This window comes from Cyprinus carpio, chromosome A13 (assembly GCF_018340385.1).
Source record: "Cyprinus carpio isolate SPL01 chromosome A13, ASM1834038v1, whole genome shotgun sequence".
NCBI classification, from domain to species: domain Eukaryota; kingdom Metazoa; phylum Chordata; class Actinopteri; order Cypriniformes; family Cyprinidae; genus Cyprinus; species Cyprinus carpio.
In genome coordinates, this window is record NC_056584.1 from 4,521,953 (window position 1) to 4,666,131 (window position 144,179).

Sequence of the window (144,179 nt, forward strand, 5' to 3'; positions counted from 1 at the left end):
GGGCTGCTTCCAGTTGATCACCATGGATTCCCCATCACAGTAGAGAAGAGAGACATCATAAGGGGAAGAAGGCAGCTCTGTGGAGAAGACAGATTGTTTTAGCTTGTCCAGCCCATTACTCATGTCTTGGACTGAGAGGAACATGCCTCATCTCTGGCTTTTAATATGCACATTTCTGAGAGAAGTGTTGTGTCTGCAGGTGTGATATAGTTGTGTGAAATGCATCATTAATGTAACACATTGTTTATATATAAATAGCTATGTACGCAGCTCACTGAGTTTTTGAAAAAAGTCATCATTTTCTGAAAATGGTTGTTGCCCATACAAAAATTGCTATCAGAATGCTAGGATGTTATGAGAGAATTTCAGTGCAGTATCTAAGGTGTAAGGAGTTGTTGCTAGGTGCCTACTGGTGCAGGTCAAAAGAGCCCACCTTCAGGTCCCTATATATTTTGGTCCTACTTTTTTTTTTTTTTTTTGGGGGGGGGGGGGTTGAATGTTTTGTGTTTTTTTGTTTGTCTGTTTCTTTTTGTTTTGTTTTTTTATGTTTTTTTTTTTTTTTTTTTGACTGTTTTGACTGGCAAATACTGTAAATGAAACACTCTCCTCAAGCCACACAAGGTACCAATGATGTCCATAGCAAAAAGAATGGTATAACATGAGTTATACTACATTACAGCTGCTTAATTCCATCTAATAAATGAATCTAAAGAAATCATCTAATTTAATTTCCCGAGCACTGTTTTGACTGTCTCTTTACTATAGACAGGCCTGCACTCTTAGGACAAAAAGTTTCATCTACAGTTTAATCTTTTGAAGTCTCCGAGTATGGAATTGTCCCCCTGAGTCCAAACAGAGGATTGCTGTTAGCTAAAGCTAAAGAGTTACAAAGCAAACAGCTCTACAAATCATCCAGATCTGTAAAAATTTAATGGTCTGCTGGCTGAAATCATTTCTACTTGTTGACTAAGTGTCCCACAGAGATACGGAAAGAAAAAAACATTCATTCATAAATTATTAAACCAATTTAGCAAATGGTACGAGGTTTAAGGGAAATAAAAAAAAATGTAAAACCTCTTCCATGCATCTGTCTACTAGAGGTGGGTAGTATGACCATATATCTTATATATTTATAGTGTGACGGTTATATTACACTATGAACAATTTTAGAATTCATTTTTTTCTGCTGTGATTGTGTGGCAACTTTCCTTAGCACTGCCTATGCGTGAAGATCAATAAAGTCTTGTTCCAACCAGTTGTAATGTCAAGTCTTGTGGGCCAGTTCTGGTGCATGCCTCTTTTTTTTTGTCATTTACTACACCATGGGTTTATCAATAACAAACACATCCTGCTGAAAAACAGCTTTTGAATGTGTTTGGCAAGAGGAAATGGATCAAAATAAATGGTTTCTTGATGGAATATCAAAGGAGACTGGGTTGGGAGAGGCAGACTTACTAAGAGCAGCTCTCACAGAAAGAGGAGCCGATTCCTGGGATTCGTCGCTGAGGCCCAGCTCATTGATGGCTTGAACACGGAAGACATACGTCTCACCGGTGGTCAGTCCGTGCACAACAAACCTGTGAGAACCCAGTAATGAGGCAGTGAAAGAGGAAGTTTCTATTTTTAATTATTTAGAGAATAGCATCCTCAGAAAGCTGATGTAAGCTTTCTGGTTTTCCAATGGCATTTAATGTTGAAATATGTGATCAGATATTGTTTTTGTTTTTTTCAATTACCATATCATGCACTTTATGGCACTTTCCACAAATCAGATTTATTTTGGTGCCCCTGCTGTGTTCATGGTAGCTTTTCGTTTTAAATATTTTAACTCAAATCAGTATTTTGTGTCTAATTATTTACTTGTGAGGCAAGTAGCTGTGTAATAAGCACTTCGCGTCGGGGTCCTGATCACCCTGTCGTGGGTTATTTTGCGATAACAACTGGCTGGATGTACATTATGCCTCGCTTAACAAATACAGCTTTTGATTTGAATAATGTATTAGTAAATGTTGAAATTAACATTAACTACGATCAATAAATGCTGTAGAACATCTTAAGGTTACGTATGTAACCCTAGTTCCCCGTGGGAACGGCATCCAGCGTGACTATGCTTTGAATTGTGTGTAATCAGACCAATGGATGGGCGCAATGTCACGGACGGGGTAACATGTGACCAGGAAGCTATAAATGCACGTGAGGTGGAGACAGCGGCAGCTTCTGGAGAATGAGGGAAGCGCTCGCAGGGATGCCGGAAGTATGGCAGGAGACGCAGCGTCTAATTCTCTCGGGGAACTAGGGTTACATACGTAACCTTGAGACATTTCCCTTCAGGAACTTGAGCTGCGTCGAACACTTTAGGAATGAGATGCCCACGCCGCCAGACTTTTAAGTCCCTGTGTAGTGTTTATGACTTCAGCACAACTACGGCAAGAGGATGCAGGAACCAGGAGCAGTACGAATATCGAGGTTGTAGAATCTGACGAACCTCTTGGAAGGACCATAACTGACAAACATACATATATCCTGCATAGCCACACCCGACAGGAAGGCCTTGGCCAGAGCTTCAGTGGAGTGAGCCTTGACCCCTAAGAGTGAGGGAAGGCCAGAGGACTCATATGGCATAGAAATGGCATCAACAATCCACCGACTGAGGGTCTGTTTAGTAACTTCCTCCACATGGCAGCCTCTTGGAAGGACCATAACTGACAAACAACTGACTTAAACAAACAACTTCCTCCACATGGCAGCTCTGTGGACATACAGTATGTGTCCAGTGCATGCAATTTAGCTTCTGCTGGTCAGGCTCCCGAAAGGGAGAAGGACAGAAAGCCTGAAGTATGACAGGCCGTGGTATTGAGGAGGGCACTTTAGGAATGTATCCTGATCTAGGGTACAGAAAAGCTTTGGCCAAGCCGGGGGCAAAGTCTAGGAAGAAGGTGGCCACTGACAAGGCCTGCAAATCTCTGACTCTTTTTAGAGAAGTGATGGCTAATAAGAAGACCGTCTTAAGCATCAGAACTCAATCTGAAACCTCCTCTATTGGTTCAAACGGAGGTTTACAGAGAGCCTCCAGGACCACGGCCAGGTCCCATGGTTGAACACGAGGTCGTACAGAAGGTCTCAGCCTCAGCGCACCGCAAAGGAAACGTGTAATCAGGGGGTGTCTTCTGACAGACTGACCACCGAGAAGGTCGTGTTAAGCAGTTATAGCCGCCACATACGCTTTCAGGGTGGAGTGGGTCAACCCTGCAGAGAATTTAGCCTGCAAGAACTCTAGCACTGAACTGACCAGGCAGTTAAATGGGTCAAGCTAGCGATCTCTACACCAGGAAGTGAAGAGTTTCCACTTCAGGGCAAACAGTTTCCTCGTAGAGGGAGCTCTGGATTGGATCTCTTAGGTCTGGGAGAAAGTGATTTAATGCTTGAAATATGGCCAGCATCTTCAGGCAGTTGATGTGCCACATGATATGGCTGCCGCTCCACAGACCGCACGCAGGATGACCATTCATGACCGCACCCTAACCGGTGAGGGACGCATCTGTTGTTAACGTTATGCAACGACAAGGAACGCCCAACACCAGCCCCTGTGACAAGAACCAATGTTTCCTCCACATATCTAAGGCACGAAAGCATCACCGCGTGACCTTGATCATGTGAAGTGGATTTCCTCTCGAGGAAAACCCCTTGGTCTTGAGCCACCTGCAGTGAGGATCGACTCGATCCGAGCAGGAGACAGCTGGCCCTGCATCGTGGTCGAATCCCACACCACGGCCAGATAAGTGGTCATCTGTAATGGATAAAGCACACTTTTCTTTACGTTCAGTCTTAACCCCAACTCTTTCATATGGGCAAGAAGGACATCTCGATGTCGAACCACCGTCTGCTCCGATTGATCTAGAATCAACCAATCGTCTATATAATTTAGTATGTGGATGCCCTGGAGTCACAGTGGAGCCAGAGCAGCATCCACACACTTTGTGAAAGTTCGGGGTGAAAGTGCGAGGGTCCGAATTTTATGTTTCCTGATCCGTTAGAGAAGACCACAATGCCGGCTGTTCTGACTCACAGTCTGTAAGTACGTTTACAAACACTGTGTAGGGACCATGTCAATGGGAACACAGTTCATGCACGGAGCTCACTTCTAAAGTGCTGATTATATGAATTAGGTGTGTAAACAAAGAGAAAAATGCAAAATATGCAGCGCTGGGGGGCGCAAAGGACTGGAATTGAGAACGGCTGATGTAGAGTAGCTCTTGTTGTTTGTCATTTCTCTGATCACAAATGCAAACATGGTTTTATGTTTACACGGCGCAATGCAACGCAACGTGTAAAAGCACAGTATAAGTCATTAGAATCCGTTATTATGTCCCCACTGGATGCAACAAATGGCTGGTTTGTAATGGGTTTTATTGTTTTTGTCTTGTGGCGCCAGTGTTCTGACCAGGACACGCATCACAGTATGGCAAGAAGCGTAACATTTCCATAACACGCTTGAGGCATTCGGCCAATCACAACACACTGGATAGCTGGCCAGTCAGAGCACACCTCGCTTTTCAGAATGATGAGCTTTGTAAAAAACTATGTGTTTCAGAAAGGCAGGGCAAAGAGGAGAAATAATAATATACAGTTTGTGGAAAATAATGTGCTTTTTGAACCTTAAACCACATAAACACATTTCATTACACCAAATACACAAAATAATGTTCTTTTTATCAACATCATATGACCCCTTTAAAATAAAGTGTGACCTAAAAGCATGACATTTGTTTCCTTTTCTCTCTTTTTTCTTTTTTTTAATTGTTCAAGAGTGTTGGACTTTCTTCTCCTGCATCATATTCTTCATGCAGTCCAGAAAGGCAGCACAACTGAAAGGTTTGTTTGAGCTGTGCCCTCTACTGTACAGACATGAATTTACATTTCCTTTAGCCTGAGGCTTATTCATTTCACTTTTAGTGTGAAAGGGCTTTTACATTTGCTAAAATTAGAACTTTATTTTATTTAATGTTCAGATGCTTTAATGGGAAGTGCCTCAGATCATTTCACCTAGACTAAGCTCATACCTGGTCTGCTTATGGGGCTTGTGATTGGCAGAGGTCCAGTCCTTAGATCCTTTCACACAAGAATCAATGTAATATCCAATCAGGTTATTGGGATCCTTTGGAGGTGCCCACTGGATTAGAACAGAAGTGTCTGTCTCTCTGGTTGCAACGACTTGTCCAGGAGCTGAGGGCACACCTGAATGAACACAGAACTTCATTTCAGGGGTGATTTCACCGACAAGCCCAATCAATCCCTTGATGACCTATCATGCATGAATCAGTTCCACTCCAGAAAGGCAGATAAAAAATCATTACTGCCTTAATGACAACATCAAAGTCAGAGCAAACTTCAGAGATCTATATGCCATTTCATATGCATTTCAACATGTCAATATCTGAAGTGAAATACATCATAGGCACATTGGCCTTTCTGTGACATGCTTTTTTAAGGCATTTACCCTTCAGTTGCAGGGTTGTTACAGTACTGGTGGGCTCGGAAGGCTCGCTGACGCCGTACATGTTAGCGGATAGCACACGGAACTGATAGTTCTTTCCCTCAAGCAGGTCGAAGACAGCATAGCGAGGAGATCTGATGGGTACTTTAGTGTTCACTCTCTGCCAGGATCCAGCTCCAACTTGAAGCTATTAAAGTCCAGAGTTAATAAATACACTCTATTACACAAATATGTATTGTGTGGGAAATTAAGACTGACCGCTTTAACCTCTCACAAATACAAGTTTTTAAATGTTTTTTTTTCTCAGTTGTCTATCCTTGACAGTTATTAAATTAAATAAAGATTAAATAGAGGCAAAGGCTGACAATGGATTTGCCACAACCCCAAAGTCTGCAAACACAACACATTTCATTTTGTTTTAATATTGGGACAATAGATTAAATAAAAATGACAGAAAATGTACCTTTTTTAATGCTTTGTTTGCATAACTAAATAACCTTTTACAGCTTTTCATATTCATAAGTCAAAAAACTTAATTAACAATTAAACAACCGAAAACAAAGACAAAAATACATTTTCAACCCTTTAGGATCAGCACTTTGCATGACTATTATTATTATTGCTTTAATATAATAATAATAATAATAATATGCTTGTTGTGTAATATTAAGTTATTATTGTGTCAAAAATCAGGGGGAAAAATAAAAATAAAATAAAAATGGGTCTTAGATATCAGTTATTGCAATGAAACAAAAAATGGCATTGTTAAAAAATTATTTTGCTTTAAAATATATAATTAAAACAACAATATCAGTCATATCTATCTCTAAGCTATGAAAGATTAACTTCTGAGAAACACATTTTTCCTATGGCTGTGCTGCATCATTTAATGCAAAACAAAAACTAATTTAAAAATATTCCTCTTAAACATTCTTACACTTTAGGTTTTTCTTAATGGATAAAATGTGACATAAGAAGAAAAGTAAACTGCTGAAACAAAGTTTGTGACTATTCGGCTGGGTCAACGTCTGGCAGTGAGCTGAAACTAACCTTCTCAATGTAATACCACATGGGGGCTTTGCTATGGTAGACTGGAGGGACCCAACTGAGCACAACATATGTTCGGTCCGTCTCTGAAGCACAGACTTTAGAGGGAGGTCCTGGAGCTTTTCCCTCGGCTGCAGGCAAAGCACATCAAACAGAATTACTGTTTCTACCCTGAACACATATACACACACTAGGAAATATCCAAAATAATTTCACTAGCTTTAAAAGCAAGTTTAATATCATGGACTGCTATATATACACACACATATGCATGTACATGGGTGACACTAGTTGATGTGTTCATTTCAACTTGAAAAAGAACCACAGATGTTTGTGCGTTCCCTTCCTGATAGAATTCTCATCAAAAACTAATCAGTACCTCTCAGAAGAGAGCCAATTATGGGCTAGATAATTATTGGTAATTTTGAAAGCAAAAAGCATGAAAAGAATAGGGGGAAAAGCACTAAGTGACAGCTGCTGTCACCTAATACATAATACAAATACAAAGACACACAAACTTGACTAAGTGACAAAAGGAAGAACATTTTAAGGCAGATCCACCCCACGATATTTAAGGATGCAGTAAAGGGTATTTCCAGATGTCATTTTTGGGCTCTTGAAGGGCACTGAAGAATGGACATTTTCTCCAGTGGGTCGTCCTACGATAGTGAGCAACTGGGCCGAAGCCGTATACATGCAATCGTCACTATAAAGTAGTAGTTTAGCCAACTTAACTTGCCATTTTTTTATTATTACTATAGAAATGTCCATGACTTTTCCATTATTATTTAAAGATTATATTCACTTCCATGGTTTTAACATGCATTGAAATCACACTTTTAAATCTGACCAATTTTTCAGTAAATAAATCCAACTATAAAGTACCTTCAAGGTCATCATAGTAAGTCACAACGTCAAGTCTTCCACCAAGTTTTGTGGCTGTTGAAACAAAAAGCAGTACATTATGAACACATACAGTGTTAACCACTAAATTTTACTTCATGAGGACTTAGTTTTGCTCACCATGAAGTCTCTCAAACTCTGTAGGGTCCAGAGCAGCAATGGGCTCAGACATTCTGGAGGGTCTGCCAGTGCCGCGAGAGTTGACGGCACGTACGCGAAAGTAATAAGAGTGTCCCTCAAACAGACCCTGCACGGGATATTTGCAGATCTTTGCAGGGGAGTCGTTACACTGCACCCAGTTCTCTGTTCCAACTTCACATCTGCCCAACAAGAGTTAAAGAAAAAACATGAACAACAATGAATATGGACAGTAATCAAGATTATCATATCATTACTTCCACACTGCTGTGAAAGAGGAGATGATATTTCCCACTTTTGCATTCCGAGGAGATGATATGAGTCTAGGAGCATTCATACGTAATTGCAGAACCATGCATCACTTAACAATCTGATCACTGTCTGACTAGAGTAAATTTCAGCTCGATAATAATGCAGCTCAAAGTGACAGGGAACAAACTACTCACAGCGTCTATTAGCCTATTCAAAGCATGTCCCAGGCAAAAATATGTGTTTTTCTAAGTAGCTTCATTGGAAGGGACAACAAACTTTCTTTTGTATTACAGAGAACCTACAATTAAGTAACATTAATATAACACTTAAAGCACGCTTAAAACTGTAGACTTTAAGCACATTTTGTCTTAGTCAATAAAACCAGATTATGTTTTAAAGAAACAATTTTGTTTTAAAGAAGCATAATAACACATGCATTTTTAAGCAAAACAATGCATAAAAGGAAGTTTATGTTTTAAACAATAAAACACAGAAAATAGGGCGAAATCAACTGAGAATTGACAGCATCCTTTTTTTTGGGCCCACAAATAGATATTTGCGACAAGGCAAATATAGGTGGGGCCTGTCAAACATACTTTTTTTGCTATTAAAAATGGTGCACAGGCTGATGAAAGGAAGTAATGCAGAGTTTAGGGATGCACTTTTAAAAACTGCACTCATGCGTGAGATGCGGAAATTTCAAAAAGTGTGGCGCAATGATCAAAGACGTCTGTTTAGTATGGAAGCCCATTTCCGACCCACTGAATAAAAAATAAAACATGGTAATTGCGACTTTTTATCTCACAATTCAGAATTTTCATATCTTGCAATTCTGGCTTTATAAAACGCAATTGCGAGTTATAAAGTCAAAATTGTGAGTTATAAAGTCAGAATTGCGAGATATAAACTCATTAACATTTGTCAATCAGGTAGATTCCATAATAATCCTCATTTGCATAGAAAGAAGTCCGGTTTGGAATGAAAAGATTGACAGCAGCCGGGTTTCCATCCAAAGTTGCGAATTTAACTTATGCACAAAATTGGAATATCACACAAAACATTTGCGAACAAGCACCGTTACCATCCAACGAGTGAAAGAGAACAAAATCGTCACTTCCTGATAAACTGGCACTATACATAACTAAGAAAAGTAGGAGAAGCTAAATGCTAAATGTCTAGCAGATATTTGACAATTTCTTATCTAATGCCATGACATTCAGTGTCCAAATATTTCTTGAGGCCACTGTATCAAATATCTTATATTCCACAAAACAACTCCCACTGGGAAGACACCTTTAGTCAGCACAGTCACCTGTCAACAAAGTATCCAATGATGGGGCCTTCAGTGGTGGTGTTAGGAGGTTTCCAGGACACGATGACATAATCTCTATTTGCATCATGGATCTTAATGTCCATTGGGGCTCCGGGAGTTTGAGGAACTGGAGGTGGACCATCTGCCAAGACAAAGCATGATGACTCCTACACATCACTGATTCGCTGAGGGAATCACTCCGAAACAGATGTATGCGCTATATGAGATGAATTATGCTAATCCAGACCTTTAAAGAATCACATAAGATTTTCAACAACCCTTGGAAAAGTTCACAACTCTTTACCATCAACGAAGACGTAAGCACTGTGGACCGCATCGCCTCCCTTGGTCACCATGCGGAGGGTATAAAGACCCTCATCGTCCTTTGCAAGTTGAGTAAGCGTGAGCTTGGCAACACCTCCTCCAGACTCCATTTTCACCCACTTGGACTCTTTCAGGAGATACTCTGGAGGGCCCAAAAAAACAACATGGGGTATGAGAGGAGAGAAAATGAAATTATTTCTTTTGTAGAATAGACTGCAGATCTGGAAAGTGTAATCTGATGATTCAGTAAATGAGATTGGAGTGAAATGAGTCATACAAATGGACATAAAAACCATTTTGTTCTGTGAACGACTCGACTGCAAAACTCACAACTACAGAACAACTCAAAAATTAATATATGACCCGAGGTGAATGCCACAATAAATAAATGCAGCTGTCATAGGTTATTTAAAATACAGCAAAAAAAAATATTTCAGACTAAATATATCTCATTATTTATGCATTTGAAGAAGTATAATATATTACAAATGTGGAATAAATATTAAAATAACAATAAATAGTGATGATCACCTAAATATATTTTATTAAAATATTTTAATACAAGAAAGCATCCACTTTTTATGAACTTCCATTAACATTTTTTGAGTGTTGACACATACAAATCATTAAATCGGAATTATGATTCTTAACACTGTCATCCTCACATATTTGAAATTACTCTAATGGCTAAATGAAAAGCATGTTAACTTTATTGCAGTATATACATTATTGCATAAAGGCAAAATGCGTAATGTCTGCGTCAGTAGCTGCATAAAATGGAATTGCAATCTGTTTGTTTAAGCAGCCATTATAAAACACTAGCTCAACCAATGATATGGATTTGGGGTGGGACATCTGTTTTCTAATTAATATATAATAGGGGATTAAAAAGTCCTTATTTTTCACATTATTTTTGGCGCACAAAAATTACCGTTCATTTCATATTCAGCAGCTAGTATAAATCTTGTAGTCATATGAAATCTGTGAATGCGGGTCGGTCACACTACACTTTTCGTTCCACTGACTTCCATTCATACGCATGCGAATGTGGGAGAGCGGAAACACAAGCTAATGCGAAGTTGTTTTACATTTTGCTGCGTTCAAGTTTGGTGAACTCTGACCTACGAGTTCACATCAGAACAGAAGATCGAAACGTCACGGCATGACCTCGTAACTGAATTAAAAGAACATAAATTTAAAGCCACAGCACTGCAGGAAAGTGGAGTAGATTTTATGTTTTAGCATTTTGGATTTACTACTATTTGTTATCTGTTGACCGTTGAGGGTCAAGAATGAGAAATTTTGCATGCTCAAAGTCTAGTGTGACCGCGGCTTCATTAACAATAACCTCACTACAGACACACAAAAACTATTTGCGTTGGCCTTTGATGGCCAGTTCCTACCATCTCTGTACCACAGCGCCTCAGGCTGAAGGTTAGCCAGGTTGGGGTTGATGATCATCTTGCAGGTCAAAGTGACCTTATCGCCTTCTTTTCCAAAGGTCACGTCAAACGTCTCAGTGTAGGTGATGTTAATCTTTGTATACTTGATTTCAGGTAAAATGGCATCTGAGAAACACCAAAACAGGTCTTTTCTTTCATGACTTGTGTTTAAATCATATCATTTATTCATTAGAGCCCTTCACACTTACACTGGTAAGGCATCCAGGAGTAAGGATTGAACTTTTCTTCCTCTTTGCACCCTAAAAGTCAACATAGAGAGTATATAATGACTTTGTAAAGAAAAGATTCATCATCTGAATTTGGGTAATTAATAGTTCTTTTTTTTGGTTCTCCAGCAACTGTATCTTGTTTAGATATGCTTAGATTCCAGAAAACAGGAGAAAAAGTCTTACTCTTCACAATGATGGAGGCCTGGGAAGAAACCTGTCCATGAGTGTTTGAGGCTACAGCCGTGTACATTGCAGTGTCATCAGTCGCACACCTACAAAAACACACATAACTCATTCACAGGTGTCTACAACTTCACTCAATACATGACTGGATCGCAACACCGCTTCACCCACTCCACTAATTAATCAGTCAATAAATAATCACTATGATTGGATATATGCCACAGTCATTTCCTAATTGACATTTGGAAAGCACATAAAGTGCTTCCCCGTCATGATGGATAAATCACCAGTTAACTAATGCTCTAATGTCAAGAGGATAATTGCAACAAACTAAATGCTAATGTAGACTAGCTCCTGTTTTTGGAACATGTTCAACACGGGAGGCTCTGAGGCTTGAATAGCAAACACGAGATGCAAGGGACAAGAAAATGAGACGACTGTAATGTGACCTTCAGAGTGACCATACTATATTAGAGCCTTCTCCCCCGGCCCCTGTGGTCTTGAGGAGAATGGCTGTGTGGCAAAAAGTGAAAGGTTTGGCCATTTTAGATGAAATGCGGAAAGCCAAGCTTCACATGTGAGGTTTGGACTCTGAATGCAAGAAGCCATCAGGAATGTGACATAAGGGCCCGGGTGAGTTTTTGTGGGACTGACAGGGTGACAGCAGTGAAAGTCATCTCTCTGTAAGGCGCCGGAGTGTCAGATGACACCAAACTCAGCACTCTGACATTAACAGCTGACAGGAGCTCAAGACGTGGGCGGCGCACCGAATGGCCCTGGACTAAATTGGAAAAGTTCACATGCAATCCCAATGACATGACTTCCTTTTGTGGAAATTCACTTGTTAATTACATTAAATTGTTTTTTAGAGGGTGAATCTCATGAAACCTATCAAGAGCTTGTCCTTTGTGGTCAAACTGCATCGCAAAATGTTTTAAGAAAAAGCATTGAGAAAATGAAGAATATTTTGGAATCATTAAAATGTATGACAATAGTAGGATGAGTAAGGATATTTTTCTTAATTTCATTACTGTAAAAAAAAATTGTGATGCCTTATTTTAATTGTCAATTATTTGCACCTTATTTATGTATTTGTTGCACTTTCTTTAATTTAATTAGCTGATTTAAATAAAATGCTACATTATTCTGAACTAGTATATTACAATAATTATTTAAAAAAAAAATAGGCACAAAATAAAGAGAATAACCTCTTAAAATTGCCAAAAAAAAAGGTTAAACATTCAGGTGTATTACAAGTTTTGGGGGAATTTACTTTTTTCTTTTCTTTTTTATTTACCTAGTGGTCAACATATAATTATGTTACAATGTAAAATCTTACTGGATCTAAAACAGGCTATTATCTATATGCAAATGTATTTATTTTTTAGGTGAACTGCAAATTTTTGATTGCTGCGAGACAAAAGTTTTTCAAAAGTTTAATAACTTGCAAGTCTCTTTTTTTGAAAGTTTCCTGCTTTCTGTGGCCAATTAATAACTACTGTAGGTGAGCATGTAATGAGCACTCAACCCGAGTCTTGTCAGTCATTCAAGTTTGTCAGTCATTCCATTCAATACAGATCATCAGTAAACCACATGCTGTCATTGCATCACTAAAACGTCTAAATATTACACAGGAAAGTTCAAATTACTTGAGGATGGCGAGGGCATGGAATCCTGCATTGCTCTCCACAAAGTACTTTCCAGAAGAAATGTCCAAGATGACATCATCCTTGAACCTGTAGAATATTTGTCATATAACAATAATACATTTTCCTGGACACACACACACATATATAAACTACAACTTCAAAGTCAAAGTGACATTGTATGACCACAGAAGAGATTTGCACTGAACTTGAAGAAACCTCACCATATAACCTGTGGAGTGGGATATCCCTCCACAGTGCAGAAAATTTTAATAGCACTGTTTTCATACACTGTGTGGGACCTCAGTCTAACCACAAACTTGGGGCCCCTGATCATGGACTCCTCACGGATGTATTTCTCAGGCATCTTCTTCTCCACCTGATGAAAAAAGACAATTCATTGTGCTGTTGGATCATAAAAAGTCTGTGAAAAAAAAAATGTATGTCCAACATACAGTAGAGTCAGTCATATTTAGCCCTTGATGCCTACTACAGGTAACAGCAAATGTCTTTAAAGTACATTACAGTGCATGTTTACTAATGAAAGTATTATAACAGAAGCATGTCAAGAAGTTTTTAAAAGGAAAGGAATGATTGTTTAAAGGGCTTTACCACTCCCCGGATTCTCTTCTGTGTTTGGTATTGATATTTCACCTCTTCAGCCGCAGAGCTGAAAACACATTTGCATACACTCTTAAAAAAGGTATAATACTATCAATGGGGCGGTATCCTAAGGTACAAAAGTTAAAAGCTACATCTTTGTACCCCTTTAAAAGTACATATTACTACTATGTTTCAGTACCTGAAGTGTACATATTAGTACATTTTGAAAGGGTACCGCCCCAGTGACAGTTATGTACCTTTTTTTCTAAGAGTGTATAATAAAATGACATCAGTGGGCTCAAAGCATAACTCTATACAAACAGCAAGAAACAAAAATCACCAAAAAGAATCAACCAACCATTCAATACAAATCAAATAAACAATCTATTCATTTCGACATGAAATACATTCAAACATACAAAAGCATATCATAACTCATGCATTTCAAGCAACGCCTGTTTAGGGCAGTCTTAAGTGGAAAGAAACAATTAAAAGAAACAGGTTTAAAAAAAAAAGAGAGAATTTTTTTTTATTTGATCCTCTTTACCCATGGTTCACATGAATAGCTTTTATAGGTTTTAACCTATAATTAAAAAAAAAAAAACACACACACAAAAAAAAACAATACTGACCTTTTGACCCCTCAGAGGGTAGACAATAACTACCACCATCACAATGTTGCTTTGGTGTGGAATTCTTTTCACTAACAAATCTGCTTTTGTTCTGATATATTAAAAATATAACTAACATTGATCATTTTAGGGCAAGTTATCTACTTAATTTTAATGAACAAAAATAACTATTATTATTATTGCCATACTTATTACCATACCATTCTTATCAAAAGCTTATCAAACTTAATCTATGTATCTAAAATGTTCTATTGAAAGCAAAATGTTTCCAGGCAATATCTGGGTATTTGTTGTCCTGTGCATTATATATGATTGGTCAAGTTAAAGTATATACCTCTGGCCCTGAAACTGATCACCATTTCTTTTCAGTTGTTTACCATTTTAATCACCTTTTGCCTTCCTTCCTTTCAGTTTATTTTAAATGGTCCTGCAGTGTGATAAATGTAGCCTGTGGTCTCTCGCTCACTAATATGAAGTCACATAAGCCGCATGCATAATTAGAAAACAGTTTTACATGGAGTATAGCGTGTCGCACTGCAGGCCATGTCAACTTCCTAAAGTATTTCATGTCAACGACCCAGAGGACAGTATAGTGACATGAAGGGATGTAGGTAATAGGGTGTATTAGCAGAGCTCCAACAGTGTTATTATATGTTAACTGTTTTATTACAAGTTAGTTTAGTATTGCCGTAAACATCATGATTAGCTGCGACAATCCATTTAACTTGAACTTGCTTGATTTAAGCTGCTGTAAATCTTCCGCTTACCTGGAGTATCTCCGAACAACACATTTAGATTCAGTACTGAGGTATTCTCGACCGAAATGCTTGTGTCTGGTAACAACTGCAGCCATATTTGGCAACCCCAAGAACCAAGAATAAAACCTGGAACAAAAACATGCAGCATCTTTGCACACAAGACAAGACAAAATGCTTTCATTGATAGATGCATATTACTGTTCTCAGTTTCCTGTTTCAGTGACTGATGTTATTTGGGACAGTTTGTAGTAAACTGAGCAGAGTGCGGCCTACTCTTGATGTGATTTAGGTGTTAGGGCCTGTTTGCGGAGATGAAGAGGAGGGGCGTTCTGGAGCTTTGAGCCTCAGGGAAGCCAAACCTCACGGCAGTTTAAAATTAGAGGTTGGGGGTTGGGATATCGGACAGTCCAAGGAGATGGGTACAGTATTCCAAGGCAATTTCTACTGTATAGTGTACAAGGACAAGCTATTATTGTGTAAATGTACTGAAATATAGAAAGATAACCAACTTCTCATGAATGTTTATCTTCTAATATGGATAAATTAACTACAAAATAAACAAAGGGGACATGAACAAATTCCTCACATTTCTTTTTGATAAATATTTACACAAACAATCATGCACTCAAATGCAGCATTACATTATCTCATTTACATATGAAGCCCACATACATCACATCCAATTTGCATAGCAAATATAGAAATTTATGCGCAGTTTTCAATAACATATTTGACAGACGACGTGTAAAATTAAATTAATTAGTCACTTTGCATAATGCATCAAGATTTACGGGAGGAAGATAAATATTTAAAAGGTCATTTCATCCAATTTTTTCAAAAACAAAACAATGTCAAAGTGTGCCCAGTTATTCATTCACTTATATTCACAACGCACTGAAACTGGTTAAAATGGCAACTTTTTATAAACGCCTTCAAAGTCAAGTGCAGCTCCCACTCAAGCAAACATCATTCGAGATAGATCAACACCCAACCAAGGTAAAGTTCAAAAGATTCCTTCAGCCTGAACGATTTTGTATTTCCACAAGGACAACTCTGCATTATAATTTCAAAAGTGTGGAAATAAAGGGCCAGACATACTCACCTCGGGAGAATAGAAGAGCGCGACGCGGAGGTAGATGGATCTACCCGCCAGTGAGAAACCAGCTGATGAAAAGCAAAATATTACCCATGCGGAATGTTGCCTCTCCCGCATCCCATTTATGGATAGGCATTAAACTATATATAGCATTTACACTTTCTTCCCACATCATTTCGCACAGATATTAAGATACCAGACAGACGTTTTAAATTGACGCTGGATACTGAATGAGTTATATATATATATATATATATATGAGTTATATATATTATATATAAAAAGAGTTTAGTTTAAGGTGAGTCGAACGGAAATTGTAATATTGAAATAATGTGTTAACTTAAATACAGTACATATGAATTGGTTTGAATTAGTGGAAAATTAACGAAATGAACTTATTCCAAAACAACAAAACCCACCTTAAAATTAAATTATTCATAAATTATATTCCAAGAAAAAACATCCCTTTTTTAACTCTAAAAGCTTGATCTTCTAAGAACAAACATCCCTTAAACCCACACTGAAGTGATCTTCTAAGAACAAACATCCCTTTTTTTGCGCGAGTAGCGGCACCAAAAGGTATTACACAAATTACAACTGCTTTATTCTTGGAGTATTCGGAGAATTCTGTAGTTTTTATTTTATTTTAAACCTAAACCCACAACATTAAAATTACTTTGTGTAGATTTTCTAAATGCGTAAACTCGCTGTGTCTCGTGAATGGTGTTCTTGCAGGTATGTTTATAATAGTTAGTATATTAATGTATTTACAGAAATCTAACATTACTACAAAATACATAACAAATAAGAAAATCAAAGTTTGAAGATTTACAGTTTGGGGTGAAAGAAAAAAAGTCACAAGAAAAAAAAATCAAAATAAGATACATTAATAATAAATGTAAATACTTTATTATACAGCAACAAATTATACTAAGTCTAATGACAACTTTTATTAGGTTCTTATATTTAAGTTTTGAGTAAATCAGAAAGTGGCAATACATTTATCAGAAGGAACTGTACCAATGACATTAGAAAAGTTCCTGGTTATAACATTTCACCTTAATCTGCATAATCCACTTGCACGTGACATAAATTGTTGTTTGTGGCCGCAGTGTGTCTCCAGGGGGCAAGGAAGTCGACCGGAAGCTTAAAAATTACACCAGACTGAATAAAACCTTTCAAACCAGTCTCTGAAGTGACTCGACCGCACAGAGTTTCGGAAAGACAGTGGCTGGGCAGTCCTAGCTTAAAAATTACACCAGACTGAATAAAACCTTTCAAACCAGTCTCTCTGTTACTAAGAGGACATAAAAACTGCATGTAAATTGAACGGGCATATCAGACTAAACCAGGTAACTAAAGTCTTAACGTTATTTTGTTTGTGCAAGTATTATTGTTTTCTTTTTTTCTTCTGTTTTTCTCACATTTGAGTATGTTAAATTTGGACGCAGCTTTGTGGTATTTTCTGTGAATTTTTTTTTTTTTTTTTTTTTTTTTTTTTTTTTTTTTTGCAATGTAAGTTACGACTATGAACGCTGATAAATTCTCTTTTGTTCCCGGTAAGATGAACGGACTTGCACCATCTGGAAAAATGAGATTCATTGCAGTTGCTGTCATTCTTTGTGCTGGATATTTCTGTCCAACAGCCTTTGCTCATCCTCGGTATGTCATCAAATACATTTACACATATTGATGAGTTTTAAGTTGGGCGCATTAGCAGCCAAACAATCAATATTGTACATAGCCTCATATGTTTGTGTTTTCCCCTGTTTATTGAACAAGATACACATTTTAAAGCAATATTAACAAAGCACACTCACAGTTCTTGGCACAATTCCGGCTCATAAGAGTCAGGAAACTGACTACACTGGTTATTCTGACACAAATGTCATAAATCTTTTTTTACATTTTAAGCAAATGTCCTAAAACATGTTTGCGAGTGAAATATTTGCTTAATGCACAACATTATGACTGTGATAATAATAATAAAAATAATTTATCTTTTATATTATGGTTGTATTTCTTGTACTGCTTTTATTTTATTTGATTTATGGCATTTAAATAATACTACTACTAATAAACATTGTCACAGTATTCATTATTGTAAACCAATAAAAATAATGTACAATAATGAAAATCTAAATCTAATGAGAAGTGCTATTCCGAATAATAGAAATTGCAAATTTTGCACATTACAGCAAAAATAATTTAGTTAATGAGATTCAGCCATTTGCATGGCCATAATGGTTTTAATACGCATTTGATACTGTGACCATGATTTCTACATAGACGCATACCAATGAAGCCGTTTTTGGGATCTGTGTTTTGTACAAAATGTTTGTCAGATTGTAATTGTCACCCTGAAATCATACATATTGAACTGACGTCATCTTTTAGGGAAGAATGGACAGAACTCATCCTAACTCGACAATGGCCACAGACATTTTGCAGTGTATTGTATTGCCTTTACTTTCCATTATTTTATTGCCATTATTGCAGGCGCACCGTATATTGCTCCTCCACTGGGTATTGGGGGATAAATGATGATGTTTTTCATTTATAGATGGAACAATGCACAACAAATTTAAGCTATTGGACTCTGCATGGATTATGGTATGTTTATGAAGACACATTTTCTTCTTAATGCTTGTTAAAGTACAACACTTTCTTATTTTGAGGTGCATGTAATGAGTAGGGACTTATTATTTAATATGCACTAATTGTGATCATCATCTGTGTGTATTAAATGCATGATATTAATAACTGTCACGTGATCTTAAAAATCATCTGATAAGGATGACAATGCCAGTGATTGTAAGGATGATTATAATTAATGTCAGTATTTGAAGAAAATGTTTGTTGTTGTTGCAGGCCCAACGCTGGCATGAGCTGCAATACATCCTGGCATTTTAATGCCAGTTTGATTGAGGTAGTTTGCTTGCCTTGCTCGCCCTGTTGGATGTCATATGTTTTAATTTGATGGACATGTGCTTGACATTTTGTATGTGCATGTCTTGAAGACTTAATTCCAGAAATGGAAAAATACTGGCCAAATCTGCTAGCATCTTCTTCCACAAAATTTTGGTATGTCAGAAACCTGCAGATGTATATTTTGATCGATTGATTGAACTAAATAATGGACTTTTTATTGTGTGCTTTTAATTTTGCCTAGGCAACATGAATGGATAAAGCATGGAACCTGTGCTGCAAAAGCTGATTCTCTAAACAGTCAGCACAAATACTTCAGCAAAGCTCTCGAGCTGAACCTCAAGTATGACCTTAATAGGCAAGTTCTTGTTTTTCAGTGGTTCTTGTGTCATGTAAAAGCTGATTTTGTGGCTTTCAGTACATAAGGGGGTTGTGTTAAAGTAAAGTTGTTTAAAAGATGGGAGTATTTCTAAATGAGAACTGTTTCATAACATACAGACATTATGTAATATGTCTGCAGTTAAAAAAATAAATCAAAACAATGACTAATATTATAAAACTGATATTTCTCAAAAATCGGATTGAAGCCTCACTCAAAGCTTTTTTAAAATAGCGCTTATATGCACAGCTGTGACGCACATCAATTTAAATTCTATATTAAATGGATAATTCACTCAGAATTTCCCCCCATTTTATGGAAGTCAGTGGTTTTCATTTTTGGTTGAACTATCCCTTTACTGTGCCACATTATAATGTTACTCGACAAGCGATTCATATAAATTACAACACACCTTAATAACAAGTTCAGGACATGTCCCAGTTTGGATTTCCGCATTACTACTTGTTTACTCATTTTATACAGCATGTAAAGTAAAGCAGTCCAGCACATAATGGCTGCACAGTTATAAGTACAATGGTATAAACACTACTGGTTAACACATTTCTGCTACTGTATCTCTATTTCTGCTATGTGCTAGAAATAGCATCATAACACCCAACCCTAGTTGATTTCCTCATGAGTCTTTTGTGTTTTCAGTGTTTTAAAGAACAACAAAATCGTCCCCTCTGAGGAGTACTACACAGTAAGTAGAATTAAGAATGAATTAAGAATGACACTGAATTATACAGTTGCATATATATATATATATATATATATATATATATATATATATATATATAAACAGCTGCTAGGGTTGTGTTGGAGTGTGTTTACTGTAATGGTCCAGCCTGCTGTTTTCTGTTCCTGTCAGTGATTCCATAACTCAACTCAGCTAAATAATGATCATATTAAAAACTTCCCAAAATGCATCATCCATCTGATAAAAGGGCCTCAAAGTATTTTCCTAAACCACAGCATGCGTTATTATTGGCCAACATACATCACCATTTCAACACACACAACCTGACTTCTTGCATTCTTTAGTTGCGTTTATCCAACTTCCCTTTTTTTTTTATGAAGTAAACCAGAATCTTGTGATTATAGGCACATGTGAGTAATGTGTCATATTTCCCACTTGTCGTAGCTGGATCAGGTGGAGACAGCCATTACCAGCTTTTTTGGAGTGAAGCCTAAGATTCAGTGCGTCCATCCAGGAAAGGTATGAATATTCTGACCAACATTTGTGGTCAGAAAAAAGGTTGAGAAGTAAGGGGGGGGAATAAGGCAAATATCTATGTTAGAGTGAGGCATTTACAATGGAAGTGAATGAGTTTGATGCGTAACTCACGGTTAGATGCACAGTGACCACAGTTTGCCGTCAGTTTTGCTAAGGTGCAATCTCATTTCTTACTGTATTTCTCAGGGAGGCCAGGTTCAGACTTTGGGCCAAATAGAGATCTGCGTTGACAGGGATTTCCAGCTGATCGATTGCGAAAAGTCAACCAAAGAAATCTGGAGCAATGTCATCCCCCCAGTGCTTGTCAGTGGCCAGTCAGAGCTCAGTGTGTGTGATCACTCCGTGCCGGTCTATTACCCTCCAGTGCCCAGCAGATCATAGAGCTGGGCAACCCCAGACCTCGTGTGGGAGTGTGAAATCACGGAGCAAGAGAAGACGAGAATTCATTCTGTATTTGAAACACTGGAAACAGTGTTGAAATCTTTCCTGATTACACTATCTTTAAGCAATTGCACATTAAATTCCTTTGTTGTTTTAAATGTTGATGCTGGAACAATCTAGTGAAGATTTAAGGGTGTCACAGACTGCTGTATTCTAAGGTTACTGGGGTCACTTCTTATTAGTTTTGTAGGTTTTACAGTGTATGTTTTGGCAAAAAAAGACATGTCCAGATTACATTTACCACAAAATTTCAAGAATTAAATTATAAATGAAGCATGTTAGTTGAATTTTTTTATGTTACTTTTATGACAATTCACATTATTCTAAATTACTCTCTTTTAATAATACAGTATTTTTATTAAAGTAAAAACTTTTTTTTTTTTAATAAGTGTAAATTACAAGCAATGCAACAAATACTACAGTGCCATATAAATTCATGACAATGTACATAATATAGCACTATTATGTTCGCAAATCAGAAAGAGATTTTTTATTTATTTTTTTTGTAGGCTAATGTGCTCAATTTCCATGAAAGTAAATACTGATCCTAAAAGAAAGTTACATTTTCTCTGCTTTATATATTTCTTTTGATTTTAATATGAAATATGACCCAAGCATGTTTTCGACCCATTTTCTGATATTCACTCTTTTTTTTTTATAACAGACCCAGATTAGCTGTAGTATTCTGCCTTCAGTATATTTAATCTGATAAAATTGATTTTATGTTTGCCATTCATCCCTTAATTTGCAACGTTAATGTGTTAAATTTGTGGTTGGTTTGGAGCTTTGGGCCTACTGGCAGCAGATGCACATAATGCACATTTAAGCTTCTGCCGCTGGAGGGCAGCACATGCATTCTGCCAAAATAAAATGAATAAATAAAGCACATTGATGTTTACAGATATGATGTTCACATGTACGTTTTATGAATGGATGACAGCAATAAACCATAGGGAGAAAAATGACCATTTGCACAGAATCTTCAGGTAAATAAATAGTGTTTTTCTGTCTTTTTAACAGTTAAACACAATTATTAGATCATATTTTCATCAGATGTTGTTTTTGCCTATTTGATGTTTACTTAACAAAAAGCCATATCAGATGTGGGCATTTGATACACAACTTTTATACTTGTAAGGCATGTATAATGCTGGTGTAGGTACAGAGGTTTGTTACTTTTACAGTATGTGATAAATGCCTTATATCATTCACTTCAACATCAGTAATTGAAACTTTTGTTTTTTTTTGTCAGTTGACTAAATAAAAATCACATAATTCTGTGTGTGTTTGAATCTGTTATTCTGAAAGTGAACTGCCTTCATGTGATGTTATTTATAGGCCGATCCATGCTGCCTTCGGTTTGTCTCTGTCTTTATAGAAATAACCGCAACCATATGTTCAAACATTTTATAGAATTTGTTAAAAAGGTCATTTAGGTGTTTATGACTGCTGGTGGCATGCATAGGGAATATGATGAGAAAGACTTCTTCAAGAACCTGTGCACATCTTCTCATATCTATACCTGTGTTTGCAGTGTGAAGTTAAGATGATCACAAATGATTTTCTCATAGCTGGCTTGTCTGAATAACCTGATGACTGCACACAGCAATAGCTCTATTTTTTCACACATGATCTTTGATAGAACTGCAAGTGAAAGAATACATGTGGAATGTGCAATTAGCAGGCTTAAAATGTATTGACGTAAAAAAAAAAAAAAAAAAATACAGACGAAATACTGATGAATATGTGCGGCTCTAGAGCAGCTAGTTGCACAGTCACCTGATCCATGGTGCATGGTGTAATTTATTATTCTTCACATCATTTCATCTGTTACATACAGTAGATGGCTCTGTTGACAAATTTAATAAGCTGGTGGCATTTTAAAGCGTCATAGGGACACTGCTATTGTGAAGACTTCCAAAAGGTGGACAGCTTGATTCTAGACTTTTTTGATCAGTCGTTATCATAAGTATTCTTTGCATTGAAGACAATTCCATGATGATTGCTCAAGTTCATTGAAATCTATCCTTCATGAAGATTACAGAGGATATGGAAGTTCTATGTTTATTTTTAAAATAGTAAGTATTTTTCATGCTAACACCAAACTGTGTTGAAATCAGTGGAGTGGAGTGTTACATGAATGGTTTCACATGTATCTGTCATACCTTTTCTGTTCATTTATAGAACTGCAATTAATTTGTAAGACCGTTTCAGTTCAGCTTTCAAACTGTCAGTGAAGTCCTGTGTCTTTCTAGGAAGAATTTAGCAATCAGTGTTGTTAGATAAAAATGTAAATAAATAAATAAAATATATCATATTCCCCCAAAGTATTAATTCATTCACTTGTTTTAGACAAATCGTGGGCACACTGTACTAGTTTATTTATAATAATAATGATAATAGTATGGTTTACAATAAATAAATAACATTTAGCATTTGTGTGTGTGTCTATACACACACACACACATACACACAATATCTCTTTCATTTTTGGTGAATATAAATAAAAGCATAACCATGTAATCCCCGACTCCACATTGGCATCAGATTGGCCTTCTTCTCTTGAATAAAGACAGACAGATGTCACCTGGCTTTCAAGCCAAATGACGTGAAGAGTTCCAGGCACAAGTGTAATGGCTACAGATCACTGCCTGGAAACCTTTCTGTCTTTCATTCGTATGTGAAAAGAGCTCTGAATGTTTACTGCTGGCTGGTCAGGGCTGAGTCACAGCTGTCCTTCAGGCTGAAAGAGTGATGAAGAGAGAGATTTGTGAGTGTGTGGATCTGAAGCTGTGTCTGTGTCTGTGTCTCTTGGCAATACTTTTGCTTTACTCTCTGAAGAAGAGGGACCATTTGAAGTTATATAGAACCCCTCAGTGGACAGAGGTCTGTTCCAAAACCTTGTGAGCTGTCTGCTGTCTACATGCTGTAGAATGCTGTCTTATATGGCTGCAATGCAATGTAGCATACAAAAAGTATTCAGCATTAGCACATTAAGCTAATAATGTAATAGAATATACAGTAACACTTTCTATGAAGCCTGTATCAACAAAAAAATAAAAAAAAAAACATATTTAATTAAAAATAATAATTAATTAATTATAAAAAACCTTATAATATGTTGCATCATCTCATAAATAATCATAAGAACAGTTTTAATGTATTATAATACTTACTTATTTGTGGTTATAGCTTTTAAGAGTATGATGATTTATGACACACAATAAACATGTTGCATCCACTTAAGTTAAAATGAATTATAAATCTCATATCTTGCCATTGTTTAAGATCTCCACAATGTAACATCTTATTGGTGTTTTTACTGTAAATGACAAATACAAAGGCTTCATGAAAACATCCAAAAGTCTTTATTATCTGGTCTTATTATTAATAAGTAACTTCACTTTACTTAAAGCAGACAAAGACCACTTATAAATCATTATAATGATAATTTTTCTAAAACAGCCATAAATTCAGATATCACATCAGATGAATGTGTACACATTTGCTTTGAACTATTTTTTTATTGCAATATCAGTATGGTTATTTTAATGGTACCTTTTAGACAACTGCTAACAAGTAACTTTGCAACTACATGTCAACTAGCAGTCATCTGAGTGTTAGTAGTATGTCTGTTAAATAACTGCTAACAGTTTATTTTGATGGTTCCCCAATAGACATTCAGCTGACTATTAGCAACTTTACAAGTGCGTCAACTTATTCTACCAACCCTAGCCTTAACCTAAGTCTACTAAAACTCTAATGAGAGTTAGCTGACATGTAGTTGCAAAGTTGTTTACAGTTAAGGGGACCATCAAAATAAAATGTAATGAAATATATATATATTTTTATAAATATAGGCCTATATATATATTTTCATTACAACTGATCTTAAACTAGCTCACAGCAAAATTAATATTAACCTCACAGAAAACACTTTTTTTATATAATGCATTACGCATTCATTATAATGACTTAGAGTTATCTTATAATGTATTATAAATACAGGCTTCATAGAAAGTGTTACCGAATAGACTGATATATTGTAAACATGTTTACACCAGAAATGTTCAATATGCTTTCTGTATTCAAGACAAGACAAGATATGTGAATTAACAATAAAATCACCCTGACAAACGATCTGGAGTAAAAAGTTTGACAACCCTTTATAGAGATAGTCTCCTTTATAGCGTTTGTATTAGTGCTGTCAAATTGATCAGTTGTGATTAATCACATCTAAAATACAATGTTGTTTTTATACAATTTATGTGTGTGTACTGTGTATATTTATATGTATATATAAATATACAGACATAAATTAATATATTTTAGAAATGTGTAATATTTATGTTTATATATAATTATATATATATATATATATATATATATATATATATATATATATATATATATATATATATATATATATATATATATATAAAGTACACACACTTATATTTTGGATGTGATTAATCGCAATTAATCAATTTGACAGCACTAGTGTATATTATACCAGCAATGTTTAATTAATTTATTTCATACATTATAATAATTTTTAATAAGTAACAGGGAAACAACATGATGTAAAACACATGATGGTTAACAGAATAGGATTTCTCTGAACGATTATCTACAAGTGAAATAAGTTATGTGCTGAAATTAAGGCAATTTTATTTTTTTCAATTGATGGATATGAATTTCTTTTGTTGTTGTTGTTATGGGAAGTTACTGTAGACAATGTCTCTGCTCTAGATTTCACAGTATCTGTCCTGATGTAAAAACCACAAACCCTTTAAACACTTTAATTCCCTGAAATCTAGTTAACCTCACCTAATCCCTTAACGTTAAATCACAGACAATGAGGGAGAGCTTTGAAGATTTTCAGACAAATCCTTTGGTGAACTAGAAAAACTGGCATAAAATAGAATTGAATTCCTCATCACTAAGATTGTACAGAGACTGAATACAACTGTCTGGTGCTCTACTTCATAACGTATGAACAATTATGTGATTATTACACTTTGTTTTTGTAAAATTACCCCACAACCACAAATAAGATAGCTACACCTAAATTAATATTAACTTTTTTTCAGACCCGGTTGCAACAAAATTAATATCTAAGATTCACATATAACAACTCATAGCAATCTCCTAATAGATGCATTTTCTAAAGGAAAATTAAATTATCATAAAATAAAAATAATAAAAAAAGATCTATATCTATCTATCTATCTATCTATCTATCTATCTATCTATCTATCTATCTATCTATCTATCTATCTATCTATCTATCTATCTATCTTACTGTCAGAACACCCTAACAACTGCCTAGCAACCACTCAGAACTCCTCAGATTAATTTAGTATTTATTTAGAGATGTACAGTATTTATGTTATCTTACATGAAACATTCTTCATCTATGTTTGTATTTATTATTTAATTACTCATGTACCTTTATAAAGCGGCCACACTATTGCATCAGAGACTTTCAACCCATAAATGATTACAGCTATGCACCTCTCTGAAAAAAATACATAAACAGAGTAAACAGGTCTAAAAGGTATCATGAAAAGTCTTTATCTACTTTTCAAGCTACAGTTAATGGAAAGGGATAAATGTGTTCTTTGAAGTAGCGGATTTGTCCTCTCATACACCTTTTGTTCTGAGAGAGCACGATTATTGACATTGGATTTGGCCTTGACTGCAGTTGCAGACAGAAATGTAACAGTGAGTGTATGAGAATAAATGTCTTCTGATGCATCCAATGTGTCTCACTCTTCCACTCTCTCTTAGACACTGAGAGAGAGAGAGACAGAGAGTATGTCAAAATGACTGAATTAAATAGCTCTCTCTTGTCTGGTGGATTACGTTCAATATGAATGGAAGCAGCAGTGCACCTGTAAGATAACCCGTATGGAGCAGTGAGTCTTTATCTCATCTGCCAGAACACCATCACTCATGGATGTGCACCATTCCCAACTGTATTAGGAAGGCCTTTGAAATTTCAATTCAGCTCCTGGATGAAGAATTGTAATCCAACTTTGAATTTAACCCTTTATTATATACAATAAGGTGCTTTATTGGGATTGATGGTTCCATGATGAACCATAGAACTTTTCCATTGCACAAAATGTTCTTTAGAATGGAAAAAGTTTCTTTACATTATTAAAAAGTTCTTTATACTGCAAGAGCGAGTGTCTCTAAAGTCTCTGTAATTGTGACATAATATGTGTTATAATAATTATACAGTCACATTGTGTGCTACTGGATATAAAGTAGTTTTTGTAATATATAAAGTTGAAATGTTAACGGCATATTGTGAAATATAAAGTCACAAATAGGAGATTTCAGTATTGTGTCATAATTGTGGAAAATAAAGTTAATGTGTGAGATTTAAAGTTGCAGTTACCTTTATTAATATATTTTTTTAGACTGCAATGGGCTTCCATACAGTGTTGTTTTTTTGTATGCATGACAGACGAGAAACTAGTATCTGGCTACTGTTTTTTTAAATGAAATTTTGCTTAAATAACATGTTTATGCACACTTATTTACAGTTCCTGAGACTAATCAAAGCTTGCATTTATCCCTAAATAGGCAGGTGTTACCTTTGGAAAGTAATAAGCACACTGGTTTCCGTATACGCAAACTACACATCATTGCATGAGCAAATATTGCATTTCCATACACAGCATTTCTTACATTTGCTGCTTGACTGCAGAGCTGAGGATAATTTACAGCATCCGTATCTTTAAACCTCAGGGCTATTACAGTCAGACAGTGTACTTCTAGCCCCACAGGCACATCATCCCACAGCAGAAGTTATACACCATTACACGCATTAAAACACACTCCATCCTAACACAGCGCAGTGTGCTTCAGGATGCTCCACTTAGCACAGGTGTTCTGTACCGAGGCCTTTATACTGCAACTTCAGCGGGCAGGGGACACCTGTAAATGCCCTGAAGGACCTCTTCATTTCTCAAGGCTGATTTAACTGTGCTAATTGGCTTTTGGCAGCAATACATATGCAGGGCAAAGAGTTTATTCCACCAGCAACTCAAACACAGTCCTTTGCCCTTTTCTTGAACATGATTAATTAACCAATCGTTGTGTAAATTATACAACAACTTTCAGTGGTTTTTATTGTTTTATAAAGGATATCAGCTTTTGTTTGTCTTGTGTTCTGCCAGTTGTAATTAGCACATCTAGCACTAAACACTAAAACAGTGGTTCTCAAAAAGGGGACAAACTTTCAAAGAAAACGCAACTTTGGTAAGTATTTCAAGTATTTAATTTAACAAATTCTTTTTCATATACTGTATAATAAGAATCTAACTAAATAAAATGCTAAGAAAAAGCATAAAATCGAGATATAAAAGTAGAATTTGGGTGGCCTTTTCTCTAACATCAAGAATGGCGACACTTTGCAGGATTCAGTAAAGCCAGGATAAAAACCATAAAATAAAAGCAATATGCATCAATAAGTGAGCCGTCTTTACGAATTGGAAATTAAACCATTGACTCACCCAATTTGTTCAAAAAACATCACTATGTTGATCAGAGACACTTTGTCAATTTGGAACTAGTTTCATTGGCGGAATAGTGCAAAACAGTCAATACTGATAATATTATATCAAAAATGTACATCATTCAAAAATTAATTTATCTGTTTGTTAATTATACACCATCTAGGTGGACAAATGAGCATCCCGCTGCACCAGTAGGCGGGCATGATACTTCAAAACCGACTGTCCATCCTAAAATCAAACAGGTGGCCACCCTAAACAGGCCTACTTCCAGTTTCTGTAAAGTGTTTTTAAAAAGGAATCTTTGTCATAATTACAGCAAAAGAAATATCTGGTTAAGAACTTCTGATCTAAAAGACTTTATTAACAAAACTACATATTTGTGCATGTGTGTGTATGTAAATGTATAATAAAGTGATACAAAATGACATGCAGTGCATTATCAATGTGCTGCCTGAAACTGATTGCATAATAAAGCAAGCAAACAGAATCCTGTTGTTAAGTCTACTTCCTGGAGAAGGCCTTTTCGAAAGCATGGCAGAGGGAGAAAATATGAGCTCCGACTAACTTATTCTTACTGAAACATTGTTGAAACCTATATATTCTTAGAAGAAAAAATATATTACTTTTGCTAACTTTTGCTGTCACTGGTTTTGAATGCTTCAAAGTCAGGCCTGCAAACCCAGTGTCACCATCTGTAACAAAATTGACAGACAAAGACCTTTTCTAATTTGGTTAAAAAAGGAGAGGCCGCTCAACTGACTCTTTTTTGTTTTATTTATTAATTGCTCTTTATGGAGCCAAGGGCTGTCACAAAGACAACACATAATACATCACATTGTATTGATATTTCAAAGAAAAATGGCTTACAGCACCTTCAAGAATGGAGTATAATTACTAAAGTGAAGGCTGCAGGTACCACCAGCCGTCTGAAGATGCTCCTGTTCAGCCTTTCAAAGCAAGATTAGCCCTTGAGGCCAGGTCAGTCCTTTCTATTTATAGAGCACAACCAGCTCTGTCTTCAGTGCCGCTGATGAGTCATTGCCTTAATTAGCCAATCAATATAAAGTCAAAAAAAAAAAAAAAAAAATCGATCAGTGTCATAAACTGTCTATAGTTCCAAAACAGTATTTTTCTTTAATATTCTATTTGACAAATTAGGTGTGGTGAAAATTATGCAATATGTTGTTGGATATTTCTCATTTGTAATAACCTAACTACTGCCTACAAACTGCTAAACCAATGTAAATGCAGGCATATCTTTTATGCAGCTTGACATAACATAGTAAAGTCAATGCACAAAAAAAAAAAAAAAAACACTAAAACACTTCAAGATATTTGACACCAAGGGTCTAATGTTGTCTTTTTTTACTTCAAAATAAAAACTATATTTTTTACTCCACAAGTCCACAAACACTTATGTGTCTACAGATCCCTCATTAACAAACAGAAATAAAAACCATCAGTATTCAGTGTCATATTTTCCAGAGACACAAAATTAGATCAGTTAAGCTCAAAGCTGTTTTGACTGACTAAATCACACAAATGTTGATATTCAGATTAAATGGCAAAATTTAAAAAATACTATTGCAATTCTTCAAAATGCTGAGATTCTGTGCCATCTGAAAAATCATCTTGGTCATCTTATTGTCCCGGGGAGCACCTTACCCCATCTTACCCTGTGCAAAAAGCAGTATGTTAAATGAGCTGGGTTTTCAAATATGCAGTATTTATGAAAGACAAACAATATCTGGGTTACCAACATCATCCACTGAGATTATGAAACGCACTCACACAGTACAACTTGCTATCCCATAAGTCCACAGGGGCAGAGCGTCCATCAGATTTGAAAAGTTGAATTAAGTTGAAAGTTCATGCTCTGAAAATACAGAAGTCAAAGACAAGTTTTTTTTCCCAAACGCTCCTCCTGTTTTCCATTGGCCAGAAAAACAGCCCCAAAATTACTCATTGGTTGTGACAAAGCTGATTCAACAATCAGAGCATTGTTTTGATAGCACCATAGAGCCTCAGCATTTATTTATTTATTTATTTTTTCAGGGTCTTTAACATATGAATGGCTTTCTTATAGTCCCCTCAGCATATTTAGTTGGAATAGAACTAATTCATTTAACATAAATAAATAAATAAATAAATAAATAAAAACAGCCAGCCTTCAGCTTTAAGGATCTCAGTGACTGGGGAGGGATCTTCAGCACAGCATGTGTGTGAAGGTGGTTCTGAGGAGGACAGCTCCCGACATCTCTGCCGTGCCACAACCCAACTAGCGATCCCGCGCGAGTGGGACGGGTCAGCGTCCGCGCACGACCCCGAACCTGCAGGTTTGGCTCTGTCATGGCCTCCTCCCCTCCTCATAAGTGAGCATTATGGATTAGTGGAGGGAGGCGACTGTAAATCCCCACTGTTGTGCTGATCTGAATTTAAACGCTGGACAGATAATTTGTCTTTTGAAGAGAGTAGCAGGCGAGCCGGGACAATGGATACGAACATGCGCAAATTTACAGTGAGAAGATGGTTTTCCGTGTACCTGCGCAGAAAGTCGCGATCCAAAAGCTCGAGTTTATGCAAACTAGAGGTGGGTATCACTTCATTTGTTTCGCCTGCCATCCTGTGTGTCTTATTTCTTGAATTAAAGGTGTGTAGTGCCTGTAAACCATGTCGACGACATCTGACTGTTGCTGTGTAAAGTTGTTCTGAAGCGCGAAATGTGAAAACACAACGGCAAATATTTCAGTGTTTAGCGTTGCTCAGATTTATATTTGGTTACGCTTTTATTTGGTTGTTTGCATCAAACATGCATTGTGTTTCCGATTAGATTTCTCATAGGCTTTGATTTGAAATAGCCGGGTCTAGTCAGAAAAGCATAGGCTATAGGAATGTGGAAGGGATTCCTCATAATTTGGAACACATCCTGAAAGATTCGCCAAGAATCAAATAAGATCCCATTGCAGTTCTTATTGTATTTGTTGTTTCCTTTTGTATATTGTGTATCTTTACACCCTGCATATAAAGTATTGGGTTAATTGCAGCAGGAAAATTGTACAAAGCTGTAAGGGTTTTACATTTTAAAAGAGTTGGTGATGTCCTACAGGAGCAGTTTAGGTTTTTTTTTTTTTACAGATTTTGGGACTCTTAATAGTTTGATTGGGACTTGACACTGACACTGTAAAAAAAGAAAATGTAAACAGTGAAAATTCTATCCAAAAACAAACATGTAATTATATTTTACAATATTGTAGAATGCCTAAAATATTGTTAAAATATATTTAGAGGTAAAAAGATGATTTGTCACCTCAATTTACTGATAACGCGGCATTTCCCTGCACATAAACAATCACATTTGTTTGTTACATTGTTGTATAGGTAAAAAGTTTTATTATTATTATTATTATTATTATTATTATTATTATTATTATTATTATGTTGTATAACTCTGATGGTGTTTTTTGTCTGTGAGGGTAAAATTATACACTCAATATGAATCTTAATTTTATTATTTCCCACAAGTGCTGTATAGTTTTTATTTTTTTAATTAATTAGTTATTTGTGTTTGTGTGTGTGGCCTTCCCTTGTATACCTGTTATTATCAGCACATTTTACAGTAACAAAGTGGATTATAATAGCCAAAATATGTAGGTCTGACACTATACAATTTATTTTACAGTTAGGATCTTTAAAATATACTCATCAAATGATTTTCCATTATGCTTTTAACAATGTCACTGTATTTTTTTTATGGTAAAGTTATGCCAACCACAGCATCCAGTATTTACCGTGGATTTATTTTATTATTATTATAATTATTATTATTATATATTTTTTTTTTTTTTTTTTGTAACATTTCCCTTGGTATATACATATTTTTTTTCTTTTTAAGTATAATTAGGCTCAAGATTGAACAACTTTTAAAAATGTTATTGATTATTATGTAATTTAAGAACGACTGCAATATGATTCTCATCCGAGGCAGTACACACCAACCTCAGCAGAAGCAGTAAACAACAGCATGTCCTGGTTAGATTTCTAACAGCTGTGGACCCTTCCTGTGTTGTTTTTGCGGAACACTCAAATGTCTGCTGGCAACAATGATCAAAGCTAACATACCTGTCTCTCAGTATTAAAAGTTAAGGCCTCAGAAGAGTCACAAAATTATCACACTGTACACAAAAACAACAACAGAACACATTTAGGCAAACATATTCCATCAATATCGTGTATAGTTCAGCATCTCGTGGAAAAGTTTTGTGTGTGTGTGTGCATGCGTGCACTAACTAGGAATTTTAGTACTTGTTGGTTTTAGTTTCTTTATGGCATACATTTTGTCTTATTATTTCGTCGTCTTTGAAATATTTAAATAGAAACGCTTTCTTTTTCACTGTTATGCAGCTAAATGTCGCCACTGTTGTCAGAAATTTCTGATGTGTTAAAGCTCCATGCATCACTGAACCTGACAAAACTCTTGACACAGCCTTTTGAGATGATGAGTCATTGAATGTTCAATTGCCAAAACAGGATTGAAATATTGGAAATCCATATGATGCTTAGTTTTAGATTAGCAAAGTACTGCATGTACTGTACTCTGCATTGTCATTAAGATCCATATTCTGGATTATTTTTATTCTGAAAAGATGTGTGCTTCAAGCTCGGAGATCTGCATATTCCAAATCAAGCATTGCATGCACATTCCTTCCCCACAATTATGTTTTCTTATCATTTCACTGTTGAAATGATAAATATTTCACAGTGTTTAATTAATTCCACACTGTAATTAAAGCAACTCATTATTTCTCAAATGTCTTCCTGGCAATGGCATAGTGAATTGGAATATGCAAGACCTTGGACTCTCACCTGTATGCAATGTATTTCAATATTTCTTTTAATGTTCATAAACTCAAAAATCTGTCCAAAAGTATGTTTCTTTAAGAGAGAATGAATTTACTGTCACTTCCAGACACTGTATCACAAACACCATCAAAACAAAAATAGCAAATTATAAATTTATACATTAATATTAAAATAATAAAATAAAACAAAAAAAAAAAATACAAATGTACATTAATAAAATAATAAAAAATAATAATTAAAACAATAATAATAATAATAATTAACTCAATAATAATAATAATAATAATGCCCTTAATTCATCATTCAGGCTATAATAAAGTCCCACTGTCTACAAAAGGTTTTTTTTACCACCTTATTAAATCTATGTATTAACTTTAACTAATGTATGAGATTTGAAATGTCAGTAATTCTGAGCATAATGAGTTTAGATGCTCATTCTCAGTGTTTTGAGAAGGTCTTGGTAACCTTTAATGCAGATAAAGACAGAACCCTGAAGAGAGGAGATCATATTTAAACACCAGTGATAAGTATAGTCAGCCTATAACACAGCCCGGGAAATGAAATGGCTGGAGTAATTTAGTTAGTGCAAACACAGGCCCAGCATCTCTAAGCTTAGCTTTGAAGTCATCGGGTTTGGCAAAAGCAATTATGTGGAGAGGTACAATGATAAGAAGGCAGGTTTAATTAAATGTGAGATCAGTAATCAACATTGCACAATGCAAGACAAAAAGATCAGTGTATGATGTCAGTCTGTGATGTAATAGCAAACAACTGTCCAATGTGATGCTTACATACAATATATTACTGCACATTTCCAATGGGTTTTTAGTGTAGCTGTTTTCGATTTATGAGTATGTTAAAGGAATAGTTCACCCAAAAATGAAAATTTGCTGAAAATGTACTCATCCAAGATTAGTTTGTTTCGAATAGATTTGGAGAAATTTAGCATTACAGCACTTGCTCACCAATGGATCCACGCGACTCCAGTCCATCAGTTAACATCTTGTGAAGTAAAAAAAGCATTGTAATAAGCAAGGCTTGTTTGTAATAAACAGATCCATCTAGACATTTTTATAGCTAAAATATGAGTCCACTATCCATAATATTGCTTTCGCCAGTGAAAAAGTCATTTCGTCTGAACCAGGAGAGAAATATGCACAGATCAAGCACCATTTGCAATCGACAACAGTCCAAATCACTTGTTCTGAACAAATATGTCGGTGGATTTGAGACGTGAGAGGACAACAGGAAATTGAGTTTTTCATTGGAGGAAACATTATGGTTTAAAGAAAAAAAAATCTTGATGGATTTTTATCTTACAAAAATGCAGCTTTTCACTTCACAAGACATTAATTGATTGACTGGAGACTTTGTGTATTACATGTGGATTATTGTTGTCATATTTTTATCAACTGTTTGGACTTTCATTCTGACGGCACCCATTCACTGCAGAGGATCCATTGGTGAGCAAGTAATAGAATGCTGCATTTCTCCAAATCTGTTCCCATGGAGAAACAAACTCATCTACTGTACATCTTGTATGATGTGAGGGCCATTTTGGGGTGAACTATTCCTTTACGGTCTGTGGTTAACTTTATTTTAATAGAAACTTCAATGCTTTGTTTGTACACACACACATTTTTTTTTCTTACATCAAACTTTCCAGACAGAGTAGGCTGACCAGTCAGGTTTTTATGCAGCTAAATGAACTTAGACCTACAAGCAGTCAAGTAAACTGCCCGCATATTTTTGTAAAAAAAACTATCAGCAACTTAAACCAAGAGAATCAATTATAATCAACATTGAAACAACAGTATACAGAATAATATACAATAACCCACAATTCCCAACAGTACCAAAAACAAGCATAAACAAAGCAATATTTTTGCATAATACAAACAATGTTGTTCTGTTATGATAATAACATCGGTGTTTACAGAATTGAAGAAATAAAGACATGAACAAAGAATGAGATGCAAATATAAAGGTCACAGATGGATCTTTTTACAGAAGACAGTTTTGATTTTTCTCTCCTTGTTGTTAAACTACACAGGTATGTTGGCCTGATAAAAATAAAGATTTATTTCTTTATTTGAAGTTAATTATGTTCTTGATACAAGGTATTGCCATATATGCTAAAGAAGCAAGATTTTATTAATCCTTTTTTGTAAAGGAAGCCATGCAATTCTGCTCTCATCATTCTGTATTCAGGGTTACGTATAGTTTCATCTATAATTTGATGCATGTTAAGTTTATTAACAATTCATTATATGGCTAATCTACTTATGTAAGAGCTGAAGTAAAATCCAAGCTAATCTAAGTCCGGGCATTAATTTCTATACAGGGATCTAACAGATCTTTATCCATATCAGGTTATGCAACGCTGTCCAAGTTGTCACGTGTCAGATTTGCAAAGATATTAAAGATTTTATTACGACACATGCACTTGTCTTCAGTAGTTACTTCAGCGCACCAAAATGTACCTTCAGAAAGAACTGCTGGGAATTATATCATAAATATAATGTGAAATAATAGAATACTATTTCAACAATAAAATCTCTAATCTGTTTGAGCACGATGATTTTACAGTAATGTGTTGGCTGAAAACAATGCCATGACTACTTAATTTTGAAGTGAAATTGAATTAAAATAGGAGTGCTTGGATGGCTGTGCTAATTGTTTCAAAAGCATTGACCTTATTTTGTAGAAATGTGTTAAATATATCCAGGATTATGTGAAAATATATCTTATAAAACTGATTCCTCTGACTGGATAAAGTTGATAAATGCAGGAAAACACACTTCCATCCCTGCACATTCTATATTATTATCTATATTTATTATATATTTAATTATTATCTATTATTTATATTCTCAGTGTATAAACAGCCTGGAGTTAGACTGCTATGCTACTTTTCTGAGCAACTGGTGTACGATTTTCACCTGGTGGGTGATAAAAATTCATAGAACTTTACATTGAAGACGTTTACTTAGAAAAGGTAGAAATCTATCTAGTTAATATTAATAAATGTAATTCTGGGCAAACAGAGTGCAAAAGCGCAGTTTTTCAGCTTTTGGTGCAATTTGTTACTCACGATTTTCTGATTGTTATTCATTTCTGTGCAGAATCATGGGTAATGTTTTTCACTTGGAACTGTTGGGCACGATTATTTAAATAATAATAATAAATAATAAAATAATGCGGGCTACATTTACAAAAGCATATACCATTGATTAACAACCTTGTAGCTCACAGTAGGTCTGTCTTTAAATGTTTATAAGTTATCGTTCAAAATCAATTCCCTTAGGGAGACAATGAATGGAATTTTTCTTTTTACTCTAGAGTACATATTGAAATGAACATTAGTGTTCTACTGAAATGGTCCTCTAGCTTTTGTCGCAATAAGCCACTATGTCATGCATTACAGAAATTTGACAACAGTAAAGGGAGTTTTATGCACTTCAGTTTGTGCTGTGCCAGAGAAAAAAATCACTGCAGTGACACAAAGGACTGGAATTTTGACTTAAATTGATCAAATTTGAATTATTGTGAGCATAAATCAATGATCACGCTGAAATATATATATATATATGTGTTCTGTTAATGCGTGAACTTCGTATTATTTGTAGTGCACAAGCTGTATTCAATAATAATCGCAGTAAGCTTTGTGCTCTGTTACATTTACAAAGTATCAGCTTCAAAATTCTGCCAAATTCATATCAAATTCAAACAATAAATACTATTTTGGCACTCTTTAATGCGACATGAGCATTTGCTTTAGCACATCTGTTCAAGTGGCACATGAACCCATCATATCTTTCCTTTTACTACTATAGTACGAAATAAACATAAATGGACATCAATAGGTATATTATAAGGTACAGTACAACCTACTGAAATGTCTCATGTAATGTCTCAGTCAGTGTTTCAAACTGTGAAAAATGTTTAAAGCTTGTAAACAGTGCCACATAACAATGCATTTAGCTCACAATAACAATTCGGTGTCCATAAACTAATAAGTCAGCTAGAAGAAATAACTATAAAGAAGAGCATTTTGCTAAATATATGCGCTATATTGCATGTTCATAGTTTTACTCAACCTGTTGTCTGCATTATAAGAAATAATGCATGGAGCTAAAGATAAAATTCCTCCTATATAACTGCATTTTACTAATCAAGAAAAACAGAATGGATGTGTGTAAGACAATAGGACAACATTTAGAAGCATTGAGCAGGAGCCCAAACTCAATGGCCAAGTGATGCTGATATAGTTACGATTCAGGATATTGGAACAGATTCTGTGTATTAAACAATTCTTTGTGTCTTTTTATATAGTTCTCAAGTTGAAAAATGTATTAATTTATTTCCCACTTTAAGTGAACCTTCTGTTCCCAGGTGTAACGTGGGGTTTTGGGGTTTGTTTCATGTTCTTGTTTTCATGTCTTTTATTTTGTAATTTGATTTATGCTGTAATTTGATTTATGCAAGCTTCCCTTGCTCTCTTATATTCCTGCTTTGGGGAAGTTGTGGCCTAATGGTTAGAGAGTTTGACTCCTAACCCTAAGGTTGTGGGTTCGAGTCTCAGGCTGGCAATACCACGACTGAGGTGCCCTTGAGCAAGGCACCGAACCCTCAACTTCTCCCCGGGCACCACAGCATAAATGGCTGCCCACTGCTCTGGGTGTGTGTTCACGGTGTGTGTGTGCACTTTGGATGGGTTAAATGCAGAGCACAAATTCTGAGTATGGGTCACCATACTTGGCTGTATGTCACGACACTTTCATTATTGGTTCCTCAAGACAATAACCAATCAGAACATGACACATTGAACAGTCATGTGACTCTCAGTTCTGTTTGCTCATTGGTTGATTATTGTCATGTGTCCCTTAGTGTTTGATACAAATAGCCCTCATGTTCCAATTGTTCAAGTCAAGTCAAGTCTTTTTGGATTATGTTTTGTCTTTGTTGTAAATAAAAGCTGCACTTGGGTTCATAACTACAGTACACTCGCCTCAGTGGACCAAACGTTACAAAAGTGTGTAAAACCATCATCAGTTATCATTGAACTATTAATACTTATCAATATTTTAATACTTTAATACTTTTTGGTCTTGAATGAAGTACATGTATAACAAAATTAAACACTCTCGTTTAAACACACTCTCATTCAATGAATGTGATGTTCCATAGAGTTTGGCCAAAACAGTTATTTTAGAAGGCTGCATAATTATGCTGTCTTTCATTCGAAACAGATTTCATGTGAGGAGTGTGCTTATAATGTCACACAGTTCACAATGGGCTTGTATTAAACCTCAGTTAGGTGAGCAAAATGAAATAAATCTAGTATATGTTTGCTTGTGATTGCAGTAGCACAGCTTTCACGCAATCAAAATGAAATTCTTTTGTGAGATGAGTCTAAAAATGGAACCACTCAGGCCCAATCCTAAATTGAAAACTAAATTGAAAAGCCTGATTGGTCTGTCGACAAGTGGAAGGTTTTTTTTTTTTTTTAGAAGTGACATTTTAAATCAATGTTTGTAGACCATTTCCTTGCACTTAAACTAAATTCAGCGTATAAGAGTTATTTGAATATATAAAGGCGAGGCCAGGACTAGTTGTCATATAAATATTTCTCAAGATGAGTTTATTTCTCATTTTTTTTCATATACAGATGACACGTTTATATACAAATTACCCTTGAGTGTCTGAATGTTGGTCAGCGTGGTTGTATTGTTCACAAGAGCTATTTAAAGATATGATATTGGAGTTTTGGTTTGTAGAACAGAATTTCACAACTCTGAAATCCTGAATGTAATCATCCCCATGTGACAACTAGCCCCATTCTCTCCTCTATCATTTACCATCCCCATGAACTTAAGGAGAATTATCACCAAACAAGTGTTTATAATTAAAATGATAATATTCTGCTGATGATCACAATGAGCTCTTTTGCTTGGCTTGGCTCAACAGGAGCTGTCAGAATTGTTAATCAGGCCCCAGTGCTGAGGCTGAAGCTTGTATATCCTCAGTTTACTCATCATCACATCACAGGAGAGGCCCGGGCTGGACTTTGGTTATGTAATGCAGCTGCACATTTATTTATTCGTTTGCATGGCGTGCCTTAAGCCGCTTTAAGCTGTCTCTGAGTTGTGTCAGTCCCAGCACGGTGCATCATTCAGCTGTGCTCAGCGTTTGAGTTCACAGGGACATCTCTGCAGTCCATACTGTCCCCTCTGCAGGCGCCCACCCTCACCTGGCAGAGCCCGAGAGAGATGATTGCATTAGGAACACAACCGACCCTTCGCTAAGCTCCTTGGTTACTGTTACTTGCTCAGACAAGCACTACAGAACAAAATAATTTGGAGATTTCTGTGGTTTTAATAAAATGTGCCCAAAAATATCTTATAGATTTTCAAAGAATTTCTCTTTGGCTTTGAGACTTTAGTCTTTGTAACTTCACAGATCTTCTTTATTCACCAAGAGCTTGTAACACTGCAAAGAGAAAGGAAAACTTGAAATCGCATCATATGACCCCTTTAAAATTTTACAGATTGATCTTAAATTTATAGTAAAAACATATATTTCACAGACTGAAATAATATGAATATTTTTTTGACAGCCACTTTAAAAACACAGAAAAAAAACACACAAGCTGAGGTAAATAATATATACAGTAAAAGGTGCACAATTTCATACACACAAAATACCATCATGGTAACACTCATTACACTTAAATAATGCAATAAACATTCATTTAACAAGATGTAACAAAACCCTAATGTATATAAATATGAAAAAATCTAGAAGACACATTGTTATTTCAGTATAAAGAAACATCAAATGTGACTTGTTCTTTTCTTTTTCACTTCCAAAAACTAGATTAACAGTGTTTTACTGTAAAATCACATGTAACGGTTCTTTAGATATACTGTATTACAGTTTTTCACCGTACAGAGTAAAGGATTTTCACCATGGCATTTTACAGTTTTTACTGTTAAAATTACATTCATTTTTATTAATTTAACTTGGAGCAAATGTATTGTAAGTGTTCTTCTGATGTTCATTTTTGCCAAGGAGAACTGAGAAATAGTTTAATCTACAGCATGAGCTCCTCAACATTTATTTAAATAAAATACATTTTAATGATCATTTAGATTATGTACAGTACGTGTGTGTGTGTGTGTGTGTGTGTGCGTGCGTGTGTGTGTGTGTGTGTGTGTGTGTGTGCGTGTGTGTGCCTAACCTCAGACTGTGCCAGGTAGCCTGTCACTATAATTAAACTGTAAATCACACTGGATAAATCACAACCTGCTAATGACTTTTATACTAAAAATAAATCTGAACATAAACATGATATTTAACACTGCTTGTACACTGTAAAAGTGATAACCTGCAGATATCATGTCATCAAATCTAAGACTATCAGAGTGAAGAATAAGTTCTTTGTAACTGCAGTCTGTGTACTTAAAGTCTGCATCTTTAACAGTGTATATCCCCATGCGTTACATTTGCGTGTAGTTCAAAGCATTATCAAATTAGCCAAAATATTTGATAAACAACGAGGTACCAAGGGGTGTGTAGATCTTTGTAAATGACAGGTTTTCTAATTCTGCTGAAATCTGTGGAGCTTTCTGCAGGTTCCATACAGACCAGCTTTTTGCTCCAAGTAATTTCAAAGTACCTGTGATTCTTATTGTTATTTGTATATTGCACACTTTTGTGTTTGTCATTTGCTTTGTGAAAAAGCACCTATGAAAATGGCATTGGGATACATACACTCCTGATCACACCATCTGAACCCTTTTCCTTGACCTGTTTACTACTGCTATCCATAATGCCAGCTGGCATCGTATCGCCAAATATGTTTAAACACACAGCTTTATGGCAGAAGCTTTTGTTTATTTCCCTCTGAGCCGTGCCATCTGTTGCCTTTGCAGGATGACAGCATCTTAAAGGAGTTTGATATCAGCCATCATGTGAAAGAGGGCTTTGAGAAAGCAGACCCGTCACAGTTCGAGCTGCTCAAGGTGTTGGGTCAGGGCTCCTATGGAAAGGTGAGCTTTGAAAATGCTGCATTTGACTTATTCTCTGTGTGCCACTGTAATGCAGAGTCATCGATAGCTAAAATTAGATTTGCCATTTGTTTGGATGTAATTTTGTTAATGCATGTGGAGTTAATGGATGTAAAACCATTTTTTTGGTGTCCTTATAAACCCTTCGGTTGAACTTTAGAAAGTCAGGACCAGTTGTGTCCCAAAACAAAAAATAACTGCCTGTTCTAAAACCAAGCAAGTTTTCAGCCTAGTAAGATCAACACAAAGGCCGTTCAGTAAGGTAAGCTGCATAATCAGAGATACCTTTGGAGAGATTTGAAGCTAGCATCACATTTATTTTTAGCAGAGAATTCAATCCCAGAATGCAATGCAATTATCCTAATAAAATAGACAAAGCAAGAGACTTGTTGATTATAAATATAATTTTAATTCACTCAATATTGAAAAAAAAGTGTAAGTCTTTTACACTGTGCTTATGTGTGCTGTGTATTTTGTTTAATAGAGTACTGTATTGTTAGCTTAGCAACATGCTAACATGCGCAACTTTGAATTGAGTCTTCTGTGCTATTTGTATGAGTTATTTCCTATTTAGAATAATTCAATTTAATCACTCATGTTCTATGTCAGTTAGGATGTTGCCTTAGCTGCTTGTGTAAGTGGTTTAATTACTCCACTTTAACTCGTGCCTTTTTCCCTTTGAAACACAAAAGATGATTACAAAAAAGTATCGGTATCATTCTTCAGAAGCCATGCGATAGCTTTGTGTGAAAAAAGACATTGACACTTTAGTCTTAATGTCTTTAAATGCTGGCTACATAGGCTGCTCAGAGCAGAAAATACATTTCTGTCTGTCATCACACAAAGCTGTCATATGGCTTAAGATGACTTGATATATACTGTCTTATGGACATGTTTTATGGCGTTTTTCACCCTTTTGGAGCTTGAGAGCCCCTGGACACTGACTAAAGTGTAAATATCCTCCGATTTAAATCCAGTCACTTAAACTACTTCAAGAGTTGATCTGAGAAAAAGATCAAGTGTAAATATCCTCCGATTTAAATCCAGTCACTTAAACTACTTCAAGAGTTGATCTGAGACGCATTCCAGACAAAACTGGACAAATGTAAATGCATTCAGTTGTTGAAACCACATATATAAATTGTACTGCTCCCAAAATGTTAAAAAAATAAATGTGTGAGATTGTGTTATAGGCTATATGACATGTTATAGCCAGATGGCTTTGCTGCAGATGAGCAGCGGAGTATCTCTTCAACAAACTGATGATACTAAGTTATCTTAGCAGTGCTGATGCCACTCTCTCTCCTCCCTTACGAAAACTAACCATGGTTCATTTGCGTAAGGGCTGTTGTGGTCTCTGATCTTGAAATTAGCTGATGATGAATAAAATACAGGTTGCTTTTCTTGTGAACTAGCATATAATGAGGGAGTTAAGATCAGATTTATATCGGTTTTATGGAGACACATTAATGTGGCCAAGTGTAAATAGAACCAATAAATCAGATAACCATCCAATCAGTAAAAACACATGAAGTGACCAGATGTAAACAGGCCCTTAGATTTGTTAAAATGGTTCCATTTACATAAATGCGTTTTCGCAAAATGAATCAATTCCTGCATTATATGCAAATTTAACTGCGTTCACAATGAAAGCATAAGGTATGAGCTGCATTTTATTGATCATCAGCTATGCTCAAGATCAAAGACCGCTACAGGGAGAGAGCGACATCAGTACTGCTAAAATAATTTAGTTTTACTGCTTTTAATGAAGATGAGAGTGTGTTAAGCATCTGCAACTTACTTTCATTTTCATTTGCGGCAGTTTGCGCATTGGTTTGCTGAAGAGATACTCAGCTACTCATCTGCATCGGTGCGTGGTGCATTAGCGATGTCATAAATGGCTATAATGTCATATAGCCTACAGCACACGTTTACACATTTATTTGTTCTTTTTTTGGGTTTTTTTTTTTTGGGAGGAGCAAAAATTTACATATGTGGTTTCAACAAGCGGATGCATTTAAACTTGTCCAGTTTCATCTGGAATGCATCTCAGATCAGCTCCTGAAGTGGATTAAGTGATTGAATTTAAATCCATCTCAAAAGCATTTCAGAGGGCATTTATAGGCTACCCAATCTTTTCACGATCACATGACGTGACCAGATGTTAACAGGCCCTAATACAGGGGTGTCAAATTCAGTTCTTGGAGGCCCACTGTCTAATCAAACCTAATTAAACACACCTAATCCAGCTAATCAGGGTCTACTAGATTACTAGAGGATTACTAGAAACTTCCAGGCAGGTGTTTGGAGCTACACTCAGCAGGACAGTGGCCCTCCGAGACCAGAGTTTGACACGTGCTCTAAGATGTGTGAATATTATGGGTTTTTGACCTTACGTTTCATTTTACAGGTGTTCTTGGTGAGAAAAATCAGAGGTTCAGATACAGGACAACTCTATGCCATGAAGGTCTTGAAAAAAGCAACACTTAAAGGTAAAACTGACCCTTAAGCCCTTAAATGATGTGTTCTTAATTATGATTTTACTCTACAATTTGCGTGCTTTGCATTTGTCACTGTATGCACTGATGTAAAACCTGCAGTTATTATTTCACCGCAACATGACATCTAACCTGTGAGTCATAACTGAGCTGCTAGGATGCCTGAAGTGCTCACTAGCTGATTTTTAAGGAGTATCTGAATCATCAACTTGTTTAACATTCGGGGAAATGGTCCCACTCAGACACCCGGGCAATTTTCCTGAGTGACAGTTTTTCATTATTGCAAACTTCAGATCCATAGCAGCTCCCTGGAACAAAGACAATGAATTAATCTAAAAAACAAACAAAGCAGATGAACCTGAAGTCTTAAGCATTTGTTTTTACACAAATTTAAACAAAACTGCAGTTATGAAAGTGATTCATAATGCTCAAGTTGGAGTGGTAGTTTATTTCACAACCTGTTCACAACCCACATAACTTATTCACTCGATGTAACCATGGTTACATCCCAAAGTCTTTGCTCTCGGCGGTTGATGTTGTGCAAGTTCTTCATGTACGTGTGAATGAAAATAACAGTGTTGGTGACTGTGGCTCCTCACTGTCAGTCCACAGCAATGCTGCAGCTGTTACATAAGAATGTAAAACATTCGTGTGGATGATGCACCTTACATGCTGCTTTTGATGTCATACTTGTCAAAGATTTGTAGTGCTGCAGGCTTAAAGGTGAAGTCTGTAGATTTTTTGATGTTAAAATATACAGAATCAACGTCATTCATCTAAACACTGACTTTTTAAACTAATAACATAAAGTAACATAAATCATATCGGGCACAGATCATATCATCTTGCAAGCGTATAAACTGAAAAAATAAAAAATAAATCTTAGATCTGATATTTTAACCTGGTGCATATCTAATTACTGTAGTTATGTCTAAATATCCATATCTGATCTTTTCTTAATAAGAACTGTTCATGTTTTCATGTCATCACTGTAATGTAACACTCATTTAGACATCTGCATATCCAAACTAAGTAATTGGGAGCTACAAGATGGCAGGCAGCTGTGAAATGTGTAAAGTACACAACAAATTATTATTAGTTTTTCCACAAACATTTAAAGCATTAAGTAGTAGTAGTGGTAGTTATAGTTTCTAATTAGTTTTGCACCTGTTTCCTGTTCTGTTGATGATCAACCACCTTTATTAAACAACCCCACTACATCATCACTTCTTTTTTTTTTTTAGAAGTTTTTTAGATAGTGTGCCATTGCTCTGTTTAATAAATTTGTGTTGTTTCATCATCATTCTGTCATGCATTTCCAATTTTACTTTTTCCCCAACTTTCCCACACACACAAAGTATTTTATATAGTTTGTATATATATATAAAATACTTTGTGTGTGTGTGTGTGTGTGTATATATATATATATATAATACTTTTTGTGTGTGTGTGTGTGTGTGTGTGTGTGTATATATATATATATATATATATATATATATATATATATATATTCATATCACATTATTGTCATATGAATGTACCCTTGTATAGATTTATTTCAAGGAAACATATTTAGATTGTTTTTTAGGTTCTATAAAAATGTATATCAATATTAACATAAATCACTATACAGATGGATCCAAGTCTCATGATCTGCATTTTGCAATTCGTTGTACACTTGCTTGCTTTTCAATGGAATGAATGACAGTGAATGTGTTTTTTTTATTATTTAATCATAATTTTATTTGTAATCATAAATAATGAGTCTCTTCATTTTGTCTCTATGTATTTTAGTGCGGGACAGAGTGAGATCGAAAATGGAGCGAGACATTCTTGCAGAAGTGAATCATCCCTTCATTGTCAAACTCCACTATGGTGAGTTGTTTTCTCAAGGGGAGACTGTAAACAACAGAACAAGAGCATTTAGACAAGAACATCAGTTTCTGAACCCCCTGTGCTCTACCGAAGTGACAAACAGACAGTGACTAACTGCATGTAGAAATGCTACATTCTATTGTTGTATGACAGTAGCTCACATAGCACTGTAGCCTTTACAGTAATGAGCTAGTATGTAATCTTTTCTGTTCAAGTTTGATTATGTCTGATCTGATTCTAAAAGTAATTTATATTGTCTGATAATTACTTATTTAAAAAAAAAAGATAGCGAGGAGCTTGAATGTAACATTTAAATTATGGGTGGCTCGTAACTTCGCAAACTACAATTTCAGGTTACTACAGTTTTTTTTTTTTGCCTTGTGCTTCTTAAAATACTACTTAAATGTCACCTTTGTTGCTTTTCCCCTCAGCCTTTCAGACAGAAGGAAAGCTGTACCTTATATTGGACTTTCTCAGAGGGGGAGATCTTTTCACACGCCTCTCCAAAGAGGTCAGTTTTTGTGAAACCGCTCAAGTCAAATGAATAATTCTGCTGTTTCAAAACAGGCAAACACGGCATGCTTGTACGGTTGTAAATGCTTATGTCTTGTTATAACTTATGCTGCTCTAAACCCCTAATATATATAATATATAAGTCACACTTTATTTTAAGGTCCAATTCTCGCTATTAACAAACCATTAACCACGCCTTTTGCCTCAATAAACTCCTAATTGGCTGCTCATTAATAGTTAGTAAGGTAATTGTTATGTTTAGCTATTGGGTAGGATTAGGGATGTAGAATATGCTCGTGCAGAATATGTGCTTTATAAGTACTAATAAACAGCCAATATGTTAATAAAGATTGACAGCATTCTCTTTTAAGTTTATTGAATGTAAAAGATCGCAGTGAAAATTCTTCTAAATTTCTCCTTTTGTGCTCTAGGGGAGAAAAAAGTCATATAGGTTTGGGGAAACATGAGAGTGAGTAAACGAGTACACCGTAATAACATCAAAGTATTTGTGTCCACTCATTATACAATTGAGCTAGTTAGCAGTTGCTTAGTGATAGGCTGTAAGCATTCAGTCATTTAGTAATTACCAAAACATCCACCTGCAACAGAGTTATATCCACATGTGCAGAATGAACTGATAGATTCTCTATTTATTACACCATATTCTCTGATAGATGGTTTAATTGGTCCCTCTTAGCACTCACTTTACTTTAATTCTCCTTAATGGAGTGTTTGATTTTTCTAGTTTACATCACTTTCTAATCTCCCAAATTCAATGTAAACTCTCCTCAAGGATCTGTTCCCTTTGCTCATGGGAACAAATGTGATTATTGATCCATTGACAGCAAGGCTTGCTGAAACCTGTACTCTCTGAGCTGTGAATCGCACATTATAGCAGCAGAGGCCATCGTGGGAAAATTATCAGTGCCATTGTTGGGAAATTCAGTACCGTCTAGATGCTGGTAAGGATTAAGGGGAAATAATTTGTTTTACATTGATAAGCACAGTTTGTGTCTAACGGTAGTATAGAGTTTGTAATATATCCCCTGTGTGCTGAAGATATTCTCAGCAACTGAAAGCAAGGTCATTCTTTACTGACAATTCTGTTATTGTCAATACCTTCATAAATGCGTACATGTGTGTACGTGTGTGTGTGTGTGTGTGTGTTCTCTTCCTAAATAAGTAATGAGTTTCGACACTAGAGCACTTCTGGTAAATTTCGGCTTCTGGATCTTTCCTATTATCCACTACCCATATATACAGTTGTGGTCAAAATTTGACATACACTTTGCAGTACTGTATCTGCAAAGCACAGGGAGGTCTCTGCGACCCACCAAGGGTATTCCTGGTGTTCTCTGGCAAATGCCAATCAAGCTTCATGTTGCTGGGCTGTAAGCACAGGTCCCACTAAAGGACAGTTTGGTCAGAAACATGCACACCAGTAGCCTGCTTGAGGTAATTTTATTGGGCTCTCGTGGTGCTCCTCCTTTTCCTCCATAATCAAAGGAGCAGATACAGTCCTGCTGCTGGGTTGTTGCCCTTCTATGACCCTGTCCAGCTTTCCGTGTATAACGTTCCATCCTCAGGATTCTCCTCCATGCTCTTGAGACTGTACTGGGATGACACATTAAACCTCTTTGCGATGAAACAATGTGCCATCCCGGAGGAGCTGGACTGTCTGATTGGGTTGTTGGTTGCCTCAAGTAGTGAAGAGGACCCTAATAAAACACAAAATTAGAGACAAAGTCAGAAAGAATAAGGAGAGAGCAATTGTGTCCACCACCTGCAAAACCATTCCCATACACCTGTTGACCCTTTCATTTCCACCAAAGCAGGTGAAACTGATACACAATCACTTATGTTTCCTAACTGGACAGATTGGCATCTTTAAAGATTTTTTTTTTTTTTTTCTTGCAATATTTTTTTTTTTCGTGCAATGTTTGTTACATACTATTCATGATGGGGACAAATCACCTGAAAACAAAAATTCACCTCTGTGATCACTTTATCACTTTATTTTAATATTGTGATGAATATATATATACCTTCTGACATTATTTTGAAAAATAAGATTACATAGTGCTTCTTAAGTTTCACACTTAACAAAATTACAGCCTCTGATATTCAAGAGTTCTCCAACCGATAAGTGAGTGGTTTAAATCTATAAAAAGTACATGCAGCAAACCACCAAGAATAACTTTGGTTGCCGTGGTAATCGGATAAGAAATGGCAAGGTTTATTTAAAAGCATAATATTGGACTTCTAAGGTGTGACATCATGTCATGTTGCTATACTGGTCTTGTGCAACAAACATGTATAACCACTCCTTACGAAATCTGTTCCTGTGCTACAAACATGTATATTGCAGTTTCAAAGCACAGAAGCATTTACGGTTGAAAGGAAGAAATAATTCTATATTTGCATTATCTATAACAACAAGACCGCTGTTTTGCTTTAAAAAGCTCAGCAGATGCCTCATGCAAAGTGCATGCACTTTATTTTGATGTGCCATTTATGGAAATCAGTGGTAGTTAAATCAAGCACCATTATTACTATTGCTCATATTTACAGTTAAAAACAAACCCATAAGCCTAAGTATTAAACTTAATGTGCATAACTGGTGCATAACTTGTGCTACAGACATGAATCATGCAGCTTACTGAGGAGACATGTGCCATTGCTTTAGAAAGCAATCAATCACTTGTGATTTTCACATGATGGATGATAAAATGGATTTAGAAAATCTATAAATTTCTCAGAAGAATTCACCCTGTGCTATAGAAACCACTCAGAACTCCTTGATAGCTACCCAGAATACCCTAGCAATGTAGCACAAACTCACATTTTCTTTAAAATATGTCAATTGTGTTATGTACCATTATAGATTCAGTTTAGATCATGTTTACACATATTCCTGTGTGACTCTCGCACTCAGGTTGTGATGCATTTTGTAGTTGCCTGTGACTGAAAAGCTCCAGCACGTAGAATGACTCAGTGTCTGGTCTCTCCGCTGAACACAGCCTCACACTTATCTGGAGCAGACGTTTCCTTCAGACATTGATTAATGTGACTCATTGGCCATGCTCATTCGCTCATTTTCTCCACCTGTCTGAGCTTTATTGTGCACGTCACTCTTCATCAGTCACATTGTTCTGTCTTTATTCTGGTCGCGTAGCAATAGTTGTCTTTAATAATTTGCTTTGTGTCATTGTACGTGATATTGGCCACTTTGGTTTAGGATAAAGAGACATAAAGAGCAACTCCTGCACTTTTATTTCTTGTGACTAATAAGGCTCTCTGTAAAATGTGATTAAAAAAAGAAACTGGAGCACTTTTACCGAGAGATTCGTGCACTTGATTTAATCATGATTCTCCACGCAGAACCGTGCCTGGGAAGTGAGTCGTAAATTAATTACCGCTGGTGCTCAAATCTCTCATCTGGCTGCAACAGCTGCTGCTCTCCTGGCTGGAACTTGTTACGCCAATCTACTCTCCTCAATATGCCACTGTCTGTCCCCTGATGCTCTCTACACAGTCTAAATAAATCTCTCAGTGATTCAAATTAGCTGTGAAAAGAGCAGTTTTTGGTCTTCTAAATATAAGAGCACACTGTTACTGCAGTTTTATTGAAGATCTGTCACTGGCCAAGTTCTGCATTAAAGGTATAAGCTGGTTTATATACAACCACCTTCTATTGTAAGTGCATTACCGTAAATATGTTTCCCACTTATTTTATGATCTGCAGGTACAGAGTCTTGCTGCATAGACATTGATTTACAACTCATAACGATTGAAAAATATAATGGTTGGCTCAATGCCTCAGTGGTAAAACCCAAGATGGCTGGTTTTCTGTTAACCTTTAATGTAAGTTTTAGGTACAAGTATTATCTAAATGAAAAACTAGATGTTTACATTACAAGCAGTGTTGTGGAGGCTTGGATCCCTCCTTCAACGCTTTCAAAGTCATTTTTCTCCAGGTGAAAATCATTAGCCTAATTTCTAAGAAAAGTAATAATACACCTCCCCTCAATAAGCCGCATGATTTGAGGTATGATTTACTGTATGTCCATAGCACAAACTGTGTGGGACGAGTTACATGATTAAATGTTCTGGTTAGGGCCTTGTTGAAATCCCTAATCCTAAAGGGATTGGATTTCTGTAAAAGCACTGGCTAAATGAAAAATTCGTTATTTATGATATAAATTTTCTTTTTCTTTCTAGGTAATGTTTACCGAGGAAGATGTGAAGTTCTATTTGGCTGAGCTGGCCTTGGCTTTGGATCATCTTCATAGTCTGGGCATCATCTACCGTGATCTTAAACCAGAGAAGTAAGACCAAACCCCATGTATTATTATCAGTAAATAGCAATCATGTGTTCTAATTTACACCGTAGCCTACTTAAATGGCCTAGATAGTGACCTTGTGTTGACAACCTCGATTGGACATAGTGTTCAGTAGAGCTCAAGTCCTGCATTTTCAAGCAGCAGTATAATCCAATGTAATTACAGTCATAATTCAGAGGTTGCCAAAACACAATCAATTACATTCATAACACATACCTCGCCCAGAGAGCATCCTGTTTCTTTGGTGCAGTTGCAGCAGCATCTGTGTTGTGTCCAGCTGGATTCAGAGTGCTTGTCAATGCTCTTTACCTTACGTTAGACTGAACTGTGTACAGGGCTCAGCAATAAGGATGACCTGATGGTCCGGGATTGGTGTGTGTGAGTTTTATCCATGGCTCACTGATCAAGTACAAGCGTTTTTATTCTTTAAACAGTTTATTTTGTGGTCCTGATTTCAGCTTATTCCTGTGAGATTTTTATGGTCCAAAAAAAGAAAAATATTTTGGTTTATCAACAGACTGAGAATGAGACCTCTTAGAGAAAAGGATAAATTTATCATTAAGCTTTTACACTGTTGACTGTATTGTAGTAAACAAGGCAACCACCTGAGTAGGCTAGTACAATCAGTCTCATTCATAAGAACCATTCCTGATCTAGACCAGCAGAAATATATCCTTTCTGTTGAGCCGTGATGAACGACTATTAGCCCCTTAATATATTCCTTCCTGTGCTCCCACTTACAGTAATGCTCTTTCATGTCTTGTCTCTCTCATATCTACTCAAACAATGGGCCCAAACCAAGCTCACCTGCACTCTGAATTGGCTCTTGTGGGAGATTCATTGCAGGAAATAATGAAAGGGTCACTCTGTAGAGTAGAAGAGCTATTCCTTCTGAGAAGGTGAAAATGGAGTTGGCCTGAGAGCAGCTCTTGCTGGAGGGCTCTACAGTATATCTCTTAAGGGCATGCTGTTCTGAGACCTGTCATAGGTGATTAATGGCATATTGGCAGAGATAATCCAAAGGACACTGCACCAGTACATTCATTAAGAAAATATATCCTCAATCCTGTCACCGCTACACACTTAGGGTTTAAGAGGTTTAAACACAAGAGGTTTAAAGGAAGTGTTGAACTCTGATATCCTGTGATATTTAACAATATTTTTATGTAATTTCATTTAATCTTATTATTTTCTTTACATATATTACTTCTGTTCTTTTTTATTTTAGTATTAATTATTATTAATTTATTTTTAATGATTGTAATTAATTAATTTGTTCCAAGGATGTCTGTTCTAGGTTGGTTGGAGAGAGATTAATTTTGAAAAAAAAGCATTGTCTCTGTACAAATAATGATATTCTTTATGTGTGTGTGTGTGTGTGTGTGTGTGTGTGTGTGTGCTTGAATTAAACTTTTAAAAAAAAATTAAAAAAAAAAAGAAAGTGTAACAGTAGGGATGATCCTATTTCACTGTATTTCCTATATTTTAATAATCAGTTTTAATGTCTTTTCACGGATAATTTTGTGAATTAAATACTTAACACTTTCCCCGCCATTGATGAGTTTTTGCGGGTTTTCGTTTTTTTACTGTTATAAACTCGGGGGTGCTATTACACATCTTCTGAATGAGTACAAAACCTCCCGATCAAAAACACACGTGAACAGGATGGTGAAACTAGCGATCTCTTATGTAAACAGATGCACATAATAAACAATGCGATCAAAACTGCACAATGTTATGGAGTAAAATAATGATCCAGGAAGTGGTATATGGCTGTGCAAGCTTTGGAGGTGTTGATGGAAGCAATTTACAGGATTTATGCTTTGATAATCGAACTGAATATTATAGAGATTCTTTGAGAAAAATTGGATTTTCGCACCTTTTTGCTCAAAACTATACTTTTTTATGAAACCTACCTATATTCAAGTGTTGATTAAAAAAAGAATGCTTTAAGCTAGAATAAAACGGATGATTTGTTTAAAAGATTAGATCTTTATTTTGGTGTATTGCATATTCAAATTTTCATACAGCAAAATATACTGTAAGCCATCAAAATTTAATGAAAATCATCAAAATCACTGGCGGTGACTGGCAACTTAAATAATGCATACAAGATAAAATGATTCACAATTCTATATTATAATTATTTCTTTATCTTAATGAATATAAATCAATATTATAAATCTTTATTACTGTGTTAATATGGTAAGTTGTGATGTTGTTCTGCAACTGAACTCTACTTTTTAAAATGTTATTTAGAGGTTTGTACTTTTGCAAAGAATGAATATATGTCCTCTCTTATCTCATATTTATTTTGTAGCTGCTCTTTATACAGTAATATAGAAATTAAATGTAATCCACTGTTGCTTCACCTTCCCAGCATTCTCCTTGATGAAGAGGGCCACATAAAGGTCACAGGTGAGCAGAATTATTTTTTATTTGCTTTCTCCACACGGTCCAACTCTTTATTTGTGTCATCGACCGAAGGCGCCGCATGTTGATGGTTTAATATCTTCTCTGCTCTCTCAGATTTTGGCCTGAGCAAAGAGGCAATCGACCATGACAAACGAGCGTACTCCTTCTGCGGGACCATCGAGTACATGGCCCCAGAGGTGGTCAACAGGCGAGGTCACACTCAAAGTGCTGACTGGTGGTCCTTCGGCATCTTAATGGTGAGTGTCCTTTCAGATTGTGAAGGATCATAGTGGGCACTGTGAGCACTGCAGTGTTTTAATGTTATGAGCGTGTGTAGCACTAGCCTGGGGCTGAAGGATAATGTGGCCGCAGCTCTGTGGGGGTCCCACAGCCCATTTTAGTGCAAAATTATTAAGCACATTACATTAGTTAGACTATGTTTTAATGTTATTTTAATGCATTGACTAGCCTTGATATGGGGGGTTTGGTGCCTTGCTCAAGGGCACTTCAGTCGAACTACGTGAACTGCATTTTTCCCACTTGAAGGCAGAAATCCAAGTTTTTAAAGCTGTATAATATGGCTGCCAGGTGATATAGATTTATGAAAAAAATAAAAATAAAATAAAAAGGTGTTTTTCACCCCCATAACAAAAGATAAGATCTGGGATAGAAGAGCTGTTGTTACAAAGTACAGACTATATATATACAGTATATATATATATATAGCTATATATATACAGTATATATATATATATAGGTGTATGGCGTGTAGATTGATGTGCGGAAAAAGTAATTTAAAGCAGTTTAACATAAGGCAGCAACATAAAACATGAAAAAAAAGAAGCAGCACATCTTTTTTTCAGGCATATATGTGCAGAATAACATAAAGAGTAAATTATCACAATACACATTTCATAGAACATGGTCTGTTAGTTAGCAAAACTTATTGCTCTTATCTATTTTATACAGTATCATGCTTTTTTTTTCACTGTCAAACATTTTCACACAGCCAAGTATGGTGACCTATACTCAGAATTCGTGCTCTGCAACGTGACACACAGCCAAGTATGGTGACCTATACTCAGAATTCGTGCTCCTGCATTTAACCCATCCAAAGTGAACAAACAAAGAAGTGAACACACACAAACACACAACGTGAACACAGACCCGGAGCAGTGGGCAGTCATTTATTATGAGTCAAACTCAAAAAACACGGGGGTTTGGTGCCTTGCTCAAGGGCACTTCAGTCGTGGTATTGCCGGCCTGAGACTCGAACCCACAACCTTAGGGTTAGGAGTCAAACTCTATAACCACTAGGCCACGATTTCCCCACACTTACGTGTGTTGCTAGTAACATGAAAAGCCATTAAAATAAATAACATTTGAAAAGTTCAAAGTTTCCATTTCAGAAATATCAGGGCTCACAAAGACGCTAGTCCGACGTCCCAGGGCTATTTTGTCTTCCAGTTGGGCTACCAAAATGTATCACCGCCTTCCCCGACAGGCTATGTTGAATAAAGATATAAAATCCCTTCTTTGATTCATGTTGTTCATCACTTGCAGTGGTGAAACATATCGTAGGTGATCATTCGCACGTGTTTTCAAGTCAAATTACTCAAGTCCAATTTAAGCATTCCAGCATTTTAAACCATTCAAGCACATGAAGAGAATTCAATTCGGCACTAATGTGCTGTTTTCTGTGTGCATGCTCTCAAAGCCACATTTCAGACAGCGCGTAAACACAGAATTGATTCTTCTTTCGTGTATCCTTGCGCCTGAACGGACACACACACACACACACACACAATTATCTCACACACACACACACACACACACACACACACACACACAATTATCTCAAAATACCTGTCTCTGTGATTATTCTCGTAAACCGAGTTGGTTATGTCTTAAGTGAATGTAAACAGTAGAGAAAGAAATCACATGTGTTTCAATATATTGAATCTGGGGATTCGGTCTTAAAGGGACAGCAGCCTCTAATCTCTAGTTCAAACAACAAAACACAACTTTAATGAAGATTAATCTGTATTTCATTTATACATTGAACACTATGCAGTGTTATTTTACCCTAAGTTATTACATTTCTGTTCCTAAAAAACATTTATTTTGCTTCTTATTTGAAGAAAAAAATACAAAGTTTTTGACGATGCTGATTTGTCCGCAGTGAAGTTAAGGGAAGTCGTGGCCTAATGGTTAGAGAGTTTGACTCCTAACCCTAAGGTTGTGGGTTTGAGTCTAGGGCCGGCAATACCACAACTGAGGTGCCCTTGAGTAAGGCACCGAACCCCCAACTGCTCTCCGGGCGCCGCAGCATAAATGGCTGCCCTGTTCCACCAACTCACTTAGAAGTTCATGTGTGTGCGTGTGTTCACTGCTGTGTGTGTGCACTTTGGATGGGTTAAATGCAGAGCACGAATTCTGAGTATGGGTCACCATACTTGGCTGTATGTCACTTCACTCACTCACTTAGAAGTTCAGCTGAAATGTTTTTTTAAATTAGAATAATCAATATCGGGTTACAAGGGATTTTGAAATTTTGAGAGCCCTGAATCTGGTCATCTTTGTTAAATGTGAAATTCATTATCTGTCCTTGAGTGAAATTAGCTGCTAACAAAACTCCTGATCTTTTCATAAAAAACTTAGCAATAGGTCAATATAAGGCATGATGTTGTCAAGACATTATAAAAATGAACATCATGTTTTTTCTAAAAATACTTTATAATGTGTTGTTTAAAGATTTGATCTGACTTGTTGTTTAGTGGAATTGCAGTGGAATCTCTCTTTAAAACTTAACTAGCTCACTTCTGAATATCCACAGCAGAACCCAACCTTTAATGAATTCACTCACAGGGAAAAGTGTTACATAAGAGTGAACACGCTGAGACAGATTTTGTTTCTGTATGCTCTGTTACTGTGCGGCAGTGCTGAATACACACTTCTTTTATTGTATCATCCATAAATAAACCTGCTAGAGCAAAGCCTGATGCTTCTATTACTGTTCCTAGTTTGAAATGCTGACTGGATCCCTGCCATTTCAAGGCAAAGACCGCAAAGAGACAATGGCACTTATTCTCAAGTAAGAATTATTGTTGTATTTGTAAATTTTTCTGACAGCCTAGTGTTTTTGTATGTGTGTGTGTGTGTGTGTGTGTGTGTGTGTGTGTGTGTGTGTGTGTGTGTGTGTGTGTGTGTGTGTGTGTGTGTGTGTGTGTGTGTGTGTGTGTGTGTGTGTGTGTTTTAAAGATTTGTAATTCTAAACTTGTCCTCACAAATGGATCTGTCAAGATGATTTGTGATGTTTGTGGCTATGCATCACAGTCTCATTTATTTTCCTAAATAAATAACAGATTTAATGGTTTCTTTCTATTTTTTTTTTTCTTCTCAGGGCAAAACTCGGCATGCCGCAGTTCCTCAGCCCAGAAGTCCAGAGTTTACTGCGGGCCCTTTTCAAAAGAAACCCTTCCAATAGATTAGGTAGGCTACCATACATGAACCAAACACTTCTGTTCACCTGCCTTCCATATTTTTTTTTATTTGTTGGTTCATCAGTAAATATAATTTGGGTTGTCACAATTCTGATGCATACAGGTCCTTCTCAAAAAATTAGCATATTGTGAAAAAGTTCTTTATTTTCCATAATGTAATGATAAAAATTAAACTTTCATATATTTTAGATTCATTGCACACCAACAGAAATATTTCAGGTCTTTTATTGTTTTAATACTGATGATTTTGGCATACAGCTCATGAAAACCCAAAATTCCTATCTCAAAAAATTAGCATACTTCATCCGACCAATAAAAGAAAAGTGTTTTTAATACAAAAAAAGTCAACCTTCAAATAATTATGTTCGGTTATGCACTCAATACTTGGTCGGGAATCCTTTTGCAGAAATGACTGCTTCAATGCGGCGTGGCATGGAGGCAATCAGCCTGTGGCACTGCTGAGGTGTTATGGAGGCCCAGGATGCTTCGATAGCGGCCTTAAGCTCATCCAGAGTGCTGGGTCTTGCGTCTCTCAACTTTCGCTTCACAATATCCCACAGATTCTCTATGGGGTTCAGGTCAGGAGAGTTGTGCAGGCCAATTGAGCACAGTAATACCATGGTCAGTAAACCATTTACCAGTGGTTTTGGCACTGTGAGCAGGTGCCAGGTCGTGCTGAAAAACTAAATCTTCATCTCCATAAAGCTTTTCAGCAGATGGAAGCATGAAGTGCTCCAAAATCTCCTAATAGCTAGCTGCATTGACCCTGCCCTTGATAAAACACAGTGGACCAACACCAGCAGCTGACATGGCACCCCAGACCATCACTGACTGTGGGTACTTGACACTGGACTTCAGGCATTTTGGCATTTCCTTCTCCCCAGTCTTCCTCCAGACTCTGGCACCTTGATTTCCGAATGACATGCAAAATTTGCTTTCATCCACAAAAAGTACTTTGGACCACTGAGCAACAGTCCAGTGCTGCTTCTCTGTAGCCCAGGTCAGGCGCTGCTGCTGCTGTTTCTGGTTCAAAAGTACACGCCTGTGCACGGTGGCTCTGGATGTTTCTACTCCAGACTCAGTCCACTGCTTCCGCAGGTCCCCCAAGGTCTGGAATCGGTCCTTCTCCACAATCTTCCTCAGGGTCCGGTCACCTCTTCTCGTTGTGCAGCGTTTTTTGCCACACCTTTTCCTTCCCACAGACTTCCCACTGAGGTGCCTTGATACAGCACTCTGGGAACAGCCTATTCATTCAGAAATTTCTTTCTGTGTCTTACCCTCTCGCTTGAGGGTGTCAATGATGGCCTTCTGGACAGCAGTCAGGTCGGCAGTCTTACCCATGATTGCGGTTTTGAGTAATGAACCAGGCTGGGAGTTTTTAAAAAAGCCTCAGGAATCTTTTGCAGGTGTTTAGAGTTAATTAGTTGATTCAGATGATTAGGTAATAGCTCGTTTAGAGAACCTTTCATGATATGCTAATTTTTTGAGATAGGAATTTTGGGTTTTCATGAGCTGTATGCCAAAATCATCAGTATTAAAACAATAAAAAACCTGAAATATTTCAGCTGGTGTGCAATGAATCTAAAATATATGAAAGTTTAAATTTTTATCATTACATTATGGAAAATAATGAACTTTTTCACAATATGCTAATTTTTTGAGAAGGACCTGTATATGACAGTTAACCACATCAAGCAACTAGTTGGTTGTTGGAAATCTAGTCAATTGTCAGGTTTCATCTGTGTGTGTTTTTTTTCTTTTGCTTTACCTTGGATTGGACATACTCTTGTCGTTTGCTTTCCACCTGTGTCTGGTTAATGATCTTGTTCAGCCTGTGTGTGTATATATAGGCTCTATTAGGTTCAGTCCAGTGTTTTTTTTTTTTGTTGTTGTTGTTTTTGTTTTTGTAGAATGTTTTTCTGCGTTTTCCTAGTAGTCTTTCCTAGTTTATCCTGTTTAATGAAGGAACTGCTGTTCACTAGGATCCTCTTGGTTGGCTACTGGTTTGATGTTTTCATTTATAATCAAACTAAAACAAATGGGAGGATGATGATCTCTGACTGACATTGAAAGAGACACCTTTTTTTGTATCTATGGGCCTGTAGGGCTGGGAATCATAAAATCAATTATTCTAGGTCTGACTTCAATTCCACTTGGGTATTTTGGTTCCTTATGAAAAGTACCTTATTATGTAGTGTTTTTTAGGAAGAGTATGCCTGGAAGTCTCACCTAAAGCCTTATTTTACATTTAGTTTTGTGTGCATGTGACTGTATAAATCTATTTAGAAGAAAAAAAAAACATGTAACATAAAATACCACATGAGAAGAGCTGATTTAAATTGCCCAGGGGCCATCAAAGACCAGCAAATCACTAGTATGAGATTTTTTTTTTTCAGTGTAAACAATATGAACTGCTAGCACAATAAATGTATCAGATGGTCACAGTAATACCTCTTTTAGTTGAACATAGTATGAATTAATTGTGCATTGTTCTTACGACAGCAGCAGTGGGCATGAATATCATTTTAGTCAGAGATGATTTCCTGTGTGAATGACTGCAGACAGACTTCCAGACGTTGCTACTGAATGTTTGTCAAAGCCGAGATTGAATTTAGCTGGGTGAATCATTTTATCCATAATTTATAAGGCAGAGATAAATGCCATTGCGGCCTTGTGTTGACTGTGGCTTAATATTCTTCTGTCTCAGATTAGCTGTATACATCCCAGCCAGGTCCCGACTCACTTGTGTAGGACGACTAACACAGTTTGAATGTTAAAATGAAAATTGAATAGTTAATAAGCTGGAATAGTGTTGTGCAGTAGAGCGCAACAGTAGGTTTACGGAAATAAAAATCCATTCATTTTGTTCAGAGAGAAAATGATTTTTAGTGATGACATATAAACCTTTTAGGACAGATCTACCATGAGGTTGTTAAAGTGGTAATTAACACTTTACAGAACAGCTTAACAGAGCTGTTCACACTTACATGTGACCAAAAAAACTAAAATGAGAAAAGAACATGTTTGTTTGGAAATCAATTGCTATTTTAAAATGACCTTTTATATTTAAATTTAAGAATGAAATTGTTTACCTGTTGAGAGTGTGTTAACAGTCGGTGTATTTTGGGGGAGTCCAAACTTCGTCCTGGAGGGCCAGTGTCCTGCACAGTTTAGCTCCAACTTGTCTCACACCAACATGTCCTCCAATCAATATGCCCGCATAGGTCGTTTGTCAAAATCCCTGAAATACGACCCATCAGAGCGTATACTACAAATGGCCCCTGTCGGCAACAGGAGACTTTCATAGTAATGCTTTGTACTCTTTTATTTGCATCATAATTTGGGTTTCGTATAGCTCAGTTAGAACATCGCGTTATACGACAATATGCAATCATGTGATAATGGATTCAATCCCAAAGAGCGCAGGTGCTCATAAAATGTATATGCACTGTAAATCATGATTTTGCATGATTCCTGTGAGGGTAGGTTTAGGGGTGGGGCTAGGTGTGGTCATTCGTACAAATTTATATGAATTAGCTACCTAATAAAATATGTACAAACTGCTGTGAGATCGGGTTGGACCAAGTAAAAAGTCCACAAATTGCATTTACTGTAAATAAACATGCATTTTGATTGGTAATGACAGTCATATGTTAATGACGACAGACGCAACACGACACTGTCATTATATTTACTAAACTTTAAAACGTAAATATGGGTTGTAATAAGGTGTTTGCACAAACGACCTATATGGCCATTTTTTGTTGGAGGACAGTCTGCTCACACACCTGCCTGGAAGTTTCTAGTATGCCTAGTAGGACCTTGATTAGCTGGTTCAGGTGTGTTTAATTGGGGTTGGAGCTAAACTTTGTCGGACAGTGGCCCTCCAGGAACAGGATTGTACACCCCTGTTGTAGTTAGATCACTGAGATCCTTTATATGTTATAATGAGCTCCAGTAATAATGAGTTACACATTTGAACAAAAAGAACAAAATGAACCATTTCAGCATTAATGGGTTCTTCATAATGCTAGGGTTCTATATAGAACAGTTATTACATGTAAAGAACCTTTATAACCCTGAAGAGAGATCCACCAATAAGAGACGTCACTGTTACCATGGGAACAGAAATCATGGCCGTGACCACCATCAGTGGTGGAAGATACCTTTTGCAGCCAGATGATACAGCACCTGCTAACAGGGGCTACCTGGGTTATGCTAACCAGACAAACTTTGGTTGCACACTTTTGCACAGCACTTTTAGATTCCTATTTGTTTTGGCTTTAAAAGCTTAGCTACAGCAAGCAGGATGGGACACAGAGCTGTCGAGGATTTCAGCAGAGTGCTTACAACACTTGTCTGACTCACAAACAGACCAATGTTTCATTGGAATCTTATCCCTTTAAATTTAAAATGAAATAGTTTTTTTTTCTGTAACAGATGGGTTTTTATGAGGCATTTCATCCCATCCAGAATACAAATAAATAAATAAATAAATATGTCCATGCAGTCTGTTATCTGACTGAATGTTTGTCCTCTGGTTGTTTTGCAGGCGCAGGACCTGATGGAGTGGAAGAAATCAAGCGGCATATATTTTTCGCAACAGTAGACTGGAATGTGAGTTCCAAACTTTGTACTTAATAATAATCCTATGTAATGTTAATCACTCTTGAATATGTAGGCTGGTAACTCATGTGTAGGACAAGAACGTTTACTATTTTATTCAAAGATTCCGTTTTAATGACGGCCACCATGTTGTGATTGCATGACCAGGCTTATCTTCACGTAAGAGTTAAGAAGGGCAAAATATTACAGCACCCAAAACATGAGGTCATATTGAAGTATTCAGACATAAAACTGGCTATGATATAATTATGTTTATGCTATGCTATTATGCTGTGTTTATTTATGTTTGACTAATCCAACACTTAGTTCACATAGCTTTTTAAATGTCATGACATTTTTTATTCAGTAATTTTATGAAATTACTGCTCAAAATTCACAGGAAGCTCCATTATGTTTGATCCATTTTTTTTTTCTGTAACATGTATAACATCAAGCATTGGTGTATGTCTTAAATGATGCATTTTTGGTCAACAGAAATTGTACAGACGAGAAATCAAGCCTCCGTTCAAACCAGCAGTGGGCCGACCAGAGGACACATTCCATTTTGATCCTGAGTTTACGTCCCGCACGCCGACAGGTGACACAAATTGCATTTGATTTTCAGATTACACGTAACACTCATATGCCATTTTATTTAAATTATGGCTGGAAGAAATGTTTGCTTTCAAGCATCATAAGCCAGGTTTCCATACAAAGTTGCGAATTTAACTTTGAAATTTAAAATTGAAATATTTGCGAATAAACACCGTTCCCATCCAACGAGTCAAAGAGAACAAAAACATCACTTCCTGATAAACTGGCATTAAATATCACAAAGAAAAGTAGGAGAAGCCACTGAATATAATATAGTAAATTACTTGCACCCCAGAGCGAGCAGACGAAACAATAATAATAAATGCGATCATTGCTTTCGGAGGTGGATGCTGCTGTTTGGAAACTGTCTTATAAGACAGTTCTGGGAGGCAATTATATAGAAATACTTGATTGATAGACTCTGCTCGGGCATTTAAGAATGACTGTAACATTTCAGATGCTGCGCAACGAGATCTGCCCTCTGATTAGTCAGGTTATGTCATCCCATAATGCAAAGTCACATGATGTTTTTGATGTGCATGGAGGAATTTATTCGGGCAAATGTGTTTCCATCTCCTATTATTTGCATTAACCCTTTTCCGCACAAGTCAAAAACCACCTCAAGTGAGTGCACTTTTTTTTTTTTTTTTGTGATATTTAGTGCTTCTGTTGCTCATTTCTGATGTGATAGGTCAAAATGGTCATAAAAACAGGATGATGGAAACTGCTCCATAGACAATGTGATAGACAGCGAGCTGGAAACTATTCTTACATAACAGTCTGTGCCCAGCAAGCACAGGGAAAGTGCAAAAACAAATTAGAGCTAACTACAGCAGCAGAAGCTGTTTACCAAGAGCCTTCGGGTCCTGCCGCATAGTGCACCCAGTCAATTCATACTGCTCAGATGGGATCAATCGTGTGTTTCCATTCATAGAGAGTCTGTGTCCTTGTTGCCTTTCTAAATTTGTTTGTATCTGTGTGTGTCTGCAGACTCACCCGGAGTTCCACCCAGTGCTAACGCACACCAGCTCTTCCGCGGCTTCAGCTTTGTGGCCTCTAACCTGGGTCAAGAACAGCCACTGGTCGAGACCAAGCAAAACTCTGTTAACCCCATTGTACAGGTGAGCAGGTCTCTGAGAGCTTTTATGGAGATTTATGATGGCAACCATCCACAGCTGCACAGCAACGTGTTATAAGCTAAAAAAATAATGTAGCAAAAGTATAGAGCAACGTGTTATAAGCTAATAAAATAATGTAGCAAAAGTATAGAAACTAAAAGCTATTTTTTTAAAAATACTGAAAATAGATGAACTGTTGTATGTTAAAATCAAATCAAAATACATGCATAGCAACTTGTTAAAAGCCAATAAGAATTCCTTAGTAAACCTATAACAACTAAAAGCCATTCAAAATACTTTAGCAGCCACATAGTGACACGCAAAAAACAGTTAAACTTCATAAGCACATGCAGCAACGTGCTAAAATCAACTCAAAATACCGCAACTGCACAGCCACATGCTAAAAGCCACTTAAAGTACATTAGAAAACCTAAAGCAACTAAAAGCCATTCAAAATACATGAACAACCACATAGTGAGATGCAAAAAACACTTCAAATACTTTTAGCAACATGCTAAAAACCACAAATGCATAGTGAATGTTAAAGAACACTCAAAATACCTTAGCAACTGCTTGGTGACGTGCTAAAAGCCACTCAAAATACCTTGTATACCAACTAAAAGCCATTCATAATATTTCAGCAACCACTTAGCGACATGCAAAACACTTAAAATACCTTAGCACATGTAGCAATATGCTAAAAACAACTCAAAATAGAGCATAGCAAGATGTTAAAAAAAAAATAATTGAAAAACCCTCTAAATACCTTAGCAACTACATAAAAGTACCATAGCAACCACCCACATCATCTATGCATCAATGCAGGAAATTTTGCACTTGCAAACATCCCCTCCCATTTCTTCAGAAAATGTACAAATGTATTTTCTTTCGTGATGCAAGCGTGCCCGCAGTAGTCATGATGAGACAACAGAGTGATGAAAAGAATCAATATTTCACTTATGCATGCTTTGCTACATTGAGGGCTAGTTGCTGACATATAAGAAATATTGCAGTCAGCCAAGCCAAAGTTGTTTTCTGTATCCATTTAACCTTGGTCTGGCTGTGCACATGCAGTCAGTTCAGACCTATTCCTCAGGGAAGCACTGTTGTGTTGCACAGCACAAAACAAGCAGAAAGAGAAGCAAAAACGAGCCCTGTGTTACATAAGCTGAACTAATTCTGCCAGATGGTTCATACCTGAAGAACTGCTTTATTGAAGTGTCTGAGCTGAGGCTGCAGTGACCGGAATGAGATGTATTGATTGGCGGGAGCGCACTGGCACACGAGCCCATTGTCTAGATCATTCTGATCTGATGTGGCATCTGCCGAGCATACGATATTAACTTACTCTGATAGCGCTCATGAACATGCATGAGTGCAGCTATTTGTGGAGGATTTCTAAACCTGTGCCCTGAATTGCTTTCGTTTTCGGGAGGCGTTTCGTTTACCTGAAGATGCTGTCAGTTATTTGCATCTTTGACGTATGTGTCTGTTTCACTTTTAGCCGATGAATATAAATGTTTCTCCATGCACTGTTACAAAGCGCTGAAGACTAGATTTGTATTTCCTGAAGGAGGAAAAAGCTAGCAAAATAATGGTGTTAAAGTTTTAACATCAGGTTACTCCTGGAGGACAGTCAGTGCAGTGAGTGTGTTGTAAGATGTTCGGGGTTTAATCATCATCTACAGTGGACACTGAAGCCACACTTCAACATGTGTGAGTGCTATTGCATTAGATTACAATAAATGATAAAACTCCTCAAGAAGGAGACTGTAAATTAAAAGAAAATGTAAAAAGTCCAAAAATTAATAACATTTTACAACTCACAACTCAATAAAATCAATCAATAAATCAGTATATTAATGTTGTTTTTTTATTGCAGCAACTTCATGGCAACAATATTCATTTTACTGATGGCTATGAGTTGAAGGAGGATATCGGCATTGGAGCGTATTCGGTCTGCAAACGTTGTGTCCACAGAATCACCAGTGTGGAGTATGCTGTCAAAGTAAGTATGAAAGCTAATCTCGAAAAGCACTGGATTTCATTAAATGCTCTTCGTGTGATAAAACACACAGTGCAGATTTTATTTAGTGAACAGCAGAGGCAGTGGCTGCTTCATAAGAGGTTTTTTGATGAATTGCTGTAGAGGACAGCATCACTCAGTGTCAGTCGAAGCTTTATCAGACGCCGCTGTGACCAGCCTACTTCATTTCAGATTATTGACAGAGCCAAGAAGGACCCGTCTGAAGAGATCGAGATTCTTCTGAGATACGGCCAGCACCCAAACATCATTACTCTGAAAGATGTGAGTCACAATAAAAAAAAAAAAAAATACAAAATTTGTAAAAAATGCTACTTTAGTTTTATGGAGACCCCCTACTAGACTAAAGTACACAAGAAACTGGGCATGTTTATTATTTTATATTAGTTAGTATTACACCAATATTTTTTATTTTATTTTTATTTTATTTATAAACTTTCATGATTTTGTAATCTATATTTAGAGTTTCAAAACCAAACTCATGAATTTTAACTATTTGTAACTTTTCTGTCTAAATAGATCTAAATATCAGTTATCATGAAGAAAAAATAATAAATTAGTTAATAGAGGTTTCTTATTTTCAATTTCATAAAGTGTAGATTTCAATATATTTCTATTTTGCCTATACATGTTTATTGAATTAATTTGGACTGTAGTAGGACACACTTAATTTCCCAGAATCCTCTAATTTAAGTATTGACGTCTAATATATAGTGAATAGATTCCAATTTTGATGTAAATGTTCCTTTTGATGAAGTTAAGTCTGAATTTGGTGTGATTAAAAACTTCTAGCTTTGAAAAATGTCTAATTAATTGGGCAAAAAAGTATTCTTCATATCAGAGAATAAATAGACATTATTAGTGCAAATTAAAATGATTTTCTTACTTAGTATTTATATATCTAAACATTCTTGATTCAAGATTAATTTAATTGAGAAGCAAAATGACTTAAGATATTAAGTCTTGTTTTCCGAAAAAAAAAAAAAAAATTATCAATAATTTGTTATTTTTTGTTTAGAAAAAGAAACAATATCTGCCAATAGAGTAAACAAACGAAATATATATATATATATATATATATATATATATATATATATATATATATATATATATATATATATATATATATATATATTGATTTAAGAATTTTTCTTACCCTATTGGCAGATATTTTTTCTTGTTTTAAGCAAAAACTAATAAACTTTTGATATTTTTTTTTCAGAAAACAGGACTTAGTATCTTAAGTCTCAAATGTACCATACAGTATGTGTCTTGATTTAAGAATTTTTAGATATTTGTAATGGAAAACAAGACAAAAATACTAAATACAAATTAAGTTTCAAATTCAGTTTCAGATTCCTTTTCCTGTCAGTATGGTTAATTCTGTTTAAATTCTTAGATCGAAAAAAGGAGCTCATATTCAAATTCAGAATTTTGCTGAACACTCCAGCCTACTAACAGAATGTTTACTGTCTTTTAAGGCCTTTATCTCAGCTGTCTTACCATGTTAACCTGCTTTACCATCGATCCAGTTTCACAAGTTCTCTTCAGGTTGCGTGAGGGCTTCCTCTGATCTGCTGATGTGTGTGATTGAAAGCTGCATCACTGCAGTGTGATGGAGACAGTGAGCTGTGCTGTGCTGTGTGCTGCAGGTCTATGACGACGGCAAGTTTGTGTATCTGGTGATGGAGCTGATGAGAGGAGGAGAGCTGCTGGACCGGATCCTGCAGCAGAAGTGCTTCTCAGAGCGCGAGGCCTCAGCTGTGCTCTGCACCATCACCAAGACTGTGGAGTATCTGCATTCACAGGGGGTCAGTTTGCATGTGGTCACACTGGAGACACTGAATAGTTCATTGTTTAGCTGCTACTGAAGATAAAAGTGCCATAGAAGTTCTAATCGAGCAAATCGCACAGATTTTGGAATGTACTACATTATTGTTTCTGCGTCTGTGTCCAGGTTGTGCATCGAGACTTGAAGCCCAGTAACATCCTGTATGTCGATGAAACAGGCGACCCAGAGTCCATCAGAATATGTGATTTTGGGTTTGCCAAACAGTTAAGGGCTGAAAATGGTCTGCTCATGACACCGTGCTACACTGCAAACTTTGTTTAGATACAGTAAATATTATATACACAACATAATTATATATAAATTTCAAAAAAAAAAAAATTCTAAAAAAACTCATACAAATGTAAAATTACAAAATTGTGATTCATCTAGGTCCTGAAGAAACAGGGATATGATGCGGCCTGTGATATCTGGAGCCTGGGAATCTTACTGTACACCATGCTGGCAGGGTAAGTTGAGTCTTAACCGAATATGTTATATATTACATATACACTACCTTTCAGTTTGGGGTCAGGTGGGTTTTTTAATATTATACATCTATATACAAAACTTTTACACAAGAAGGATGCATTAATTTGCTAAAAAGAGACAGTAAAACTTTATTTCTTTTCATTCTTTCGATTTCAGCATGTAAGAATGATTTCTAAAGGATCATGTGACACTGAAGACTGGAGTATTGGCTGCCAAATTTCTAAATCCAAGTTTAGAAAATATAAAAATAGAAAAGTTAGTTATTTAAAAAATGTAATATTATTTCACAATATTAATGTTTGTACTGTATTTATCAAATAAATGCAGCCTTAAGAGACTTGAGCATGATAGACTTCTTTTAAAAACGTATTAAAAATCTTACCAACCCCAAACAATTTATACAGCAGTGTATGAAGTATAAATACAATCATAATTTTTTTTTCTCATGATATTAAAAACCTTGATTTCCAATTAGTTTTAAAAAAAATGAATTGTTTTTTACAACAATTATAAATTCTGTCTACATTTTATAATTATTATTATTATTATTATTATTATTATTATTATTATTTTTACTAAATTGTACAGTAATGTTAATAAAGACAGTAAAATGGCTGAGATAGTAAAGGTAAAGCAGGTGTCAAGTGTGCAGGATACGTGTTTAAAAAGTATCCCAGAATGCACCTCATCTGCTCATCAGAGTGAGCAAGTCTAAAAAAGATGATATTTTTGCAGAAATTATGAAATATGATTTGTTTTTACGAAAATGTTCAACTATTTAATGACCTTACTGTTATTCTAATGTGTGGAAAATAGTAAAAATTAATCAAATTATGAATAAGTTGCTGTATCCAAACCTGGTACTTAACAATTTTAGTTGTGCTATAGTATTATAGTTAAAAACTCACGTTAAAGATCAGCAGAAAGCAGCCCTAGAACAGATTTTATTTGTTGACAATATTCATCTAGGCAAGCAAACACTCTTTCTACCATCAGTCTGCCCACATGACCCAAGAGCCCAGCCTTAATTTTCATCACTTTCTGCAAAATTATGATTGACCTATCAACACAAATAAACCAAAAGTCTATGTAGCACATCCTTTCTCCCATTGCTCAGATGAGGGACTAATTTCTAGAGCAGGGTGGAGGGATTACTAGGTAAGCTGGGTCAAGTCGCAGAGTAATTGTACTGAACACAATGCCAGAGCTATCAGAAGCCAAGCAGCACTCTCAATTTAATGTTCCTGACAATGGATTGAGCTTTAAACCTCTGTGTAATCAGAACATTTGAAAAAAAGAAAAAAATCATCTCACTCTTCTGACCTAGCCATATGTGTACACTAAAAATAACTTGGTGGAAATGGGGGAATTATATAAAAAGCCACTCTTTTCTTTCTGTTCTCACCTTATCTCTGTAAGGACACATTCACAAGTTCTTTCACACACTCAGCTCTTGTTCTGTCCCACAGTTTCACGCCCTTCGCTAACGGCCCTGACGACACACCAGAAGAGATCTTGGCTCGTATTGGCAGTGGGAAATTTGCCCTGTCAGGAGGCAACTGGGACACGGTGTCTGACGCAGCCAAGGTCTGCTTCCTGATTTCTGCATGTTGATATTAGGCCTGGCCAATACAGTATATAGACAAATATATATATTTATATTTGTCTGTCTTTTGACAGTATTCAGTATGGTTGTTAACATTTGTTTTGCTGTTTAATACAATAAATAGGGTAAAATCAAGTTAATATAAATAACAAAGACATGTTTTCCACATTTATTTTACTGCATAAATGTAAGAAAGATGGTTAATCCTTTTCAGTTCTATATGTATGTACACTACCATTCAAACTTTTGTAATACTTACAATTTCACTTAATTACATTCAAAAAAAAATTCATGTTTGTTTTTTTTAAAGTCTTTTATGCTCACCAAGGCTGCATTTATTTGACTGAAGATGCAGTAAAAAAAACAGTAATATTTTGAAATATTGTTACATTTTAAAATAACTGTTTACAATATTAATATATTATAAAATGTCATTTATTCTTAAGCAATAATCGGGCACCAAATCAGCAAATTGGAATGATTTCCGAAGGTTCATGTGACATTGTTGACTGGAGTATTGATGAATAGAAAACAGTACTTTCAATTTGTAATAATATTTTACAATATTACTGTTTCCTTTTTTTTTTTTTTTTTTGAGCAGAAAACTCTTTTTTTTCCTCGAAAACATAATTTTTTATTTTTTTAATCTGTAATGTATTGATATTACAGTTCACAGTAATAGGCAGCAGTGTAGAAAGATTATTTAGGCAATAAAAAGGCCATAAAACCTATGCAGAGATCTTCATCAGCTGTGAGGAAACATCATTCTTTAATCATCTTTGTGTGGTTCCAAATGATTTCAGCCTCAAAATAAGTCATTTTTGTCATCTTTGAACAGGACATTGTAACTAAAATGCTGCATGTGGACCCTCATCAGCGGCTGACGGCACCTCTTGTTCTCAGACATCCCTGGATAGTGAACCGCGATCAGTTATCTCAGAGCCAGCTGATCAGACAGGATGTGCAACTGGTGAAGGTACTGCTCCTGTCATCCATCTGCTGCTGCATTTGAGCGGTTGCCAGATCCACGATCCACTATTAAAGTGCAACATCGCCACCTCATGTTTACCTGTAATACTGCACCTGCTCCACTTTAAACCTAAAGAAATTAATTATTCTTTTGATTTAGGAACTAAACAATTTAGGCCATTGTTATCATTTTTAACTTTATAATTTTTAGTCCTGTTAAGTGAATTCTGGAGTCATAAATATACTACAAAAATAATATAGAGAAAAAAAAAAATCCACTTTGTATTATAGAATGTAATTTATTCCTGTGATGTAAAGCTGAATTTTCAGCATAATTTCTCCAGTCTTCAGTGTCACATGATCCTTCAGAAATCATTCTAATGTGTTGATTTGTTGCTGATCTGCACAAGAAACATTTTAGTCAATAACAATGTTAGGAACAGTTGTGCTGCTTTATCTTTTTGAGAAAAAAACATGATACTTATTCAGGATTCTTTAATGCATAGAAAGTTTAAATCATCAACAAACAGTTTATTTGTAATGGTAATCTTTTGTAACAACATAAAAAAGGGTTTACTTTCACCTTTTAATCATTTTATGTGCCCTTGTTAAAGAAAAGTAGTAATTTCTTTAGAAGAAAATCTTACTGACGCCAAACCCTTGAACAGTACTAACTTATAAATATAGTTACATACAGTTTTTAACTGTCACTTTAAATGATCACACTATTTCTGCTTGGATGCTGTATAATTTAGGAGTTATTAATCAGTCCTATCATTTCCTAGGGGGCGATGGCTGCCACATACTCTGCTTTGAATCGGTCACCTCAGGCACCAAAACTGGAGCCAGTGCTTTCTTCCTGTCTGGCTCAGAGGAGAGGCATGAAAAGACTCACATCCACTCGTCTATAGCACTCCAGCCAGACACATGAGCTTCTGCAGCTTTAAGAAATGTCGGAGCGCGCAGGCTTCGGACAAGGCACCAGGCGACCGCCAAAGCATCCAGAGCAGAGAGGAAAAATTGGATTGACCTCAGAGTGTCAGAGCAATCTCCAAAGAGTGAAAAAATGATCTGCCAAGAGTTCTGCTGATGTCAAGAGATTGATGAGGGCCAGATGCAAACATCACAGCTGTCAGGGCTCAAAAACAGCTCTTTCAGAGCGTGACGTGTTGTGTGTGTGTGTGTGTGTGTGTGTGTGTGTGTGTGTGTGTGTGTGTGTGTGTGTGTGTGTGTGTGTGTGTGTGTGCGTGCCATCCCTGTCAATTTCGGGAGTGTGCATCATGAAGTGTTTAGTTTTAATGGTGCAGACCACAGTTATTGTTCCCAAACTGTGTGCAGTCGGTTGAAAAAGCCAGTCGTTCATAAAAGTTGCTACTACTTGCTGCAGACACTTCAGTTAGAGCCATGTAGAAGTTAGTAGATGATGCTTTGGTCTATCATGGTGACAGTGCTGCACCTTAAGCTACGTACCAGCATCTTTTGAACAAGCATGCCATGTACAGTATGTATTTTTATGACAAACGAATGGTTCTAACATGCTAGTGAAAGCACAAAGAGCATTGTTCATGTTGTTTTTGGTTTACTAGTAACCTTCTTTAATGTTTTGGTCTTGTGTAATGGTGAGGCTACAGAAAACAGATGTTTTTAATTCTGTTTAATTCTATTTTTCCATCTTGTGTATTTGCACCACATTGGTTTTAAATTATTTATTTATATATTTATGAATCATTTTGTTGATATGCACGTTTATTTACAATTCTGTTTAATTATTTAAATATTTATGTGTTTATTAAAGATATCCGGTACCTTTTTTATCTATTTGTTTTTAAGTGACCTTTATGCATCAACACCTAAACCTAAACAAGTGCCACACCTTTGCACTAGATTTACTGAATGATGATAAAGAAATAAAATAAAAACTTTAAAGAATAGAATCATGTGCATGTATTTTCACTTTCATGGAAATGTAATATATATATATATAAATGTGTAAATACAGTTTGAACTAGACTACCAAATTTGATCTTATTGTAAAGTCTTTAGATTAATGATCTTGAAAACACGATACACTTTATGTACTGAGGTCATTATCTATTAAACCTATAGTTATCCATTATAATCTTTTATTAGTTTCTTTTAGAGTTGACCAATGTTACATCATTCTTCCATTAAAAGTCACAACTTGCCTATATGCATTCGTTCATGAAAGTTTATTAGGAAATGTGTTTTCCACACATAACACTATCTGCTCTGTGAAACCTATTTAAGGATATTCAGAAATTATGTTTGCATGCTATACACGATTTGTAGCAGCCTCTGAAAGTTTATTTATAGCAGTACAGATGAAAAAAAAAACTTAATTTTGTATGAAAAAGTTACTCTCTAGAAGACAGTCCAGTATTTTTGTATGAATATGATCAACACCTTTTCCAAAATGAAGCTCTGTTAAGCAGAAAACACATTCTGGGCTGTTTGAAGACCTTCAGCCAAACACAATCTAATCTTTTAATTTTTGTTATTGTTAATGCTGAATTATTATTATTATTATTATTATTTTTTTTTTTTACAATATCCCAAAACAAGTTTGTCAATGCATTAGTGTTTCTACTAGCTAAACCACACAGTTAATGCTGTACATCAGACGACTCCCTACAGTGATACCTACCAAACAGCAATAGCATTAGGATCTGTCCTTGCTAGAAAAATAAATGATACTTTTATGTTCTGTGTTGGCTTGTATACCAACAATTTACAAATAAACAACATAGAAATATGATAGAACTGGTCACAGTATTACTATTGTGTGCTACTTAATGAATTTTGGACAATGTCAGTTCTTGAAATTGGTGGTACATAGTGTGTGCAACTGTGTAGTCGTTTAATTAAGTACATAAATACCCTTATTCATTACAGTGTCGTGGAAGGGACGTTTTCAAGTGCAATCATATTACTTGCTCCCAGGCAAAAAATGTCAGGATTTGGGACGATGACAACAGGTATCTAAACAAAACTGTGCAAAACTGGAATCAAATTGCCTCTCATTTTAAACAATTAATATGTTTAGAATATAATTTTGTTATATAAAGAATATATAAGAATAAATAGCACATCCTTGTACAACAGAATTTGACGGGCACTTTAAAAACACCGCCACTGCTCAGACCTGCGCGTGCACGTTCCATCTACATTTTCGCAATGCCCGCCTCCTGCGTCGTGATTGGCTGTCGCTCTTCAAAAGCTGTCTATGATTGGTCAGTTTGGGGGTCACTCATTACAGTCCGCCCAACCACTGCAGTCAGCGATTAGATGGAGGGCGGGGCTTATGGGAATACGGGTGGGGAAAAGTAACGTCTTATTTGTGTCAGTGCTGAACTTCGAGGAAGTGTTGGATAATTTCAACTAGGCACTGCTTCACCTGACGAGCAACGATGGACAAGTTGCGTCGTGTATTAAGTGGTCGAGATGAAAATGAAGAAGTGGGACTTACATCACAGGTACAGCAAGAGAACGTGTGTTTGTTTGCAGTGTGTCTTCGTCTGTAATTGATAGGCCCCATAGAGTTTATGTACTACTGTAAATTCACACATTTTTTACTTCCTTTTAGTTCTTAGTACTGTCATACAGTAGAAGTAGCAGATGTTAATACCATGGTAATGGATGAATGCCATATTTATACAGCATGGTACTCCAGCGTCCTTCAAAGAATACTGTGGGAGTATGTTATGACCATCATGACCATGTTAAATAATAAAACCATTCTGTGTTATCACAAACCGTAGTAATACCATGGCGCAATTTAGTCAGGAGAAATAGTCTACATAAAGAGATTACAGTGCAGTGTTGCTCTTTTTCTGGTCTGTCTTCTATTTGTTTGCATAGAATTGTTATGTGATAATGATATTTGTTAACATTGCTGATTTTACATGCTTTCTGAGATGAAGGATCATGTGAGGTAAGGTCATGACCTCCGGATGTTGTTTTGAAGCTGACACTTAAACACACCTTAATACCTTATCCATTTAAAAAAACAAAAAAACAAAAAAACTAAAATAAGTACATTAAAGTCTTAAAGGGTTCATATAACAAAATATAACATAATAAATCAATTGATCCCTTTAAGATAAAAAGTTCATCATACTTTAAAACCATACTGTAAGCTCTACGGTGCTGTGACGTGTTGTTGTTTCGTTACACTGTTTAGGCTGTAATGCATGATGTTCATCACTCATGTGAATGATTATATGGAAAAGCCAGAATCATTTTCTTCCTGTCTTGTTCTTCCTGTGGGTCTCTGCATATATGCATCAGAGGCATTTTAATGAATCAGATGCCGTCATAAGCAAGTTTAAAGCATGAACTCTTGGTCTTTGTTCGTGGGGCATTATGAGCCATGTGACATCCTGTGATTCTTCTCCCAGATCCTGGACAGCACAACACTCAGTTTCGGCACACGGGTGAAGTGGTTTGTCATTTGTTTCGCAGGAGGGGTCCTGTGCTCAATACTTGTGAGTTAACTTTCCCCATTATTTCCCCATGATGGACTTTATCTGTCCAACCATTTGCAGCCACACTGACCTAGTGACTTTTGACCTAAGACTCTCAGACATTTGTTGTTAAGTTACTCTTTAAGACATAGTTCACCACAGGGCTTCAACTACCATAGTGAAAGTGAAAGTGAAAGTGACGTGTCATACAGCCAAGGATGGTGACCCATACTCAGAATTCATGCTCTGCATTTAAGCCATCCAAAGTGCACACACACAGCAGTGAACACACACACACCGTGAACACACACCCGGATCAGTGGACAGACATTTATGCTGCGGCACCCGGGGAGCAGTTCAAGGGCACCACAGTCGTGGTATTGCCGGCCCGAGACTCGAACCCAAAACCTTAGGGTTAGGAGTCAAACTCTCTAACCACTAGGCCACGACTTCCCCGAGGAAGACCTTGAGGAAGACAAGTACCCCCCCCCCCAGAAATGAGAAATGACCATAATGTTCCCCCAGATTTGATGTTTGACAGTATTTCAGATAAGTATTGTTACGTTAACTTTACATTTTTGATAAATTGTCACCCCAAATATTTGATTGTTGACAATATTTAGTTTACCGTTACGTCTGTAACTTGCCATTTTTGATGGCCAAATTGTTGCCCCCAATGTTTTATATTTGACAGTATATGACAAAAAAAAGTTTTAAAAGTTAGCAGTTCACACTCGTCAATGTCAAAAACTATTGAGAGGGCCAATCAAATCAAAGGAGGCGGGCTTTACTGCTCACAGAAACTGAAAAAACCAGCGCGTCTATTTGTTTTAACAGCAAAAGAGTGAGGGGTAAGATGAAAGTAGTTAATGACTTTTTTATTTGTATTTTTATTTTTAAAGTTTGGAATTGGAAACATAAGCTGTTTTAAGTGATTTGTGTCATTCACTTGAATGTGTTGAGACTAGAAGGATTTTTCTGTTAATGTTGAATGGGTACATATTTTAAAATAAAAATATTATTTATTTATTTTTTTACAGTACTTTTGTTTTTCTTTATCTTTATTCTTCTAAATCCATTTAAAATCTTAATCTTTACTTAATCTGTAAATAAAAACACCACTCCCATTGGGTTATTTTAGATAAACCCCAAAAAAAAGTCCCTCTCATAACCACGTCACATTCATGATGTGGTTATGGCCTTGGTTCACCCAAAATCAATTAAATTTTCTCACCCTCATGATGTTATTATTTAGACTAATAGGCTAATCTCCTCCAAAAATCTCATTCATACTTAATTTAAAAGTGCAGTGGTACCAAGCACCATCCATTATTGCATATCACATAAGTTCTTGCAGTGCGGTGAATAAAGACTAATATATGCACAGTTTGGATATACTTGACTGTAAAAGATATTTGAGTAGTTTTAGCCTAATAATAATAACAGGTTAAATTTTCTCACAAAAAAAAAAAAAAAAAAAAAGGGTAATTGACAGCAAAACACTGTTGCTTCTTGCAATGCAATACATGTGAATGATCACATGATCACAAATGGGTGAATTGGGCGCCCTAATGATGCCACCCTGTTCCTCTTCCCCCTCACAGTTGCTTTCAGTTGGTGTGTGGTTTGGCCACAGCAGAGTGATAACACTTTACTGATAACACTTACAGCGGCAGCCATAAAGTATGCATTTGTAGATTTCTGTACATTGTACCAGGGAGTATTTTTTTTTTTTAAAACTAGAACTGTGTGATTCAGAAATCTATTAAAAATCACATTCACACCAGTTTCTGGACTAGTCATTGCACGTAAACATTGTTAAACATGTTAGTTCTAATAAAAGCTCTAGCTTCATTTAGCATACTATGTTGTGTGTGTTTGATATTTTGTTATCGAATGCAACAATATTCATGTTGTATGTGCAATTAAGCTCCAAACACTGTTTAGGGCCACTGTATACTTTATGTAGCGCAAAGGCTTTGTAACACCACTAGGTGGCAGAACTGTTTAATTTGTTCATGTACAAACTCTGAACTTGAAAGTGGACGAATCAGAATGTTGTTATACCACAGACATGTTGTTTCAGAGAAATGTTTGAAAATTGATTAACAAGCTTCATTACATCTTCTGAAACAGGGAACTGCACTCCTCTTCTTGCCTAAAGCTGGTGTTAAATTGTTTGCTGTGTTCTACACCCTTGGAAATATTGCAGCACTTTCAAGGTAAGTGTAATTATTGCTGGGTTGTGGGCAAGCATGCAATGGCACATTCTCTTAAATGTTGATTCTGTATGTGTGATTAGATTAACTGTACATCAAGTGCTTTATAAGCCTAGTTTTGACACTTTCTACAGATATGAAACAGGCAAGAGGCACAAATCCCCCATTTTGGGGGTAAATTATTAAGTATGCATGCTACATAAAATGTTTTCAAACATAAAATTAATAATTAGTGAAAATAACATATTTTTGCAGACATAAAATATTAGTGTTGTCGCCTTGACAGCATGCAGGCTTAACTACTCAACCCAGCTCCCAAAATTATTGTAGCAATCACATATTTTCTTTAATTTAATATACATTTATCAATGACTACAACATTCGGTCTCAAACTGGTCAGCCCCTATTGGTTGACAGCTTAATTTTGGCTAAATCTACAAACTGGTTATCCTTCTGTCTTCTGCATACATACAGTACACTCAAGTATAACAATATATATAATATATATTATATAGCAAATGTCGACTGCCTGTTTTTTTATTTTATTATTGTAAAATGTAACTATTTTATCACCCAGCTCTTTATTTTAAGTTGGCTATATAAGTACATGTGCATGCATACATCTCTTACATAAATACAAATCTCAAAAGCAAATCTCAACTTCTTGATTGCTTGTATCGTTCCAAAATGAAAACTGAATTAGAAAATAGTATAGACACGTTCTATTAGAAAATTATGCAAGTTACATAAGAGCCCAGCTCTAGTCTTCTTAATTCAACTGTACGGCATGAAAATCTTAAGATATTCGAAACATTAACATCATGATTTTCTGCGAAGCTGCTTTGAAACAATATGCAGGGATCCTATGCCGTTTGGAAAAGTATGGACTTTTGATTTTAGTATTTTCTAGGTCTGGAAAAGTATGGAAAAAATGTTTGTGTTTCCAGACTATTGCCCCTATTGTGTTTTCTAAAACAGAAAATTGAGAATTTCTAAAAAAATAAATGTATCATATAAGCAGAGGGTTTTTCATTACAAATTGTATGTGAAATCATATCAGACATCTCTCTCTCTCTCTCTATCTATCTATATATATATATATATATATGTATATATGTATATATATATATATATTATAATATATATATATATATATATATATATAGCTATAGATATAGGTATGTCTGATATGCTTTCACATACATTTTGTAATGATATATATAAAGATCCAAATTTGTATGTCTTAGAAGTAATTCAAACGAACATTCAAATTGAACTTTTCTTCATTCAGACTTGTTTGTTTGTAGTGTTGTCAGAAGTCCCAGTATATCAGTACCAAGTCAGTACTGAAACTTTAAATATGTAATGATACCTGTCATTCTTTAGGAGTGGCGGCTGTTTTCAGTCGGTCCTGTGTGTATTTGTGTGAGCGCTCTAAGAAGAGTGTCGGAGGTTTCTATTTACAACCTGTTTTCACAGCATTGAGCATTGTAGCCCAGGGGTGTCCAGTCCTGCTCTTGGAGGTCCACTGTCCTGCATTCACATGCTTAATAAACATGTCTAAGTTAGAGAGAATCCGCTTCATACCACTTGAAACACTGCAGGAAAATTTGTCCCAAATCCAAATTGTTTTGCTCATGTGTGACACAGATCATTTAGTTTTATGACAATGTGAACAGCACAGACCGCGTGGGATCTGATCTTTTTGATTCTGATTTGGGCCGCTTCCATATGTGGTACTAAATATGATTCAGGTTAGGTGTTTTGCAATGCGACCACAGTCTGAATGATCATAGTACAATAATTCATGGTGACTTGGACTCTAGAACGACATAAGTCATAATTCCCCGCTGACTGGGAGTCACTTCAAAGATTTTATATAGCAGTAGTTCTTTGGTCACGTGGTAAACATTACAGAGGTTGTCAGGGGAGAGGCAGTTTTATGTTGTTTTATGGTGTATTACAGTAACAGCTCTATATAGCCATCTAAACGAAAATGAGAAATGATGCTTTGCCAAATAATTGAAATTAAATGTTACATTTAAAGAGGTCATATGATGCTGCTAAAAAGAACATTATTTTGTGTATTTGGTGAAATAAAATGTGATTATGTGGTTTAAGGTAAAAAAAAAAAAAAAACATTATTTTCCACATAATTGAGGTGTGCTGTGATTGGCCAGCTATCCAGCGCGTTGTGATTGGCCGAATGCCTAAAGCGTGTGACGGAAATGTTACGCCTCTTAACATATTGTGATGCCTTGTCCGGCCGGAGCGACGAGACAAAAACATAAAACCCATTATCAACGTGATATAAACATGATTTCTAGTCATGTCTTCTTTTGGAAGGCATAAACAAAGTAGTTTTGCTTTCTAAAAGAAACAGTGTCACACACTACAGTCTAGAGTGAGCAGAGGCGGGCGTCTTGAGAACAGTGCGGCAGGCGGAGTCTACGAAGGAGTGTACCTTGGTCTTGCAGCAACCACATGTGATGACCCCGGGCTGGACGCCTTTTTCGTCCACAGTGAAAGCCGATCCGGTGATCCACAGTGCAAAGTTGATGTATTTCCTCAGCGATCAGCACGGATCAGCTCCAGGCATGATGAACGAGTCTCAACTTTTATAAAGAATACCTCTTTGCATTTGAAAGAGTTCCACTTTAGTTGTTCCATCTTCACAGATCTTCTTTATTCACCAAGAGCTTGTAACACTTCAAAGAGAAAGCAAAATTTGAAATTGCATCATAAGACCCCTTTAATATTTTAATTTATTTCAGTTAACGTTTATTTTATTTCAAATTCGTTATGGTCTTAGTTTTAATTTTATTTTGTCTTGTTGTTCTTTTGTGCATGCGGTCAGTTCAGCACCGTTATTCGTTCAAATTGCAATCTGATGTTGGCCACATTTAAAAAATAATGTGAACAGCCATACAAAAAAAATAAAAAATCGGATCTAAGCAATAAATCGGAATTGAGCTCTTATGCTTGCAGTGTAAATGTAGCCTAATAGACTTGTTCTATATAACGATTTTCTTTGTTCTTCATTTTATTACTAACATTTCACTTGACCTTTTTAAAGCAATGTTTACATAATTGAAAAATGTTTATTTAAGGATACATGCTGTGTTAATGTATTATTATTAATCATATTGTGGGAGCAGAAGACCAAATCATCAACTGCCAATCACCCCAAGTGGCCTCAGTTGTCCAAAAATGGACCTGGACTTCAGGAATTTGTTAATGCCTCTGTTCCATGTCAGTTGAAGTCATGATTGCATAAAGAGGATGACAGGATTAGTCCTCTAAAACCATGCAGTTGGTGTGTTTCATAACTTTGTGCTTTGTCAATTCACCGGCTCAGAGGATGGCAAGTTATAACACTCTTTTTTTAAGTTGTCAAAGTCTTGTAACTTCTCTTCACAAATGTTCTCTGGCTCCCATTGACATGCATTGTCTTTTAAGTAGGGCTTAGAAGTGTGTTCTCCTCCTCTTACAGTGTTGTTGGGTTGCCATGTGGCAAGATGTTCTGTTCTCAAAGACTGAAACAGGTCTGTCTGGTTCTCTGGAATCATCAGCAGGCTGAACAGTCTCAGTAATCAATACAATATTTTAAATGGACGATTAAATTTTCTCTGCACGGTCTAGTATTTAATCAGTTGATGCTTCATTTTCCAGTGAGTAGTGGGCAGGTGTCACTAACTTTTATTACCTACAGAAAAGATATAAAGCACTGATAAAGAATCCAGGTCTTCTTGTGAGTTACGAGTTTATGAAGTTTATCAGATGATTTCTACTGCTCGTGATAGTTCACACCATGGCCGCTGTCAGCAGTTGTTATGTCATGAATAAAATTTCCCCTTTGATTTTGGGGTGAAATACTACCTAGAAGTTTTTGGATGTAATTGATGTGTAATATAGATACAATTCCAGAAAAGCATGACATTGCTGTGTCATAGAAGGCTTGAGGTCACTTATTTCCAATCATGATGCAGGAACCAGGAAGAGACCCAGTTAGTAACCAGGGCAGTGAGATGGAAAAATGACCCAGAAGAATTCCCCTGGCATTTTCCAAGACTGCACCTCTGCATATCCGGAGACCGCTTTTCACTTTAAAGAACTCAGCCCTGTGAGAAATCATTAAACTGAGCCATTCGGCCACTTCAGTAAAGATTTGATCAGGTTTGATTAGTAACCAGACTCTGTCCTTAATCACAGACTTGTCCTGACAGAGCTGCAGAGGTTAGGTCTTTAGAGTGAAGGGTCATGCTGTCTGGGTTACCTGTTTTAAATTCACACAACATTGGTTCTGGTCATGGTAGTGATTTGGAAATCTACTGGCATGACATATTATCAGGTAGCATCATGAAACCTCATTTAAAAACCTAGACCGATGCAGATCATGATGTTTATTTGCAACTCTGCATTTACATTCAGAAGACCTGTTGATCTGAACTGAGCTGTGGTTAATGGATTAAGACCTTGATGTATATTTGTTATACAATATATCATTCTCTTTTTTGCAATATAGTAATAAGAATAATGTTTCAAATGATTTTTTTTTTTCTTTTTTTTTCTCATAATGATCTCACACACACACAAAAGAAAAAAAAACCTAAAATAGGCTTAATTTTCTTTCTTATTTATTACTTTTAAAAAAATGACCTGAGCATATTCTTGACAGGTTTTGTGAGTTCAGATCGTTCATATCTTGGTCTTTCTGTTTTTGGCATTTAGCTTGAAGTAACTGTAGGTTAGAGGACAAGCAAGTGAGCAAGCCCTTTTTTCTTCTTTAGACTGTTAGACCATGTTTGAAAATGTCAGATTATGGCCGCACCGATGCCTGCTCTCGTAGGAGAGAGGATGACATCATGGCTGGCTCATGCATTAGTGTTTCTGTGATCTAATGAGTGTTCTGGTTAGGGTTGCTTGAGTAATGCGGGGGAGATGGGTTCAGCCTCCTGGGTCCTGAACACAGCCCGTCTCCATCATTGTGATGCTTACTGATTTTGCTGATGTCTCATTGCATAAATTAATAAAGCTTTATCGATTTAAGAATTATGCTAATTGGTGCCTTTGGTGTCTTCCAAAGTCACTCAAGTAAAAATCAATAGAATTTAGCTTTTTTTTTTTAAGGGCGGGAGATTTAAAATCTATACCTACTACCAAGAGCTTGGTAATATTCTTGTGACGTGACATGTGGTCACATATGGTGACCCATACTCAGAATGAGTGCTCTGCATTTATCCCATCCAAAGTGCACACAAACAGCAGTGAACACACACACACACACACACACACACATCGTGAACACACACCCGGAGCAGTGGGCAACCATTTTTTGCTGCGGCGCCTGGGGAGCAGTTGAGGGTTCGGTGTCTTGCTCAAGGGCACCTCAGTCCTGGTATTGAGGGTGGAGAGAGCGATGCACATTCACTCCCCCCACCTACAATTTCTGCCTACTACAAGCCTCAAACCCACAACCTTTGGGTTACGAGTCCGACTCTCTAACCATTAGGCCATATTCATTATAAATGTGTGATGATTTCACTTATGATAAAATTAAGGAACATCATATGTTATATCACAATGATTTTAATGTGTTTTTAATTTGCCTGTTTAGTTGCCTAGACATCAGTTGATCCTTCATTGACAGATGATTTAATAGCATCTGTTTAGTTCATATTAGTCAGTCTTTTCTACTATTCAAAATTCTGATTCAAAGTAATAATTAAATATCTTTATTTTGCATATTAATTTTTTTTTCTAAATCAAATTGGCTTGGTTGAGTTATTTAAATTTTTTTTCTCAAAACAGTAAGTTCAGGGGCCTTATCATACACGCGGCGCAAGTGTTTTTGCTCGTTTCAGTCCAATGCTGTTCTCATTTTCCCATCCTGCCCCACTTTGTTTAAATAGCAAATGCATTTGTGTCCATTTGTGCGCTCATGGTCTGAAAATGAGGTGTGTTCAGGCGCATTGCTGGCACAATGCTATTTTGAAGAACTGAAAATAGACTGTGCCATAGACCAACTCAAACCTGGTCTAAAGTCTGGTGCAATGTTTTTTCTCAACGCTCATACACACCGCTTATTAAACACACAGGGACGCACAGCAGCACACAAACATGACAAATATTAAAAATTAAAGGATTACAATGCAAAATAATATTATTGTGTAGGCTACATAAATATAAAAATGTCATACATGTCATAATGGATAGTCATCGCATGTATCAGAATTAGGCTACCTATTTCATCTCGGAGACGCGTTCTGTCTATGCGCTTGCCAATTATATATATATAATGTAAATAGTAAATCTGTCATGGCACGAGTGCAACTGGCTCTTAAAGGGAATGGGAGATGAGACTCTGATTAGTTTATTGCACGTTACGCCCAAAACACACCCATTACTCACTAAGAGAATAGGGAGAACCCTTTTAGAACATGTGCCCGGCTGACCGTTTTCCCGCCATAAAGTAGCAAAAGTGGATTCGTACACGCCCTGAGTGCACCTGTGCCGTGCGCTTTAGACCATGCGCTTAGATCGTTAAAATAGGGCCCCAGATCTCTGAACAGTTAATTACTTGTTCACACCAGATCTAAATTTCTTATTAATTTAGGCAAACTGCATATGTTTTGGAAAGTACAGATATGTACAAAAAAATTACAATTGTATACAATTTTCACAATAACCAAATGCATATTGCTTGATCTAACCTGACGAGTTGAATCTCTGTGAAATTTTAATATCCCTAAAAATTCTTAAAATTCTTTCATAGTGTGAGCTATCACATCCAAAATAAAAAGTTTCTCATGTGCATATTCTTCCTTTGTGTACTATAGTATTGACTTTTCCCAGTAAACTTTTACCTAGTTGAAATCTGTATATAAATAATGTTTGCATAAAAATTGGAATATCATCAACACATTTCTTTGTGGCTTGATTAATGACTGATTAATGCACCTAATGAGCACTTTGGCAGTACTGTGAGTGATGGATACGTGTGCCTTGTGAATTTGTCTAATTCTGTGTCACTCTTTTCACAGCACCTGTTTCCTGATGGGCCCTTTCAAACAGCTGAAGCGAATGTTTGAGCCCACCAGGCTTATAGCCACCATTATGATGCTGGTAAGAAAGAGCCTTTGCGTCAGCACTGGAGAGCTAATGAGAAAAAGGCATTTTGGAAAGGCAAATTTAACCTTGTAGCAGAACAGTGGACTCATCCTTGTTAGGTCCTCTTTTTACCTTGTCGTTATATTAGATAACAAAATGTCAAACCAAATGGAATGTGCATGTATTTAAGAAAAAATAATAATTGACTGTTGGGTAAGGCAACATATTTCAAAGTCATAATCATAAATAGACAGAATATTGATGTAGTTGAGTTAAATTAATGTGAGGAAGAGACTGTGGAGTGATATGAGACAATGAAACTAGCGTAGCTACATAGGAAACAGTTTGCCTGGGACATTACAGATAGCAGGGCAGAAGGAATGCTTCAGCCTTTTACAGTCACAAATCTGGAAGCTCTTAAAGGGACTACGAGGCATTAAGAGATTCGAAGGACGGTTGTAGTAATCCAGAAAAAATCCCAGCGACTCTTTGTGACACTTTCCCCTGTAATCTGTGTTTGGTCTGAATCTGTTCACACTTGCTCAAGCACAGCACAATATGAAGCTTGTTGTAACCAGACTATCAAATGATTGTTATGTATTTCTGTGCAGACGTATGATGAGCACCTTCTTATGATGTTTATGATTGTAGTTATTATTAAAGATTCAAAGTATGAAGTGCACTAGAGTTATTTAATTACTCTGGATTATTGCCAACTATAAAGAGAATGATGGGTGTTTAACTCACTAATATCATATTATCTGGATTAATCCCAGTTTGTTTATCTCACCAGCTGTTAACAGGATTTTTGTTTCCACATATATACAAGCATAAACATCAATGGGAATTATTTTTGCTATACCTCATTGTTATTTGATCACAGTTTCTTAACCAGTGTGTGTTTTTTTCCTCAGCTGTTCCTTGTGCTGACACTATGTGCAGTGTTTTGGGTAAGCTTCCCCACAACAGGTTTATTGCTGATATTTGGTTGACTGTCCATTTAAGAAAATGTACATTTTTTTTATATTTTGTTTCTCTTTGTTTCCCTGCAGTGGAACAAAAGGGGCCTGGCGATCATCTTCTGTATTTTGCAATTTTTGTCCATGACATGGTAGGTGATAGATTGTCAATCGTCTTTAAAAAAGAAGAAAGAAAAAAAATGTTTATAAGATTTTTTTTATTTTATTTTATTTGTATCTTTGCTATAAATTTATCCTACTCTTAGTAACTTAATTTTAGTACTTATGTTCAGTAGATTACATATTAAAAATGGTTTCTAAAAGATTTTTAAAGAAATAAATTTTTCTGCTATTAGTGGAACTGAAAGTACTGTAACTAGAAAAATTATGTTGTTGTTTTTGTTTTGTTTTTTCAGAACAAATGTGAAATGTCATGATAATGTGATATATCATGATATTTGTGTTTGTATATCTGTACGTTTGTGTCATGACACTTATCCTGAAATTTAACCAGTAGGCCAAACGCTAAATCACTCTAGCAGCTAAAGACCTGAGCAGTTTTGGTTTTGCTCTGCCCAGGGTACCTAAAAATAAATTAGCAGCTTGCTCTGCTCTTCCCTGGTTCCCTGCTGCCTGGGCATCTCTACTTGTGTAGGCTCATAACCTGTTAATTAAACTATGCGTGCAATTTGTCATCATTGTCTGCCTGCTGGTTTAGAGGCAGGAGGTTGAGTCTTTGGCAAGGTGAGGAAGTGGGCCAAAAATAGATGCATGATCAGGGTGACTGATGTGACTAATGAGAGGTGTGATTACTGTAAGTACAGTATTGTAGGTGTAACTGATGGAAAATGGTGTTCATTAAGACTGAAGTAAAACATTCAATCAAGAATCTAGCTAAGAAAAAAAATGCAAGCATTTTATATTTATTTTGCAGGCAAAAAAGCTATTTTTATGACTGATAGTGTAGTGATTAATGAAGCACAGTTCACACAGAAGCCACTTTTCTGTTGGTCATTACAGTGAATCCATGTGAACAACTTGAACCTGTTGACTGTGGAAATCTTTTGTCCTCTTTATGCCAAGAAATGAAATACCTTAAATTTAGTGGCTTGTGCTATTTCTGTTCTAAGCAATCAAACCATTTTTATCTGCTGGGTGTTAAAACATAGAAACATAGACCTATACTGAAGGAAGGCTATATCTAGAAACTATAATAGAGAAACCACCCTAGCAACTGCATAGGAAAGCTTTGGCAACCCCCCAAAACCACGAGCACCTTAGCAACCACCCAGAACCACCTAGCAGTGCCCTAGCAGCCAACAAGAAGACTTTAGCAACCTGACAAAAATGCTTTGGCAGCTCTCAGAACCAGCTTGCAGTGCCTTTGCATTGAGGCAACAACACAGATTTCATTTTTTTTTTAACGAAATGTGAAAGCTGCTTATCTGTTTCACTTTTGCACTGCTAACGGTAATGTGCCATTGATCAGTGTCAGTGTGGAACATCAGCATCATCAGCACAAGCATATTAAGATTATGAGCTCAGCCATTTCAGTATATCTTTCCCCCTAACTGTAAGTTTGCACACACTTGGAGTTACAAGAGGGAGCTCCTAAAGGCTGCTCACTGCTCAAGAATGATAGTAAGAGACGGGCAGATGGGCAGTGTTCCCGTGCCAATAAAGCAGCTAAGCAGAACTGGGCAGCAGAAATAATCTGATCCTCTAAGCATGTCTTGACCCCTTCACTTGGCTATGAGCAGGTGCACAGGTGCTGAACCAGGTGGACGGGGCTCACCGCTTCATTATGCAACAAACTCTGCGACACTAGAGAGGAATGTTGTGTGTTTGTTGAGTGATTTTTATTTGTAACACTAAACCTAAATGTCTAACTTCATATGCGTTCCACACACATGGTTTCTCTCTGTTAGAACTAGAACAGAAAAGTTCTTCGAAACAAAATTTGACTATTGGTTTGACAAAGCTTTGCCTGAAAGTTTAAGAAAAGTTTTGAAAAGCATTGAACTTTGAAGGTTATATAGTATTTTACACAGCATTTCTGGTTTGATAGATAGTCAGACGAACAGAGAGGGAACACCGTGTGCGTGTATGTGAGGATGGCCATTTAAGAGCTCCTGGCTGCCCAGTTTTTAACACTTCAGTGGGACAGATTTTATTGGCCATGTAATTGCTGTCAGTTTCACTGTCTTTAACCGCATGTAAGAAGATAGTACTGGGAAAACTGCATTAACCACACCTAAAAACTGACATCAGTCACTCTAGCAACCGCTTTAACCGCATGTAAGAAGATAGTACTGGGAAAACTGCAGGGAGGATTCCTTGATGCTAGACATTTCTGAGAAGCTGTCAGTACATTAGCATTTCATTTGAAGTTAGTTGTGTGTAACAAATCCCTAATCAGATTTTCAATCAGTTGCAACATGGGGCTTATTTTTTCAGACATATTTTAGACAGTATATCCTTTATATTTTATATTTACTTAAAATCTCATATACATAAAAACACATAAAAAAAAAAAAAATGATATATATATATATATAATCTGTTATAAATGTATTTATATAATTTGTATATAAATGCTGAAATTATGCATATATTTATTTAGAAATGAAATTAAATGTAAATTTACAGTAAAGGCATTTTAATGTTATATGATACAAAATATTACTAAAATACATTATATTTCTATTTCTAATACATTAACTTTCTATTCACCAAAGAAGCCTGAAAAAAGTATGACGGTTTCCACAGAAGTAAGCAGCACAACTGTTCTCAGCACTGATAATAATAAGAAATCATCTTCAGCACCGAATCAACTAGAATGATTTCTGAAGGATCACGTGACACTGAAGACTGGAGAAATGATGCTGAAAGTTCAGCTTTGTTATCATAGTATTTGTTTTTAAAAATATCAAAATAGAAAGTTATTTTAATAATATTTCTTTTGTATATGTAGCCTTGGTGAGCATAAAAGAAAACACACTTAAACTCACTATGAAAGCATGTCTCCTATTACATCATTTCATTACTATAAAAGCAAGCTGTAACTGGCATCTATGACATACACATGGATTCACTCTTTTATTTTTCGATTGTTTTGTTTTTTTAATCTGCTAAGCTTTTAATGGGACATTAGGTATTAACACTATGTGTTTGTGTGTTTTAGGTATAGCATCTCCTACATTCCATTCGCACGGTAAGTAAATGCCTCCTCAACTTTGTTCTTCAAAATTTATATAATTTTACATTTTATCTAAAAACTTTTATCTAAAATGTTGTGCATTTTATTTAGGGATGCACCAATATCACTTTTTTCAGACCAAGGCTGATACTGATACTTTTATTTTTGGCACTTGCCGATACCGAGTGCCAATACCTGTATTTTCATGCCATTTGTAATTTTTGAAAATACTGTGTGCAGAAACCAAAATAATATGAATAATGTTAGTTGGCTTAGTTCATTTAGCAAATAGATATTTTCTTCAGTTATTTTCACACTTAATTATGGCCATTAAATGTATTGTAGAAGCTTTTGTTACTTTCACTCTTCATTTTATTTCATCTTTAATTTAATAGCACATTAGAGCTGCTCCATTGCACAAGAGGTTTTCCTCATACATATCTTGTAACAGCAATGAACTTATTTTCTGAAATATAAGTCAGGTTTTTTTTATCACTTGAATCATGCTGTGAGTTATATTCCAAAACCACAAATATATTGCAGTTAATCTCAAGCAAGCAAAACAAGCACAATGCATGCACACATTTATATTGGTGCAGAATGAAAGAGACACGTACAGGCTGCTAGTTTCCCGTATCATTTAAAATAAAGTTGTGTATGCTTGACGTTTAAAAAAAAAAAAATTGTTTATAGTGAATGTCACTAGAATTTTTGTTAAATCCAAATGATGCGATTGCTAAGAGAGCAAACAGCAATCAAGATCATGCAACAGAAGTGTGCTCTCTCTCTCCCTCTCTCTCTCTCTCTCTCTCTCTCTCTCTCTCTCTCTCTCTTTACTGTCAAGTAACTTTAGTAACTTGTGCATTGTTTTACTTACTTGCTTTTGACATAACCGACCGAACAACACACTTTCCAGTGAATGTTTAACATCATATTAATTGCATACATGCACTTCATAGACATCCTTAATCTCTAATAACTCCATTCTACTCTCTGTGTATTCTCTCTGTGTTTCTTTGTCTGGGCACAGCATTGTTCACATGCTGTGCAGTAACGGCTTTTGGTATCGGGCCTTTTAATGAGTATGAGTACAATACAGTATCGGTGCATCCTTAATTTAATTATTATTATTTTATTGAACAGATAGTTTCATCACTGAAATATGATTTAATGTTCGTAGATGTTGTAAAATAAGGCAGTGAGAGGCTGTTCATTCCAATGATTTTAGCACGACAAAGTCTGCTGTGTTGCTTGGCAATCATAAAAGGTGTACAGGTAAAAAAGTTTAATACAAACAATATGTGCACTGTTATTGTATTCCTGCAGCTAGTTAAGCATGATAATATAGCCAGGTTTGTATGGGCTCTAACAAAGATGTGCGACACAGGTTAACCATGTGATAAGTCATCCAAACTAAATTATCTCAAATGCCAGTGTAAATCCCAGTTAAGTTTGGTAGAAGCTTGTCTCCAAATGGCAGCGTGTCAGACTGTGACACCCTCCCTCAGTTCATGTTTGTTGGGTGGGATTGGGTTGTGCACACATGGTGAGCTGAATTCCCTGAATGAAAACGTGTTGTTATTTACTCATGGCCTTGCGGCTGTTGGCCTTCACCATATGGCACTAATCCCCTGCTGAAGCGCCGCTCTCCCAGTGCCATGCAGAAGGCTGCTTGTTTTTCCACTGCCTCATCATGAGCCTAGTAAAGTTCTTTATCTGATACCTTAACAAAGATGTGTAAGAGGCATTTTGCTTATCCAGATCTGTTTCTTTGTTGGGGCTCTTTGTGGCAACCACTCTTAGAAAAAGCTGTCATTGGGGCGGTACCTTTCAAAAGGTTTACATTAGGTACCTTTTATCTACTAATATGTGCACTTTAGGTACTAATATGTACCTTTAAGGAACCAATATGGAAACTTTGTGTACAAAGGTTTACCTTGTGTAAAGGTACCGCCCCAGTGGCAGCTTTTGTTTTTTCTGAGAGTGTACAAAGTGTGCTCTCAGTTGTTGAAAGTGTGTTATATCTTGGATAGGGTTGGGCCATGTCTACAAATTTGGCATTGGACGATGTCTACCGTGAAACATCGCGATGGACGATGACATGGGCGGGGGTGGGGTTCAGGGGGTTGGAGTTAGGGGGTGTGCACGAAGCGTCCTGTGTGAAAGCCACTAAGGAAAAACAACTAACAATTCCTAACACCGTGTCTACACCGAATGCGAGCGGCGTGGCAAAAAAATACTCTAGCATGTTTCCTAAATATTTGCATTAAAATGTGTGTACCGTATCAGAATGTCTGTTTTTGTTTTGATCTGTGTGATTCCGCCCACACTCAAATTACCCAATAGGATTTCATCACCCTGGAGTTGGGCTGGAAACACAGCCATGGAAGCCAGCAAATGAGCTGGGTCAGAGATGGCAGATTCTACCCGACCTAAATAGCCTCAGCATCCATCTAAAAAGCTCCAGAGGCATATTAAAATGAGGATAAATCAATTCTTCTTCTTATAGTTTAAGGCTTGTAGCCTTGCATTGTTAATTGCGCTCGTTCCTGTTGCGTGTCCTCAGTCTGGTAACCCGTGTGAGCGCCGAGTCTGAGGAGGAAGGGGTGAGAGAAACAACTCTCTCCAGTATTGTGAATCTTCATCGCAGAGGAAGGTTATCAGAGTATAAGAATTTTGGTCTGGAAAAAAACTCGAAGAGGATGGTTATCAGTAGGGATGCACCGGTTGACCGGCCATAAATCGGAACTGGCGGGTTTTTGCTTAAAATTCGCGATCGGCAATCGGCCGGTTTTTGGTCTTTTTCCGGACGATTTTTCCGGAAGTGCGCCCGCGTGCACAGAATACATTGTAATCATTGGCTATGTCATTTCTGTGGCAGTATTTCGAAATCTGTGCGCAGGACACGGGCAGCCGTTTAGCACTGGAAGTGCAGGGCTACATGTCTGAGGCACAGATAGCAGGAAGCGAACAGCCGTTGGTGTACTGGCGCACAAATAAGAGCCCCTTTCCCTGCGCTCACTGAAGCTGCGCGAGCGTACTGTACCTGTCCCGCCCTGCACAAGCGTACAAGACAGTGAGGCGATGTTCAGCTCAACTTCTCGCGTGTTGGATGAGAAACGAAACAGACTAAACTGAGACAAACTGAAATGTTTTTTTTTTTTTTTTTTTTTTTTTGTAAAGTAGAACTTGCTTACACGTTAGAAAAGACAGAAGTAAACATCAGTTCTGTATGGGATGATTATTTTTATTTTACCTTAAAATTACATAGACTTAATTTGATTTAAAAATCACCTGCTGTAGAACACTGAAAAAAAAGTGTTTCATTCATCCAATTAAAACATTTTAGGGTAATGAATCACATCTATATTTTTTTAACTCAAGACAATAGTTATTTATTTTTCATTGGCTCAAGTAAAAAAATATAGATGTGAATCATTACCCTATTTTTTTTAATTGGACAAATGAAACACTTTGCATCTTTGTTTTATTCGCACCAACATTATTTGATTTTAACATTTTGGAATAATTTATTTATTTACATTTTACATTTGCATTTATGCATTTAGCAGACGCTCTTATCCAAAGCGACTTCCAGTGCATTCAGGCTAACATTTTTTTACTTAACATTTATATATTTATAATATATGCTATTTATATAGCATACTTTTATTTAGTCTCACTGGTAAAGACCTTTTTTTATTTAAAACCAATTTTAAAAACTAAAATACTGAATGTGGATTAAGAAACCTCTTATTGAATGTGTGTTGATTGTGTTGTTTGGATTGTAGAACTATGCAGTTGTTGCCTTTAATTTCACATGACCAAAAGCCATTTTGGCCTATTAAATACCAAATAAACATCTTGTTTATGCACACTTTCCTTCTTTCTTGTTTGTTGCTTAAAGATTTAAAAAAAACGGAAATCGGTTTGAAAATTCAACAAAATCACCACTATAAAATGTCAACTTTTATGTACAAGAAACACTCAAAAAAGTTACAAAATATCAACAAAAGACAACAAAACAATCAAAAAAGTGTAAATAAATGAATACAAATAACACAACAAAAAAAACAAAATGCATAATAAAACTGCAGGTGAAAATCATAAAAGGGATGGTGCAAAACAAATAACGTAACAAATCAAAAAAAAATTCTAGATCGTGATAACTTTCTAAACTAAACTAAAGGCATCGTAAACAACTCACAGCACACAAAACATTCAAGAGGCTTTGACTGGAAATAATCTTTATAACATATAGCATCTCTAGCTGCAACAGACAACCCCCCTCCTTTCCTGCCAGAGGTGCTGGTGTGTGTTTCTGATGGATTCTGACAGCCAGGTTGCCCCATCCCCCCAACCTTACGCCCTGCCTGCTTCAGAAAACAATTCCTCCTGAATGATTCCCTCTGTATTCCACCTGCTGCTTTAGTTTCATTCGAAGACCAAACCCTTGACTCCTCTTTCCATTTATCTGTAGATGATTCATCTATAGACACCATTGTTTCATTGTTGATTGTTTTCCTAGAAATAGCCTCACCCTTCATCAGGCTCAGTAATGCTGTTGTTGAGTGGCTTGGAATCATGGGTTAGGGCTCTTTTCATTGTGTTTCTACTGGATTAGCATGAGCAGGCTCCACGTCATCAGCTGTTTATCCCACTGATCTCTGTTTTGAACAATGGGCTGTGCACATGTTTTTTGAGGAGCATGCTGCATATCAGCAATCTAATAATGTGATGATTTTAATGCGCTTTTTATTTGGCCATTAAGATCCTTAAAGATCACGTCATTAGATTAGATTGACTGCCCTTCTTTGTCTCTAGAGTATGAGTGTATTAAGATGTTAAATAGTCCTTCAAACAGTTCACCCTCATCTTGTTTGAACCATGTATGACTTTATTTCTTTTGTAATCATTAAATTCAAAACTAATTCTACAATTTAGAGTAGAATCCCTCAAAAAAAAATCTCATGAAAGAAATCTCATCATATATTGAAAGTTTCAAATACTAATAGAAAACACATGTTGCTATACTATTATAGTCTTTGTTAATATTTTGAATTATGAATTATAAATTGTCAGTTAAAATTTGTTATTTTGCTGTTTTTAACTTTAAACAAAAATAAGAAATGTTGTCTTGGCAACTAGCTAAATTAAAATATGTTTCAAGCTTTTTGTATTTTATTTTATTTTTATTTCACTTCATATTTATTTCAATTAATAAAGTTTTTTATTTTATTTTTAATTTCACTTCATATTTATTTTATTTCAAGCAATAACAAATGTTTATACTATGTGAGATACTGAAAATATTAGGCTGAGAAATATTATCTTAGGCCTAATATGGAGCTAATATTGCATTAAGCGTCTTGGCAACTAAACAGTATATGCCATCTTGAAATAATGGTTCTCTTGAAAAAATATATATATAAATATATAAATAAAATCAAAAAGCTTTTTTTAGCTTTATCGCCCAGTCCAAATATTTACCCCTCCTATTCTGTATTCTCCTTATGTGTAACAACATAACATATTTATATTTGTGGGAATAATATGCTAAAAAATAATCCCTTAATGTCTCTGCTTTTGTATTAGCCCAAAATGTTTTTTTGCTCTCTGGTTATTAAGTTCAGGCTTATTCAGCTTTTTTTAAGGAAGTCCGCTCACTGCGCTGGAGAGCCGGAGCTTCCGTTGCTCCGATATTTCGTCAGAATGCAGGGGGACTTAATCGTCATTTATTTATGTGCTGTATGTGCAGTGCTTTTAAGGCTAAACACTAAACAGTCTCCTGATAGCGCTGCAGGAGGAATGAGTAACACATCTGCAGACGTTCGTCAGTCCCCCTCCTTAATCTGTTGTTCTTTTTTTTTTCTCTACTCTTTCTTTTAACCTTGACTGCTTTAACGCCTCCTCCACTTTCTGTGAATTTTGAGCATGACAAAGTCTGCATAGCAACACATTTAGAGAGGGTGACGGATGCAGAGGCGGAGGAGAGAGGAAAAAGGGTGGAGGCTGAGGCGAGGAAGGCACCGTGACCTTGTTCTGCTGTTGCCTTGGAGACCGCGATGGTTACTTCATCTTTTACCTCCACATCAGGACTGGGCGACATTGCTAAAAATGTTTTTCAGCCTAATAATTTAATCTCAATATTTATTATGTATTTGCTATCCTTTCCTAATAAGACAGGACCATCATTTTCAACCAAAAAAATAATAAAAAAATTATATATATATATATATATATATATATATATATATATATATATATATATATATATATAGAAAACATAAAAGAATCGTAAATATATATATATATATATATATATATGAATTAAATTAAATTTTTTACATAAATTACTTAAGTCTAATGCTGTTCTTGTAACAGAAATTTAAATCTGATACAGAAAACATAAAAGAATCGTAAAACGGGTCTAAAAACATGACAAAAACAGTCTAATAAAATGATCTGTAACACAACTATTTTTCACTTTTAGTTCACATTAACTAATATTAACAAATGGAGCCTTATTGTAAAGTTTTACAAAATGGTATTTAGGAAGATCGCTGGGCCAAAAAGTGCATTACAGTCATCAGAATCTAGGGGGGTCAGTCATGCAATGGTTTCCCGCCAAAACAAAATGAAATATGCAAGAGCTCTGCCCAACTACAACAAAGAAAAAATCGTTCAAAACAAGCCCCCCCTTTTTTCAGAACAAAGAATTAAATTGAATGTTAAGGTAATAAAGCGCATTAATGTGGAGCTATCGGGTTATTTGGGATTAAGTATGGTTTTCATCATCAGTTTTTCATTATCCATCTGTTTCTCTGGATTTTGCTGTGAGCCTCCCATCCATATGTAATACTCTTTATTGAGCTGTCAGCTGTAAACATAAATGTCATTTTGTTTTCACAGGGATGCTGTTATGAAGTGTTTCACCACCTGTCTGAGCTGAAGGATCCAATATTTCATCTAAAGACCAGTCCTGCATAGTAAATGTCAAAAAAAGGATTGTTTTTCTCTTTCATCTCCAAACCATCTTAAAATAACATGTCCTCTTTTGTCTTAATATAATAATTTTAAAAGAGAATTGTGTAATATTAAGAGTGAATGTGTAATATTTGCATTTATTACAAGCCTTACTGTTTTATATATATTTATATATATAATATATAATATATAATATATATATATATATATATATATATATATATATAATATTTCTAAGGTTTTTTTGTTCTTTTAATTTTGTGTGTGGCATATAAATGCGTAATAGATAATATACTGCCGGTTAAATCTGAGTGAAAATAAGTGCCTTGTTATAATGTGATGTTTATAAATGAACTCAATTACTGTTCACTTTTGTACAGAAAAAAAAAATGCATTTCTACCAAATATATTAACATAAAATGGGAGAAAAGCCTTTTCGTATGATACCATGCACCAAATAAATAAATGCAGTACTCCAGCTTTGTTCATTCGTTGTTTTGTGATTTTATTTGTTTGTTCCACAAGGATTTAATGTGTCATATGTTATAATCTTCAGCCTGATGTGTTCAGAATAATGATGTGTGTAATGTTGGTTGTCTGAGCCCAGGGCAACTCAGACAGCTGTCTCACCACACACTGAGTCTCAGGAGATCAGCTGATGGCATCTAACTCTGTCACTTTTATTTATTTATTTAATTTTTTTTTGTCATTAATCTATGAAGCAATACGTTTTGGTTTAATACACCTATACGATTGTCTCTTGCATGCTGAGATATAGGTTTGCAGCATCACGTGTTGTTCACATGACCTAATATCCTAGAGTAGCTGGTCTGTTTTTAGACCGCTTAATTAAGGAACAGTGGTTCCACAGATGCGGTTACCATGACAACTGTGGGAGTGCAGTGTTTTCTTGAGCATCCCTCCTCCACAACATACTTCTATGCACAATGCTGATCACGTGTCAGTAATTACCGTGGTGAGATTGTGGGTATAGCTGTCGGTGAACCCTCCGGTTTATGGCTGAGAAGATGCTTTAAATTTTACACTGCAAAAAAACAAAGAATATATAGGCTGTATATCTGATGTACAGATGTCTAGTCCCACATATATATCAGTTCTCAGAGCATTTCATATCTGGCAGCACATCAGGTTGCAAACCATCAGTTTTCATCTTGGATCATTTTGAAGTAATGATTGAGATTGAGAAAGAGTTTTGCCTGCAATCTCTGTGATTTCATTCTGACAATCTTTGAACGTTGTTTCCGAAAATGAACCTCTCTTTTGTGTGCTGCTTAACAGTAAGGATAAGCCTATTGATTTCCCCTCATTTCACTGGGGCTGAAACACTTCACATTGGCTGGGTGACAGAACAGCTGTCACTGTGAAATTACGAATTGCTGGAAAGGAGGGCGACAGATCGATAACGATGGAGGCCGCTTGTCTTTAGCCTCCTCTGTGTTCTGCCAAGGTCACCAAGGAGAAAATATTGACGATCAGCAAAAAAGTGCTGCGTTATAGCGGCATTCCGATACATCGCTATTTCAAATCTGTTATTCTGTACTAATTCCTTAAAGAAAAATAATCATGTGCAAATAATCAGTGCCCCCAAAACTATTCGGACACTTGTGTTTAAATGATTCAATAGTCAATATAACAGCTTTCGTGTGGTAACGCTTAGGCTACCACAAAAAAATAAAATAAAATAAAAATAAAAAAAGGACGCGTAGCCTACAGTAGATGTAAATTGGCCGTTCATTTCTCAAGCCAAAACTAAAATTGGATATAACTATTTTTATTAGACTAAAGTCATGTTAAAATAATTGTAATGTTAAGAAAAGGAAATGGTATGGGTGTCATTAAATTGGATAGAAAACCATATTAAACGGACGCATTTATTTTGAAGCACAAGCACATTTTCAAGAAAAGAGACATAGAGATTAAATAAAGACAAAAAGGATGTTGTGACATATTCATGGTTAATGACGAACTACACAAGTGGTTACGCAGCTAGAACAGTGTGAACTTGGCTGTACTATTTTGTATCGCACTTGTGTGAGCATGGCTTTGTTGTTTTTACTTTTATGCTGTAACCACGCCCCTTTTGCATGACACTACATAAAGCCCGCATATGCCCCGCCCCTTGTCAGTCTAGAATTGAAATGCGGAGCGAGAAGAACTACTGCGTCTAATACCCAAAGATCCGGTGGACTGAGGCGAATGGACCTATTTCTCCCATCATTTACGCACAGATTTCTACGTTATTTTGCGCACCGATAGCGTTTAAAATGCCTTTTCCGCCGATAAACCTGCACTCACGGATATCATCGCCTAGAAAGGAGCTGTTCAGGAAAAAGAAGAGCAGGGACAATGTCGCGGCTACTCAACCCACGTTCAGTCAAAGGACAGGAGACGACAAGGAATCGGAGAAAGATAAACTGTCCACATCGTGGGCATCGGCCAATTCAAAGCAGCTGGGACGAAGCAAGCCGACCAGAGTCCCTCCAGATCCCGAGACGGACAGCAAACATTCGTGGTTGAGCGTCCCCAAACCCTTGGCTACCTCATGCGAAAGCGTCCCACGGTCTAGTTCTGGAGAGTCTAGCCATAAATACGCCTCCAGGACCTCTCTAGCGAAAGAAGTAGGCGAGCAAGAGATCCACTTCTCCCTCAGTCTGACCCCCGAAGCCATCCTGGTCATCCAAAAGCGCAATCTGGAAAAGCAGATGATGGCCAAGCAACAGAAGTGCTGCGCTTCCGCGGACTTGCGACACCGGCGGGTTTTCCCATCCAAGAGAGCCCAGGGCAGCTCCAGTAATAAGAGCTCCGGACCGGTTGCCAAATTGGACGGTTCCAATGACATTAGCACCATTGTGAAGATCTCCCTCCTCAACGATCAGTACAAATATGATGATGTGGAGTACGAGGAGGAGGATGGAGACGTGGACGAGACTGTCATGAGGAAATGTAAAGAGTGGCTCAAAGGTGTGGAGAGTGCTGCTGCTTTTGGGAAAGTCGATAAACTGTCATCTTTGCCTCATCTTAAATGTTGATACCCTGAACTACATCATTCCATAAAGAAAGGTCCACTGTGAAGACTTCAGTTCATGAGTCAGACACAAAAGTCACATAATATGCTTTTAGAAATTGTTGTCTAAAGGCTCATTCAGACAGAACGCGTTCTTGCGTTGAAAAACAGCAAATACAGTGACGCCTTTGTAAAAGTTCAGCTGTGTTTAACTGGACACACTGTCTTAAAACGCAAGACAAGTGTACATTGAGCAACAGTTCAAAAATAAAAATAGAAACTGCGCAAACGAAAAGAAAGAACATGACCTGTGTTTACATGGGTCTCGCACACGGGGCGCGCTCTTGTGTTCGCAATCACCTGAAAAGCGCAACAATGGTCTATTTTGAACGTGACTGTGCGATTTAAAATCTTTAACACAATAGAAAAAAAAAAAATAAAAAGAAACTACAATTCGTCGCAATGTTTACAAACACCAACAATTTAACCAAACACGATCAGATTCAATGAAAGAAGGCGTTATATATGAACGTTATTACAATAGAAAAGAACGCAGAGGCGTTTTATAAATTGAATGTTTCCACCATTACACGCCATTTTGCGTTGGCCAAAAATGTCCATGACGCGGCGCATATAAAACAACAATAAATAAGCATCTTAGTCTGAACGCAAGAACCCGTCCTTTGCGTAGACACACACACTGCACTGAGAAGTATTGCTGATCACTCAGAGAATTTGCAGGTAATGCAGGTTACCTTTACGCATTCACTGAGAAGCAGTAGTGTTTTGCACATTGCTATTGTTTTCACTTTGCTGGGCTGAATGACAGACATTGTTTCGATCTGTGGAAGTAACAGCCTGCGGAGAATTAACAGGGACACGATGCGAATGTCGACCAGTGAAATGCATCCAGAGGCCACTGTCCTTCCTTTGTGCCAGAAAACAATAGCTGTCAAGGAGACACTGTCTGAAAGCCTTAGAATAGACACTTAATATCTGAGACTTGTTAAAAGTCTGTGTGTATTATGGACTCGAGGACTGTTTGTATGACGAACCAATTCATCCAATGTATTTATTTTGCAATGTGGAGGTGTGTTTATAGGCTGGGTGTTGTTCCAAGTCATTTTTAAGGGTTTTTTTTGTTTTGTTTTTTTTCTCTCCACTTAAAAAATGACTTTTTTTCTCTCCCCTTATTATTTGAACGATCATCTGTGAACAACCAGTAGTTTTAAAATGGCATGCATATATAGGCTTTATACTGTAGTAGGCCCTGTGTGAATTATTGGTTATTCTGCGGTACAGAATCTTCTGTAAGTATTGAATTACTGCACATAATTTATTTAAAACTACATTATCTGCACATAAGTTATTTACATCTACAGTATATACATATATTAAGTGGGTAAAACTTGAGCACAACTTGCCTACAATGAACAAAGTGAAATGAATGGGCTACGTGCTATCAAAAGGCCTAAGGTTGTGAAGCTCGCACCATGACAACAACCCCTTAAACACAGATCAGACCTGAAACTCATCACACTTCGCTTTGAGCTCTTTCTGTGGAGTAGCTGAGTTTAACGCTACAATGCAAAATACTTAAAGTCTTTCAGCAAACTGCTAATTCTTGAGGTTTAGGCAATTGAGTTGGATTATATCAAATGTATGTACAGCCATTAACACACTATTGTGTTTAGTTAGCTGTTCGAAAAGCTGTTTGCTTGTGGGGAGGTCTAGTCTAGTTAGAGTAGGTATGTTAGTAGGTCTACCTAATATTGAAAACTTCGAGGACTGGTAAGTCTATTTTTTCTGGATTAAAATATGTAAATGTTTATGGGAATAACAACGCTGATATATTTGAAAAAAATGTGTGTTTTTATCAGCAATAACAAATTAACTTAAAAATGAGGAATTTAGGTAGTTGACTGCATTCAAAATTACTGATTCTTTATAATAGATACATTTTAATGTCTTATCAGTTAAGAGTTATATACCCTGCCAAATTTAAGTCAACTGAAAAAAGGTAATTCATGTTGAAGACTTAAGCAAACTTACAGCACATCAAATAATAGGCCTACATATTTAAACTTAAATCTTAATGTTAAACAAACAAACAAAAAGTTAATTTCCATGTTGTCCTCTTCATAGCTCACTGGCCTGATTATGATAATGAAAGCTGAAGATATTTATCATGTCAGCTCACTGCCACCTATCCTGGACTCATACAAATCAGCACAGTGTCCAGAAAAGGTATGTGCGACTCTGTTAAATAGGACTAACAGCATTAATATAATTAACAGAATAAAACACTTTTCAGGCAAAGTTTCATAGGTTTAATAGACTGATTATCTTGGGCGTGTGTGTGTGTGGTGGGGGGGGGTACTTAAATTTTAAGAAAAAGATGACTAAATAAATAAATGCATAAATGTTGTGTACTCTGTATTGTTTCTTTAAGCCCAATCAAGCCACACATTTCTGCATTTGTGTCAATTCACTGCATGGGGTATTGCCTGGGTTCAAAGTGACTGTAATCATCTGAACCGTATAAAATCCTATTCTTTTGTATCCTCATCCTGGAAAAATACTAGAAAAGGGAATGTACAAATGAACAACTTCAGTATTGGTAACCCTGGTTACAACTAGCAACATAGTCCCCAGGTTGGCTTCACATGTCTTTTTCAATAGCTAAAGGCCCTTATTCTTTCTACAAACCTTTGCATATTCACTACTCCACTCTGTTAGATGCTTTGTACCCATACTGCAGGTGCTATACAAATAAACTATAAAAATATATATATATATATATATATAGCACTATACAAATAAACTTGAATTTAATTTAATTTAATATATTCTGTCCCAGTTTGTTAGGGGGAGCTTACAAGTTATTATTGTGGGGAAAGGAATCTGTGCAGGGCTCATGTTTGACCCAATCCAATATATTTTTCAGTGTCTGACAGAGATAGTCTTGGGAAAATACTGAGATGTAACGTATAGGTATAGCCCAATCTAAGGATGGTAAAATTATTTTCACAAGGTTTGGTTTCATTACCAGTTACATTCTTCCGCCAATGAGGATAGATCATTGTACTAAAAAATATTCCAACAGTTTTTCCTGCACTATACTATTTTGCAGCTCTGCATCACAATACTGAATCTATAAAGTGCTAAACATTCAGCAAGGGTAGTCTGATTCCCACACTAATGGATCTTTTAATAGGACGAGGGTGCACTCAGAGATGAAGCGGGATTAGATCCAAATGCAGACCAAACATTTTAGTACAGATAAAGCAAAACAGGACACTGGAATACAAGAAACAGAACAAACATACTAAGCAAACCACAGCTGGCGCTGAGAACACCAACTAAAATCCAGGGAAGACAACTAAGACCTAACAAAATACAAATGGGACTCAAGGGCTATATTACTCTGAAATCATTAGGCCATGACTGCCCTTATTGCCCACTTGGATGGGTTAAATGCAGAGCACAAATTCTGATTGATTATCCAAATAATGTGTTTTATGAAGTAGCTTATATGCCACTGTCGTTTTGCCTCCTTGAAAACTAGGAAGCCAAATCATTTATGGGAATCAAAATCAGAACCAGTCGATATTTGATTTCCTGTTGTTTAGCTGTGGTGTGAGATAGCGGACACAAACAGTGCTGAAGCACCACTTCCAGTCATCCTTCAATGACATTTCCTTGTTTAACAGACAAGATAACTGTGTGCCCCTTCACCTTCTCTTATTGCTGTGGCAACAAACTGATTAATGCTGCCCTCCTCTAGAAGCTCTTTGTGAACGGCCACAAAGCATCCACTTCCTGTAAAATATAGGAACGTTTGCCAGCCAGCCTGGCCTCTTCCAGAGATGGACACAATCTGAACTGATGAAGTGCCTGAACTGTACTGGACAGTTTGCTCTTCTGTTTGTGTTACTTATTTAACATATATTTTCCTCATACTGTCATTCAATGTCGTGAAATAGAGCATAATACCATCTGTTAAATATTATTCTGTATCCACAGGACACCAGTTGCATCTATGAAACAATGTAAGCTATGCAGTACAACCTTGACCAGTGCTGCACATGTCAGTCCAAGCATTCCTTAGTCAGTGGTGTGCAGAAAGAGTTGTGTAACAATAAGTGCCCAGCATCATAAGAGGCTAGTATTACATAAGAAATGTCAGAAGGAGGGAATAACCTGTCCTGGACAGTTGTGTATTGAAGTTCTGACAAAATACAGTCTTATGAAATGGGCTTGGTTAAAGGGATATTACAAAAGAGGAATATAATTGACACTGAAGACACATGATTGATTACCAATTAAATAAATATTCAAAAAAGGGATTATAGGGAAGAATAAAAAAATAAAGTTTTCCAACATTAAATCATCAGTTTTAGTTTTGTAGAAGTGCAGGACAAAATATCCACTGAAACCAAGTAGTGAAATGATTTCCATATTTAAACTGCAGTTTAATATTTTATCCAATATATTATGAAAGGGACATGAAAATGTACCGAAGAGTAATGACCCACATGGTAAAATCATCAGCATCTTGTTGCTTATTACTGTAATTTGCACTCTTTTAGTCATCTTACAAGCTCAGGTTCTTTGGCATTTGAGAATGATTACTGGCTAATTCAGGAAAACCCATGCAATTACTGACTGCAGTGCTATGATCTCTGACCAGAGAAGACAAGAGCACAGCTGCTGTTGGCTCTTGTCATCCAAGTGTGATTTTCTCTCCAAAAGGCAGCCGGTCTATCTGAATATCAGAGGCAGAGGAGACAACAAAGCCCCAGCAGAACAGGCAAGATGCAGATGGCGATGACTTCTGCTCCTGCTGAGGATTCTGATCAAATGCTTGAGAGAAAACGAAAAGCTCTTCTAGATCAGGTACTATCAGCATTCCTTTCCCAAGCAAATGATCTCTTATTAGAATTTGCTTTGTATGAACAGTAGAGAAACCATGTCATATTGCTTTCTAGGTCCTAAATATTTAAGGTAGTCTGTTCAAATTGGCATTAAATTGCAGCACATAATAAACCCAATTAGTAATCAGGATGCTTTGATATACTGAAAGACTAGCTGCATGCCAGAACAAAGGCCCAGGTGCAACTGTAAAAAATGACCGTGAAATAAAAATAAAAACAAATAAAAATCCAAACAAAAAATTAACCAACAATCTCACTTTATATACTAGCTGCACTGTAATAATAATAATAATAATAATAATATATATTTTTTTAATCCAGAAATTTACCACCAAATATATATATATATATATATATATATATATATATATATATATATATATATATATATAGAGGCATTGACTTAATCCAGAAATTTACCACCAAAAATATACTGAGAATGTTTAATTATTAGAAGCATTTTAGTGACTTTATCTTTATCTTTTTTCCTTCTATATTTTACAGTAAATTTACCTATATTGACTTTTTCAATAGGTAAACTAAACCAATTAAGAGGTGCTTACAATAGCATTTTATACTAACATTGTTTATAATATATTAAATATTCTTTATGTTTTTTTTAATTTATAAATAAAATCAGTCTAATCATAGTCAAAAATAAACAATGCAACTAAATGATGTTTATTTTAAGTCATATCAATAAAATGTTATATTCTCTTTAAATAAATGAATAAATGTTTGTATGTATAAAAGAGTTGACAGTTTCACAAATGTATTTATTGTTCTCTTTTGCTCTTTTCTGTCACACGCAGATGCTTTAGTTCTCGTTTTCTTACATTCTAGCGCCATCTAGAGACATACTACAGACTACAGCGTTTTAAAGACATGCTTTCATGCCAGCATGCTACATTACTGAGGGAAAAAGTTCAAAGACAAAGACAAGAGATGAAGCACCGTGATTCCAAACTTAGAGAAGGACATAAAGAACAGGTACACCCTCCTGGAATCAATGACTAATTATATCTAATTTGTGTTCATTAAAGAGAGCAAAAACAAGCATGGTGGTTACTGAATCTCTCCAGCAGAAGGCAGTGCTGAGAAAACTTTCAGAGGAAGTGTTGCGATGTTTTCTGTTGGATCTCTTTATATATAAGAAAGCATTTGTTCCTGTTTTGCTGAATTTTTTTTTTTTTAGTAGGTCTAGTTAACTAGTTTAAGTCTAGTTAAATTGAAGCTCTCTTCTTTCTTTCTTCATGGTTATTATTGTGAATGATGTTTAGAGGTGTATATTGTAAACTAAACTCACAAGTCAGCCTCAAACCTCCTGTAGCATCCAAGATAAGCTTGTGGATCCATCCAACACATATACATACACATATCCATACACCACCTTCTGTAGAGTAACAAACACATCGTCTACATTAATGGGATAGCCATTAACATTTCAAGAAAAGTTGACCATTTCCTTTTTCTCAATCAGAGCTTGAGAGGAAGTCTCTGTGCTGAAATATTTATGACAGTCTTCCACTGCAACCTTACCTGCAACCGCATCGACAATTATACACACACAAGTACACACACTTCCACTTAGTGTATAGCCCTGAAGAAAATATGCTGTCCTAACCATGCTAAACTCCCAAAAGGAGAGAAAAAAAAAATCACCTGTGAGACCTCTTTAATATAACAGTGTGAGATTAAAATGAGATCATATTGAGACATTTGCACCCTAGTGGTCTCAGAAGTGTCTTCTGTAGAGTTTCAGAAGAAATCTTAACAAAGTCTCAGACTGTGTTCAATTTAGCAGAGACACCGAAAAGTCTGCAAAAGTCATCTAAATTCTCCTAGAAGAACCAGTTGATCTGGCCTATTTTGTTTGCATAAATTACTCTCACGGTTACACTTTATTTTAAGGATCAGATCTCACTATTAACAAGTTGTTAATTAGCATGCATACTACTAGCATATTGACTGTTTATAAGTTCTTATAAAACAGATTTTAATGCCTTATTCTGCATGATCAGATTTTAGATCCCTTAATCCTACCCCACACCTAAACAATATAACAACTACCTTACTAACTTTTCATAAGTTAATAGTTAGTTGGTAGTGAGAAATGGTCCCTAAACTAAAGTGTGACCATTGTTGAAACTTAATTTTAAAAGTAATGCATTACAATATTCCGTTACTTGTGTTACTTAGTTGCTCTTTATGGAAAGCAATGTATTACATTACTTTTGCATTACTTTTTTGTTTTGGGCTGGGCTTGCTTATTTGTTTTTAAATAACAAAATTACTAAAGTTATATTTTTGGCAACTGTAAAGGCCCTTTCACAACAAAAGTGAAATAAATAAGCCTCAGGCTGAAGGAAGTGTCTCTGCATCTGCATCTCACACCAGATTCAGGAGAGCTGTCAGTGAATACATGGGAAAACAAAGTAACTTGCATTACTTATTTAAAAAAAGTAACTCGGATAATTTTTTGTAAATGTAAAAGTAATGCGTTACTTTGATAGTTACTGGGGAAAGTAATCTGATTACGTAACTCACGTTACTTGTAATGTGTCACCCCCAACAGTGAGTGAGACCAATCTTACTGTGTGTTAAAAATTCTCTCTTTGTGTATTTTTATTCCTCCTAAAACGGAATTTAGGCAAATCCTCTCTAAAAAAGTGAATTTAGGCTACATGTACAAACCAGCATGAAAAGTGAATAGCAAGCATCTCTTCAGCAAAAAACAAAACAAAAACAAAACAAAAATGATTCTAGATGTCCATGCAATGTCAATTGCGCTGTAGTGTAACTCTTTGAAGTCCGGAGGATTGAGGAAGCCTGTCGTTGTAATATGGGGGAAGCATTTGGTGTGGACTTGTGATTGACTTAGATTTTGGCCCTCTGGGTTGAAGACACTAAGAGGTAAAGACTGGGGGGTAAGGATGTGGGGGAGGGGTCTTTGGTTTATCAATCTCCTCCTATAAAAGCAAGACTTCTTCAGTGGGCTGTAATTGTGTCCTCTAATGACCAACACTGGAGGGGAGGACAAAGGGAGAGCTATAAAAGACTTTATGGGCTGCCAGTAGGAAACCTTTGGTACAAATTGCTGAGCAAATGAAACTGCCCTGTTGTTTCCTCAGCTCAGGCCAAAAACTTTGTCCGGACTTCATGATGTTGAGCCAGGACCAAAGCAGGCTGAGTCGTGGACACCTGCTGGGGCCTGATTGGTCCCTGTTGTAGTTAATGGCTTCCTGTGGTTGCATGTTTACTTCTCATTCATTTTGTATGCTGGGGGTTCCCAACCAAACTAAGACAGCGGTCCTTGCGGGACCCTCAGAATGCAAAGAAAAACCTCAAATGAGATCTCAATTGTTTCAAGATCTCAACTGTTCCTCAATGTTTCAAGCTGTGCCTTGATATGTTGATATATAAGTTAGAGATCCTCTTTGCATCCTCAGTTTATTATTTCTGTCACAGAAGCTTGTCACAATTCAGAGGGCCACCAGATCAACCCTCACACATGATGATGCATACTTGAGTTGTCTACCTAAAACACGCTACTATCTGGTGAGACCAGCATTACCTAGCTTTCTCTCCATTGATATTTACTAGGATTTTATGTGATTAGTAAAATGCACATGATTAATCATCTCTAATCTGGCCTACATGAGGTTCTGGAATTGCAGAAACAGCTGACACGACTCGGGTATCTTCAGAACCACAGCTAACATTAACACATAATCAATTATCAATTCACATAATCAAACAAAAACAATAATAAATCAAAAAAAAAAAAGAACCATATTAATACATCTTTTCCACTAAACGCAAAAAAGGAATGTTAATAATTTCCATATATATGTGCTTATGTAACAATAAATAGCATTAAACAGAAATATTAACATATTTTTACTATATATTTTACTCTTTTGAGAGAGAAAGAGAGAGAGAGAGAGAGAGAGAGAGAGAGAAAGAGAGAGAGAGAGAGAGAGAGAAATGACTAAACAAAACATTGAAACAGAGTTGTGGATGAATCCATTGCAGCTGACTGTTTGTACTTATTCACAGAAATGATTCAAACTAACCAACCCTAACACTATTTTTCTCCACTCCAATTTAAATCTGTAACATTCTAGATTCTCATTTGTTGTCATTGTCATTTCATGCTGGCAGAACACAGCAGTAATCCCAGCTCAGATGTTACTCTTGAGGACCTGCTGAAACAGAAGCCTGGGTTTTTCCCGAAACTTCAGATCACACCTGATGACTCCACAGCACAGCAGAAACATGTAAGATTATGCTCATTCAATCGGTCACTGGATGAATATAGAATTCAATTGCCTTTGTATTTCTAAGCTATTTATTCTTAGAAAAACCAAGTCAGTTTAGCTAATGAAATGCAAAGAAAATCTTCTATTTAGACTGATTAAAATGCTGCCGGGGTTGAAAATGCCTGCAACTATCCTTTCTCCCCATGCTGTTTGACCTGCTGGCCTTACACAAACACACACTCTGCTGGAAGCCAGTTGAAAAGAGAATTGATTGTTCACGTAGAAGTGAGATGATCAAACAGGACCCCCTCTCTCTCAGTGGTGGAGGTGAATCTCCTTCAGTCAGGACATCATGGACAAACATCACCCAGGGGAGAATATCTAATTTATTTCACACACAAAACAGACTGACCAATTTAGCCTGCGATGTCACATGATGCCGGAGGTCAGGGAATGAGTTAAACTGTTTGGAAAAGAAACAACCTTAAACAACCTTTCCCAGAATAAAGAAAAAGTAACATAAAAATCATATAATCTTAAAAACCTTATATTTTCAAAAACAGTATAAAACCAACAATATCTCAAACTTGGTCAGGTTTGCCAAGTCAGTTTCTGAGAGTTTTTTGAATATGAAATCAAACATTTCTCAACACATTCTTCCAAGATTAAATTATCTGAGCTGTGCTAATCACCAGCATTTGTCTCATTTGTTTCTGTTTTAATTTCTCAATAAGGTTTTCCCCTGGGACACTGTTACTATGTTCTCTGTGGCTGGCTGGTTACTGCTTGTCAAACTTCATAGACACAATAATCACAGCTGAGCCCAGAAATAGAGATATTTGAGATCTATAAATTACACATTCTATTTCTTTTTATGTTTACCTCAGATTGTTTGGTTTCTATGAGAGATACTGAGTCACAATATCTATCTGCCACGTTGAATTTCACACCTTTTTATTTTCAGGATGGACAGTCAAATCTGTTTGAGGAACATTGCTCCATCATCACTGAGTTGAAAGTAGAAATATATGGAACAAACTGTTCACACATCTTTGTCCACATACACACCCAAGTTTATTTATTTATTTATTTTCCCAGAATATTTATTTTGAATCCAACATTAGTGGGCTCTGCCCATAGCTAAAACCACTCACGAACATAATCTTTATTTCCTACACAAATATCTACTGCTGCTGTATAGGCTTGTTACATATCTGTTAGCTGCAACAGTGCTGTGAGGAAATACTGTCCTGCACTACAGCGCTCTGGAGGAACAGTTTGCACCCAGCAGACAAAGTGTGTCCTCACGCGGGTGTGCAGTGTTATCGGGTGTGAGCTGGGCTGTGTCTGAGGCTCTTCTTGAGAAGTAGCACATCATTAGGAATATATTAACAACCCTACACTCACTCCATTGGTTGCTCTGATGTATCGCTCAGGCTTCTGGGAATAAGGTGGAGATCTATCTCAATCAGAGAAAAGTAGAAAAGCAAAGTCTTGTGTTTATTGTGTCCATTCTCAATAACACAAACTTAAAAGAATAGTTCACCCTAAAAATGACAATTCACATACTCACCTTCATGTCGTTCCAAACCTGAATGACTTTCTCTCTTCTGTGGAACACAGACACACACAAAAAAGATATTTTGTAAAAAGTGTCATTGTTTTTTTGTACATACAATGAAAGTCATTAGGGCAAAACACTTGAAACATTCTTCTAAATATTTTTTGTTTACTGAGAAAAAGAAATTTTCACAGGTTGTGAACAACATGAGGGCAGTTTGTTCAAACCAAGCTTATCAATTTAACTTTCTGAAAACTAAATAACAAACATAATAAAATGTTGTCTGTTTGTAATGTCGGCAACACTTTTTTTTTTAAGGACCAGTTCTTGCTATTAACTAGTTGCTTATTAGCATGCATATTACTTGCATATTGGCTGTATATTAGTACTTATAAAGCATTACCGTAATCATGTCTACTTATTTCACAGATGCCAGTCTCACCAAGAGGAAATGAAGAAGGGGTGAACACTTTCCAACAGCAGGGCAAACAGAGCTGGGAACAAGACGAAACTGAGCTCATGTTTCCTGAAGTAAGTGTAAAACCACAGTGTCTCTGAACTCAGTAAGCAACACAGGGAGGCAAACACACCTGCAGCAGTCTCACACACAAACATACATAACCCTCACATTCACCAATACTGAAAAAGATTATTACAAAAACTTAAATTAAAAACACCAAAAAAAAATCAAAAAAGTCTTTTTATTGTTTGCTTGGCATAGCAGTTTTCATTACACAATGTTCTGATTATATGGTTTATTCCAAATACTTAAAGTAACTTCTTCAAGTACACTGCTCAGTGTAGTTGTGAATGGTCTACTTTCTGTTTACATTCTGAATTCATCTGTTTTCCACATCAATAACTTTTGTAACCTCTGAAGAACTATATAGTACTATATTTCACTAATTTGCAATATAATCCTTTCCGCTCGGTCCGCTCCGAGTGGTGCTTGAACCAATGACTGCTAGCATAGGAGTCAGATGCACTTAAGAAGCAGTCTCTAATATTAGTTGCTAATGTGCCTCTTGAAGCCGGGGGTATGAGGTTTACCTGCACAAAAGAGAAGCCATGAGCCACGGATCAGGTCAACGACCATTGGCATTAAGCACAAAATGAGATTAATGCACAACCTTTCACGCTTTTATATGGCTGACACACAAAGTTAAGAAATTAGACAATGTCTGACATCTAATTTAAATGATATTAATTGAATATGGTTTACCTGCACAACTATCTTGTATTAGCTGGCCTCCATTACACTTATGCCTCTAAACTTCTCATCTGGGTCATGGCACCACTGTAAATGGTTCTTCTTCCAGTTGATGATTGCCAGCATGGGAGATGGGCACACTAACAACAACACCAAAGACTGCAGATTTTTTAGCATCAGTTGCTAGTGCAACTAATGAAGCTAGGGGAGCGAGGGTTACCTGCACAACAATCCTGTTATATCTACGCCTCTAAACCTCACTCTCATCCGGGTCACGGCACCACTGTAACCGGTTCTGCTCTGGGAACAAACTAATTATTACCAGCATGGGAGTTGGATACACTAAGAACAGCACTAAAGACCACAGATTTTTTAGTGTCAGTCGCTAGTGCACCTCTTGAAACCAGGGGAGTGAGAGTTACCTGCACAATCTTGTACCAGCTGGCCTGTTATACTCACACCTCTAAACCTCACTCTCATCCGGGTCAGTGTACCACTGTAACCAGTTCTACTTGGGGAACAAATTGATTGTTGCCAGCATGAGAGTTTGACACATGACCTCACCTCTTGAGGCAAGGGGAGTGAGATTTACCCACACACTACCTCACACCTCCATTACATAGCCTATACAATTAAAAAAAAAAAGTTTTGTAACACTTTACAATAAGATTCCATTTGTTAACAATTATTAACTAAATTAGTTAACATAAAATAACATTGAAAATACTTCTAAAGCATTTATTAATCTTTGTTAATGTTGATTCCAACATTTACTAATACATTATTAAAATCAAAAGTTCTATCTATTAAAATTGGTTTTAAAGTAATTGACTGCAAGACACCAGTCGTTATCAGAATCCAGACCGCATGGAGGTGAGAGAGGAGGATGAAAAGAACGAGCAGTGAAGCTGAGATGAGAGTCGAACCTGTAGAAAGACACGAATGGTTCATTTTTCTCACACCTCCCTGTCATTGTGGACGTGTGCAAATAGAGCATGGGTTTGGAGGAGGGAGTGGGATGGCAAACATCGGGCTGACAGAGTTTGGAAGAGCCAGCAGTCAGGGGCATTGCTTAGCCATGAGTCCCACTTACAGCTGCAGCACAAAAGAAAACAGTCAGATCCACCTTTGAGACAGGTACTAGACATCTATCCCATGGACAGACACTGCAAATATAGGCCTTTAGAAAATATTCAAACATCTCTAAATTACACTAAAATATCTATCTTCTCTAAAAAATAGTTGCTCACCGTTTTACACAAATTAGCCTTTGAGCTGAATACTTTGCTGTATTAAAGAATAAATCTTTCAGGTAACACTTTATTTAAAGGACCCATTCTCACTATGAACTAGTTGTTTAGTAGCATGCATATTACTAGCATATTTGCTGTTTATTAAAACTCAAAAAGCACATATTAATGCCTTATTCTGCACGACCTTCTGCACGACCATATTTTGGATCACTTAATCCTTCCCCACACCTAAACTTAACTACTACCTTACTAACTATTAATACGCAGCAAATAAGGAGTTTATTGAGGGAAAACGTCTCAGGTTACGAATGTAACCATGGTTCCATGAGTAGGGAACTTCGAGCTGCGTCCTCTAGGGGTCGCTATGGGGAACAGTATACCCACACAGCCATGCTGAGGGGAGTGCAGGCCAGAATCATGGCAATCACTAAGTACCAACTTGGGAGTTGCCCCTGGGACGTTAGACAGCTGTCCGTGACATACCCCTTATGGCCAAAGGCCTAGGCTACATACCCAACTTAATTGTTAGGGCCTCGGCCCAGGGTAGAGGTGAAGGCTTGAAATCAAGAAAGATTCCTTTAAAGGGATAGGGCAAAGAACCTAGCATTTTATACTAAGTCTTGCCTGTCAGACAGGGGCTACTGCTTGCTCTTGCATAAGCTTGCTGAAGGAGCTGTCTCAACAGATCCTTAGTTGCAACACCCTGTTTAGATAGGTATCCGAGGATACACAGGTGGAGTGGCACCCAAGAAGAACAGGGCTTTTATCAACTCAAGAAAGGAAACGAAGCAACCGCGCGAAGCCCTCACCATATAGGATTTTAGAAAGAATGCAGAGCACTAGTGTGCGAACTTACCAAAGTGTGGATTTAAGAAAGTGCGCATAGACTTCATGAGCACACAGATTTTAAATACTGTTCTAAGCGGGGTTGGGGGGGGGGGTCTCGTGGCACTCTGATGGAGCAGCTCATAGATGGAATGGTGCATCTCAAAACAATATGTTAAAGAGTCATCAACTTGATCTGTGGAAAAAATGCTGGAGCGCTCTGGGGAAAGAACAGAGAACTCAATCTCACATGAGAGGAGAACTCCGAATTCAGAAAGAGAGTAGCGCACTCATAGGCAACCCTTCTTGGAAAGGGGGAGTGCAGCTAAACTACCACGAGAACCGCCCAAATACCCCCTCATGTTGACGGAAACGATGCTTAAAGTGTATAAATAAATGCACACTGGCTGAGTGGAGCCCAAGGAACCAAGGTCCGCCCATCTCAAGAAAGGGAACGAAGCTGAGGGTGTAACCCTTACCGTACAGGATTTCAGAAAGTGTCTTGCGTGCACACTCACCACTAACGTGGATTTTAGAAAGTGCACAAAGTGTTCACATGCACACTCACCACCATGTGGTTTTCAGAAAGTACACAGAGCTTAGTTTCCCTGTCCCTAAAGTGTGTCCCTAAAGATTCCTAAGCATTGCAGAGGCACTGAACCGCACGGGAGAGGAAACCCCAAATTTAAAAACCTCCGGCGAGGGGAGCATCACCTGAGGCAGCATATACAAGAAGACTTCTGTAACTGCCACCTCCACTTCCCGCTTGATGCAACAGCAACAACTGAGCAGCAAGGAAGCCCCTCAGGGTGACCTGGCCGGACATCCATGAAATTCCTTGCAGTGCCGTGCCAGGCCTGATGATCGAGGAGGCTCCCGCAGAAACCTGTGATCTCGGCCGCCTGATACCGGAACATGAAGCCGGAATCAGGGCTATTATACCAGCTGGACATAATGCTGACGAGTGTTTAGTAAACACTGTAACTGAGCACTGCAAAGGAAACTCACAGAGGTTATTAGTAAACACATAACCACCAGCAATTTAATACATATATAAGTATATATAGAATGGGTTTCATACTCACCCACTCACCCTGGAGCCCCGCTCAAGGGGCCCCTGCTTTTTGTCTGGACCATCAGTAAGGTGGTTGCTATGAACATAGAACCAACCAAAAACATTAAAGGTCCAACATAGGAGACTGTTATGCAAGAAGTTTCCACCTAACCTCGGTCAGGTGGAGAGCTGGTGGTTACAGGGGAATTAGGAAGGGGAGGATAAGAGCAGAAGTAAAAACCCCCAAAGGGAATGAGTAGATACCTAAGTATCACTCTGATTCGGACGAGAATGCTGCCTCGTCTGTATCACATCCCTTAGGTCCTGCCTACCTCCTCGTGACCCATGATTCCTCTGTCCCCTACCCGCAGGTGGGGAGGAGTGTGAGTCGTGACACTAGCCTTCTGTGCCCATCTTTGATCCTCAGTTCGAGACGGGCCAGGACCCCTATGTTGTTCGGGCTCGGACCTGGACCTTCGTGGAATGAAGGATTTGAAGGCAGCTGAGCACGCCTTCACCTCCCTGAACTTCTCGACTACCATCTCAACGGAGGTACTGAAAAGTTCGGAAGGCGAAACCGGAGCATTGAGAAGAAAGCCCCTTTCATTCTTCCCGGTGTCTGCCAGGTTCACCCACAGATGTCTCTCCGTTACCACCATGGCCGCCATAGACCTTCCGATGGTGGAGGCGGCCTGCTTGGTAACACGGAGAGAGAGATCTGTGGTGCGGCACAGCTCAGCTACCTGATCAGCTGAAAGGCCCTTGCCTTTATCCAGGTCCTGATCAGCAGATCAGCCTGATAAGCCTGAAGCACTGCCATCATGTGCAATGAAGCCACAGCCTGACCTGCTGCTGCGTATGCCTTGCCATTTAAGCGGGATGTATCCTGGAGGGGCTTAGATGGCAAGGAAGGAGATTTAAGAAAGGATGTCTCCCCCACAGAGAGATAGCTAGCCAGCGTCTCTTCTACAGGGGGCATCCTCTCAGAGCTGCTTTCGCGCATCGCCTCGATGTTGGCATGACTCACAATCTAAAACCGATGGATGCGAGAAAAAAATGGCCTCTTCCATTCCTTTTGACCTCTGCATGGAGATCAGGCAAAAATATAAGGCTCACCTGAGCTGGAGGGTTATGATTAAACAGATAACGCTTGTCGAGCCGACCTCGCGGCGTCACCTTGCTGGCACGCTTCCATGGCAAGTCCAACTTTGCCGTGGCGCGATCCATAACCTCCAACAGCTCTACATACGCAGGGCAGGAGGATTGAGAAGGCTCAGCCTCAGCTTCTTCGCCACCCTCAGACATCTCCTGTTCTTCCTGGGTAGAACCCAGCAGAGCACTAACTTCAGTATCAGAAAGTGTTAAAGACAAAACATCCTCCTTCTGAAGTTCACTCTCGTCTGCGCCTATTTATCCGGTGTTTTTTCAATGTTTGCTTTAGACACTGTTGCCGACCAACTCGTTGGTGTTTTTTCAATGTTTGCTTTAGACACGGGTCATTACAAGGTGTTCCCCCATAGCCTCCGCTAGAGGACGCAGTTTGAAGTTCCCTTGAAAGGTAACTATTTGTTAATTGTGAATATGTGTTGAAGTATTTCCGTATTCATTTTTTTAAAGCAAAACATTTCATCTGACCGATAGCTGGGAGACATAAAAATTATTTTCACTTGGGTAAGTAAACACCCAGAACACCCCAACAATTTTTTTTTAATATATTTTAGCATTGAAAAAAGTTAACTGCCCTGTTTTTATATATTATTTATCATATATTTAAAAGGGGTTTTTTTGCCCAGGGAGGAAAAAAAACAGTTTGTGGGATAGCCAATTTTGGACTGAAATAGTTAAGGCATGTTAAATCATTTATGACTTCTTATGTAAACAGTTTGGTGTGATCTAATGTAATTCTACAGGGTTTTTACACAGTGTTACACCTGTTCCCCACTCACATTACAGTGTATTTGCATAAAAACAGGGCTTAGTTGTTGCTGTTGTGTAGAAGCTGTAGAGCTGAGGCCCACCCTAACACCATTCATATAGTGACGTGCAAATAAGCACCTATATCAACAGTTCAGCTATCTCAGATGGCTCCCTCACTCACATCTTGTCACCATAGGGTGTGAACTGACACACTGCATGGCCTGAAAGATTGTGAGGTGCACAGAGTAACACAGCAACTGTGAGAGATGACACTAGTGCTGTCACCTCTGTCTTGACTGATACATCCCACTGTCCTGAAATAACCCATGGAAGTGACAAATAATCCCCAATGAAGGAATACACAAAACACTGTTCACACCCTTCTTGCATAAGTTGATGTAACATTAAGGGAACAATACATTCCATAAGGGAAAAAAAAGAGTACAGGATTTTATCCACAGAGAATTAATTGGATTGTGTAACATGGGTGTTAAATATCAGAATGGTGAACCAAATATGTTGATCCCCTTCCTAAATTAAAAAAGCAGTTATATACATTTATACTGTGAAAATAAAAATATTACGTGTAAAATATTATCATTATTGAATAATAATAATAAAATACCTAAGTCAGCATTTAGACCAAACAATAAATGCAGTACATTTTGTCTTTATAGGTTTTCACTCGGGAGCTCAAAGTGCCTAAATTTTCCAGTCTGCGGTCCACCTTCCTGGAAGAAGTCAGCTCCAAGATGCTTCTTATGGTACCTTTAGGACATTTTATCATCCTACGTTCACATTTATTCAATTAACTTAGCAGAGACCATTATCTAAATCTCTCCATAGGGGGACCGATACAAGAAGTGCTACCAGTTAGGTGCACATGTTTGGATTATGTGTTCATGAAATGGTTTTTGGTTTTGGTTTTGTATTTTCAGAACTGTTGTTGTTTCTCTGTTTTCATCATCACAGATTGGTTTTGTATTTTCAGAACTGTTGTTGTTTCTCTGTTTTCATCATCACAGAGAAGCTATGATCCACCGATCTGGTCAAAGACCTTTGACATTAAACACAAAACGAGATTAATGCACAACCTCTCGCTCTCTCATATGGCTGACACTCAGAGGTAAATAATTTGACAATGTCTGGCATCTAATTTAAATGAATGGAAAATTGATATTAATATATTTATTTAGAATTATGGCAAAAAATGGACTCAGTCTGCAATGCACAGATGGTTTCAGCATTAAAGAATTGGTGAGTGATACACAACACACACTTCTTCAGCTCTAAAAACTTGAACTTCTTTAAGTGAAGTGAACTTAGGGGTAGTTTACCCAAAATTAAGTTTATGTACCCTCTTGTTGTTTGGACACCATTGTTTTCTTTCATCTTGAATCTCAAAGAAGATTTCAAACAGAATGTCCCAGTTTTGATTTTCCATCCAGCTGTATAGTGTATGACGATTTATTGTGTCAAATCTGAGAAAATAAAAATAAAAAAACCCAGAAAAGCAACATAAAAGTATCATAAAAGTAAAAGTAGTCTGCAAGATCAATGTGCTATATTCAAGGTATCCAGAAATCAAACATTAGCTTTTTGAGGAGATTAGACCCAAGCTGTTGACTAATGATCTCCCACTCTACCAAAGTTCAAATCTCATTCATAGTTTTGTTCTCTTCAAAAAAAAAAAAATTGCCTTAAAATCATGACAAAATGTTAATTTTTGGGTCACCTACTCCTTTACCTAATTTGCTTTTATAGATCATTTATTATTCAGCAATCCACTCTCATTTATTTTGAGGAGCTGGAGCATGAATGTCCCCACAACATCCAAACTCAGAAGTCCAGATATCCCACAGAGCCTGACTTTACACACCTGAGTGATAAAGGAACATCTGAGAGCCCAGAATCCTTCACTGAGAGTCCAGATACTCATTTCTCACCAAGGTTAGGAATTACTGTGAATGAAAGTGCTAAGGAACGTGTCAATCATTTTGCTTTCAAACTTTAAAATTTTTCATTCATACATGTAGTCTCCATCCGGCTGGAAAAAGCGCAGATGAATCCCCATCTAGTTCTGCTGAAGACACTCAATCATCATATACAGACATGCCTCTATGCATAGCTGACGTCTATACTAGTCAATCTGGTGAGGTACTGTATGTGTTTTATACACCATATTGTTTCTGATAAAATAGACACTAACAAACAAACTACACAATAATACAATAATAATAATAATTCAAAATTAGATTTCTTCAACAGTTAACTGCAGTTTTATTTTGTTTCAGGTGGAAAACTCAGATGTGAAGATGTGGTCAAATTATACATAGAGGACTTGTCACTTTAAAACAAACTTTCAGAATAAATGTGCAAAAACTTTTCCCTAGGGACACCTTCTTTACCCCTAAAGGGTGCTTACTTTGGAGTAATACTCTTTGCAAACTGGTTATAGTACTATTATGAAGTAAAGACTGTACAACGGTGTCCCTTTAAGTTGTACCCTCTTTTTTCTGAGAGTGCAGGTCCAGGATACTGTTAGGTGATGGAGAGGACAGAAGTTAGAGACGTCCTGCTTAACTCATAAATGCATTTTATTTTATCACATTGTTTACTTTACTGTGTATTGAGTCAATAAATACCATAAAATAATTTCAGAAAGGTTTTGTTGTTTCTATAAAATCATAAACATTTTAACCGGAAGTTTTGTCGCCAAGATGACTCTATTTTATGAACGCCCATCGTCCTGATACGCGCCCATTGTCCTGATTCCTCCGCTCTTGACACCTCTGGAGAAAGATTCCCAAGGGCTTTATACTCCTAAACATCTTCAACACCTAGTCATGGACTTGCATTACACCCCTTGAATATCAATAATCTTTTTTTTTTTTTTTTTGTGGAAAAAAAAGAAAAATAATTTTATACATTTTTACAAAGCAATTAAAAAAAAAACCTAGTTTACTTGATAAATAATATAGCTTTTTAAGGATGAAGATTTAACAAAAAAAAGTGTATAAATCATAAATTTTCCAACTTTGCAAACATATAATTTGACATGCATTATTTTTATTAAGTTTTTTGTAAGGAGGAAATATTTCACATTTAAAATGTGCCGATGTGACTGAATATGTGTAAATATTTACACTGGATCACTGAACCAATAGCTGGACAGCTCGCACATCAAAGCGGAGATCAGCCAATCAGAGCTTTCCTGGGCCAAGCATGGAGAAAGTTTTACTTTGGAAGTATTTAGTTGGATGCAACTCTTCTAGTCTTGGACATTTTTCGACTGGAGAGCTCGCGTAGTTTTGATTTTTATTTATTTATTTTTTAGTTGGAGCCACTTAGCAGAATGGCATCTGGGGCCAGGGACTGTTCGGAAAAGAGCATCCAGTATCGGGTGGATCATTTATTAACTGCGGTAGAGAATGAGCTTCAAGCTGGCAGTGAGAAAGGAGATCCAACAGAAAGGGACCTTAAAATCAGTTTGGATGAAAATGAACTTTGGCAAAAGTTTAAAGAATTGACCAATGAAATGATAGTGACCAAGAATGGCAGGTATTTTTATTTATTTATTATATTATTATTATTAGCATTTTTTTTTTTTTAGCATTTTTACAAGCAAATTTCTGTTCGCTGCACAAAAAAAAAAAAATTATATATATGTATATTAACTTTTGCTTCTTGCTTTGATTGTCATATCAAATATTATTTATAAATAAATTAATTTAGGTTTTACCACATTTTTCAAAAAAAAAAAAAAAAAAAAAAAAAAAAAGGCTTCTAGACATTTTTTAGCGTAGGCTACAAGCGTGTTTGTTTTAATTCCAATTCGATAGCCCATAACAGTTCCAAATCCAACTTTAAGTTCCAAACACGTATTTCCCCCCTCCTTCTCATTCGCTTTCAAGTGAATTAATTTTAGTGGAGTTGTTTCATTTATTTAAAAAGAAACTTGATGATGTCACTGTTTATTACTGTGATCAGGCGCATGTTCCCGGTCCTAAAGGTGAATGTGTCCGGTCTGGATCCAAACGCCATGTACTCCTTCTTAATGGATTTCGTGGCAGCAGACAATCACAGGTGGAAGTATGTGAACGGTGAATGGGTACCGGGGGGCAAACCCGAGCCACAAGCGCCGAGCTGCGTCTACATCCATCCAGACTCGCCAAACTTCGGTGCGCACTGGATGAAAACCTCCGTCTCCTTCAGCAAAGTCAAACTTACCAACAAACTGAACGGAGGTGGTCAGGTTCGTGGACATTTGTGTTGCGAGAACAGTTGTTATGGTGTGTAAGCCAATCTAAAAGAAGATGCGGAATGAAATGTAATCACCATTTTTGTGTGTGTGTGTGTGTGTGTGTGTGTGTGTGTGTGTGTGTGTGTGTGTGTGTGAAATTCAGATATATTGTTCATTATTCTATGTTAAATTTCCAAATTTTACACCAGAGAAAATACTGAAATGTAAATCGAAAATATATCCCATTTATTCATAGATTATGCTGAACTCGCTGCACAAGTATGAGCCCCGTGTCCATATCGTGCGTGTTGGTGGTCCACAGAGAATGATCAGCACTCACTCGTTCCCTGAGACACAGTTCATAGCGGTTACTGCCTACCAGAATGAAGAGGTAACGCGTCTTTACTACACTGCGATTTTATAAAGTTTGTCAAGAAATTAACAAGGATATTGTGCATAATAACACTCTGAATAACATCCGTAATTTACTATTTTAGATCACTTCTCTCAAAATTAAATACAATCCATTCGCCAAGGCTTTCCTGGATGGCAAAGAAAGGTATGGTTAAAATAAATGAATAAAAATAAAATGTTTTAATAAACGTGTATTGTAAATAAATAAGGGCCAGTTGTCACTTTTTACTCCAAATAAGATTTATGTTTGAAAAAAAAAAGGTTTTGTAGAGACACATTCTTTTATTGTTTGTAGTATAAAATAAAAATGCATAAAACACTGATATACAGTAAGTGTAACAAATATATGGAGAATATTTTGGAATTTCACTTTGTTGGATGAAATTCAATTAAAAACAAACTTCTGTTCACTGCACAGATGAAAATATATTTTTAGTAATGAAAGCAGAAGAATTCAAAAAAAGTAAAAATGTGCTGTAATTAACTTTTGCTTCTTGCTTTGAATGTCAGATCAAATAATATTTATAAAAATGTCCTAGATGCCTGAACTAGGTGCTTTTAAACCAACAAAATAAGGATTGGTAACTGACTCAAAACAACAAACCCCAATCTCTCTCATGTGAACACTGTTGAGGACTTGTATGGTATAAAAAATAAAAAAAATAAAAAATAAATAAATAACATAAATGAAAAATAAATAACAAAAAACTGCATGTGAGGGTTTATTATTAATTATAATTATAATAATTATATATATATATATATATAATATAATTATATATATATATATATATATATATATATATATATATATATATATATATATATATATATATATATATATATATATATATTAATACATTTACATTTATTAATAATTTAATTTTATATTCTATTTTGTTTTTCAGAAGTGATCATAAGGACATAACAGAAGATGTCAGTGAAGGACAACAGTCTGGCTATTCTCAATGTAAGAGCAAATTTCAATTAATCATCACAATAATCATCAGTGTGATTCAGTTGGATTTAAGTTATTTGTTATTAGAGCTGTTTTTCACAATTCTTCATAAATGATAACTGATCTCATCAAGCAGCAGTTATGTATGTGCAGGAATTCCCCACTGACTCTCATTTTCCTGTGGGTCTAGTAAGTAGCTGGATTCTGCCAGCCGCAGGGTCTCTCTGCCCTTCTGCAAACCCTCATGTGCAGTTTGGCAGCCCACTGTGTCTATCCTCATCCCATGGCTGTGAACGCTACTCTACTCTGAGAAGTCACCGGTCCACACCGTACCCCAGCCCATACGCCCACCGGACGGCCTCTCCCAGTAAGTTACCCTCTCCCAGACTTACAGTCAATGGCTAAACTCCACACATATGCAAATACTGTAAAACAACATAGTTTGATAGTTCATACTTTTTTTTTTTTTTTGTAAGCAAGATAAGAAGTAAGCCTTTCAGTATAATTCAAAAACTTCCCCCTTCAGGTTGTGGTACAGTGTTATTTGCTGTGAAATCTTTACTGGTTTTTATGTAACTCAGTAATATTTGTGATCAAGATGAATCCTTACTGACCTGAAGCACATTGAGTTCACTTGATTATCCATACATTTTTAAAGAAAAATCATGTTAAAATGTATCAAATATGATACATCAAGTATAGAAAACTGAAGAACATTTATTTGTACATCTGTATCATCATTGTATTGCATTGCATTATATATATTATCCTGACACAATAACTAGATTTTTGATCTGAAACTGAGCAACATCATCTTTTGGAGATATAGAGTGTTTTTTGGACCTTATGGCACCTTTCTCTCTTTGCTTTCATTAAATGGAAATGAGTTGTTGAAGATTCTGCTTAAGGTTTGGCCTTTAAGGGTTATAAATGAGAATCTTCTTTTTTGTTTGAGCTGTTCCTTTAATGAGCCATGCACTCAAACAAGTTTTACTCACCGAGTGCCTGACATTCTTGAAGCTTTTGTGTTTGCGTTCATGCTCATAAACAGGGGAACTCTGGTGTAATGCTGACCTGCACTGGGTTTTGAAGCCTCAGCCTGGATTCTATGAGAGTGGATTCTCATTGTGTGTCGTTTGTTTTGCAGCTAGTTACTCTGACAGCTCCACTTGTCTGTCCATGCTGTCGTCTCATGATAACTGGTCCGGTCTGCAGATGTCCTCCCACTCCAGTGTGCTCCCGATGGGTCACAGCTCTCCACCAAACTCAAACACTAGGTGAGGCTCTTTTACCACATCACAAACTTCCACTACAACTTTATTGGAACAAAAATGTTTTATTTATAAAGTAATTAACACCACACCACAAGAATTTCCTTGTTTCTTTCTTGAAGTCTTAAACAGTGTTATCATTTAAACAAGTTTCCTGCTTTCCCTTTAGAAAAAAAAATAAATAATAAATAATAAATAAAATAAAAAACACCAGTAATCTCACATATCTCTCTTCTATATTTTCAGAAGGGCTTGCAACAATATCTTAGTATGAACTCAAGCATTTCAAATTCATTCAAGACACAATCTGAGTAATGTTATGTATTATTCTTACTTATAAAAGAACACAAAAAAAATAGAAAAAAAAAAAAAAAACCCACACAAAAAAAAAAAAAAAAATAAAAAATATCTTTTTTTTTTTTTGAGTATCGTATTTGAAACATCAGGTTTTAATGGCTCATAGAGCATGATATAGTAGAATATGAAGCTCATACAGAAGGAGGAAAAAAATCATTTTATTTGGGGGCTCAAACTGTATCATATTTTATGCTCATATATACAAAATAAAAAATAATGTATGGATATTTAAGTAAATCTACTGTGCTTCAGTCCAGTAAGTGTTCATCTTGAAATATTAACAATACAAAAGTTATTCTAATGCTTACTTCATAATTTAAATGTGCTGTAATTTTTTTTAAAATTTTATTTTAAAATGTAGAGGCCTTAGAATTTTTTTTATCAAATATTATACATTAAGCTTTAAAGGGTTAATACATTAATTTATAAAATGTAAAAAAAGCTCTAGTTAAAACTGTTTTTTTCCTCTCAAGTTTTCTGTGGACACCCAAGCACACTCTTGCACACTCCTGTGTGTTTCTAGCTTGAAAACCCCTACTCTGATGAATACTATTTTCCTCTGGGTTGTTAAATTCATATTAACGTGATGTTGTATAGCACTGAAAGCTATTGTTTGTTGTCCTGTATGCAGTCAGTACACCAGCCTGTGGTCCGTAGGGAGCTCACCTTTGACCCCAGTGTCTCAGACTGGAAGTATGAGCAGCAGTCTGGGCTCCCAGTTCCTCCGTGGCTCTGCTGGTCACTACAGCAGCTTGGCTCACCCGGTCACAGCGCCCTCTTCTGGCTCTCCTTTATATGACTCCACTGCTGTTCCTGAGGTGCATGAGGCTTCACAATATGACATTTCAGCACATGTACGCCTTCCTACAGCCTGGACCCAAGTCACACCACCCTCCTTATAGGACATGCACCCTATTATTGCTTTCATGCAATAGCTTTTGGAACCATTATATAAGTTAAACTGGATTCTCTGTTTTTGGAGTAAAATTGACTCGAGTTATATATACAGGTCCTTCTCAAAAAATTAGCATATTGTGAAAAAGTTCATTATTTTCCATAATGTAATGATAAAAATTAAACTTTCATATATTTTAGATTCATTGCACACCAACTGAAATATTTCAGGTCTTTTATTGTTTTAATACTGATGATTTTGGCATACAGCTCATGAAAACCCAAAATTCCTATCTCAAAAAATTAGCATATCATGAAAAGGTTCTCTAAACGAGCTATTAACCTAATCATCTGAATCAACTAATTAACTCTAAACACCTGCAAAAGATTCCTGAGGCTTTTAAAAACTCCCAGCCTGGTTCATTACTCAAAACCGCAATCATGTGTAAGACTGCCGACCTGACACCCTCAAGCGAGAGGGTAAGACACAGAAAGAAATTTCTGAAGGAATAGGCTGTTCCCAGAGTGCTGTATCAAGGCACCTCAGTGGGAAGTCTGTGGGAAGGAAAAAGTGTGGCAAAAAACGCTGCACAACGAGAAGAGGTGACCGGACCCTGAGGAAGATTGTGGAGAAGGACCGATTCCAGAACTTGGGGGACCTGCGGAAGCAGTGGACTGAGTCTGGAGTAGAAACATCCAGAGCCACCGTGCACAGGCGTGTGCTTTTGAACCAGAAACAGCGGCAGAAGCGCCTGACCTGGGCTACAGAGAAGCAGCACTGGACTGTTGCTCAGTGTTCCAAAGTACTTTTTTCGGATGAAAGCAAATTTTGCATGTCATTCGGAAATCAAGGTGCCAGAGTCTGGAGGAAGACTGGGGAGAAGGAAATGTCAAAATTCCTGAAGTCCAGTGTCAAGTACCCACAGTCAGTGATGGTCTGGGGTGCCATGTCAGCTGCTGGTGTTGGTCCACTGTGTTTTATCAAGGGCAGGGTCAATGCAGCTAGCTATCAGGAGATTTTGGAGCACTTCATGCTTCCATCTGCTAAAAAGCTTTATGGAGCTGAAGATTTCGTTTTTCAGCACGACCTGGCACCTGCTCACAGTGCCAAAACCACTGGTAAATGGTTACTGACCATGGTATTACTGTGCTCAATTGGCCTGCCAACTCTCCTGACCTGAACCCCATAGAGAATCTGTGGGATATTGTGAAGCGAAAGTTGAGAGACGCAAGACCCAACACTCTGGATGAGCTTAAGGCCGCTATCGAAGCATCCTGGGCCTCCATAACACCTCAGCAGTGCCACAGGCTGATTGCCTCCATGCCACGCCGCATTGAAGCAGTCATTTCTGCAAAAGGATTCCCGACCAAGTATTGAGTGCATAACTGAACATAATTATTTGAAGGTTGACTTTTTTTGTATTAAAAAACACTTTTCTTTTATGGTCGGATGAAATATGCAAATTTTTTGAGATAGGAATTTTGGGTTTTCATGAGCTGTATGCCAAAATCATCAGTATTAAAACAATAAAAGACCTGAAATATTTCAGTTGGTGTGCAATGAATCTAAAATATATGAAAGTTGAATTTTTATCATTACATTATGGAAAATAATGAACTTTTTCACAATATGCTAATTTTTTGAGAAGGACCTGTACTGTATGTATATATATATATATATATATATATATATATATATATATATATATATATATTTTTTTTTTTTTTTTTTTTTTTTTTTTTTTTTTGAAGGGCACTGTATGTGTACAGTTGAGCAGACAATCTATTGTAAAAAGTGTAAATGTAATTTTTTATTTTGAATTTTTATTTTTATTTTTGGGGGGGGGGTGTTCAGAATTGATAAAAATGCAAATATTCTTTGCCCTATTAAAAAAAATTCTGTACATTTATTTAACAAGTTAGTTATTTTTCTTGCTGCATGTTTAATTTAATTAAATGTTTTTACAGATAAATATAGTTTAACACATTTTTACAAATCTTTTTTTTTTTTAATTAATGCATATAAAACTTTTATATTAACAACAGTTTAGCCATGTTGTGTCTATTAAAACTAAATATTGAACCTTTCTTTATAAATAAGCTTGTATTGTGCTTAATTTCAGCTTTAAACAAAGTGTTGAACAAGCAGTTCTTTTAAATGGATCTAGATCCTTCTTCAGAGATTGCTTAGTTGGATACAGACGTCTTTGCACCTTTTTTTCTCCAGGAAGTTTATGAGTGATTCTGCACCCTGTAAGTCAGCGCTGTGTTCTCCTCTCTCATGTGAAAATTCTACTCACTTAGGTGAGGAATTGGATCCATCTTCAGACACTCCACTCGTTTAACAGTGGGGCCAGAGGAAACATGAATGATTGCCAAACCTTTCCAATGTCAACACAGGAAAAATACTGAGGTCTCTAAGAACTAAAAAAGTCATTTTAATTTACACATCCATGAGAGAGGAATAATTAAATCAAGCTGATTATTTCTGTTCTCTCACTGTCTAAACAAATTATAGAGCAATCAAAATTATATTAAATATAATGATTGTAATGGCATCTAATAAAATGAATGCAATATGAATAATATAAGCTCTGTCACAGTTTATAAATTGGTGTGCTTCTAAGATTTGTATTAATTATTCAGATTGTCCACAGGGTGGCAGGACAGCAAAAATATTCAGAAATCGCAAAACTAGTACAAACATGATTTCTTACATAAAATATTTTGTATTTACTAAGTGGTTTTTGTGCAACAATAAGGACAATTATTATTATTATTTTTTTTAATTTATTATTTTTTTTTTTATTTAATTTATTTATTTATGTTCTTTGACTATCTCAAAGCAAGGCCTTTCTATAACTCACTGTAACAGCTTCAGTAAATGATCAAGAATTGATACACTATACTTTTGTTGCATTTTGTTGGTATATGGCACATCTTCTGATGTCACGTCAAGATAAATGGAGAATGAGAGTTGAGCATGGTGAATGATCAACTGTAAATAGGAATAGTCAATGCAATATGTCCTGCACACAGTATATACACTGTATAATGACTACACTGTATCAAAATGAATCAAAATGATTTTCTGTGGTATGTTGTAAATCCAGATTGATTGCATCCAGTTGCTGCTGATCACAGCATGATTATAATAAGTAGCCGGACTGGTCTTACGGTGACGGTGAGGAATTCCCCTTCAAGGAACCAACCTCGGAGGGCTCCTCCTTCCACCGGCACTTCGCAGCCAGTGGAGCCGCCCAGGGAACAGGCTGGAGCCTCTCGTGGGGTACCACTTGTATCCTTCAGAAACTCCAAATGTCGATCGCTGCATCGGAGGGTGAGTCAGACCTTTCTGGAGATGATGATCCGGCAGCACTGCCACCTTCTGGGTGGCCAACGATGCCGGATTCGGATCCGGAAATGATGGCTATGCTTGCCCGGGCCGCGGAGAGGGTTGGGCTTGAGTGGAACCCTCCACCGTGTCCCGAGCCGTCGTGGCTGGATGATTGGTTTCTAGGGGTGGCTCATGCTGGTTCTCAGGGCCCCACCCCAGTGTCTTTCTTCCCGGAAGTGCATGATGAGCTCACTGGGTCGTGAACGGTACCTTTCACTGCCAGAAACCGCCCCGGTGGTTCATCCTCCCTCAGCACCCTCGATGGTGGGGCGGCGCAGGGGTATATGGAAGTCCCTCTGGTGGAATGGTTGGTTGTGGTGCAACTGTGTCCAAATGCTGCTGCCACCTGGTGGGGCAAGCCGTTGCTCCCCTCCTGGGCCTGTAGGTACTCGTTGGCCCTGACCAGCAGTGCTTATGTGGCCTGTGGAGAAGCTGCCTCTGCCCTACATGCTATAGTGTTGTTACAGGTTCATCAGGCCAAGGCACTGAAGGACCTGCACGAGAATGGGCATGACCCAGAAGTTTTGAAAGAGCTCCGCACTGCTACTGACCTTGCAGTACAACCGACGAAGTTCACTGTGCAGTTTCTGAGGGCAATATGAGGGAAACTGACAAGACTCGGTTTTTAAATGCCCCCGGTGTCCCAGACCGGCCTCTTCAGCAATGCAGTGGAGAACTTCACCCAGCAGTTCTCCACCACACAGAAGCAGACCGAGGCCATCAAACACATCCTGCCCCCGTGTGCAGCTGCTGCCTCCACCCGGCCACTGTCTGTTCTTGAAAAATAAATAAAAAACAAACTCTCCAAACCAGCATTTCCTCACTAAAGCTCTCATCTTTGACAAAGTCCATCATTTATTTTAATTATTAGAATGAATTTATGACTGAACAATGGCTTGTTAGATACAGAGAGAGCATGAGCTAATTGAACAGAAGAACATCTTTTTCTTTTTACAAGTAAAATACGATTTATTTTGAAACTTCCAAACTGACAGTAAAGTTTAAGAATACATATGATTTAAAATAGCAATATAAAATGATCAATTATAACTAGTTTGCATCAGTATTAAAATAGTGCAAATAGCTCAGATGTGCAATGCAGCATTAAAACCTAAACAGTACAAACAGAAAACATAATGTTATAAAACAGTAGGGGTGAATTTATATTCCATGTACAGGTGCTGGTCATATAATTAGAATACCATCAAAAAGTTGATTTATTTCACTAATTCCATTCAAAAAGTGAAACTTGTATATTATATTCATTCATTACAGACTGATATATTTCAAATGTTTATTTCTTCTAATTTTGATGATTATAACTGACAACTAAGGAAAATCCCAAATTCAGTATCTCAGAAAATTAGAATATAACTTAAGACCAATACAAATAAAGGATTTTTAGAAATCTTGGCCAACTCAAAAGTATGAATATGAAAAGTATGAGCATGTACAGCACTCAATACTTAGTTGGGGCTCCTTTTGCCTGAATTACTGCAGCAGTGCGGTGTGGCATGGAGTCGATCAGTCTGTGGCACTGCTCAGGTGTTATGAGAGCCCAGGTTGCTCTGATAGTGGCCTTCAGCTCTTCTGCATTCTTGGGTCTGGCATAGCCCATCTTCCTCTTCACAATACCCCATAGATTTTCTATGGGGTTAAGGTCAGGCGTGTTTGCTGGCCAATTAAGAACAGGGATACCATGGTCCTTAAACCAGGTACTGGTAGCTTTGGCACTGTGTGCAGGTGCCAAGTGCTGCTGGAAATTGAAATCTGCATCTCCATAAAGTTGGTCAGCAGCAGGAAGCATGAAGTGCTCTAAAACTTCCTGGTATACGGCTGTGTTGACCTTGGACCTCAGAAAACACAGTGGACCAAACACCAGAAGATTACATGGCACCCCAAACCATCACTGACTGTGGAAACTTCACACTGGACCTCAAGCAACGTGGATTGTGTGCCTCTCCTCTCTTCCTCCAGACTCTGGGACCCTGATTTCCAAAGGAAATGCAAAATTTACTTTCATCAGAGAACATAACTGTTTGACCACTCAGCAGCAGTCCAGTCCTTTTGTCTTTAGCCCATTCTGACGCTGTCTGTTGTTCAAGAGTGGCTTGACACAAGGAATGCGACAGCTGAAACCCATGTCTTACATACGTCTGTGCGTAGTGGTTCTTGAAGCACTGGCTCCAGCTGCAGTCCACTCTTTGTGAATCTCCCCCACATTTTTGAATGGGTTTTGTTTCATAATCCTCTCCAGGGTGTGGTTATCCCTATTGCTTGAGCACTTTTTTCTACCACATCTTTTCCTTCCCTTCGCCTCTCTGTTAATGGCTTGGACACAGAGGTCTGTGAACAGCCAGCCTCTTTTGCAATGACCTTTTGTCTTGCCCTCCTTGTGCAAGGTGTCAATGGTCGTCTTTTGTAAAACTGTCAAGACAGCAGTCTTCCCCATGATTGTATAGCCTACAGAACTAGACTGAGAGACCATTTATTTAAGGCCTTTGCAGGTGTTTTGAGTTAATTAGCTGATTAGAGTGTGGCACCAGGTGTCTTCAATATTGAACCTTTTCACAATATTCTAATTTTCTGATATACTGAATTTGGGATTTTCCTTAGTTTTCAGTTATAATCATCAAAATTAAAAGAAATAAACATTTGAAAATATATCAGTCTGTGTGTAATGAATTAATATAATATACAAGTTTCACTTTTTGAATGGAATTAGTGAAATAAATCAACTTTTTGATGATATTCTAATTATATGACCAGCACCTGTACATTTGAGGTTAATGTGTGTACTGTGCTACTTTTTAGTTACAGCAGCTATTACTGTGTTGTTATAGTGGTGGGGATGGGTGGGGGTAGTGTCGAATTGTACGCGCAAAGAACATCCGTTTTTCTTTTTACAAGTAAAATACGATTTATTTTGAAACTTCCAAACTGACAGTAAAAGTTTAAGAATACATATGATTTAAAATAGCAATATAAAACAATGAATCAATGATAACTAGTTTGCATTCAGTTTAAATAGTGCAAATAGCTCAGATGTGCAAGGCAAGCATCGTTCAACAAACGTACTAAACAGACAAACAGAAAACAAGTTATAAATTTTGGTGGCTCTGGTGCGGGGAACAGTAGGGTGGAAGTTTTATCTATCCATGTACAGTGTGCTGGGTCAATAATTAGAATACCATCAAAAAAGTTGATTTATTGGTTCACTAATTCCATTCAAAAAGTGAAACTTGTATATTAGTATTCATTCAGTTACAGACTGATATATGTTTCACATGTTTTATTTCTTCTAATTTTGATATGACTGTATAAACTGACAACTAAGGAAAATTCCAAATTCCGTATCCATCAGAAAATTAGAATATAACTTAAGACCAATACAAATAAAGGATTTTTAGAAATCTTGGCCAACTCAAAAAGTATGAATATGAAAAGTAAATGAGCCTTGTACAGCACTTCACTACTTAGTTGGGGCTCCTTTTTGCCTGGATATACTTGCAGCAGTGCGGTGTGGCCATGGAGTCGGTTTTGTTGGCATGGAGTCTGATCAGTCATCTGTGGTCACTGCTCATGGTTTGGTGTATGACTAGTCGCTCCAGGTTGCTCTGATAGTGGCCTTCAGCTCTTCTGCATCATCTTGGGTCTGCTGGCATATGCCCATCTTCCTCTTCACAATACCCCATAGATTTTCTATGGGGTTAAGGTCAGGCCGTGTTGCTGGCCAATTAAGAACAGGGATACCATGGTTCCTTAAACCAGGGGTACTGGTAGGCTTTGGGCGGGCAACGTGTGTGCAGGTGCCAAGTGCTGCTGGAAATTGAAATCTGCATCTCCATACAGTTGGTCAGCAGCAGGAAGCATGAAGTGCCCTAAAACTTTCCTGGTATACGGCTGTGTTTACCTTGGACCTCAGAAAACACTGACCAACACCAGCAGATGACATGGCCCCCCAAACCATCACTGACTGTGGAAACTCACACACTGGACCTCAAGCAACCGTGGATTGTGTGTGCCTCTCCTCTCATTCCTCCCAGACTCTGGGACCCCGATTTCCAAAGGAAAAATGCAAAAATTTACTTTCATCAGAGAACATAAACTTTGGACCACTCAGCAGCAGTCCAGTCCTTTTTGTCTTTAGCCCATTCTGACGCTGTCTGTTGTGTCAAGAGTGGCTTTGACACAAGGAATGTGACAGCTGAAACCCATGTTCTTACATACGTCTGTGCGTAGTGGTTCTTGAAGCACTGACTCCAGCTGCAGTCCACTCTTTGTGAATCTACCCCACATTTTTGAATGGGTTTTGTTCACAATCCTCTCCAGGGTGTGGTTATCCCTATTGCTTGAGCACTTTTTTTCTACACACATCGTTTCCTTCCCTTCGCCTCTCTGTTAATGGCTTTTGGACACAGAGGGTCTGTGAACAGCCAGCCTCTTGTTGCAATGACCTTTTGTCTTGCCCCTCCTTGTGCAAGGTGTCAATGGTCGTCTTTTGTAAAACTGTCAAGACAGCAGTCTTCCCCATGATTGTATAGCCTACAGAACTAGACTGAGAGTGAGACCATTTATTTAAGGCCTTTGCAGGTGTTTTGAGTTAATTTAGCTGATTAGAGTGTGGCACCAAGGTGTCTTTCAATATTGAACCTTTTCACAATATTCTAATTTTCTGATATACTGAATTTGGGATTTCCTTAGTTTTCAGTTATAAATCATCAAAATTAAAAGAAATAAACATTTGAAAAATATATCAGTCTGTGTGGAATGAATTAATATATAATATACAAGTTTCACTTTTTGAATGGAATTAGTGAAATAAATCAACTTTTTGATGATATTCTAATTATATGACCAGCACCTGTACATTTGAGGTTAATGTGTGTACTGTGCTACTTTTTAGTTACAGCAGCTATCACTGTGTTGTTATGAAGTCAGTTGTGCAGACAATTTTGGAGGCAGAGACAGATTGTAGGGGGCACTATAGGGAAAAACTTAAACTGCTGAAATAAAGAGTTTTAAAGGGTTAGTGATGGAAAAACTTGCAGGTCAAAAGGCATGAATGTTTAAGGTTGGTAAGCAATTGTACACGGACGCATATAATATACCAGCCTGACATTGGCATGTGTTATTTGGGTGTCAAAATTATGCAGAATTGGAGGAAGAAACCTCAAAGACAGTAGATGGATGCTGGACAGGTAAAGCCTTCAAAACGTGCAACATTAGCCAAACATTGTGGTGTCAATACTCAATAAGTTACAACGCAAATCAGAAATTTAAAAAATACTTCCTTTACTGGTGATTTTAAATGTCAAACTTTGTCCACAATTGTTAATCACCTCAGTCTGTATTATATTTTATGGTTTTAAAAAATTCCCTCATGTCCAAATTCAACTTGAAGGGGGATGGTCTGCTGAAGAAAGAGGCATTTGAAAAGACTGCACTGTTCTCGTCATTAGAGGTATATCTATAAAACACACAACATTTACCAGAGAGCTTCTCTCTTTTTTAACACACTGAATGATGATACACTATATATATCTTGTTTTGTTTTAAGTATGCATCCAAGCAAAAGAGAATGACTCCCTGTCACAATTAGTGTAATTAAAGTAAAAAATTATGTCAAAAAGCTTTTTATTATTATTATTATTATTATTATTATTATTATTATTATTATTATTATTATTATTATTATTATTGTTATTATTTTCCTGATGCTGTGATAACCAACTTCCCAGCAACAACAGAGTTGGACTTGAGGAATGCAGCTGGGAAGCATTTTTAACAAGAAATAAAACCAATAATTAATAATTTCCTTTTCACTGTTGGTTGTTTTATTTGTTAAAATAAGTAAACCAACAAAATGGTTTATTCTTTTTTTTATGTTGTCATTTATCCTTAATATTTAAATTTTAAGTGTGATAACATGCTCTTGATTTGTATTACTTTTTTCTTTTAAATATCTTAAGTTATTTTATTTTATTTTTTACATTGTTTTAATATATTTTTATTATCTTAAGTTGTTAAAAATTCCATATTTTTATCATAATATTTATATTTAAGTGTATTTATAATATTTTATTTTGTCATTAATTCTTTAGTATTTTTATCATTTTGTATTGTCTTAAGTTGTCTAGTTGTTAAAAATGTTATTTTTCTTAATAAAAGCTGTATATTTAATTTGTTTGCACAGATTGCTATTTTGTTGTCTATTACTGTAGATGCATACAGTCATGGCCAAAAGTTTTGGCAGTGACATAAATTTTGTGTTTTTTGCAAAGTTTGCTGCTTAAGCTGTTTGTAGATTATTGTGTAGAGTGATCAGATGCATTTTAAATATTTGCTAAAAGCTTCATTGGCCAAATTTCACTGTTTTTTTGTTTTGTTTTGTTTTGTTTTGTTTTGTTTTGTTCTTTTTTTGGATCCTGACAAAAAATGACCAGCTAACATTAAATGACTAATCATATCAGCAGCACATGTGAAAGTGTGAACGAGTACTAGTCAGGTAAAATCAAGTCAAGTCAAGTCATCTTTATTTATATAGCGCTTTAAACAAAAAAGATTGCATCAAAGCAACTGAACAACAATCATTAGGAAAACAGTGTCAATAATGCAAAATGACAGTTAAAGGCAGTTCATCATTGAATTCAGTGATGTCATCATGCAGCTCAGTTCAGTTTAAATGGTATCTGTGCAATAATTTGCAATCAAGTCAACGGTATCGCTGTAAATGAAGTGTCCCCAACTAAGCAAGCCAGAGGCGACACCGGGAGCCGGCAAGGAACCAAAACTCCATCAGTGACAGAATGGAGAAAAAAACCTTGGGAGAAACCAGGCTCAGTTGGGGGGCCAGTTCTCCTCTGACAAGACGAAAACCAGCAGTTCAATTCCAGGCTGCAGCAAAGTCAGATTGTGCTGAAGAATCATCTGTTTCCCTGTGGTCTTTGTCCCGGTGGTCGTCTGAGACAAGGTCTTTACAGGGGATCTGTATCTGGGGCTCTAGTCCTGGTCTCCGCTGTCTTTCAGGGCTGTAGAGGTCATTTTTAGGTGCTGATCCACCATCTGGGCTGGATACATACTGGATCCGGGTGACTGCAGTGACCATCTGACTTGGATACAGACTGGATCTGGTGGCTACGGTGACCTCGGAATAAGAGAGAAACACAGACTAATATGAGCGTAGATGCCATTCTTCTAACGTTGTAGCAAGTACATCGGGTGTTATGGGAAATGTTCCCGGTTCCCGGTTTACCTAATTAATGCAGCCTAAAAATCCTTTAACGGATTTGGATATTAGAAGTGTATTAGTATGTTATGTGTAAGCCAGGTTAAAGAGATGGGTCTTTAATCTAGATTTAAAACTTGCAAGAGTGTGTCTGCCTCCCGAACAATGTTAGGTAGGTTATTCCAGAGTTTGGGCGCTAAATAGGAGAAGGATCTGCCACCCGCAGTTGACTTTGATATTTCCTAGGTATTATCAAATTGCCAGAGTTTTTGAGAACGGAGCGGACGTGGAGGACTATAATGTAACAAGAGCTCGTTCAAATACTGAGGTGCTAAACCATTCAGGGCTTTATAAGTAATAAATTCTATACGATGTTTGATAGGGAGCCAGTGCAGTGTTGACAGAACCGGGCTAATATGGTCATACTTCCTGGTTCTAGTAAGAACTCTTCAGCTGCTGCATTTTTGGACTAACTGAGTTTGTTTTACTAAGCCATGCAGAACAACCACCCAATAGAGCATTACAATAGTCTAACCTTGATGTCATAAACACATGGATTAACATTCCTGCATTTGACATTGAGAGCATAGGCCATAATTTAGATATATTTCTGAGATGGAAAAATGCAGATTTACAAATGCTAGAAACGTGGCTTTCTAAGGAAAGGTCGCTATCAAATAGCACACCTAGGTTCCTAACTGATGACGAAGAATTGACAGAGCAGCCATCAAGGCTTAGACAGCGTTCTAGGTCATTACATGCAGAGCTTTTAGGCCCTATAATTAACACCTCTCTGTTTTTTCAGAATTTAGCATTAAGAAATTACTTGTCATCCAGTTTTTTATATCGACTATGGCATTCCGTTAGTTTTTCAAATTGTTATGTTTTTGCCGGGCCACAAAGAAATATAGAGCTCAGTATCATCAGCATAAACAGTGAAAGCTAACACCGTGTTTCCTGATCATATCTCCCAAGGGTAACATGTAAAGCGTGAAGAGTAACGGCCCTAGTACTGAGCCTTGCGGTACTCCATACTGCACTTGTGATCGATATGATACCTCTTCATTCACTGCTACGAATTGATGGCGGTCATATAAGTACGATTTAAAACCATGCTAATGCACTTCCATTAATGCCAACAAAGTTTTCTAGTCTATGCAAAAGAATAGTGTGGTCAATAGTGTCGAACGCAGCACTAAGATCCAATAGCACTAATAGAGAGATACAACCACGATCAGATGATAAGAGCAGGTCATTTGTACAATCTAATTAGTAAATTACTATCATACTAATTAGATTGTAAGAGCAGACTGATGGAGAGAAGAAGCACTTCCAATCATTGTGTTCTTGTTAGCAATGGTTACCTCCAAAGAAACACATGCAGCCATCAAAATGGCCTCACATGCAAGGAAATTGCTACAAAGAATATTGCACCTGAAAGAACCATTTACCGGATCATCAAGAACTTCAAGTAGAGAGGTTCGACTGCAGTGAAGAAGTCTTCAGGATGTCCCAGAGTGTCCAGCAAGTGCCAGGACCATCTCCTCCTGAGTAGTCAGCTATGGAATCGTGTCACCAGCAGTGCAGAGCTTACTCAGGAATGGCAGTAGGTTGGTGTGAGAGCATCTGCACACACAGTGAAGCCAAGACTTTTCGACAACAGCCTGGTATCATGAAGGGCAGCAAAGTAGCCACTTCTCTCCAAGAAAACATCAAGGACAGACTGAAATTCTGCAGGAAGTACAAGGATTGAACAGCTGTAGACTGGTGCAAAGTTATTTTCTTTGAAGCTCCCTTCCGACTGTTTGGGACATCTGAAAAATCAATTGTTCAGAGAAGAAAAGGTGAACGCTACCATGAGTCCTGTGACATGCCAACAGTGAAGCATCCTGAGACCTTCCATGTGTGGGGTTGCTGTTCAACCAAAGGAGTGGGATCTCTCATAATTCTGCCCAAAAACACTGCTATGAATAAAGAGTGGTATCAAAATACCCTGCAAGAGTGACTTCTTCTAATGATCCATGAGCAATTTGGCGATGATCCGTGTATTTTCCAGCATGATGAAGCACTATGTTACAAAGCAAGAGTGATAAAGAAGTGGCTCGAAAATCATTACATTGAAATTTTGGATCTGTGGCCAGGCTACTCCCAATACCATAGAGTACCTGTGGTCAGTTCTCAAAAGGCAAGTGGACTAGCAAAAGCCCACAAATTGTGATCAACTCCGAGAAGAACAAGGGTCAACACTGAATATATATATATTGTTTTGCCAATAAAAGCTTTTAAAACTTATGATATTGTATGCTTATCATTGTTTTTCAGTATACCATAGAATCATGTGGAAAAATAATCTACAAATATTAAAGCAGCAAATTTTGCAAAACACAAAATTTATGTCACTGCTAAAACTTTTGGCCATGACTGTATATGTAGGCATTCATTAGATGTCTATTTGATGACTAGTCTATTCTTAGGCTATGGTTAGATCGATGTCCATTAAATTTTCACTGACAGCCCAAATTCAGCCTTGTTTTAGCCTAGACCCATATTCACCATTTATTAGACGTATAGGCCTATATGTAGTCGTTTAATAGCGGTCTAATTGATGACTAATCTATTCTTGGGCTATGATTAGACATGTATTAAATTTTCACTGACAGACCAAATTTAGCCTTGTTTTAACCTAGACGTCTGGGTGGCTATTATACGTCTTTTAAACTGAAAATTGCTTGCTGGGAGACAATGGTGTTGATGAGCGCCTATGTGAGCGGGTTAAAATAAAAGTCTACAAAGACATTTTTATCACACAGAATTTCTGGAGAGAAATAGTGCAGACACTGGCAAAGATGAAACTTCATAATGCGCTTGTGTCAACCGACTGTGTTCGCTCACAGCTATTAGATAGCCTACTGTAAGCGTTCTCGTAAAAACGTAATTATACTTTGGACTAAATGAACAGACTGAAAGCCTGTCTGGAAAATCTGTGAAATTAACTAAATAACTGCGGTCAGTAGCGTAGTTTTAAGATCGGAATATGAACATAATTAGGTTACTGCTAGGGACTATGAACAAAGGATAGGCTAGTCTGCAAATCACTTATGAACTGGTTAGTGTATCATGCAAGAGTATGGCTGCATGGGAGAGTCAAGCCTCAAAAACCAATTGACGTCATAGCTTGGTGTTGCGCAAATACGGGAAGGATTAATTCAGCTTTCTAATGTGTTCTCAGAGGGGGGTGGGGGAAATATGCTGACCCCCTACTAGGAAACACATAAGGCATTTATACTTATCACGTGGATCTGGAGATAATATTTCACATAGACTACAGTATATTATAGTTATTTTTCAACATTTTAATAGACTATACATTATATTTCACATTTTAATAATGCATCAAACGAGAAGCTGAAAATGTCGTTTTACTAGCACTGAAAAGGCCTGTGGGCATTTTTCTATAATAATCCTATTAGGATCCAAGGGGTGGTGGTGGAGGATGAATAAAAAAATAACTCTTTCTGTCAAAGAGAGAGCATTGACGCAAGCAGCTCTGACGTCAATAGAGCTGCAGTGAATGGGGGGAGCGCTTGCAGCCTGTTTGCCCACAGAAAACACTGAAGGCGAGCATCAAGCAGTGCTACGGTGATCTGCGATAGTCCTCTCACAGCAAATGACAATGCAACCTGTTAAATACAACATTTAGACTCACAGCTGCCCAGAATTACGAAAGAACCCACGTTACACTACACATCAGTGGCTTTATTTTTTTCTGTATTTTTGTTTAATAGTATTTGTGTATGTCCGACTAGACCGCTCCTAAAGATTAGACATTATTTGCCCAAAAGTCGCATACCATTAAACACACATTTTAAAACGTACGATTATGCAGTTTCGTCTATGAGTAGTTATTCCGAAAAACAACTTTATCATAAAAAGCTGCTTTGCGCCCCAACAGGTGTTCACTTGTGAACTTGTCTAAATCGTTATGCTCAAGAGTGCAATATTGACAACACGTTTAAGACCATTTAAGACAATCTTTGACTTTTGGCAACAATTCTGTAATTCTGTGACAGCTAGCTGTCATTTCAAGTCACTAAAATCCTGAGACTAGTGTTGCCAGATCAATCAAGTAAAACATGCAAGCTGGAGCGGTGGGACGCAATGCAACTTTTGCAATGTAAGACCCATTAATAAATAGACATATTTCTTGTGCGTGTGTCTGGGAAAGAAAAAAATTGGGATGGAGTGCATGTGTTTACAAGATATTCTTGCTTATCTATCATTATCCTTCATTGTATCGCCTTAAGATTTGTTCTGGTAAAGCATGAAATGTTTTCGAAAAACTGATAAATAAATGCAACTATTTTCTGTAGCTAAACTTCCTCACTTGTAGTGAGACCTAAAGCATGTTTAAATTAGCTCCAGTGTAATTATCGCGAGCAAAGTATGTAACTTTGTTTTACTTTTCTTTGACTGCTGTTTTCAATCAAATTATGCCTTTTGGAGCCAGCACACGTCGGGTTTACAAACAACCGTGTCATGAATGATAAAGTTTGTGTTGCTTGCGTAAAATCCGCGAGTTCATCACTCGAGTCAATCTAAGCTGTAGCCTTGGCATCATTTGCGGAGGAGGCTACTGACGTCATCTGCCTCTTGAATGGAAGCGCTGGAGCCCTGATGATGCTGCTGCTGATGGAGCCTTTATTTATACACAACTCTCAAACTGTTTCGTGCCACCAAAACACACACTGAACGTTAAGGGGCGAAAAAGTACCTCTGCGCAAAAGTTTGAGCCACGTAAAACCAAGAGAGCCCTCAGATCATGAACGTTTGGTCACTCCGTGGTTTCCTAGCAACCGGAATAAGAAGTTTTGAGAAGAGCGTGCTCAACATAAGGCGAACCTCGCTAACGCATCGCTGGACAGATGATCTCTGTGAAAGAGCAAAGGTACAGTGTTTTGTTCTGTCCGTCCAGTGTTTGACGCGTTGGTGCTCTACTCTAAACTGGACCCAGACAGAAAAAGAGAAAATCTCCCTAGATAACCCTTGTTTTTGCGTTGACTTGAGTGGCAGACAACGGTGACTCTTTTCAGCCTCTTTTTTCAAGAAGTTTACAGGCTGGAAGGCGATCTCGGCTGACTGGACACAGTGAGATATCTAACATATCTGAAAATGTTAGTACTGATGTGCATCACAATAACACGGTCAACAACACCCTGTGTTTACGTACTTATGCGAAGAAACGAGCGCGATTTGAGTTGCAACCTGTCGTGGATGCGTACTTTTCTGCTTCAGTATAATCCAGGGCACACGTGATGCGCAAATCACTTTTGTAGCAACATCTCTCATTTGTCAGATGAAAATCCTTGCTGTTTCTTATGCTTTAAGCCCGGAGCTTAACATATTTGAGGGGTTTTCGTTTTTCTTTTCTTTTTTTTTAAATTGACACTGCTTTACCATCATCATCACTCGCGCACCATGCCAACTTTTGCTCGCGTTGCGTTTGTCTCGTAGTGGAGAGAACTGGAAACTGTGGATGCCTGAATGAATGGGGATCGTGCTTTGTGAAGATTTCAACTGTCAACATCTTGCCAATTGTATGTGCTTGTCCAGACAAGTGAGTGCCTATCGTCCTCATTCGTATATCCGTTTTGAGCCAAGAACAAACAGACAACAGAGAACGCGTCACATTCCGCCAATGTCGAAGAAACGCAAAACTCCAGACGACGGCGGCGGCGAGGATTCCCTTCAACAAGGTATGAGCTGATTCCTCCATCCTTAGACTGGCTTCTCATGGTGGGGCATTTCAGGAAAATGTTGACTGAACCAGCACATACATTAACATGCAGCTTACGCAGTATTTCAAAGCCACTGTTGAGATTGACTTAGTGTCATGATTGGGGTCTCTGAGTGAGACCCCAAGAATGTACAAACCAAATCATAAAAACAGTATTTTCAAAATTAACTTCTTATTTCCATCAGATCTTCTAAATATGTTCCTCTGGATCCAGTAGGCAAGAAATGATTGATACTTCAACCCCCCTTTGTATTGGATATAATAAAGACAATCTGAACTTAACCCAACAAATGGACTGAGAGGAGTGAACTGCTGCACAGATAGATAGATAGATAGATAGATAGATAGATAGATAGATAGATAGATAGATAAGGTACAACACTGATGACTGTTGGTTGGCAGGACTTTATAGTATTAATGTTACAAGCTAAGTGTTGCATGATGGCTTTTTGGTAATATTTTACAGTTTCTAAAAACATTTTTGGCAGGAGGATGGTTGTACTGAATACCAGCACAATTGTGATTATCAGCATCAATCTTTGCATGTCACCAAGCAATGTACCGACTGAAAGCTGGATTGGAGCAGATACAGGAGTGGAGTGGCATATATAGTGTCCTGTGATCACTTGGTTCCAGCTCCACTCCGTGTTTTCCATTTACTCACTCGTAAGAGAAACCTGCTCAGTGATGGAGTGAATTAAAAAAAAAAAAAAAAAAAACTTAGATGCTCTGACTTTCAAAAAACCACCCCTTGCTGCATTCAAAATCACATAAATCATACTTACAATCGCACAAACCCTTTTGACTTTTAAAAAGATGTTCCTCATATTTTCTCCAATAGCAAAAATATATTGTAACTACAACAAAACTACTGGTAAATATGAAAGAAAATTGGTAGAAATTAACTGGTACTCAACGTCATATGAAAATTTGGAAAGTTTATTAATGGAAAGCTTAAGTCTGTTTTAATATAAACCACTGTATTTTAAGGCCACATGGCATGCATGAGAAAGAGAATGACTTGGAGGTGGAGTACAAGAAAGCACGTAGGAGCCTCCTTTGGCTCCCACAGCGTGAATTCAATCATTCGTTGTCAAGCACGAAATGTCTAACATTGCTTGAATAAATTATAAACACTGGATTCTTTCATAGTATCATGGCATCAAAACACATTACATTTATAATGCATCTTATTAGCATAGCAGTCCATGCATGCAATGCACTGCACAACATGTTGCATTGATGTGAGCCTTTTAAGAATGTAAGCCTCTCAGATGGTATTTATATGGACATGTATTATCCCTATTCATATTGTGTTTGCTGCTTGCATCTTACCGAATTCACCATAAGCATATTTGATGTTAATTCCTACACCAAAATAAACAAACACACAAGCTCAGCTTTGCTGCTAGCGTGGCTCTGTGTTGCTGTGTCAAATCCATGTGAAGGTCAGGCCTCTCTCGGGGTGACTGGGAGAGCACTGTCATGTTGTTTACACACATTGCGTGACCCAGCAGCAGGTTTGTTGGCCGTGTTCTGTGAGAGTGAGTCAGGATGTGAGTTTCCCTTGGCTAGCACGAACGGGGAAGAGGGCACTTCCTTTAGCCTGTGGAGCGTGGCATCTGTGTAACAGGCTTGTAAGCAGGCTTGTACACAGTGCTCCATGTCCATCATGATCTCACAAACAAACAAATAAAGACTACATAACTCCATGTGCCTAAAAAGTTATAAAAACATTTATACTTAGCTATAAGGTTTATATATCTTTCTTTGGTGGTATTAAAAATAAAACGTATATTACATTTTATTTTGTATATTACTGTTATAGTATGTTGTATTCTATCTATCTATCTATCTATCTATACATACATACATACACACATACATACATACATATATGATATAATAATCAATGATTATGATATAATGATCAAAATACAGTAATATTGTGAAATATTATTACAATTTAAAATAAGACTTTTCTATTTTAATATATTTTTAACATTTATTTCTGTGATGCAAAGCTGAATTTTCAGAGGTCTTCAGTGTCACATGATCCTTCAGAAATGATTGAAATATGCTAATGTGGTACTCAGTTATTAATAAAAGTTCTTATTATTATCAATGTTGAAAACTGATTAATATTTTTGTGGAAACCATGATACTTGAAACATCATACTTTACTATTCACCCATTACCCATTCAGTCATATCTGTATCTTTGGTGATTTTGTGGCCATTTCTCACCATACATCTCACCTCACTGTCCATTAATTTTATTGGCAGTGATTTTTTGGGGGGTAGGCCTCCACGTCTTTCCCCAGCCTTCCCCAGTACTTGGCTCGGGACTCACATTCACATTCACATCTACAGCTAGTTTAGTGCCTCAAATGCTGCATTTCTTTGGACTGTGGGGGAAAACTGAGCACCCAAAGCAAACCCATGCAGACACAGAGAGAACACCCGACATAGAAAGGGTCAGCCAACAGATTAACCTTTTCTCCTTTTATGCTGTGTACTTCCCTTCTAAAAGCCTTCAAAAAAACATAAAAAAAAAAGAAACACATAAAAAAAAGAGAAACACAGTATAAAAAGTAAAAAAAGAACAACACATTTTTTAGCACAACTTAAAAAAAATCAATTTCAATGAAGGTACTGTACCACTGGGGGTTTGTGAACGGACCAACATTTAGAAATTTCTTTTAAAAACTAATCTTTATATGACATTTATTTTGAAATGTTTTTAATTTTTAATGTATGGTTTACAATTATAAATTGTTGAGTATTTGTTGATTCTGCAGTACATAAAAGCATCATTAAACAAATATAAGTCTCTCTTTGTCAGACACTACAGTGGTGCAGTAAACCTGAGATATGGAAAAGAATGAAAGGCATAGGCTAGCTAAATGAGAATTTTTTTTTTTTTATGTCATCAATAGAAGATATTACTCCGTTTTACCAAGAAAAGAAAACTTGCGTATTTAAACCTTATAACCACTAGATGGTGTTAGAGATTTGTGTCTCTTCTCAGTTCTTCTCAGGCAAATTGACTACAGAAGACTAGATTTTTATTAGGAGATTATGAAAATAATATAAACAATATAAAAGAAAGAAATAAAGGAAGGAAGGAAGGAAGCAAGGAAGAAAGAAAGAAAGAAAGAAAGAAAGAAAGAAAGAAAGAAAGAAAGAAAGAAAGAAAGACAAAATAGTGAATAGCGTGGTTCAGGTAAGACAATATCCAAAATCAATGTCCTTGTGCGGACATTTGGTCCCCATGAGGAAAACTGCTTATAAATTATATAGATTTAAGTTTTTTTTTTTTTTTTTTTAATCTAAAAATGCCAGTAGTTTTGTGTGAGGGATAGGTTTAGGGGTAGGGTTAGGATAAGGGGATAGAAAATACAGTTTGTATAGTATCAAAACCACTATGCCTATGGAATGTCCCCATTAAACATGGAAACCCAATGTGTGTGGAGTCCAATGATAGCTGTACCATAAAGTGAGCTGTAACAGTTTTACCAGTCGAGTTTATTCAACCGCCCCATCAGTACGTCTGCTGTATCATTTGATTTGAAAACATGTTTCTCATGTATTTCGGTATTTGTTTCAATTTTCATTTCCTGTATGTTTACCATTTTGAAAGAGAATGCATAAAAGAGTGGTGGGGTATGGTGATGAGGCATATTCAAATACATATTTTGATCAAATAAATTTGGTTAACACAAAAATATTTACTGCTATTTGTAATATTTCTGTTTGAATTTGAATATCCTCTTTAAACAAACTTTTTTTGGTTGTTTTTTTGTTTTTTACTATAACTACCTCTTAAAAAAAAATGTGTTACAACACTCTAAATCAGTGATACTGTTTAACCAGGTGTATGGTCCAGGTTGTGTTAGTATATTTTAAAAAGTAAATTAAAATTAAAAAATTAAAATTAAAAAGAGTAGTCAAGAAATTACAATAATGAATCTTGCGTGATATCTTAGTAATATGTACACATATTAAATCGATGCATGACAATAAACGGGCTGCAGTATTGGAAGCCTAATATCTGACCCGTCCCATATTCATAATGAAAAAAATATAATCAATTAACCTCAGAAACCAATTTCCATTCCAATTTTTTACTTTACACAGTTAATTAGATTCATCATTTATAGTTGCTTGCAGCTGGCATTTTAGAATGTCTGTTTATTATAACTGATTAAAGAAAAAAAAAAAAACTCTGATCATTCAAATCCAACACATTTTTCCCCCAGAGTAATCTGAAAGATGTTGCATGTTTTACTATTAAATTATGAATCTACATATTTTATACCTATTTCATAGTTAAGTGCATTTACCTTTTTTAAATTATTTAACACAAATATATCCAAATCGACTTACCAAAGAGAAAACCAGGAATCTGTCATACTAGAGCCAACAATTTAAGCTGTGACAAAGTATTAAATTTCAAGAGTAAACCATAGTACAAAACACAATGTGTTCCTGGGATATCACCATACTGTACTTCCCCAGCTGACTGACTATTAATTAAGAATTACAAACAAGTTTTCTGAAATATTATGTTTAAATGTACAATGAGTAATTTTCTAATTAAATGTGCACTAATTTGCATATATTTGCAGATAAGAAATCTGAACCCTGGATGAAGCCAGTTTCAAAATTCTCCTTTAATTTTGTTGACATTAAAATCAAAGGTTTGTA

At 36.7% G+C, this 144,179-nt stretch overlaps 8 protein-coding genes across 9 annotated transcripts in view; 7 read left to right on the forward strand and 1 right to left on the reverse strand.

Moving 5' to 3' along the window:
• LOC109068549 (myomesin-2-like) overlaps window positions 1-16,144 on the reverse strand; it is a 36,530-nt gene extending 20,386 nt beyond the window's left edge. The window contains exons 1-17 of the mRNA XM_042768418.1: window positions 16,067-16,144; window positions 14,974-15,090; window positions 13,584-13,641; window positions 13,196-13,350; window positions 12,975-13,061; window positions 11,326-11,414; window positions 11,122-11,172; window positions 10,874-11,038; window positions 9,451-9,612; window positions 9,147-9,288; window positions 7,565-7,764; window positions 7,427-7,480; window positions 6,545-6,672; window positions 5,498-5,681; window positions 5,061-5,235; window positions 1,456-1,577; window positions 1-77 (exon numbers count right to left, since the gene is read on the reverse strand). The exon at window positions 1-77 is cut by the window's left edge and continues 111 nt beyond it. Of these exons, the coding sequence (XP_042624352.1) occupies window positions 1-77; window positions 1,456-1,577; window positions 5,061-5,235; window positions 5,498-5,681; window positions 6,545-6,672; window positions 7,427-7,480; window positions 7,565-7,764; window positions 9,147-9,288; window positions 9,451-9,612; window positions 10,874-11,038; window positions 11,122-11,172; window positions 11,326-11,414; window positions 12,975-13,061; window positions 13,196-13,350; window positions 13,584-13,641; window positions 14,974-15,059 (1,935 nt within the window). The 5' untranslated portion in view covers window positions 15,060-15,090; window positions 16,067-16,144. The remainder of the gene's footprint in view (window positions 78-1,455; window positions 1,578-5,060; window positions 5,236-5,497; window positions 5,682-6,544; window positions 6,673-7,426; window positions 7,481-7,564; window positions 7,765-9,146; window positions 9,289-9,450; window positions 9,613-10,873; window positions 11,039-11,121; window positions 11,173-11,325; window positions 11,415-12,974; window positions 13,062-13,195; window positions 13,351-13,583; window positions 13,642-14,973; window positions 15,091-16,066) is intronic.
• A 1,099-nt stretch (window positions 16,145-17,243) lies between these two features.
• On the forward strand, window positions 17,244-21,947 carry LOC109068564 (ribonuclease T2-like). The gene is made up of 10 exons (XM_019085335.2): window positions 17,244-17,412; window positions 17,625-17,722; window positions 18,458-18,512; window positions 18,624-18,673; window positions 18,932-18,989; window positions 19,080-19,144; window positions 19,233-19,346; window positions 20,025-20,070; window positions 20,512-20,586; window positions 20,791-21,947. The coding sequence occupies exons 2-10, from the start codon at window positions 17,625-17,627 to the stop codon at window positions 20,983-20,985; spliced, it is 756 nt and encodes a 251-aa protein (XP_018940880.1). The 5' UTR covers window positions 17,244-17,412; the 3' UTR covers window positions 20,986-21,947.
• Window positions 21,948-30,763: 8,816 nt separating this feature from the next.
• LOC109063023 (ribosomal protein S6 kinase alpha-2-like) lies at window positions 30,764-71,846 on the forward strand. The gene is made up of 21 exons (XM_042768419.1): window positions 30,764-31,167; window positions 41,375-41,491; window positions 43,920-44,001; window positions 45,802-45,882; window positions 46,314-46,393; window positions 50,617-50,723; window positions 53,119-53,156; window positions 53,268-53,410; window positions 56,177-56,247; window positions 56,557-56,645; window positions 61,209-61,273; window positions 61,757-61,859; window positions 62,846-62,976; window positions 64,856-64,981; window positions 65,192-65,281; window positions 66,670-66,828; window positions 66,975-67,124; window positions 67,239-67,315; window positions 68,807-68,924; window positions 69,782-69,919; window positions 70,698-71,846. Exons 1-21 carry the CDS (start codon window positions 31,069-31,071, stop codon window positions 70,821-70,823), a joined length of 2,190 nt encoding a protein of 729 aa, XP_042624353.1. The 5' UTR covers window positions 30,764-31,068; the 3' UTR covers window positions 70,824-71,846.
• Window positions 71,847-73,233: 1,387 nt separating this feature from the next.
• LOC109063043 (vesicle transport protein SFT2A) lies at window positions 73,234-95,358 on the forward strand. The gene is made up of 8 exons (XM_019080118.2): window positions 73,234-73,406; window positions 74,331-74,417; window positions 76,533-76,618; window positions 83,659-83,740; window positions 84,640-84,675; window positions 84,778-84,836; window positions 87,869-87,898; window positions 94,796-95,358. The coding sequence occupies exons 1-8, from the start codon at window positions 73,341-73,343 to the stop codon at window positions 94,833-94,835; spliced, it is 486 nt and encodes a 161-aa protein (XP_018935663.1). The 5' UTR covers window positions 73,234-73,340; the 3' UTR covers window positions 94,836-95,358.
• A 1,642-nt stretch (window positions 95,359-97,000) lies between these two features.
• Window positions 97,001-98,163, forward strand: LOC109068567 (proline-rich protein 18-like). The gene has a single exon (XM_019085338.2). It carries the CDS (start codon window positions 97,156-97,158, stop codon window positions 97,918-97,920), a length of 765 nt encoding a protein of 254 aa, XP_018940883.1. The 5' UTR covers window positions 97,001-97,155; the 3' UTR covers window positions 97,921-98,163.
• An 8,779-nt stretch (window positions 98,164-106,942) lies between these two features.
• Window positions 106,943-117,788, forward strand: si:ch211-130h14.4. Its single transcript, XM_042768421.1, has 8 exons — window positions 106,943-107,112; window positions 109,085-109,186; window positions 115,592-115,678; window positions 115,940-116,040; window positions 116,111-116,171; window positions 116,722-116,864; window positions 116,951-117,071; window positions 117,209-117,788. Exons 1-8 carry the CDS (start codon window positions 106,987-106,989, stop codon window positions 117,248-117,250), a joined length of 783 nt encoding a protein of 260 aa, XP_042624355.1. The 5' UTR covers window positions 106,943-106,986; the 3' UTR covers window positions 117,251-117,788.
• Window positions 117,789-118,015: 227 nt separating this feature from the next.
• On the forward strand, window positions 118,016-123,186 carry tbxtb (T-box transcription factor Tb). Its single transcript, XM_042768420.1, has 8 exons — window positions 118,016-118,475; window positions 118,905-119,169; window positions 119,414-119,548; window positions 119,655-119,716; window positions 120,480-120,541; window positions 120,720-120,896; window positions 121,677-121,806; window positions 122,789-123,186. The coding sequence occupies exons 1-8, from the start codon at window positions 118,270-118,272 to the stop codon at window positions 123,057-123,059; spliced, it is 1,308 nt and encodes a 435-aa protein (XP_042624354.1). The 5' UTR covers window positions 118,016-118,269; the 3' UTR covers window positions 123,060-123,186.
• A 15,441-nt stretch (window positions 123,187-138,627) lies between these two features.
• The window catches only part of LOC109068551 (cAMP and cAMP-inhibited cGMP 3',5'-cyclic phosphodiesterase 10A-like), a 95,561-nt gene continuing 90,009 nt past the window's right edge, over window positions 138,628-144,179 (forward strand). For both annotated transcript variants that reach the window (XM_042768423.1, XM_042768424.1), the window contains exon 1: window positions 138,628-139,429. In XM_042768423.1, the coding sequence (XP_042624357.1) occupies window positions 139,222-139,429 (208 nt within the window). In that variant the 5' untranslated portion in view covers window positions 138,628-139,221. The remainder of the gene's footprint in view (window positions 139,430-144,179) is intronic.

Bases quoted from the DNA above. Each gene is read 5' to 3' on its own strand.
- LOC109068567 (XM_019085338.2), top strand. From the start codon at position 97,156: ATGCCTTTTCCGCCGATAAACCTGCACTCACGGATATCATCGCCTAGA.
- LOC109068564 (XM_019085335.2), top strand. From the start codon at position 17,625: ATGAACGGACTTGCACCATCTGGAAAAATGAGATTCATTGCAGTTGCT. The intron at 19,347-20,024 runs GCAAGTTCTTGT...TTGTGTTTTCAG, and splicing joins CTCAAGTATGACCTTAATAG to TGTTTTAAAGAACAACAAAA. The intron at 20,071-20,511 runs GTAAGTAGAATT...CACTTGTCGTAG, and splicing joins CCTCTGAGGAGTACTACACA to CTGGATCAGGTGGAGACAGC.
- LOC109063023 (XM_042768419.1), top strand. From the start codon at position 31,069: ATGGATACGAACATGCGCAAATTTACAGTGAGAAGATGGTTTTCCGTG. The intron at 46,394-50,616 runs GTCAGTTTTTGT...TTTTCTTTCTAG, and splicing joins TCACACGCCTCTCCAAAGAG to GTAATGTTTACCGAGGAAGA. The intron at 61,274-61,756 runs GTGAGTTCCAAA...TTTGGTCAACAG, and splicing joins TCGCAACAGTAGACTGGAAT to AAATTGTACAGACGAGAAAT.
- si:ch211-130h14.4 (XM_042768421.1), top strand. From the start codon at position 106,987: ATGCTGGCAGAACACAGCAGTAATCCCAGCTCAGATGTTACTCTTGAG. The intron at 109,187-115,591 runs GTAAGTGTAAAA...TTGTCTTTATAG, and splicing joins CTGAGCTCATGTTTCCTGAA to GTTTTCACTCGGGAGCTCAA. The intron at 116,865-116,950 runs GTTAGGAATTAC...TCATACATGTAG, and splicing joins GATACTCATTTCTCACCAAG to TCTCCATCCGGCTGGAAAAA.
- LOC109063043 (XM_019080118.2), top strand. From the start codon at position 73,341: ATGGACAAGTTGCGTCGTGTATTAAGTGGTCGAGATGAAAATGAAGAA. The intron at 73,407-74,330 runs GTACAGCAAGAG...TTCTTCTCCCAG, and splicing joins AAGTGGGACTTACATCACAG to ATCCTGGACAGCACAACACT. The intron at 76,619-83,658 runs GTAAGTGTAATT...CTCTTTTCACAG, and splicing joins AATATTGCAGCACTTTCAAG to CACCTGTTTCCTGATGGGCC.
- tbxtb (XM_042768420.1), top strand. From the start codon at position 118,270: ATGGCATCTGGGGCCAGGGACTGTTCGGAAAAGAGCATCCAGTATCGG. The intron at 119,717-120,479 runs GTATGGTTAAAA...TTTGTTTTTCAG, and splicing joins TTCCTGGATGGCAAAGAAAG to AAGTGATCATAAGGACATAA. The intron at 120,542-120,719 runs GTAAGAGCAAAT...CTGTGGGTCTAG, and splicing joins ACAGTCTGGCTATTCTCAAT to TAAGTAGCTGGATTCTGCCA.